This window comes from Podarcis filfolensis (genome assembly GCF_964270895.1).
Source record: "Podarcis filfolensis genome assembly, chromosome: 14".
In the NCBI taxonomy this organism is placed as follows: Eukaryota; Metazoa; Chordata; class Lepidosauria; order Squamata; family Lacertidae; genus Podarcis; species Podarcis filfolensis.
In genome coordinates this window covers 28,020,527-28,163,988 of record NC_139616.1, presented here as the reverse complement: position 1 = coordinate 28,163,988, position 143,462 = coordinate 28,020,527, and the positions used below count along the sequence as shown (strand labels likewise).

At 48.2% G+C, this 143,462-nt stretch overlaps 1 protein-coding gene and 2 long non-coding RNA genes across 3 annotated transcripts; 1 reads left to right on the top strand and 2 right to left on the bottom strand.

Annotated features, from left to right (window-relative positions):
• The first annotated feature begins 26,223 nt into the window (after positions 1–26,223).
• Positions 26,224–119,753, top strand: LOC310748765 (heparan sulfate glucosamine 3-O-sulfotransferase 4-like). The gene is made up of 3 exons (XM_083584625.1): positions 26,224–26,851; positions 114,494–115,169; positions 118,562–119,753. Exons 1-2 carry the CDS (start codon positions 26,286–26,288, stop codon positions 115,128–115,130), a joined length of 1,203 nt encoding a protein of 400 aa, XP_083440751.1. The 5' UTR covers positions 26,224–26,285; the 3' UTR covers positions 115,131–115,169; positions 118,562–119,753.
• Positions 106,979–108,636, bottom strand: LOC310748768. The gene is made up of 2 exons (XR_014541360.1): positions 108,522–108,636; positions 106,979–107,482 (listed from the first exon to the last, which is right to left on the bottom strand). It is a non-coding gene; the product is annotated as an uncharacterized lncRNA (long non-coding RNA).
• Positions 114,715–119,653, bottom strand: LOC310748767. Its single transcript, XR_014541359.1, has 3 exons — positions 119,514–119,653; positions 117,630–117,725; positions 114,715–114,849 (listed from the first exon to the last, which is right to left on the bottom strand). It is a non-coding gene; the product is annotated as an uncharacterized lncRNA (long non-coding RNA).
• Positions 119,754–143,462: the final 23,709 nt, after the last annotated feature.

Here is a 143,462-nt window from a genome sequence, read left to right as displayed (position 1 = left end):
CATTCTTTTTCCAAGAAAAGCACCAGAGATTTGATAGATTTTTCCTCTAAGTTTCACTCCAAGTTGTACACAGTGCCCTTTCTCTCTGAGCTCTAGCAATGCCAGATTAAGAGGTCTCTCCATAAATGGCTTCCTTCCACTCCTCCAGCACCACAGCACCACCATTTGGCTGTTTCATTCTTCCAAACACCTGCGTGAAGGACTTTCCCATTTCACCATCTGTTTCCTCCAACTCTGTACCATTTCACCCTCCTGTTCCTCCAATCTTTTATCGATATTCTGCTCTGGAATTTCCGCGTCACCTTTGATTCCGTTTCTCATGTTACTCGTCTCCGGTTTATTTTCATTCTCCATTAGATCAAACTTTGATCTAATCAATTTTATTTGCTCATCAGACATTTGCCAAAGGATGCCAACAGTCAGTGGAATGTCCAAAGATATACTTGCCATACTGAATATTTTTTATCATATTAACAGTTCAGTCTCATTACATCTCCTGTCTGCACCTTAAAATCTTCACAGCATTATCTCTTATTAGAGTAAACACATTCCTTTCCCGAGGTAGGAAGTATCAAGTGGCAGAATTATTTTCAATTTCTAGGCAACACTCTCATGGAAAAAACAGAGAGGAGAGGAGAGGAGAGGAGAGGAGAGGAGAGGAGAGGAGAGGAGAGGAGAGGAGAGGAGAGGAGAGAAATTCTTAGCACAGAGAACTCTCTTGTTCTTTAAAACTTTCTTGACTCAAACAATTAAATCAGGCTTTTTGCTCTGTCTTCAGCCCTTAAACAATCGACTTCCCTTCCGTTCTTCTTGAAGCCAGAAAACAGCTCACACACTGAATGTAAATTTACACCGGCAGATGGAGAAATCTCTTTTAGTTGTAAATTATAATTGTCTCAGAAATAAGATAGGGAGGCTTTTGCAGACCCCATGCCTATTTTACGTGGCTTTTGGGCAAGGTGTTGATTCCTCTGCTCATAAGTCATTTAACCTTGCCAAACTTCTCAGCCTCTTGACACAGAAAACATCTTTTTCAGAGCATCAGAGGTTAATCCCCTGTTCACTTTTCCCCCCAGAGTAAATTTGATAGCCAATATTTATGTCTGGCTACCACCAATCACCACATAATTATCTCTACTGGCAGCCTGCTGACAAAAGACGTTCAGTCCCCCATGTTTCTCCCCCGGATGTCTGCCTGTCCTGAATCTTCCAACATTCAGCTTCATTGGATGTCCATGACTCTTACATTCCTATACTCACTCTATGGGTGGGGTAGAGAACTTCTGCACTACAACTGTCCAGTTTCTTACAAAAGTGCCGGAGATTGTTTTTTAAAAATGGAAACAACCAGGGGCATCCCAAGACATTTTGGCACCCGAGGTAAGCAACAATATGGTTCTCCCCACTCCAGCAGGGATGGAGGGGTGAGTGAAGATCTACATCAGGTACATGGATGAAATAAATATCTACATTAGGAACAAAGGTGGGAGGAGACCAGCAGCACCTCCTATTCACCGAGAGGCTGCTGTAGAGGTGGAATTGGCATGTGGAGGGCATCTGCTGAGGAGGTGGCAGATTTGGCCTCCAAGTACCGTAGTGTGTGGCAGTGGGCAATGCAGTCATTGGAGGCCAGATCTGCTGCTCCTATGGAAGCTGCCACCCAGGCGGTTGCCTCACCTTGCCTTATGGGTGGGCTGGACCCAGCACTGAAAGAGCAGAGAGTGGTGGTTTGTTGAGGTCTGGCTGCCCCCCTCCAAAGTGAGTAAACGGGGAGCAGAGTTCTTGCAGAGCAAACAGACCTCACCTGGAAGGAGCCTTCAGGAACACATAAAAGTATCTTCTTCCCTAAACAAGGAACCTGGAAGGGATGAATGGAGGGGCAGAGAAACATAGCAACAGGAAAAAAAATCAGTAACTAAGGGTGAGGTTGCAGCCATCCCATAATTAGGCAGAGCCAGCCACTTGTCGCCTGTACGGCTACACACATTTGCAAAGCAGATAAACTTCCTCACATTTATTTATGTATTTAGTAATGCCCTTCATTTGCAGATCCCAGGGGTAGCTCACAACACAACTTGTGCAGGCAATTGGTCATCTGGATTCACTCTGCACTTGAGAATCACCTGCATCAAAGGCCACTGACAGGCCTAGCAGTAACGACACCTGAAGCTGCCTTTTCCTGAATTAGACCATTGAACGTGCACTGTCTGGCAACAATGGCCCCCCAGAATTGGAGGCAGGAGGCATTCCCAGTCTTCCTGGAGATCCCTTCAGGGGTAGCAGCAGGGCAGTCAGGCACTGGTTCACTTGGCAAAGTCAATAACAAGGAGCTTTTACTCCCTACCTCCCTCCCTTTCCCATTTCTCTACTGGGACAGAGGCTATAGTCCAAGGCCAGCCCCTGGAGAGGGTGAGCTGAGCTTAGGCGCCCAGAGGCAACACAACATTGGAAGGGGCCCCTTTGGCCTCTCCCCATTTCTTCAAGAACAAGCAAGTGCCAATTTTACTATTTTGCCACCTGCAAATCAAGCAATTGGATCCAGATTGTTTGAGTTTCTCCCTGTGTGATAAAATATGGATAAAAGCACCATCACTTTATAGCAGCAGGAAGGAAAATAATTGCAAGGCTCCAAATGCTGTCTCAGTTCCATGTAAGTAAGGAGGCGTCTCTCTCTCTTTCTGTCTCCCCTGGGAGAACAGCTGGGCTGGATGAGTTTTTCTCCATCGGCAGCAAGAAGCTGGGGAGGGGGCAGCACACAATTCCACTCCCCAATGAAACCAATGAGATAATGAACTCTGGATAAGGGGGCGGTGGCTTTGCAACCATGACTGCCATGGAGAAGTGTTCCTATTTGGGCTAAGATTGTGTGTGTGTGTGTGTTTTCACATTATCACCTTAAAGCACAGTGAAGTTGTTGTTTTTGTTGGTGGATTTCCCAGCTCTCTCCCTGCCACCCGCTGTTCACATCAGCAGGGCTTAATTAGTGTCAGATTCATTTCTGTTCACAGCATTGATGAGCAGGGATGCCTCTGCCCTCTGCAAAGGTGTTCCCAACTTGCATGGAGATGGATCAGGAATGGCTTAAAGACTCCAGTCGGTTTGAGAAACAAGGCATCAAAGAGGAACATCTTATAAGAAAGTACAGGATATGCCTGCATTTTGGATAGCATTGTGTCAACGTGGATTAAAAGCCCAGGACTGGAAATGCAGTGAGTGCACAGTGAAGAAAAGTGTGGACAAATCCAGAGGGAGGCTGGAGACGAAGGACAGCTTCCTCTTCTTTCCCCTTCCTCCAGCAGGTCTACTAGCTACCTTTCTGTTTCTGGGCACAATGCCAAGTGCTAAATTATGAAATATAAAGCCCTATATGGCTTAGGTCCAGGCTATCTGAAAGACTGTATTGTCCCATATGAACCTTCCTAGGCACAGATCTTGGGTGGAGGCCCTTCTCTTGGTCCTGCCACCATCACAGGTGCACTTGGTGGGGAAGCAGGAGAGGGCCTTTTCGGTGGCTGCTCCCAGGCTTTGGAACTCCCTTCCCAGCGAAGCCTCTCTCCTTGCTGTCCTTCCACTGGCAAATGATGACAGGCTTTTGGAAACTGTGTGTGTGTGTGCGCGCGTGCGCGCACATGTGCGTGCGTGTGGGTTTAAGAAAATGGATTTTAGTAGTGCTGTGCTGTTTTTACCATCTGTATTTTTATATATTTGTTTTTGCATTGCTTTAATTCCATTACAGCTGAATTATTTTGCAACAACTGTCTTTTATATATCTTTAGCCTTCTGTATTTTATCTGTGTTGTTTGAGTCTAGGTCTGGAGGAAAGGCGGTATATAAGTGAATGAATGAATGTCTGCCTACAGTCATAGTTCTTCAAGGATTGCTTTCTCTTGGGATTATTCTGTCAAGGACTGCATGCTTATAAGCCACCCACTTTCCCCCCTTCTCTGCCCCCAGCAGCCTGCCAGAGTGGTGCAGATGGCTCTTGCTATGGATCTGAACTGATCGCTCACAGAGGGCTTTTGAAAGGAGGCCAGAGGCTGCCCCTGGTAAACTACACCAAGAAGTAATACATGCTCTTTGACCATATAGATTCTATTTGTTTGTTTGTTTTTTTGTTTTTAAAGAAAATGATTAGAGCTCACACCTTTCATGCACATAACTAACAGGCCCATTAACTTCAATGGGTCAACATATGAAAACATTGTTTGCCCCAGCCCCAGCTAAGAAACCACCCCATTGTCTGAGCTTGCAAGTGTCCTGTAGGCAAGGCATGGTTTCCAGTAGTCTGTCTGCTCCCAGTTTCTATCCATTCAGCACTCAGCTCTAGAAATTTGTGTTGGATGGATTTTGTAGGTAGGACAGAATGTATTATTTTACCGTTTATCCTCCCCTTTACATGTGTGAGTGGAATGCTTAAAGTAATCAGTTTAGTGTTTAGACTTAATATGCTTAGTTAGCAGAGTTTAAAACACCATCCCTTGCAGCATTAAAGTGGAAACTTTGAGTCTAGGCTGTACAGGTTGTATTTATCCAGGCTAAGGTAGCAGACTGGATTTTCCCGTTTCCCCCTCTTATGCAACGGACTGTAAAGTAAGCATAAAAATAGTGTTTACTTACATAAAATCTTGCACTTGATTTCTCCCACTAACAGTAACAAAAACAAGGCAGGCAAATTCTACTTCTAGATTACAAAATACAGTTCAAAATGGAGTGTTCGCTGGAGCGGAGACCAGACATCCATCTGCCTCAGAAGCATACTGAAAAAAAGAAAATGAGTTCTGAGGCAGGAGGGAGTCGAAAAGATTAAAACCTTTTTGTCTTTTTCCCGCCAAAGAACTCACATCACACAGAGCTCTGTCTCTGCCAATTACATTGTTTTTCTTTGCAAGCTGTTTATCTAGAAATTTTAGCTCTCTGGTTCTTAGTCCCTAGAGTTACTAAACATCAAGAATGCATTGCTATTTTGGCTGCAAACCCCCATAGCTTGCTCCTGCTTGCCTTCACTGTAGCATAAAAGACTCCTGAGGTGAAGCAATGGCAAGAAAGGAAGTCTCTTAATTCAGAGGTAGCAGCAAACCACAGTTAGTGAGAATTGAGGTCTGCAATGGCAGCTTTGACCTGTTGCTTGATATCCTGGCTTGGCAGTCCTCATAAACCGTGAGTTGACAGAGGTTCAGACATAACACAGCCATAGTTTGGCAGGACATCTCAGTGAAGCCATTGCCTACTGAAGCACTTTCTAATTTATTTATTTACTACATTTGTATACCATCTTTTCTTCCAAGGAGCTCAAGCTTGTGCACATGGTTCTTTCCCTCTCCACATTTCATCCTCACAATAACCCTATGAGGTAGGTTAGGCTGAGAGGCAATGACTGGCCAAAGGTCAACCAGTGAACTTCATGGCTGAGTGGGGATTTGAACCCTGGTCTCCCAGGTCATAGTCCAACCCTCTAACCATTGTGCCACATTGTCAATTTAACAAGTTGACTGCCAGTTCTTGCATTTTGATTTTTCTCTGTGCATCCATAAACTTCTAGTGCATGTCCCCAACCCCAGTTTTCCTTATGCAGGGATATCAGAAGGTGCCTTACACCAAGCCAGACCATTGGTCCACCCAGCTCACTTTTGCTTTCACTGACTTGGCAGCAGCTTTCTAGGATCTCATCCAGGGAGGGTATCTTTCCGAGACTGGAACTGGGGCCTTCTGCATGCTGAGCAGGTGCTCTGTCTCTGAGCTTCCCCACTGCTCTGCAGTGTGGCTGAGTTAGCTGCCAGCCACATGTTCAGAACAGCTCAGAAGCCGTCCCAGCAGCAATGTCACCAGAGTCACAAGGCAAGGTGGGCTGCTTAACATGATTAACATCTGGCCTCTTTTGCACTGACAGATGTTGTCACTTTGAAGTCAAGAAGGACTCCTCTGCTGACTGGCAGCAATGGCTCTCCAGGGGTTCAGGTGAGAGACATTCCTAGTCCTACCTGGAGGGGCTTCTAAGGGGAGTGAGCCTGGGAGCTTCTGCATGCAAAGGAGGACCCTCCCCCTGAGTTCCCCCTCTTGCAAATGCAAAAAATGACCCCAACAATGTATTCTGTTCCTTTTAGCAGCATTATCTGGTCCCAGCAGCCAGAGAGGAAGGAGAAGACTGGATTGGAGAAAGCATTGGGTTTAATGGGGGGGGGATGTCTCCCTCCAAGGGGCAAGTGAGCTATAGGGAGGGAGGAGCAGGCTAGCCAACAATGAATGGGGCTTGCAATTTTAAGACGGCTCTTTAAATATATAAAAGACTAAGTAGCTGCTGTTTCTGTTGTTGCAGAGGCTCACAAGGACGGGGAAGTGACACTGACTAATTGAATTCTGAACAAGCCAGAGCAATGCAAATATCTGACAAATGGATTTAATTGCATTCACGTACAATGGAGCTGAGATCTAAAAGGTCAGCGAGAAAATGGAAAGGGTCCCTGGAGTGCTAACAGGGAGAAGTTGACTTTAATACACATTCATCACATTTTATCATCTAATTAGTCCACACAATGCCAGACTGATAGACAAGGGCCTAAGCAAAAGTATCGATTGATTATTACCCTGGTATCTATCATATTACCTTCAGCCAGACAGCAACGGGGGCCCTGGCAGCTGGCTATTTAGTGCCTCAGCAGCAGAACTAGTCGGGGGAGGGGGCACGTAGAGTGATAAATTGCTTTTCCTATAGCAGAATTCAGAGGCAGGGAAGTATTTCATGCCTACAGTGAGTGATAAAGAGATCCTGCTGCTGTATCCTCCCCTCCTTACGGTGAATTCTTACAAATTAAGCTGCCCCAGATGGGTCTGGTGCTGCCAGAATAGAAAGTGGTTCTGCAGTCTAAGGCATTTACTCCCTTGTAAAGCATGCTTGTTCATTTTGCTGCTTGGGGCTAAGATGGCACCATCAGAATGGGCAGTGGGATAGTGTCGCCCAGCATACCTGAGGGCAGGCCATTCGCTTAGAGGGAATGTTACTTATGGTAAAAAGCAGAGGACAACCCACCCTGCAAGGCATACAATATAAAAAGTGACTGCTTGAATTTTACTGGATATTTCAGACCGCAACTTCCACCATCAGCCCCAGCCAGCCAGCACTGCCAGTGGGATTCTGGGGATGCGGAATTGAAAAGATCTTCGGGGGAGCTGATTGTGAGAGGCTGTTGTAACTAGATGCTGGTCCTCTGGGGAGCTTATGTTAAAGAGCAGCTCAGCAACTTCTTACAATACATACATATATTAAAATATACAGAGGATTAGGCTGCATGAGTCATTTCCAAGAGAGAGAGAAACAAACTATCTTTCTGTAACTCAGAGTCTACCAATCACCCATGTACACACACACACACACACACACACACACACCCCATTGTTATAAAGTTAGGGTCCTCATAAGACTAGAACTTGCAGACATCTTGCAAAGCTAAATTTGGGGTGATCCAGGACAGACAAAAGACAGGGCTTTTTTCACATGGTGCATAGTTGGAACTTGCTCCCTTGAGAGGCAGGGATGGCTACCAACTTGGATGGATTTAAAAGACAATTGGACAAATTTGTGGAGGAGAGAACTAATGATGGCTACTAGGCATGATGGTTCTGCTCTGCCACCCTAGTTGGAGGCAGTAATGATTCTGAATACCAGTCGCTGGAAGCAGCAGCAAGAGAGAGTGTTCTTGTGCTTGGATCCTACTTGAGGGCTTCCTATTAGGATTCTTTTTAATCAACTGGCTTTGCGTTCTCCATCACCTGGCCTGTCTGCCCCAAAGAACTTTCCTGTGTGCCTTTGGCGCTGATACAGACTGAGCATAATGAAAATAATAACGATTCAATTCTTGTACCAAAACTGGCTAAGAGGAAAGGTGTTGAGAGGTGCTGCCTTTAATTAACTGCTCTTCCAAGACATGCTCAGCTTTGTTGTACTGAGAAGTGTTTTCCCTTTGTTATGATCTGAGCTGACATACATCAGTCAATCTGAGGATTGTTGGATTCACGCTCCGTAGTTGCCTCCAATGCATTATCACACCTCTAACTAGTGGAGAGCATTCCCAGACTAGTGCAAAGCTGCCAGCAGCCCGGTATGCTTCCAAAGACTGGGAAAAGGAAGGTTATGTTATCTTGACATTTGCTGGAGCTTGCTCACTTTCTACTGGGTTATTGCAATGCACTCTATGTGGGGCAGCCCTTGAAGATGACTCGGAAATGTCAACAAGTCCAGAACACATTAACTGAAATAATGGCTAGGATTACATTCATATAACATCTGTTTTCCAACAGCTGCCCTGGTTTCCATATCATTTGGGAGCCTAATTCAAGGTATTCAACTTGGTATCTAAAGCACTAAATGACCAAGGCCCCAAATATCTGAGAACCTGTCTCCTTCCCTACAGACTCTCTTGAGTGTTGAGATGAGCAGAGGGGAACCCTCTTAGTAGCTCCACCACCCTCAAAACTTTGTGAGAGAGGAGCTTCTGTGTGGCAGCATCAACGTTGTGGAATTCCCTCCCCACAGAGATGCATCTGACACCTCCAGCATCCAGCTTTCATGCTGAGCTGAAGACGCGTCTCTTTACCCTGGCCTTCCACACCTGAAATATATATATATTAGGACCTATCCTATTCTAGTGTTTGAAATCACTTTACAGTTGTATTTTTAAAACTTGCAGCCTTCCCTGGGCTCTTAGGGTGCAGAGTGGGCAATAACATGTCACCATCCTAGCCTCCAAGCATCATGATGACATCACTTCCTGCTACTCTGTAGGGAGTGTCCTCCACCTGGAATACCCAGAACTGTGTTGTTCATGTTACATTCATTGTCTACAATCCATCTCTTCTCTTTTGTTGGCTGGCAGGCTTTTTGTATTGACTCCTGAAATTGATCCATGCCACATCAAGGAGGACAGCTTCCTCCCCTGCTTCCCCCACCCCACGGCCAGCCCATCCCACGTCTAAATAACCCAGTCCCTCTGTCAACATCAAGGAAACAGAGACAAGCCAAACAGAGGAGGGCTAGGAGAGCAATATAATTTCCGAGGGGATCAAAGTAAATGGGTCCGAACTCTCAGCAGTTAAATGCTTTATGTACCTTGGAGGCGCCTTAAAAGTCAAACAACCCAACCAATAAACAACCTGCTGAATGAAAACTGAAAAGCATCAGAAGGAGAGCAGATCAAGCTCTCTGGACACTGCTTCCTCTTCAGAGATCTTCTAAAGCTTGTTATTGCCTGGGGAAATAGCAGTGATCTGTTAGGCCAGTGCAGACAACACAAAGCTGGATGGTCTAGTGGTCTATATTCCTCTGTTCCAAAAATGCTCAAAGAAGCTCTGTTCAATCATCACAGTATAGAAGCAGCTTTGAGTGGGGTCCCCAGGGCTCGGTACTGGGCCTGGTACTCATCAACATTTTTATCAATGATTTAAATGAAGGGGTGAAGAGAAGCCTGAACAGATTTGCAGGTGGCAAAAGACTGAGACGGACAGCTAAGACTGAATAAGTCAGGAGTGAAATGCAAAATGCTCTTGAAAGAAAGGGAAGCTGGGGTGAAACGCATGACAACAAAACTCAAATCCAAATGCAAAGGTATAGGATGGCAAACTCTCCAAGTGTCCCTATTTTCCAGGGACAGTCCTAGATTTACAGAAGCCATCCCGGTTTCTGATTTTATCCCGGAATAAAAACTTTTCCTTAGGAGGTCCCTGTTTTCATCGGATAAATATTGGAGGGCATGTGATATTTAGAAGCATTGCTGTCTCTAGCTGTGGAGGCAGAGCACAGCCATCATGGCAAGTAGACATTAATAGCCCTTACCTCCATGTTTTTTCTAATTCTTTTTTAAAGCCATCCAAAATGGTGGCCATTCCTGCCTCCTGGGGGAGTGAGTTCCATAGATTAACTTTGCACTATGTGAAATACCGTCTTTTCTTTTATCCGTCCTAAATCTTCCAGCATTCAGCTTCATTGGATGTCCATGAGTTCTAATGCTATGAGAGGGAAAGGAAAGTCTTTATCAATCCCCTTTCTCCATGCCATGTGTAATTTTATAAACTTCTATCGTGTTACTTCTTACTCGCCTGTTCTCTAAACTGAAAAGGTCCCAAACGCTGCAGCTTGTCTTCATAGGGGAATCACTCTGTCCCCTTGATCATTTCGGAGCCCTTTTCGGAAGATTTTCCAACTCTACAATAAACTTTTTGAGGTCTGCTGGTCTTGTTACATTACCTGCTGTGGGTTTATTTTTCGCTATTCCTTTTTGCTGCTGGAAGTGCAAAGTATTCATAACAATATTGTGCTGGTGTTACGCTGGTGTAAGCAGGCACTCAGCAAGTGGAGCAGGACGGCTGGATCAGCCTTGTCAGCTCCTGTTACCTGAGTGTAGTACATGCATATTTGATCAAGGCGGAACTCCTGGATTAGATTAGATGTTTCGGTGTGAACTAGTTTTTAGAGGAAATGTCAAGGAGAGAATACAGAATCAGAATTGTACTAGCATGAAAAATAATAATAAAATACACGAAGAGCCTCTGAGATGAGATGAGCCTGCACTCTGGGTTCAATTAAAACACCACACATTTTAGGAAGGATAATGAGACTTTCAAAGCAACAGGGAATGGGGGGACCTGTGAGGAGAAGAATAGAATCATGGAATTTTAAAGTTGGAAGAGACCCCAAGAATCAACTGGTTTAACCCTCTGCAATGCTGGAATCACAGTCAACCCTTATATCACTGTATTAAAAGGTGGGTACTTAGACTCAATGGGGCACCATGAAACTGACATCCCCCCTGTGCCCAGCATAGGTCAAGAAGAATGCTAGGGCTCTTATTAAGGGTGAATCCCACATGTTCTTGACACAGTATAGTAATAGTGTATTGGTGGTGGGTTTATTCTGTTTTAGCTGCTTCTGTGATGCTTACCTGACTATGCCGAAATGTGATTGCTGTGTGGAGGGGCTGTAGTGCTACAGAAGTGGAACAACCCCCCCCCCCAAAAAAAAGAAAATTGTGGTATGGACAGTTACAGGATTTCAGCAGGAAGTTATGGGATATACCCTGATTGGAGGTGAAGCGGTGTGATTTGCAGGTGCAAAGTATATTGAAAGTGGGATTGTGTGCGACCACCTCAGTAGCATCATGAGAACAACTCCTCATGAAAGTGAAATAAAAAGGATGCCTGGAGGAGCTCTTAAAAACCACATCTTATCTAGAGCAGATAGAAATGCAGTTGGGGAGCAGGTTCAGGTGCTGGAGATGAAGACAGGAGAGAAACCAAGGAGGGAGGAGAAACCCAGAGCCCACTGCTTAGTGGGTTTTTATAAGAGCCAGTTCACCCATGAGGTGTGGTGGGGAAACTGCCTCAGGAGGGAGTATCCACAGGGGCAGCAAATCTTTCTTCCGCTCTTGTTCCTAATGAAGAACTTCAATCACCCCTTCTTCCCCGGCATGGGGGTGCCTTTGTGTGGTTCGCCTCAGGTGCCAAAATGTCTTGGGCTGGTCCTGGTTTTTATTCCTGTGAGTCACATTCTACTGCTCCTTAGGAAAATAGGAAACTGTTTTATGCTCATTGCTCCATCTAGTGCAGGGTTGTCTACATAAACTGGCAGCAACAGCCCTCCAGAGTCTCTCCCAGCCCTACCTGGAGACGCTATTGGGGATTGAACCTGGGACCTTCTGCCCTCAAAGCATGTGCTCAAAGCCATAGTCATTTCCCAGTTATGGGGAGGGGGGCAAACACAGGTGAGAAAGAAGTGTGAGTCTACCTGTCTCTTATGCCATGGAGTAGGTTCAGTAGCTAAGGCACAATACAAGGCTCCACATGGAGATCCCCCACAACTAAGGATCTGAGATTCACAAAGTATTTTTCTTATGTGTTATACCCTTGAATGTACACAAACAGCTGGCTTATGCTCACCTCATGCACACAAATCCTCTCACTGATCCATGCCCCCCTTCCAGGTTTCCACGTGCAATAGAGACTATCTTGAAGGACCATCTTGGCTGTGCATCCTTCAAGACTGGCTCTCTGCCTTTCTGTGCTGGTCCCGGGGGGAGGTTACTGTGAGGCGTGGTCAGAGTCCGGTCCTGGGTCAAGGGTCTGGAGACTGTCCACCAAGGGCGAAGCAGTGTCCAAAGCAGGGAGCCGGGCAAGGTCGGGAACTCTGGAAGAACAGGTCTGCGTGCTGGCAGAAACAGGTTTCCAACGACGTTGCTCCCGCAACCTGGGACCGGGCTGACTGGCCTTTATCTTTTCTGAGGCCAGGGGCGGTCCCGGCCTCTCCTGGCCTTAAGGCAAGCACTCCTCCTGAGAGAACCCAGTTCCCTCCGCCTCTCTGCCCTGAGCCTCTGCAGCTCAGGAGAGGCTGGAGGGTTACTGGACCCAGGGGGAGGCTCACCTTCCCCTGACAGGGCTGGGAGAGGCGCACCTGTAGGCAATGGGTCCTCAATCACCTCCGGAGCCAGAGTGGATTCATCTGGTGTCTGCTCCTGAGGATCTGGCACAGGTGCAGGCACTTCAGATTCAAGGCCCTGCCCCGGCTCAGCTGGCCCTGGAGGCGGGGACTCCTGTGCAGACTCGGATTCCTCCGGTTCAGCCTCTGAATCAGATTCCCAGGCCATCACACTTTCCAGCTTCTTTCCCCCAGGTTGAGGAGAATAGGGCCCTGACTGACTGACTGACTGACTGACTGAGGATGCCTACCAGTGGCCCTTTCATAGAATCATAGAATTGTAGAGTTGGACAGGACCCCAAGGGACATCTAGTCCAATGTCCTGCAATGCAGGAACCTCAGCTAAAGCATCCATAACAGATGGCCAACCAACCTCTGCTTAAAAACCTCAAAGGAAGGAGAGTCCTCTTTTAAAGCCATCCAAGTGGATGGCCATCCCTGCCTCCTGTGGGAGTGAGTTCCATAGTACAACTGTGCACTGCATTCAGAAGGGCTTTCTTCTGCCTGTTCCAAATCTTCAAATGTTCAGCTTCATTGGGTCTGGCCTTATGTGGTTGAGAGTGGAAAGAAAGAGTGGAAATGGAATGAAAGCAAGAAGGACCTGCAGGCAACCCTTTTTGCATTCAGTTTGGCATCTCCCCACCCAAAACAAACACACACCTCCCCAGCAGGCTGCAGCCCCTCCCCCACCCCGCCAGCCCCAAGCAGGCATCAGAGCCTGTTTGGTGGGAAAGGAAAGTCCTTGAGCGGATGGATCTGAGCAGCCTTTTAAGGAGTAATTTAATGAGCAAAGGCAAAACAACGTTTTGAAATGACTGCCATACGGTGCCACTGGTTCTATCGCATCCTCTTGGTGCCAAGTTGCATTTGCATGGATTTGCATAATTTTTATGTCAAACCATATGGAATGGGGCCTTTGCCAGTGGCAGGGGCTTTTCTCAAGCTGGCTTCGTTAGTATTCCAGAGTATCACATTATTTGCATTTTTTAAATAATAAGAATGTGTGTGTGTGTGTATTCCTGTTGCCTAATTTGGAAGGCTTAAGTAACTTGGTGTAGCTGTCACATGATGGAGTTGCTGTAATAATAATATAGCCTTCCTTCTGCAGAAGACCAGCAATACTACAATTGAGGCCACTACCGTGTGAGGTCAGCTTGCCCTGACAGAGCTCACCTTGCTGGCCATCAGCTCCTTTCACTGGTATCCGGAAACATTACTGGCTCCAACTATGTAGCCAGAGTGCAACCATCATGGCTAGTAGCCTTGGATAGTCCTCTGCTCCATGAATTTGACTGGTCCTGTTTTAGAGTCATCCAAGTTGGCGGCCATCCATGACTGCTTCCTGTCATGGCCACCAACTTTCATAGTTTAACCATGTGCTGCATAAATTAAGTGCTTTCTTTTATCTGTTCTGAATCTTCCAACATTCGGCTATATTGGATGCCCATGAGTTCTAGCGTTAGGAGAGAGGGAGGAAAACTTTCCCCTAGTCATTTTCTCCATGCCATGCATGATTTTATCATGTAACCTCTTCCTTGCCTTTTCTCTGAACTAAGAGGCCCAAAACTTTCCTCGCAGGAGAGTCACTCCATGTCCTTAATCATTCTGGTTGCTCTTTTTCCCTCCCTGAACCTTTTCCAACTCTACAATGTCTTTTTTCGAGGTGAGGCAAGCAGACATGGTAAGCCAACTCCTCCCACAGGGAAGCTTTCCAATCAGATCAGGAAGTGCAGGGAGCCCAGGCAGGCTGCAAGAGGGCAGGGAAATCTGATAAGTGGAAATTAAAAGCATCCCTCCGCCCTCAGCCACCTCAAAAGGGCAAGGTGAGCTGAAAGACCCCCACACGCAATAAAATCCTAAAGTGCCCTAAGAATGAAGCAGAAATATTGGAGCCTCTTTTGCAGGAGAAGAAAATGTCTGAGATGCTGAAGGTCAGATTTTGGCACAGCATTGCCATCTCCCCCAGATGTTCCAGAGGTTCACTAGTTCTTTAATGCTTATTTTCTTAACGTTCAGGGGGACTTTTTGCTTCTTGGTTCATGGATTTTAATAAAAACCATTCTTTAATTTGGCTTTGAGGTTTGGAGTGTGCTTGTGGCGAGCCCAGGGGACCCTGCTCCTCTGATGTGCTCAGGCTAATTGGCTTCCTGCTCTCTTCTTGTGCAAAAGGGGAAGCTGGAGAGAAGCAAGCAGGACTAAGCACAGGTGCCCTCTCCCCTCTGCATTTTCCAGCAACCGGTCTTATTCAGAAGCACTTCTACCTCCAACAGTGGAGGCAGAGCATAGCCATCACGGCTACTGGTGGGCAGCCTCCCCACCTGCCCATCCCAACAGAAAAGCCCAACTGAGGAGGTCATGAGTTTTTTTCAGGAAATGACCACAGCCAGGAAGGCTGCAGAGGGCAGCCCACTGGAGAGATGCTCTGCAGGACGAAGGAGAGGAACCTCACAAAACAGCCACCTTGAAAGTATGGCAAGCACAACAAAAACCCTGCACCCCAATCCATGAGTATTTCACACACAAAGAAAACCCTCCCTCCTTTCATAATTTCCAAGTGTAATTCCCCCCCCCCTAAATTGATAGAGAATGGCCAAAATGAATTTTAAAAGCAGGAGAAATTTTTGGCACAGCACTAGCTAAAAATAATTGGTCCTAAGAGGAAGGGGGAAAAAACTTTTGTTGTTCAATGCATTCCTTGCCTGCCAGGAGGAGTAGCTGATCTCTGATCATTCTCTCTAGGCGTTAACACTTTCCCCATCCTTGCCAACAGTTCACACTGGGGAACGCTGATGTGTCGCCATGTGGCACCATATCAAACGTTACTGAGATGTCACTTGAGCCAGTGTCATGAGCCTTCTTTGTTTTATAGAAGCAACAGCAACAAGAGAACAAAGAGCCTTAAAGAGATTCCAGCATATTTCAACAATAGGTACAAAACAGAGTTACACCCAGATCCTGTTAGCCTCACTGAGGAAGGGAGGCCCCCTGCAAATCTTTGGAAGTATGTAAAAATATGGCGTGTGGAGGTTAGTATTAAGAAGAAAACCATCTTTCTTTGCTGTGGGTCTTCAAGTACAGCCATCTTTCAGATTATTATGATTATTATTATTACTACTACTACTATTACAAGAGTCAGACCCTGGTGTCTCAAATTGAAGTGGTGCCCTGTGTGGCAACAAAATCTGGCATATCCCCACCTCTCACCTTCTATTAGAATAATAGAATTCTAGAACTGTAGCCTTGGAAGGGACTCTGAGGATCATCTAGTCCAACACCCTAAAATGCAGGAATATGAAGCTGTCTCATACAGGGACCGAACCTACAACCTTGGTGTCATTGGCCCCATGCTCTACCCAACTGAGCAATCTGACTTCCTAGTTGTGGTGCCCCAGAAGCTCCATGCCCAAACCTATCAAGCTCCCCTTTGATTATAATTACAATTTATTACTCAACCATCACCCTGAGGTCCCAGGGCAACTTACAACAATTAAAACACAACATTTATGTTAAAACACATTGTTACACAACACTAAAAACACCCTTAAAATTAAAGAAATAGGTTGACTGCAAATCTTCTCTAAGCCCTTTTAGCTTCATCCACATCCTTCAGAAAGGGTATTTTATGCATCCACCCACAAGTCCTGGGGGAACAGCTCTAGGGACTCTTGCATTTAGGAGTAGCTGCAGGCATGCAGCTCATTCACAGAGTCTGTGAATTATTTTCTCAGTCTTAAATTTAAAATAAACATGGTTGGTCCAGGACTGCTCAAGGCTTCCTAGGGCTGCTTGGCAAAAAAAAAAAAAAAAAGTCAGGAAAGTTGTAAATCAAAGTCCTCTTCTTACATCTCTTGCTCTTCTGATGTTGTTTCTGGTCTCTGCTGGAGAAGGACTCTTTGCTAGATTTCTTTTCTTTGGAAAAGAGAAGAGGGAGCAGAATCTGATGCTGTACTATAATCATTTGCCAAAGAACCCCGCTCCCCTCCCTCCTTGTGGGGTTCCTCAGAGTCCAGAGCTGTTATTCATTTATGAGATCTCGCATGTTTCCCTCCCAATTAGCCAAGAATAAACCCTGTTAGTAGTGCAACCATTTCTTTTCTATCTCTCATTAATTCATCCTGAAACAAATTTTCCCAGTTGGGACACTTTGCAGAGCGTAGCTAAACTATGGAACTCGCTCCAACAGGAGGCAGTGATGGCTGCCAACCTAGATGGCTTTAGAACAGGATTGGACACATTCATGTAGGGGGTGGGGCATTGAAGGCTTTTAACCATGATGGCTCTGCTCTGCCTCCACAGTTGAAGACAGCAATGCTTCTGAACACCAGTTGTTGGAAATGGCAGAAGGGGAGAGTGCTCTTCTGTTTGGGTCCTGCTTGCCAGATTCCCACAGGCATCTGGTTGTCTCAGGGCTGGCCCACTCATGAGGCAAGGTGAGGCGACCACCTCGGGCAACAGGATCTGTGGGGGCAGCAGATCCCAATGGAGATCTTTATTCCCCTCTTGTTACTCATGTAGATCTTCACTTACCCCTTCTTCGTTGGTGGGGAGGAAGAAATCATATTATAGTTCACTTCAGGCACAAAAATATATTGGCCTGATCTGGGCCAGCCACTGTGAGAACAGGATGCTGGACAGGATAGGTCCCTGGCCTGATCCAACAGGCTCTTCATCTATTCCAGGGGTGCCCAAACTTTTTTCAAAGAGGGCCAGATTTGATGAAGTGAACATGCATGAGAGCCGACCAAAGTTGAAAGTTGTTGAGCTTTTTTTAAGGATTTTACCCCAGGACATATACTGCCACAGGGGCCGGATTTAATTGACCGGTGGGCCGGATTAGGCCCCCGAAATAGACTGGGCATGCCTGATCTATTCTGACGCTTCCCAGGTTCTGGGAACTGCTCCTCTGTTCTAGAGCTGCCCTTTTTGCTGAGCTTTAAACATTGTTCTCCATAATTGTGGGTATCTATCATGTGAATCATAATATGTTCAGTAAACATTTGTTCAATATAGGGCACTTTTTAAAGTAAATCCTCCCTCTTGGATGAAACTTCCCAGTCACATCCTGCTAGGATCATTCATTCATTCGTTCATTCATCATTCATTCATTCATTCATTCATTCAGAATGCCTGTATCCAGCTCTATTGTCCTGAGAGGCTCTTAAAGTGACTGGCAAAAAATAATCGTAATGAAGGTCACATCCGCATCTCATAGCCTGAACAGAAATAACATTGTGTCTCTGTGGTGCTGGTATTATTCAGGGGGTATTGAGAACATATTGTTACCAGCCACCACAATCTCTGCTGAGCAGCGTGAGATTCCAGGGGTCTTGGCAGTCAACCAGGGTTTGTGTTTGCTTTTGGGGAAATGAGGCACAGTGGAGACTGTAGTGTCTTTATGAAATATGGTTTATTTACACATATTTACCCCTGAGTCTGGATGGGGAGAAGGTTCCAAGCATTGCATCTCAAGAGAGTCATGCTCTCCACAGCATTGGATTCAAAAGCAGCCAAAATGCCATCTCTGGGTCTCCTCCACACGGTGTGTCCATCCCTCAGCCTGCTTGACCTATTGCCCCACCCTTCTTCCAAAAACCCTTGCTAAAATTGCAACCTGTGCCTCACACAAAAGGCTATTTTTTCCTGTGGTGACATCATGCCCCCTGTAACCTTGGCAACCTCCCCTCCCAACTCTGCTATTGTATTTTGTTAACTAACACACAACTGGGGGAGGGACTCCACTCAGATTGCCAGCCTGCAGGATGACTGTGCAGAAAGGAACAACCAGCTTGTGATGTAGTGCATTGTTAAACTGTGGAACTAACTCCCACTGGAGGCCATGATGTCAACCAACCTAGATGACTTTCAATGAGGATTAGATACATTCATGGCAGGTAAGGTTATCAGTAGCTATTAGGGTTGGACCAGCTGCTGGAAACTGTGGATGTGATACATAAGTAGCAGTCAAGTACAACATCCTTGTTTTCCTAAAGTGGACATGAAAAGAGGATGTTTGTACCAGCCAGTCGAAAACGTCCTGTTTCCTCCTGTCCTGGAGCATCCTTCCTCTTGCATTTGTCTAGAGGTGCGCGTGACCTTACCTGTGCAGGTAACAAAAGCACAAGGCATGCAGCCATCTTTCTCTCTTTTTGACTTCCTCTCTTCGTTGGAGCAATTTTTTAGCCAGAGATGCTCTGTTGACTTTCAGCTTTCAGCCAACAGAGGACAAAAAGAATATCTCCATATGGGATAGAATAACATGTATCTGTAACTAAGTCTGCCTTCAGGGATCCATCTGTGAACTGATGACGCTGTGAGTAAACTACATTTATATCTCTTAAATAAGATTGTGGCCTGTTTATTCTTTTAAGAGGGAAATAAGGGATCTTACCAGGAATCTATATTGGGGGGAATGTTAAAACTCTGCTAAGTTATAGAATTTGCTAGCGCAAGTTAGGAAGGATATTAATAAACAATATATCCTCTCCTGCCTCCCTGAACATTCCCACAGAAACTGCAGGAGGGGAGAGTGCTCTAGTGCTCAAATCTTGCTTGCTGGTTCCCCATAGGCATCTGGCTGGCCAATGTGAGAACAAGATGCTGGACTAGATGGGTCATTGGTCTTATCTAGCAGGCTCTTATGTTCGTTTTCCTCTGCAGCCCCAACCCAACATGTATTGTTAATACTGGTTTTTATTTTATTTTTTAAAAGCATGCTTAATTGTTTACTTTGTAGGAAAAGCAAAATCTGGCCCTGCACTCCAGAGCTGGATAGGGTCCTTTATTGCTGCTTTCCCTTCAAATCAAATCTGGTAGTGCTGAGCATGATCACACACACCCCTCCCCATTTTAAAATGTGATTAACGTCATGCGTTGGCTGCTTCTGCCAGCTCACAGCCCCCCGCCCAGCCGCCCCTCGCATTCCGGATTGCTGCCTTGTTTTCTGCGCGAGGCAAAGTGGTTCCCTCGCCTTCCACATCAAGGCAGTAACTCCAGCATCACTCAGGAAAGGCAGAGACCTCCAGAGATGTTTAAATTACCAGCCGTGTCATAAATCAAAGGCAGAAACAAGACTTAGTGAGGCTCCCTCCTGTTGCTGGAGCTGGGAAAGGCTTCTGTATATTTATCGGGATGGTGAAAAGAGCAGCCAGCCATCGCTGCATTAAGGAAAAATTAATCAGATCGCAACGCTTGGCATGCCTGCCGCCCAAAGATGCCTCCCCTCCTGCAGGCAGGGCCATGGCATGGCTCATCTCCCACCCTATTGCCCCCCTCCTCATTTGTCTGTTTGTTGCACGAAATTTATGCACTGCTTGATTGTAAGAAAAGCCCTCAGCCCAGTTTACGAAAAGAGAAAATTATAAAATCAAGAAAAATTTACAGCTATATTTCATGTCTCCGGGGTGTGTGTGTGTCAAGTGCCTTAACATTAGAACTTGTGGACATCCAAGGAAACTGGATGTCGGAAGATTCAGGGTAGACAAAAGAAAAGTCCTTCTTCTTCATACAGTACATAGGAGCTAATTCCTAGGGGCTGAGGAATCTTTGCCCCCCCCCAATAAAATATTTGATGTGGCCGCCACCCCCCAGTTGATTGGCATTGCCATTCAAATGGTGTGTGTTCACTGTGTCGTGTGATCAATTATACAGGGTGGGCTTACCTAGTGCGCCCCCCCCATATTTTATTCAATTTGGCACTGAAACTGTGGGACATGCAATCACAGGAGGCAATGATGGCTACCAAGCTAGATGGCTGTAAAAGAGGGTTGGACAAATTCATGGAGGAGAGGGCTATCAATAGCTATTAGACCCTCTCCCTGTAACCTCACTTCTCGCAGTGAGGGAACTGCCAGAAGGCCCTTGGTGCTAGACCTCAGTGTCTGGGCAGATGGCTATGCTCTGCCTCCACAGCCGGATGTGGCAATACTTCTGAATATCAGAAACCACAGGAAGGCTCCTCCATGTGGGTCCTGATTGTGAGCTTACCACAAAGAGGAGATGGATTGAGGATTAAAAGTGTAAATTAAAATATAAACCTCCTGTCCCATGTGTGTGGGAGAAATATGAGGGTAAGCAGGCTGTGAAGCCCTTTTTAGTGGAATAAAAACACTTATGCACTTTTGCATAAGTTTTTACTGTAAACTAGGAATGAGGCAATTACATCGCTTATGCCCGTTTTTTGTGGCCTGCTGGTCTTTCCCCTCTCTGTCCCTATTGCTAAGAATGAACCACATGTTTTAGTAAAAACAAAGAAGTTTACTTACATTTCAATGCAGGCAACAAATACTTCAATGCAATTTGTTTTCATTGAAATATTTTCTTGGGTAACAAAGGTATACACAACATCAATGTTTTCAATTCATATAATCCTTTCTACAGGTCAGTTACATTTGGTGTGAGACCCTGATGTCATGAGCTTTGTGAGGTTGCAGGGAGAGAATTGAGGAGATGGGGGGAGAAAGAAGGGGGGAATCTGTTGGGGAGTTAATGCAGTGAACCCCTCCATCTTGTGCTTGGGTATTATATATATGTAAACAAATCCACATATCCTGAAGACACCACAGTCTCTGCTGACCTTAATTCAAAGGAAACTGAACCTGGAACCCCTGGAATCTCTTACCACCAGAGACTGGGGTGGTGTGCAACAGTAGTCTTTAGTTTTTGCAGTTGCCATGTTTTCTTCCTGTTCTGTACATCTCATGTTTTGCTTTGCTGTGTGACGTTTCAAAGGAAGTCTTTTATTTTTGGGAAGGAACATGGGGTGATTTGGGGGATGGGGACAGAGCAAAACATCAGCCTGTGGGGGCTGCCCTGAAGCCCCCCAGATAGCAATTCTCCTCTCAGCTCCTGCCTGCCTCTCAGCCCTCCCTGACCCCGGACAGCTGCCACGCGCTGGCAAGTTCAGGCCAGGAGCTGCGATGCGTTGGGCTGGTGAGTAATAGCTTCTTATTGGAGTGTGAAGATCTTCCTATTTTCCTGATTTATGCCGCATTTAAACTTTCAAAATCCACTTAGCTGAAGGAGGCCTGGGAGCCAAGCCCTCTCTGCAAATGACCTGCCTCCTCTCGCCCTGATATCTCTGAGGCAGGAGATGGAATAACTTACACTATCTATTTCCATCGTATTATGCCAGGCAGGGGCTCTCCATCACAGCCCGCCTTCCCTTGCTCTCTCTTTCTCTCTCTGCTAGCGGTCTCTTTTTTACCTTTCCAAGTGAGGAGGGCCTGGATTGAGCCAGAATGGGCCTAGTTGAGCTTATTAGGAAGGGTCTTGGCTTCCAGCTCCCTGTGAGATGGATCTGGGAATCACAAAGCACCAAGCACCAAGCCTAGCCTGATCCCTCTTCATTTCCAGGTGGCGGGTGCTTCTCGCTTTCTTCCGTAATAGAGATGTTCTTTCAGGTTTACGATCTGTCGCTCAACATATCATGGAGGAGGAGATGCCAAGCAGGGCCACTCTTATCATTTCACCATGAAAGGGAGCTGGGAAATGGCAGCCTTGAGGCATGGAAATGGAAGATATTTTGCCCATTTGCATGTGAAGCTGTGAACGGTCATGAGCAGGAGTGGGGGAGACAGGCACGGCTGGCAGAGCTTTGCTATGGCTCCTCCAAACCACAGTTGCTCACCACACCTTGCCATGGCTTGACCCCATTGCCTTTCTTCTGGACTGGGAGCCACACCCCTCCCTCCCATCCCACAGCATTGCCAGCTGTGGAGGATCTGAGCAAGGCTGGGGCTCCAGCAGTTCTTGAATCCCAAATAGGCCTCAGCAATCTTTGAATGCCCAAGGCCATCCTTGTTGCTCAGCCCCGGAAAACTGGTTGACAATTGAGTTTGGGGCCAAATGAGCTACACCCTCTGTGGGGAACACCTGACATTTCTAGGAGGGCTTATTCTTTACAGACAAACAAAAGGCACCCCCAGAGTTTGGTTCACACATGAATGTTCCCCCTTCCTTGGTGCCTGCAGTGTGTGAAACATTGATGGGCACACTGCCACTGATGCCCCACTCACCAGCTGTGCAGCAACCTAAGAATAAGGAGACTGTCCTGCAGCGGAGGGGTAGTACCTCTCGTGGGGGGGCACATTGTGCTCCTTCTGGTCTAGTTTGTCCATGTTTGGTCCCCTCCCTGCACTCAGGTCTCACTATGGGCATGGGGGGGCAGGGGGAAGGTGCCCCCCTAGGTCAAGTAAAACAATAGAAATAACTAAGTGACCAATCACATCAGTTCTGCCCCCCTAACAAAGTCCTGCCCCCCCAACAAAAAATCCTGGCCATGCCCATGGCTCTCACCTGTGGCTCCTAGAAGCTGTCAGCATGTGACAGTGGCTACATGCTAGGAATGGCTTCGACTGAAACCAGGTGAGGGTAGCCGATGGGTCTCAAACCCCTGGTGAGTTAGGGACTTCCCCTGCATGCAAAGACAGGCTCCGGTGGGTTGAGCAGACAAAACCAATAGTGGGTCCAATGGTCAAGAAGGCATTTTCTGCACATGCTGTAGAGGGAGGTGAGGGGCAGATGGGGCTCATCAACCTGGGAAGGTAGCCCATCTAGGAGAAGGACAACTCTGATCCTAAAGTCCTGCTGCCTTGTGGGATATCTTTGGGAGAAGAAAGGGCTAAGGAGTAAGCCCTACGCAAATCCAGAGTGGATTCCTCAAGACAGTTGGATGGCACCTTGTACACCTCCTTCCAGCAACTCCTGCAGCCAAGCTGGTGCCAAACGTATTGCTCTGCTTTCTTTTGGACCACATCAGTGAGACTGAGTGGGGAGTTGTGTCATCTGGGCAGCCTAGGACCCCCATACACATTGCCCAGGCATGTGCCCCAGAAAGGTCACTTTGGCACTGCTAACACAGTCGTTTGACTTCACACCTGGAGGCACACACCACTGTCTCTTGTGACATATGCCAAAACTCTGCAGCCTTCCATGGTGTGTTGAAAATTGTGGAGTGTGAAACACAAAGTAGTCAAATATAATATTCCTAGAGTGGACATAAAAGGGGGATGTCTGGACCAGCCAGTCGGAACTTCCTGTTTCCTCCTGGGCTGGGACAAGCTTCCTCTACATGTGTCCAGAGGTGGGCATGACCTAACCTATGCAGGTAACAAAATAGCACAGGGGAGGCAGCCATCTCTCTCTCTGACTCTATTCTTCAAAGAAGCAACATCTCCTTAGCCTGAGACGCTCTCCTTATGGGATAGATTCCATGTGTATATATTTTGTAACCTAAGTCTGCCCTCTGGGATCCATCTGTAAACAGGATGTGTGAGTAAACTATTTTATTCAGTGGTACCTCAGGTTACAGACGCTTCAGGTTACAGACGCTTCAGGTTACAGATGCTTCAGGTTACAGACTCCGCTAACCCAGAAATAGTACCTCGGGTTAAGAACTTTGCTTCAGGATGAGAACAGAAATCACATGGCAGCGGCACGGCTGCAGCAGGAGGCCCCATTAGCTAAAGTGGCACCTCAGGTTAAGAACAATTTCAGGTTAAGAACAGACCTCCAGAATGAATTAAATTCTTAACCCGAGGTAGCACTGTATTTTTATACAAGACTGTGATGTGTCTATTCTTTTTAAGAGGAAATAAAGGGGAATTACCAGGAAACATTTTAGAGGCTTATACAAGCCTGGCAAACCTATCCGCTGTGAAAGTTTAAAAGGGGAATGTTACTCTGCTAAATTGTAGAACTTGTTAGCACAAGTTGGGAAGGATATAATTAAACAATATATCCTCTCCTGCCTCCCTGAATATTCCAACAAAAATGTATAGTGAAAAGCTATTCTCCTTCTCTCAGACACCAGACCTCGTAGGCATCCAATGAAACTGAATGTTGGGAGATTCAGGGAAAATAAAAGAAAGTCCTTGTTCATGCAACGTATTGTTAAACTATGCAAACCACTTTCCCAGGAGGCAGTGATGGCCACCAACTTGGATGGCTTCAAAAGAGGATGAGAAGAATTCCTGGAGGAGAAGGCTATTGACGGCTCCAAGCCACAATGACTTTTTCCCCTATCAGAGGCAATATGCCTCTAAGTGGGAATCCTAAGTGGGGAAAGTCCCCCTCCTGCTGCTGTTGCACTCAAATCCTACTTGGGGACTTCCCAGTGGATGGTGGCACTTGGCTGGCTACAGTGAAAAGAGGATGCTGGGCTAAATGAGCGTTTGGCTTGTAATGTGCAGGCTGGCACAATAGAACAGGAAAAGGGTATCAAGGGAGCAATTAATATGTACTAAGGGAGCTGGAGCAGTGCTGTCCCTTTGCAAGGCAGTCCTGCAGAGAGAAAGAGGGGCAAGAGAAAGATGCAAACACGCGCGCGTGCACGCACATACACCACACACTTCCCAGGAATAACCTCTGCAAGAACACCAGGTTGAGCTAGGCTTGCTTTGCTCCTTCCAGGACTTGTCAAAGCCGGAGAAGAGCCTCCTTGCTCGGCCTGTCAGTCCCAGTCTCGCGTTTGCCTAACGCCCGTAAGGGAGCCGAGGGGGGAATCCACCAGTTACAGAAAATGATTTACAGGAACGCCCAGGCTCTCCATTTCAGCGGTCTCATGTGGACCATAAAAATATATTAGAAAGGAATAATCTTTATCTGGACTGGAGCTGCGAGCAGAACCGCTTGTCCAGCGGAGAGCAGCAGCGAGCTGAAATCTCGCTGCTGCTGCTCTTGGGCAGCCACGCCGGACAGGAATCCTGGGAAGGGTTTATGGACGCCTCGGATCAGGACACGCCACCATTCCCTTCTCCAAACAACGCGCCTGTAAATGTTCAGAGTCAGCCCGCGAGCGCCGTCGACGTCGCCTAGCTAGGCGAGCAGGACCTAACGAGCCCCGCCGAAGGAAAGCCTCCTTCGTGTAAGGAGCCTCTTCCCAAGTGACGTGTGAACTCGGGTCTCTGGCTTCCCTTCTCAACTTACGGGCTGTGCAACCTGCCTCGGCCCGGAGGAGAGTAGCGGTCAAGAGCAGGAACGCTGAGCAGGGGTGGGGCATGTCCAAATGCCACTTCCGACGCAGCATGGCCAGAGCATTACTCGCGGAATGTCCGGCCCAAGGATCAGATAGGCGCATCACACGGAGGTGACATCGCTAATTTCGTCACACAAACACACACAGAGCACCCAGGCCAGGTAGGCCACTGCTGTTCCCGAGGGGGAAACTGGGGCAGAGAGGAAGCCACGTGTCCCGAGCCAACCAGCGAATCGAAAGGCGGAAGCTGGGCGCTTTGGGACGGGGTGTACCCCATTCTAGAGGCAAACGGCTCTGAACCCCCTCACTGCGTCCGGCTTCGGAGGCGGAGGCGATTGGCTGTCCTTGAGCCGCCATCTCCGTAGGCACCTCTTGGGACCGGGCTAGCCGAGAAAGCTCCGGTAGACCCTTCCCAGCAGGTCAGGGGCTCTCTGGGTGGGCTGCCGGAGCTAGTAGCTGCCGGGCCCGCTGCTTCGTCCCCGCCCCAGCAGACAGCCCTCGCCGCGTCCATCCTCCGTCCATCCCTCCCTCCCTCGTCCCGCCCCGCCGCCGCCCCGCCTCCTGCTCAGCACCCAGCACAAACTTTCGCCGGGGACTCCCTCGGTCGGAAGCAGCAGCAGCAGCAGCAGGAGCGGGAGCAGCAGGAGCAGCAGCAGCCTCGGCTGGGCAGACGCGGGGCCCGCCCGGGCGGCTGTGCCATGCGGGGCTCCCCCCGAGCAGAGGCGGCGGCTGGGGGGCCGGGGGCCGGCAGGAGCAGCAGCAGGAGCAGCGGCGGCGGCGGGCCGTGCGGCCGGGGGGGCGGCGGCCGGCGGGCGGCTGACAGGATGCGGCCGGGGCTGGGCACGGGCAGGCGGCATGGCCCCCCCGCCTAAGGGCCCCCCCGCCCGCAAGCTGCTCTGCATGTGCAGCCTCTCGCTCTGCCTCACCTACGCCTGCTACAGCCTCATGGGCGGCCCCGGCGCCCTCCCCTCGTCCCCGCTCGCCCCGCAGGGCTCCCCGCTCAGCCCCTCTGCCGCCGACACCCCTCCGCCGCGCAACGGGAGCCCCGCGTGGCTACGTACCCCTTCGCCGCCCTCTGTCTCCGAGGCCACCGAGCCTAGCCGCGCCTGGACCGAGACAGACCCACCCTCAGCCAGCAGCCCCAGCAGCGCCCCGGACCGGGACCTCGGTGTTGGCGGCGACAGCAGCAGTAGCAGCGCCAGCGTTGCTGCCGCCGCGGGCTCCGAAGCTGCCGCCGCCGCTGCCACCGCCACGCCGGACTACGGGGAGAAGCGGCTGCCGCAGGCTCTCATTATCGGCGTGAAGAAGGGGGGCACCCGCGCTCTGCTGGAGGCGCTCCGAGCGCACCCCGACGTCCGCGCCGTGGGCACCGAACCCCACTTCTTCGACCGCAACTACGATAAGGGCCTCGACTGGTACAGGTGAGCAGCGCGCGGGCGCGGGAAGGGGGCACTCGCCGGGTAAAGGCGCCCAGAGGTTGCGCTGGCACCGAGGAAGAGCGAGCATGGGGGTCCACCTCACTCAGTATTGTCCACACGGGCTGGCGGCGGCTCTCCGGTGATCCAGACAGGGTCCCTTTTGCAGCCTGACCCGGAGATGCTGCCGCGGATTGAAACGGGGCCTTTCTGCTCTGGCACGGAGTAATGGCTAGGACTTTCCGGCGGGCGGCCTTGAGCCTCCTGCTGGTGGCCAGAAAGCGGGGCTGCCCATGTCGCCGAAAGGCCCCTGGGCCAAGGCGATTGGAGCTTGCCCCCTTCGGAACCAAGCTTAGCCCTGGGTGGGTGGCGGGCTCCGTCCCTCCGGGACAGGAATGTCGCCTCCGAGGGTTCGATTTCTCCTTGGGGCAGTTCACCTTCGCGAGTGGCGGGGCTTTTGCCGCCACGTGTTGCCCTACACCCTTGGCTTGGGAATCCCAAGGGAGAAAGTTCGTTCTCTCCCGACGCTTAGGGCAGCCTCTCGCCCGCACTTGCTTAGACGTGTCACCCTGCAAGCCAGGAACCTAGGCTGGGAAAAGACCACCTCCCTGAGAGGCTAGGTGATGTGGTCTGAGAGCTGCTCCCGCCGCCGAAGGGTGTCAAAGCAAGCGAGGCACGGAGCTTGTTTGCGCAGCGCTGTCCATGGTCCTGAAAGCCGCCCTGTTGTGGAGAAGGGACCAGCAATGCTTGGGAGAGCCGAGGGCCGATTTCAAGCTTGTGACGGGCCAAAAGACCGGAGCGACTCTCCCTGCCCATGAGCCGCAGGTGGCTCCTTGCTTGTCAAAACGCAGTTAGGGAGTCAGGAGTCCTTGTAGTGCAACAGGGGAGCTCAGCTCAGCTCTCCTCCTGAGAGCTGCTTGCGAGTGTCCCTTTCATTTTAAGAAGATTGTCCAGCTATTCAAAGCTGTTCACAATATTTCGGAAATGTCCCCAAACAAAGTCATGCTGCGTTCCACCCTCCCACTCACCCCTGTTCCAAGAACAGCAAAGTCTTAGACGTGGTCGAAATTGGGGTTGGAAAGCGGCCCCGTGCCCCTGTGCAATTGAAAACTCAATCCTGATCCCCTGGGATAAGAACTTTGTGTTGAAACGCTCTGAGTATTACCACCACCACCCGGTTTTGCGTAAAATGCTGTCCAAGGTGCGCTGTCCAAAACGGGCTCTTCTGAATCCCTTCCTGGGGCAGAAAGCAGAAATTCCTCAAGGCGGGTTGAGGGCAGAGTTATGAGCTCCGTGCGAGGTGTCTCCCTGTCGAGCAGGGACTCTACGCCTCTAGGCAAGTTTTCTGAGGGAGATTTGAAGGCTTCAGCCGCCCCTCAGGTTTCTGTGCCTGAGCGCTAAGCCTGCCTTGTTCATGTGCCAAGGAGTCCGAGGAGAACCGGGTTGCTGATGGGAAAGGAGATCCCCGCAGCCGCTTGCCTGCGCTGTAAAGGTGAGAGGAGCGGGCAGGAGGAGGGATGGGGACCCTCTCGGATGGGGCGTCCTCAAATAGCCAAGGCTTCATTTTATTGAGCGCCCCCCTCATGTGTTTTTGCTGAGGTGTAAATTATTATTATCACCTTTAGTTCGTTAGTCTCTTGTTACGCACAAAGGTCTCCATGTGACTCGCAACATATTTGAAAGCTTAAATAAAAAGGCACTATAAAACTTAGGCAAAGTGCATGCAGTTCATTAAGAAATATAATGAATAGATGGGCTGGAAGGGCCAGTGCGAGGCAGCCAGTTTGTTGCGGGCGGGGGCCAGAGAGGCGGCTTTGCTCTGGGGCCTTCCTGCTTTGCGAGTGCCAGAAATGGGGGGCGCCGGGGGGGGGGGGCTCGATCGGCGATAGCTTCCTTCTCCTGAAATAAGGTTTTAGACCGATTATGGTGTCAGAACAGCAGCAGCAATAGCAGCTGGGGGTGCGTGCGTGGGAATGCCCCAGAGGGGTCCAGGGCACCCAGACCCACCGCGGGTGCAGCTGTGCCTGAGCCCCCGCTTCTCTTGGGCAACTTGAAGTCTTCCTCTGGGGCATCCGAGAACAGGAGCAATTGGTGGGTGCCCCGGAAGAAGCGTTACAGTGACACGATGCTCCCGTTGGTGTTTCCAGGAGGGTTTTCTCCCGGCACATCGCCTTAGATGTAAAGGGGAGGCTCGTGTCTTTCTGTCGTTGGTGCGCGAATCTCTTCGGAATGGTAGTTTGCAACTCCGGCCCCCAGACCCCTTCCAGAGGACAGTTCCACCCATCTGCTGCACAGAAGGACTCTTTGCTCTCCTTGCGCAACGGAGTGGATGGAGGAGCCACAAGCTGCCTGATCGGCTCTGCAGCCGGCCCCCCCCTCCTCCCCTCCCCCATCCCCGCCTGGGCAACGAGAACACCAAGCTTCCTCCAGGCTGTTGATCCCACATTCTCTGTCATTTGCTCTGTGTGTGGCTAATCCGGTTCAGTTCAGAGCCAATTATAATTGGGTGTCTCCGAGTCTAAGATATCTGATTGTGTCTGTATGGCTTTGCTTGCACGTTGCAGAGAAATCAATGGAGTCCCTTTCTCGGCAGGCAACGCTTTTCCAAGGGTTGTGGGAGCCTTGGGCTTGCTGTGCCAAAGTGTCATGCCTGGGCCAGGGATTTAAGCTGGGGTGCCACCCATGCATATTAACAGGCTGCTTCTTAGTGTATGTGATAAAGGAGAACTGGCTGTATCCTCCAGTAGTTCTCTCCTCGCCACCCGCCACCCTCCTTGTCACCAGAGAACCTGCTTAGAAGGTTGTTACACTGAGTAAGGTTGTTGCAAGAAAGTGCTGCCCCATAGGGCCCCTCACCCCACCCCATTTCACCCCAATGAAAGGACAGGCAAAGGCACCCACTGGCAGACACCATCCAAATGATGGCACAGATACATTTACCTGGTTTATTTGAAAAAGGAGGTAAATGTTAGCTCTTTCTTTCACATTTGCGCAGCCTATAATATCACAAAACAGCTTTTCAAGATGCACAGCCTTTTAATTCAAAGCTAGTTAAATGTGTAAGGCCTGTTCTTCTGATGCAAACTTGCAACAGTTTCCTTTCAAGCTACTGCTTTTTCAGTTTTTTAAATTACTAATCCTAAAGTTACCTGTCAGGTTATGTCAGTCTAGGGACATGTGAGCAATGGATCAACCTTACATGCAGGTGGGTGGGCTACACCACTGACTCACAGCTAAGCTGAGACAGACACATTTCAATGGGTCTACTCTGAGTAGGACTTAGTTGGCTGCAACGCTTCCCGTCTAGAGTGTTTTGTTACTCAAAATCATCTCAAGATGTTTGTGTGCTACCAGCTTGCATATTGAGCACCCCAAGAATTGTGAGGTTGGCTGCGGCATTCAGTTTTGGTGTCTGTTCCAGTGGCCTGTTTTCATGCATTTGTTTTACCCACAGCTCAGATTTTGGTGATGAGGAGAAAGTGTGCATGGGTAGGAGTCACTTGAGGTTGCTTCCAGGTGGAGAACGTGAATTAGGAGAGGAAGGTTGCAATAGGCAGAGGGGGAATGACTCAAGAGCAGAATAAAAGACAATCAGTTCAGCTGCCTACACAACTCTCTGTTTTGGAGGCCCAAATGCTTGCTGACTGATGACAGTCCTGAATTATCTGCACAGAAGGTTGTGCTGTGTGATGGTTCCTTTTGCCTCCTGGTTGATACCACCCAGTAGAGCAGAGCAGCTTCGTGAATGAAAGCTCTGCACACGAGGCAGCAGAGTCCATCCTGATACTTTGGGTATGTTGGGCTCCACACTGTCTCTACAGGAAGGAATTGGCTACTTCTGATAGACACTGGTGTGGGATGTAAACACAGGAGCAGTCAATGACAACATTCCTAGAGTGTACATGTTAGAACATGGGGAGGGATGTCTGTCCAGCAAGCAGGTAAACTTCCTGGGGACGGACTTCCTCCGCATGTGACCAGAGGTGGGTGTGGCCTCACCTGTGCAGGTAATGACAAAAGCACAGGGCAGGCAGCCACTTTCTCTCTCTGCCATCTTCCTTCGATGAGGAAACATCTAAGGATGCTCTCTTGGCTCCCAGCCAAGAGAGGAGATAAGGACTATCTTGCTACAAGATAGATTCTAAATGTATTTTACCTTTTTAAGCCTGTGTACCTTCTGGGATCATATTGTGAACAGAACGTGAGTAAACTCTTTTATACTTTTATAAAGACTGTGTCGTGTCTTGTATTTTAAGAGGGAACAAAGGGGAAATTACCAGAGTAATTATTATAGAGGTTCTAGCGAACCTGTGCAAGCGTTACCGTTGCGAACTTAAAGGGGAATGTCTATAAACTCTGCTGATATTTTGGGAACTTGTTAGCACAAGTTGGATTAGGATATAATCTCACAATATATCCTCTCCTGCACCCCTGAACATTCCCACAAAGGGTTATTGGGCCCCAGTATTGCATATTTCTGCGTATTTTTGAAGGATTGCATTGGATTGTGATTTTAAGTTGAGTAGTATTTTTCTGAGTTAACTTCCTGGTAAGCACATGGTCCTTTGTTCCATTGTGCAGTGGGGATTAAGCAACCCCCCCTTCCCTCAGAGTTCACAGTGACCCAAGGCAGTGAAGAATTGTTTTTGCATTTTTTTGAATTTTGAGATTTTGATTTTAAAATTTTGAGAAATTTTGAAATTTTGAAGAATTTTCAAATTTTGGATTTTAAGATGGCTAGAGCAGCTTTTGATAGTGATGCAAAGCTAGGAATGCCTGTGCTGAATGAATACAATTTCATACACTGGAAGCAGCGCTTGATAGCATGTTTAGATTATAAGCACATTTTGGAAGCTTTAAAGCCTCAGCCTACAGGAACAACTGAGGAGGATTTAGCCAAGATAAGTGCTTGGAAACGCATGAACAGTGAAGCTAGACACATAATTTTGAGTGGACTTCGTGATGAGCAGCTATCGTTAATAAATAGTACAGATGATGCGTCTCAAATCTTAAGAGATATTGAGCGCGTGTATGGAGAGTCTAGCATAAACTGCTTCAGAAACTTGGTGTGTAAACTAACCAGATTGAGGATGAATTCAAAAGAGGAATTCACAGAGCACATCAACAAGTTTACTGAGATTATTCAAAGAATTGATCTGACTCCCAAAGCTTTTGATGAAGATACAAAGATAGCATTTTTGTTATCATCACTTGGACCACGCTTTAGTGCATTTGTAAGTTTGATGGATCATAGACAAGGTCTGACTTTTAAAGACTTGATTGGTTATTTAAAAGAAGAATGCAGAGATAGAGCTGAATCTCCAGTGAGAAATGCTAGAAGCAAAGACAGCAGTTATGCATCTAGGCAATTTACAAAGATGAAAGAAATGCCTAAGAAAGTGATTTGTTTCAATTGTAACAAAGAAGGACACATTGCAAAGAATTGCAGGGCTCCTAAAGCGAAGAAACCCCACCCCTTTCAGCCAAAAGGGGAAAAGAAGGGGAAATGTGAATGCACATGGCTACTGCAAGAAAGGAATTTAACTGTCCAGAATCGTGAGAATAGAAGTAATAAATGGATTTTGGATTCAGGTGCATCCTCCCATTTTTGTCATAAAAGGGACTATTTTAATGAGATAGAGGATGAAGAAGGATCTGAAATTGAAATTGCAGATGGGAACATTGTTAAAGCAAAAGGTGCAGGTTCCATGAGTCTGAAATGCAATATAAACAATGAATGCATTGAGAACACAATCTCTAGAGTTTTGTACGTACCAGAGCTGAGCTGCAATTTAATCAGCGTGTCCACTTTGGACAAGAAAGGTTTCCAGATCACATTTGGAAATGGAGAATGTAAAGTGACTAGAAATGGCAAAGTGTTTGCTCAAGCAAAGCTAATAAATGGTGTATATGAGCTTGATCTTTCAGAGAACCAGTCTGCAAAAGTGGCACATTCCAGCCAGAAGGATGAAGCAGATCTGGACCTATGGCACAGAAGGCTTGGACACAGAGACACCAGCGTCATTCTGGATCTACAGAAAAGAGATCTTGTAAGAGGTTTGCAGGTAAAGCAGAGCAACAAAGCTCCAGCAAAGTGCATAAGCTGTATTACTGAGAAGGCTGTAAAACCTTCATTTCCACGTTGTGCAGAACAAAGAAGCAACAAAGTGCTTGACATAGTGCACACTGACATATGTGGACCCATGAATGTTCCCTCACTGGGAAAGAATAGATATATTTTAATATTTCTGGATGACTTTTCAAGATTTTGTGTTGTATATTTCCTCAAAGAGAAGAGTGAGACAGTGGACAAGCTCCAGGAATACATTGCCATGGTCAAGAACAAATTCCAAAGAGCTCCAGCTGTGTTAATGAGCGACAATGGAGGTGAGTACTGCTCAAATGAAATGCAGGCTCTCCTGGCCAAGGAAGGAATTGCACACGTAACCACAATTCCTTACACACCACAGCAGAATGCCATAGCTGAGAGAAAGTTTAGGTCCATTATGGACATGACAAGGTGCATGCTAAAGGATGCATGTTTGCCACAGAAGCTGTGGGCCGAAGGAGTATACACATCGGTCTATTTGCAGAATAGACTGCCAACTAAAGGTGCAGAGCGCACACCATTTGAACTTTGGCATGGGAAAGCTCCCAATCTGTCGCACATACGTGTGTTTGGAAGTCCGTGCTACTTCCACGTGCCCAAGGAACACAGACACAAGCTTGACTCCAGGGCAAAAGCAGGTATCCTGGTGGGATACGCCTCTGGAGGCAAAGGATACAGAATTATGGACTTACAAACTGGTAAGACAAATGCATACCATGCGGTTTATTTTGATGAATATGGAAAAGTAGACACTAAGAACACTGTTGTGGATTCTTCAGATGAGTCAGAAAGGACTCAAGAGTTCGTATATTTCCCTTTTGAGACCCCACAAAGTAATAATCTGCCTTCGAGTGTTACAGCGCCCCCTACAGGCGACGCACCAGAAGACGCAGAGGACCAGAACCCTGGCGGCACCAGAGACGAAGAGGAGGACTCAGATGGGGACATGCCTGCGTTGGAGGAGGATGAGGAAGCTGATGCGGTCGCAGAACCAGAGGTCAGGATCTCATCCAGAACCAACAAAGGTGTCCCACCGTTACGACTGTCCTACTTTGCAGGGTCGGTGTTTCCGCAGGAACCTTCCACTTGGGAAGAAATACAGGAGATGCCAGCTGCTGAAGCCAGTCTCTGGAGGAAGGCCGCGCAGGAGGAGATGGATGCACTGCATCAAAACAAGACCTGGACACTCACTGAGCTGCCTCCCGGTAAGAAGGCTATTGGCAGTAAATGGGTTTTCAAGGTTAAGAAGGGGTCAGAAGAAGTGCAGCGCTACAAAGCTAGACTTGTAGCACAGGGATTTTCACAGCGTTTTGGTGAAGACTATGATGAAGTTTTTGCACCAACCGTGAGGTACAGCAGTGTAAGAATGCTTTTAAGCATTGCGGCCTCCAAGAAAATGAGGGTGAAACACATTGACATTGCTACCGCTTTTCTACATGGGCAGATTTCTGAAGAAATTTACATGAAACAGCCCAAAGGTTTTGTAAAACCACATGAGGCACATTTAGTGTGCAAACTCCAGAAAGGACTTTACGGACTCAAACAGGCTGCTAGAGCCTGGAACCAGAAGTTGCATAAAATGCTGACGCAACTTGGGTACAAGCAAGGTGACGCTGACAAGTGCTTGTACAGTAAGTCAAATAATGGACAATTCTCATATATCTTAGCTTTTGTTGATGACCTGATTATTGCCACAGCAAGTGAGAAAGACTATACACAGATAGTAAAGCACCTTAGCAAAGAGGTGGAGGTCAAGGAGCTAGGAGATGTCCAGTACTACCTCGGGATCCAGGTGGAAAGAGAAGAGGACGGCTCATTTCTTCTCAGCCAAAGACAGAAGATCCATGAGCTGATTGAGCACATGCAGATGCAAGACGCACATCCAGTTGCTACACCAATGGCTACTGACTTCCTGAAGAATCAGCAGGATTCGAAGCAGTTGCCAGACAACAATGACTACAGGTCGGCGATTGGTAAACTTTTGTATTTAGTTACCACATGTAGACCTGACTTAGCTAATGCTGTGGGGATTCTTAGCAGAAAAGTGAATTCTCCCACTGAGCATGATTGGGCAGGTGTAAAGAGGGTGGTGCGATATTTGAAGGGTACCATGAATTGTAAATTAAGGTTACCAGCCGTCAGAGACCCTAAGTTGATTGGGTATACTGATGCAGATTGGGCTGGGGATAATGCTGATTATAAATCAACAAGTGGTCATGTTTTCATGTTTGGGGATGGACCTGTTGCATGGGGCAGTTATAAACAGAGCTGTGTAGCATTATCTTCCACAGAATCAGAATACGTTGCAGCAACAGAAGCCTGCAGAGAGATCGCCTGGCTTGATCAACTCATAAAGGACTTTGGGTTGGTGAGGAAAGGGCCTGTCAGCTTGCTGGAGGACAATCAAAGTTGCCTGAAGCTGACGCAGAGTGAGAAGTTCCTGGCCAGAACAAAACACATTGGGGTTAAATACCACTACATACGCCAGATGATCCAGGATGGACTTGTGGAGCTATCCTACTGCAGCACCCAAGAGATGACTGCTGACATCCTGACGAAACCCCTACCAAGAGAGAGTTTCCAGAATCTACGTGTCAAGCTGGGACTCTGGGTGGTTGAATAAAGTTGTTTATGTTTTGTATATGTTGTATTGCCTGAGAAGGGGTATGTGGGATGTAAACACAGGAGCAGTCAATGACAACATTCCTAGAGTGTACATGTTAGAACATGGGGAGGGATGTCTGTCCAGCAAGCAGGTAAACTTCCTGGGGACGGACTTCCTCCGCATGTGACCAGAGGTGGGTGTGGCCTCACCTGTGCAGGTAATGACAAAAGCACAGGGCAGGCAGCCACTTTCTCTCTCTGCCATCTTCCTTCGATGAGGAAACATCTAAGGATGCTCTCTTGGCTCCCAGCCAAGAGAGGAGATAAGGACTATCTTGCTACAAGATAGATTCTAAATGTATTTTACCTTTTTAAGCCTGTGTGCCTTCTGGGATCATATTGTGAACAGAACGTGAGTAAACTCTTTTATACTTTTATAAAGACTGTGTTGTGTCTTGTATTTTAAGAGGGAACAAAGGGGAAATTACCAGAGTAATTATTATAGAGGTTCTAGCGAACCTGTGCAAGCGTTACCGTTGCGAACTTAAAGGGGAATGTCTATAAACTCTGCTGATATTTTGGGAACTTGTTAGCACAAGTTGGATTAGGATATAATCTCACAATATATCCTCTCCTGCACCCCTGAACATTCCCACAACTGGTGACATAATGCTCTCCGATGTGGGCATGTCCTGTGGCATCTTCTTCTTTCTGTTAAGGAATTAATGATTTGTTTTGCAGAAATCCTTAGTATTTGGGGGTGTTCACCTGCACTTAAATTACATCCTTGTGGTATGAGAACAACAAAAATAAAAATATATTTTGCTTGCCTTTATGGTGATCGAGAAACTGGCTGTGAGGCCAGAAATACACACTCTTCACCATCTCCTACTCAGGGGTCAGAAAATCTCACTGCGCCTTCTACAGCTTATAATCATCACTCTCACTGAGATGCCTATTTGGACATATGGACTTCTTATATTAATCTATTTGTTTAAATTAGAACAGATGGGAAGTTCTTCTTGTTAATGTAAGCTGGCTTAAAAAAACCACACCTTTTATCCTTTCTGTTTGCTATATCAGCAACAACTACAGAAGTTCATTGCACAAAACTGGGCAAGTGCCACCCCTGCCAGGCACAAGGACATCTCTTTCCTCCAAGCCTTCAGTCTTAAAGAATAACCCTGTGTGATCTGAAAGCTTGCTTCAACCAGTCCTTAGTGCCTGAAATGCTGCTTCGCGGACTCTGTGTGCTTGGCTCACTGAATGACTCTCTCATTCATTGACCAGATAATTTACCTTGAATGTAGTCATAAACATAGAAATGCAGTGGGTGCGGTTGCGAAATGGAGTCCATTTTCTGCAAGCCCCCTTTGATGGGTTGGGCTGCAGGACAGACTTGGAAGCCTTTGGGCTCTCAGCAGCCAGGAGAGCTGGCATCCGCAACGCCTGCTCCTTCCTGTTAACATTGGAGAGATTTTGAAAGCATCTGGACTGGGGCAGTGTGTTTTTCTTCCTGCCTGGTGATATAAACCATTCCAACCCCTTGGCAGTTCCTGCGTTTTGGCGGATGCTTCTTGTGTGTCTGGAGGGGGAAGGTGTGTTCTATATCCACTCGCTTCTTATATCTTTGGGAAGGGCTATTGATTTTCTTGGCTCCTGCTGAGTGCTGTTCTGTATCTCTGAGGGGGGGGGGGCTTTCAGGTGCATCATGGATCCATTGCGCTTAGGATGTCTTGGGCTGTGGAGGAAAACAAACTGCCCCAAAGATCCATGGAAATACATGTGCATCCCTGCTCTTTCTTATTACCTTTTGATCCCACCTTTTTTCTTCAAGGTGATGCTAGGGTGGGGCTCCTTTCAGTGAGGTCTCCTCATCTAATGACCAACCCATCTTTGGGTCCAAGAGAGAAGCAGGATGAGGAAGTTGTAAGCATAATGCAACTTAAGATACACTGTATCAGTCTAAACAGCAAGTCTGTAGAGACAGGTGACAGGTTAAAGGTACAGTGGTACCTTGGGTTAAGTACTTAATTCGTTCCGGAGGTCCGTTCTTAACCTGAAACTGTTCTTAACCTGAAGCATCACTTTAGCTAATGGGGCCTCCCGCTGCCGCTGCACCACCACCACACCATTTCTGTTCTCATCCTGAAGCAAAGTTCTTAACCTGAGGTACTATTTCTGGGTTAGTGGAGTCTGTAACCTGAAGCATATGTAACCTGAAGCATATTGTACAGGTACCACTGTACAAGGATATTCTGGGAATGTGGAGGTCCCTCGCTTTATCTGTCTTAACCCCATGCCATGTCCTCTTCTGCAAGCTGAGTTGCAACCAAACTTCTAACCTATTGGCCATGGCCTTGCCTGGGCCCATGCTTTGAAGAACACCAGCTGCAGGGGAAGGTTGTTCCCCTTGTGCCTTGCTTATGAATGGGCAACCCAGACACAATGCCAACAGATGATGATGATTAAAGTTTCTCTACCACCTTTCATCTGAAGATCACGGGGTAGTTTGCAATATAAAAAGACAAAAAATACATAACGTAATAGCAAACAAAAACAATAATCCCCCCATACACAGTTTAAAAGGTTATAGATTGTTTAATTAGCCAAAGGTCTGGGAGAAGAGGAATGCTTTTGCCTGGCACCTACATATATGTAACAAAGGTGGCTGTTGAGTCTTACAAGGAAGAGCATACCACAAGCGGGGAGCCACTGCAGTAAAGGCCCATTCTCGTGTTGCCACCCTCCAGACCTCTCATGGAGGGGGCACACAAAGAAGGGCCTCAGATTATCTCAGCAGGATCCTAGTCAGTTCATTTGGAGAGGGGTGGTCCTTGAGGTATTGCAGCCCTGAGCTATTTAAGACTTTACAGGTCAGAACCAGCACTTTGAATTAGGCCCTGAAACTAATTGGCAGCCAGTGCAGTTGGGCCAGAATTGCCCCTGTCCCCTACGTGGAGCCAGAGGTTTTTGACTACAACACTCATCAGCCCCACCCAGCTGGCCCTGGCTGCCTTAATTTCTGAGTTAGATAATCTTAGGGTTTATTTGTTGTCCCAGTATGGCACATGTCATGCCAAAGACACTTATGGGCAGTGACCAAGGTTTTGGGACTGCAGTAGAGATAGCTCAATGAGTTCCTAACTGGCCAAAAGAAGCTTCACCCAATTGGAAATCTGAAATTTCACATGTGGGCTGAAGCTGCATGTCCAATTTGGCTTTCCTGCTCCCTTTTTTGTGACTGTGAGAGGCACCTTGAGTGTGAAGCAGGCACCCATTTTCACGCCCCTTGCACCTCCTACTCCATCATCCATAGGCTCCCACGAGAGGAAGGGCAGAATAGTCATACACTAAATAAAAAGACTATTCTCTGGTTTAGGCAACAGGAAAGTCAGTAGTGGGTGCAGTTAGGTGAATTAACGGGACTATAGATATGCAAAAAGCAGGGCCCCTCCCATGCCCCATGCCTGCTGGAGAAAGAGCAGCATTCGCTGCTCCCTGGGAACAGCCAAATGACTTGCTTCCTAGGAGAACTGGAGGTGAAGGCCTTGGAGGCTCCAAGTGAGAGCTGTGGCGGCGGCGCACGGCAACACAAATTGGTGACACCTTGTATGGAGGGAGGACTGAATCTCCTGCGTTGCTCTGTGGCTTTCTTCCTTCCTCTTGTTGTCATGGGGACCTTCCCCCTTTTTTCCCTGAGTTATTATACTGTGCACTTCAGCAGAAATTTTATTGCTTTTGGGGCTGGTGGGGCTCATGTGGGACATTTTTCACTGCTCATGGTGCAGTGGTAATTTCTTTCAAATGATTTTTGCTTGAAGTGGTTTCAATGAATTGAGAAGGGTATGAGTATGAATGAACGGCTAAGCTTTTAGCACCGAATCCAGCGGAGGGACACACACCATCAAACTTCCTCGAGCATTCACTGTGGATATTATAATTTTGCTGGCACTACATAAATAGGCAGCGGGCCACCGTAATTTAAAATCTTCTTTGAAATCTGCTTTTCTATCCTCTTTGTAATGTATTGCATGGAGTCCCCCGTGACCCCCAAAGTTTCATTGGCAATTTATTTCCGCTATCCAAAGTTTTAACCTTCATCCTGTTATCCAAGCCCTTTCCGCCTGCTGCTGTAAAGATTAGGCTGTAAGAAGCTGGGAACTTGCCTTAGATCTTCAAGGGGTGGGCAAGGTGGCCGTAGTGCAGCCCTCCAGGCCCTCTCTGTAGCCCTGTGGACTTTTCCCAGACCATGTCCAATCCCTGGTCCTGCTCCGCATGCTCCTCCAATGTCCCTGCCTGGCTGGAATGTGTCCTTGGATTGTCACAATCCAGCTTGCCTGGGTAGAGAGATGTACACTTAAGAGATTAACTGCAGCTACACATGCCAACACTGGCATGTGGCCCCTGGATCGCTGCCCATGAGGAAATTTGGCCCTCAGGTTGAAAGAGATTTCCCAACCCACTGAAAGGAGGTGCCTGAGGATGGTGCCACTGGGGGACCTCCCCTATTGATGGGTTCCATAGTCCATTGCCTCTGCCTCATTCCAGCCATGCAGAAGACAGGTTGGCCCTTTTGCCTGCTGGAAATCTTTAGCATTGTGTGCCAATGGGGTACCTGCAGCCCTTTCCACATAAAGGCTTGAGATACCTGCTTCCGCCCCACTCCACACCCCATGAGAGCTACTGAGGTCTGGTGGATGCAGAGGTAGGCTTTGATCTGGGAGACTTGAACCCCTCTACCCATTCTTGGCCATTGCCCCTGGGTAGATCAGCCTATCTATCATTCTCCCAGCCTCTGTTCCTCATCTACAAAGTGGGAATAATTTAGAGCTATGCATGATCTTGCATATTTCCCATACAGCTCTAAAACCACTGCTGTGGAATGAGGAAATCAGCGGAGAGAAGGTTCTGCCCCCTTAGCCACTTCTGGTCACCCTACTGGAAGCAGCTTTCCTTCATCAAAGTGAGCCAGTGTGTGGTAGTGAGAGCTGTCACCCAAAACACCTGGAAGAAGTACCGTAAATGCCTCTGAATACCCATTGCTGGGAATTGCAGATGGGAAGAGTGCTTTCCACTTGTGGGATTCCTAGAAGAGACATCTGGTTGACCACTGTAAGGACAGAATGCTGGACATATGAGGGACAGCTGAGGGAGCTGGGAATGTTTAGCCTGGAGAAGAGAGGATTAAAAGGCAATATGATACCCATCTTCAAATATCTGAAGGGCCTTCACATGGAAGATGGGGCAAGCTTGTTTTCTGCTGGTGGGACCCAAACTAATGGCAAGAAAGGTCAGTCTGACTGAACCTTAGAAATAACTTTCTGATGGTAGGAGCTGTTCACCAGTGGAGTGGACTCCCTTGGAAGGTGTGGACTCTCCTTCCTTGGAGGTTTGTCAAGAGAGGTTGGGTGGCTATCAGTCAGATATAGTTTAGCTGTGATTCCTGCATTGCACGGGATCGAACAAGATGACTCTTGGGGTCTCTTCCAACTCTTCCATAGAATCATACAGTTCTATGATTCTGTGATATTGCTGGGATCCTCCTGTGCACCTCTCCTCTTCGCTTCTGTTGGGCGCCAGAAGGCTGTCATGCTGCAGCAGGCTTTGCAAAACCTTCTGCACCTTCAGAGGAATCTGAGTTCCTGGGGGCAAACCTACCCATTGCAGACCCTTCTCCTTCCCACAGTCTTCATCCTGGGAACGCTTCATTTCAATCCTGTTCCATGCTTAATGCTGCTGTTTCCTTTCAATGTAATTTATCTCAAAAGTGGTAGAAAGAACCCCCTTCCTTTTTTAAAAAAAGGAAAACTCTTTTGAAAGATGGAGACAGAATTTGTAGTTTGATAAAAAGAATTGGCTATTTCTGTAAATCTTCCATTTTCCCCTTTCCTTAGAACCAGTTTGGTAAATGTTGTCTCTCTCTCCTCCCTCCGTCATGTCAGATTTTACATCCTGCAAGCATCAAAGTATGGATCATAAACCCCTCAGCTCTTTATGACTTCAGCATTACAATCGCCAGGCACATTTTATGCAAATGAAGGTATTTACCTCCACAAGCTCTCCCATGAAGTGTGCCAGCTTCTCTGAAGAATTTATTTTGCTACATAAACAGGAGAAGAGTGTACCTAAAATTCATTGTAGGCGTTAAAGCCATGTGTGCCTTCAAGGCTGTGGTGCATGTGCAGTTTTGAGGGTGGGTCGGGAGGGGGCTGAGAAGTGAGCAGCAAGGGCACCCACAAAGTCAAGCCAGACAAAGAGAGCTGGAATCCCACTAGATAAGGGGTGGGGAACCCTTTTCAGCCCAAGGGCCACATTCTCTTCTGAGCAACATTCTGAGATCCACATGCCAGTGATGGGCGGAGCCCAAGGCAAAAGTGGGTGAAGCAACAGATGTAAATTTTACCTTTGTACAGGAGGCTAGTTTCTTCACACATACCCTATCTGTCCTTCATAAAGGCAAGCAAGAGGCAAGGTCATAGTCCAATTTGGCACATTTCAGCCTGGCAAAACACTCAAGGAGGATGTGAAGCAGGGGCAGTGAGGGGTGTGGCCTGGCAAAAGAGGGTGTGGTCTTGGCAGAGAACCAAGGACCAGATAGAGGCCAATATTTGGCCCTCAGGACTGAGGCTCCCACCTCTGCACCTGACCATCCTTCCCCAACTAGGCTATGCTGGCTGGGTCTGATGGGAGTTGTAGTCCTAAATATATGGAGGGTGCCATGTGCAAAAAGGGATAAAAATGGCATCATCTTCTCTGTTGGTCAAGATACTCAACTGAGTAAGATAGCATAAAGTCTACATGCTTGGGTAATATATTATCCTCTCCATGTCTGGAGTCCTACCTCCACCACCAACAAAACGTGTGGGCTCACTTGTGCTTTTGTGTGCGTTCTTCGCAGGAAGAGGTGACTGAAGGGTGTGTGGTCATATAGAAGTGGTGTGCAGGGTGTGTTTTGTGATGAGGATGGAAGAGCTAACAGCTGGTCCATTTATTTAAGCAGTGAATCTGCTAATGGGATAGGGCTGGTGGTCTCCAGCACCTAGGCACAGTGTTGACCCTTCATCATGCCCCTGGCATGCAAAGTCATAGAACAGAGGAGAGAGATCTGTTTGCCGAGATTAGGGAGGCCACTTCCAGGAATAAAATAGTCCCTGCCTCAATCCCAGCTTCCTAAAGAGCCCCCCCCCCCAGTTCCACCTGTCTTCCTGGTGCAACCTCCTCCTTGGGGAGTCCACCAGTCCTTCCATAGAAGAGTTTGGTGTGTTCCTCCAGCTCCATTTAAACTGTGTAAGCTCCCCCCCCCCCAAAAAAGGGCTGGTAGCTTCCAGATGGTTCTCTGGCTCTCCTGGAGGTCTCTGATTGACGATGGGCTGTTCCCTCAGAGGATACAGCCAGGCATCGATCCTGCCCTATTTTGCATGCAAAGTCAGCTCTCTCCCCTTTTGGCTAATTTCCCGACTATTTATTTGAACTAAATGAATCCCAGCCTCATTCAGGACCTCTCAGCACGTACGTTTAACACGCCTCAGCCACTTATTTTCATTAGGTGTTTTACCAGGTGCCTTAGGGTGTGCTGTTGGCTGAAGAGGCCTACAGGAAAGGACCCAGGCCGGAGAAGAAGGAGGCAAGGTATAGGACTGGGTCACCAAACAGGGCCATGGCTTCCCAATCCATTTTGAGAAAGGATCGATATCAGGCTAAAGGCTTCAGCCCACAGTGTGGATGTGGGAGGCTCACTTGGGCTGAGAGTGTCTTCATCTCACAATCCCAGGCAAGTAGTAATAGTAACTGCTGTGCAGATCCTTGCTGCCACCCACAAGGGAAGTGCCCTGCCTGAATTGCACCCTGCTTCCAGGCTCAATAGTTTTAGGTGTCACAAATGCTACAAGGAAATCTCTGTCCCTATCCATCCTTAGTCTAGGGAAGCCTCTGCTACTCTTTTGGATGTCTTGGTGTGTTTGCCAACACTTTTTCCTTCCTATTCCTTTCTTACGGAGCATTCCTCTGATTTGATGCTTGCTATTTCTTTCCCATGCAGAGTGAGAAAAATCCCACGGCACTCAATCCAATCCCATTGAATTGAACAGATTCCTGCTTGGTCTTCTTCTAGAATTACTATTACTACTACTACATTTACACCCTACCTTTCCTCCAACAAAGTGGTGTACATACTTATCTCCCCAGTATTTTATCCTTGCAACAAGCCTGTGAAGTAGGTTAGGTTGAGAGGCTGTGACTGGCCCACGATCCCCCACTGAGCACCACGCTGGCTCTCTCTCAAGCGACTGGATTTGTAGGTGTTTTTGGTGATATCATCAACTGCCTTGAATGCTCCTGTGCTTGCTGGCTGCTGGTCCGTTTCTGGGTATGTGAGAAGACTAGAGGAAGGTAGCGATGGAGTTGCCACCACTTCCTCCTCTTATGTCTGTGCTATTAGAGAGTCATGCAACCCCACCATTTTTTTAAAAGTAAAATGAAATTGGCTTTTGCTAAAATTGGGCTCTCTGTCTGTCCTGCTGCTCCCTGCATAGGTATGATGATGTCACACAAGAAGTGCCCCTTCCAGAAGAAATAGAGTTGTCAGCTTGTGAAATCCACTTTGCTGGAGCAGTTTGGAAGTGGAGTCAAGAAACCCAGGAGGCCTTGGCAGGTCTGAGAGCTGGTCCAAGGTTGAAGTCTAGTGTCTATGGTACCTTTTGCATTGGGTTCCATCTCCAAAGCTGTGTCTTTGCCTAGTACAGCCTTCTCCAACCTGCTGTCCTCCATATGTTTTGAACTACAACTCCCATCAGCCCCCAACCACCATGGGCGTGTTCCCAACCACCAAACCATCTTATGGCCAGGCTAGCTGGGACTGATGGGAATTGTAGTCCAAAATATCTGGAAGGCGCTAGGCTGAGGGAGGATGACCTAATACAACTTTTAAAACAATAAGATCAAGCAAATCTCTATAAACAAACAAAGGGCCCAGAGCACTCTGTCCTAAAGTGGTTAACGATTTGTTTTCCTATTTGCATAAGATCACAGGAGCCAATTTGTCTTGTCACTATTATCTTGGAGACTGATGTGTTAATTACTAGGACTGCACCAAATATTCTCTTGTGTTTGACTGGAAATAGTGCAGGGCAGGGGGGAGAAGTTTTCCTGAAAAGGCCTTGAATCCGGATAATCAAACCTTCATTGATGCTTTTTGCTGCTGGTGTTGCTTTCATGTTCCCAGGAATAGTCACTTGGCTGATCCCAGCCAATTGGGGATCACACCATGAAAGGGCTGATGTCATGAGGGTATGTAGCCAATCAGCTTTATGCTACATTATGACTTCACTGAGAGAGGAGCATAAGTGAAGAGGCAGGCGTTCTCACTGCCACTGCAGGTAAATGGCTGGAAGAGAAGGACTGTTATTATTTCTGTTTACATGACTGTATTTTGAGAACATTCTCAGCAATTTCAGCCCAGTGCCATTACTAATGCATTGCTGCCTTGCTCTGAAAATCTGGCATTTCTGAAAACTTGTCACAGTGTCAGTTTGCTTGGTTGTCAAAGAAAGCTTTTGTACCGGTCTTCGCTTTCTTTGTCAGATGTACAGTGGGAAAATGTATGCTGGTTTGTGTGTGCATGCATGAACACACAGTCATGATAATTCCCAGCAGTTGCCTTTGGATGGAAGCGGGGAGAGGGGGGGTCTGTGGAGCTGTGCAGTGCCTGAACTTCATCAGCCAGCCCCTTTGCGGATGAAAAGGGGCATGTCTGATGCTATGGGCACCCTCTGCGCACACCTAGATGAAGAGGAGCCAAGGTTCCTTACTCAGCTCAAAATCCTCTGGAAGTCTGAACAAATCAAAGCACCAGAGAGGAGTGCCTGGAGCCACGACTTCGTTGGCAAAGCAGCACCTCCGGCCACAGAGCTGGAAGATCCAGCGAGTCACGCAGCTCATTCCTATGCAAAAAGGGTTTTTATCTCTCTAAATGCTATTCGGCATCATTACTCATTGCAGGGAGGTGATGGCTGGCCTTGTTTAATGGGCTGAACTTTGCAACCTGAGCTGAAAGCTTATTTGTGCAGACTTGGGCCTGATGCTTTATTGCTCCTAAATTGTACAGATGATGTTAGAGCAAATGTTGTTAGGCTCTCCATTAAGGTTTGTTAAAGTTTCATACCAAGGGCTTCTTTGCACTCTTTTTGGTCCACAGAAGTAGGTCTCACATCATTGCTGGGTGACGTGAACTGAACTGTCCCTGGGGTCTCGGCAGCAATTCCAGAGCTGAGGCATCACTTTTAAAAAGCAGTGATATAATGCCTGGATGAGGAGTGGGGAGCCCTGGGCCTGGGTACCAACGCTGGCCCTCTAAGCCTTCCTATCTGGCCCCCAGGCAGTGTTAGAAACTCAGAGATATAAGCTAGGCACCAAATGGCTCCGTAAACCAAGGTTACAGTAGCCAAAATGGACTGTCTAGTTGTCATTTGGGGGCAAGACAGCTCTAAATTCTTGTTTCTTAGATGATGGGTTAATGGTATTTGATTATTAGTTAAACATCTGGCTAGTTCAAATGACATATTTGAGCTAGGTTAAGAACTTTGAGAACTGAAAGAAGAAAAGTCACTTCATCCAGGGACAGTCCACGTATATATTGGCCTATTCTGACCTCTTTTTCTTAATGGTGACACAGACCGAGGGGCGTCACACCTCCCATCACTGCCCAGGCACCCCAGTTATAGCATGGCATCTTTTCTTGTCGGCATCAGCCCTGGTGAGCTATTAGCCATGCCTTCACAGTTGGAGGCAGCATTGCTTCTGAATACCAGTTGCTAGAAATCACCGGAGGGGAGAGGGCTCTGGTGCTTGAATCCTGCTTGCAGGTTTCCCATTGGGGCATCTGTTTAGCCACTGTGAGAACAAGATGTTGGACTAGATGAGCCATTGGCCTGATCCAGCAGGCTTGTCTTACAATCTTATGTTCTGCTGCCAATGTAAAAACGTATTTCTTTACCCTGGCATTTGTTCATTACCGCCTGCTGTTCTGCTTCATATATTTTCTGATCTGTATTTATTTATATTGCTGCGTTGGCAATAAGTTGCTATTTTGTTTTGTTTTCTCATGTCCCAGCATGGAGCAGTGGGACAGAGATGCTTTCCAATCAGTAAAGTAGAATAATACAAGCCTCTGAAGGCAGGAGCTGTGAAGACTCTGGGATGGGGAACGGGTGTGTAGCATTGGTTATGGGCGACCTCCCAAGATGCACTTGCAATCACAGCAAGTTCAGAAGTGTGACACAATACTTTTTAAAGGGAGGCGGGAGAGGATCTGTTCTTTCCTGCACTGGTTTGGTTCCCCTTGGCTAAAACATGTGGAGGGTTTGATAGATGGGATGTGAAATACCTGTGCTGCAGAGGGTTGGCCTAGATGATCTCTGGGGTTCCTTCAGCCTCTTAGTTCTATGATTCTGTGAAATGCTTGTGTGAGCCCAGTCATGGTGTGCTATCAGGAAGCCTTTTCCCTGGGTGCTGGAAGGCAAAGAAGTGAGGAGGGGGGCTGGACTGAATGCCACTGCTCTCTTGGTGTGCCATAATGGCTGTGCTGGCCTGGCTGCCCCTCGCTCTCCTAGGTACTCACCCTGTTCCTGCAAGGCTCCTGATCACTCCTTGCATTCAAAGATTCCTCAATGCAGGCGACGCTCTTCTGCCACTCCGACCTCCTGGAGCACCAATTCCTCTTTGTTAACATGTGTGAGCCCCCGTGCGTGTTTATTGCTTGACTCTTCGGCGTTTAATGAATAACCTCGGTGTTACATTAATGCAGGTTTTTGTGTTGTAATTAATATTTGTGTTGCCATTGGAAATGGTGGTGAGTCAGGGAAGAGCCAGGGCAAGTTTAATTGAATTGCGTGCAGCGCTGAAAGGATGGAGCCATTAAACGCTCAGCTGCAGAATGATGGGGTCGGCTGGATTCCTCCACCCACCAGGTCAGCCTCAGGTGGAGGTGGCAGGAAGTAATTTTGCCGGGTGCTAAAATCTTGGTGGTCTCCAAATCCCAGGTGTGAAGTCCTAGAGCGCCCAGGGACAGGCCCCTTTTTATTTCCCTGCCCACAAGCAAATGAAGAGGGGAGTTTGGTCACGAAAGGCCAAAAGCAGAGGCTCAGTGCTCCCTCCGGGGCAGGGTTGGGAAAAAGTTTCCAACCCAAGGGCCACGTTTCCTTCTGGGCAAGCTTCCAAGGGCCACATTCCAGTGGTGGACAGTGCTAGATAAAAAAGTGGGTGGAGTTTTAGAGCTATTCTTAATGAAATTTGCCATATTCTACATTTCCGACATGGGTTGCCATACGTCCGGATTTCCCCAGGCAATTGAGCTCCCAGACACTGTTTCAAATGACCAAATCCCGGCTATGTCTTGGAAATTCTGGACGTATGGCAACCCTAGTTTACGCACCCACCAACACCCACACACCCATTTCTAGCCTCGATCCAGGGAAGCAAGAGGCTTCACTGAAATTCATGGGCAGCATTCCAGCCAGGCAAAAACACTCAAGCAGGGTGCAACACAGGGCCAATGAAGGGTGGGGCCTGGGGAGAGTTCCAAGGGCCGGGCAGAGAGGTCTGGAAGGTTGCATTCAGCCCCTGGGTTCGCCACCTTTGCTCTAGGGCAGACATGGATTTGCTAGGCAATTTCTTTAAAGACCTGAGTAGGTCTGTCAGTACCAATCTGTATATAATATAACCCCTGTCTTGGTCACTTACAGTAAGTAAGAATCCTTGCCAGGCAACCTTGATGGGTCTGGGAACGATCTGTGGACTGACTTGCAGGGATGCGGTCAGCGCTGTGGTCTAAACCAATGAGCCTCTTGGGCTTGGTGATCAAAAGGTTGGCAGTTCGTGCAATGGGGTGAGTTCCCGTTGCTCTGTCCCAGCTTCTGCCAACCTAGCAGTTCAAAAGCATACCAGTGCAAGTAGATAAATAGGTACCACTGCAGCGGGAAGGTAAACAGCATTTCTGTGCATTTTGTCACAGTCCTCCATGTGCCAGTAGCAGTTTAGTCATGCTGGCCACATGACCCGGAAAGCTGTCTGTGGACAAACACTGACTCCCTCGGCCTGAAAAGCGAGAAGAGCGCTGCACCTCATGGTCACGTTTGACTGGGCTTAACCATCCAGGGGTCCTTTACCTTACCTTACCTTATGGACTGACATATAAGCACTACCATTAGCTGCATGAGACCAAAGGTCTGCCTATGCTGAGATGAAAGCCAAGAGTTGAAGACTAAAAAAAGAAAGAAAAGAGAGTTAGGATCCATTTGGATGAAGAGAACTGTCCAGGCTGCAAAAATACTCTCCAAGCCTGTATGTAAACAGCTCAGTGGGTAGAGCATGAGATTCTTAATCTCATGGTTGTGGGTTCAAACCCTTCCTCGGGCAAAAGATTCCTGCATTGCAGGAGGTTGGACAAGATGACCGTCTTGGTCCCTTCCAACTCTACAATTTTGTGATGCTTAGAATTCACTTCTAAGGACTCTCTTAAGCTGCTGTTGCTGCCTGCCTGCAATGCCTCTGCCCACTGGAACCTTGTCCAGCCCCTGGCAAGCCATGCCACTGACTCTTCTGTAGAGCTGCTTTCCTCTTTGTGGCTCAGCTGTGACCCGGTCCAGGTTCTGTTTCCAAGAGTCTCCAGTCAGGCACCTCTGAAAATACACAGGCAAGGCACAGTGCAGGTGGTCTTTCCCCTTCATTTGAGCACAGCTTCCGGGATTTCAGAGGCAGCTCTTCTTTTCTATCAGACTGCCACAAAATGCCCAAGCTCTTGTGGACAGCTAAAACATTTTGTGGCAAAATCCGTTGCAAAATCCGTGGCATTTCGCAGGAAGTCCTGGTTCTTCCTTCCTCTCCTCCATGGTGAGTTGTGGTGGTTCGGCCAAAGGAAGTTGGGCAGTGTGGCTCTGCTCTTGGGATCTATGTTCTTGTGGCATTTCCTAATTGTCCCATTTGAGTGGCTGAATCCTGGCCTCATGCTGGCACCCCCTGTGCAGCAGTGCCGGCCCACCCATGAGGCAGGGTGAAGTGACTGCCTCAGGCAGCAGGATTCACAGGGACAGCAGATCCTGAAGTAGATACATTTTTTCTTCCCTGACGGCGAGTGGGCACCATTTTGTGGTTTGCCTCAGGTGCCAAAATGCCTTGTGCCAGCCCAGCTGTGCCGGTCTCTCACCTGTTGCTGCTCACCTCACCTTCCAAGGAGATCCTAAGACCTAGGCATTCTGTGGGCACAAGGAGAGTCACCATAGCTCAGTGGCTATAGCATCCACTTCACATGCATTGGGGTTCAAACCCCAATGACACATCCAGGCAGGACTGGGAGAGATCCCAGTGTCTGAAACCCTTGAGTGTCATTGCTACCAGTCAGTGTAGACAATACTGAGCTAGGGTCTCGGGCAGAAGTGTCTTTCAGCCCGAAAGGGATTGAACTTGGGACCTTCTGTGTGCAACACTTATGTTCTGCCACTGATCTACGGCCTTTCCACATCTCTGAGTCAAGGGCATGAACTCCCTGCAGTTTGGCATCGCTGTGCCGGTGGGAAAGGGCTCCCCCCGCCATTGCACATTCCTCTTAACCATGCCTTAGTTGTGACAGACTTGCTTCCTCTGCGGATTCGGCATGGTTCGCCTCTGGCAACATTCCCATTTATGAAGATGTTTTGCATCCCAAGATTTGCAGCTTCTCGGCCGATGAATATTCAGGACCCACTTTGCCCCTCCCTCCCCCAGCACTGCTGCCCCCTCCATATATGTGCCATCCTCATTCCTCACCCCCACCCCCCCCTCTTCTCTCTTCTTCCTCTTCTTAAACTGCGGATTCAATTAGTTCTATTTGCTGCTTTAGTAATAAAACAATTCCCTCTGTGGCATTAAAATGAGCTTCTCTCATTATTTCATTTGGCTCCACGTTACACTTTTTTAAAAGTGGGGAAAGGAGGCCCTGAGGTGGAGGCAGCTTGCAGGCTTCTCCACCAGTGCTTAATAGAAGGAGGAGGAGGGAGGGCCACTAAAGGTGTGTAGCAGGAGAGTTAAATATGGGAGGAGGGTCTTGGACAAAGAAGTACTCTCTGCTCCGATGCATGCCATAAATCAACAAAAAAATTTTTTTTGCTAATTAAACAAAATAGTTATGAAGGGCACTATATGAATACTTAAGTAAATATCACTACTATCCTCTCCTGGATCTCCCACAGACTTTGAAGACAAAGCTATGAGACTTCCTGAGAGCAGGTGAGGAATGCTCCCACTGGGCATTGCCAGCCAAATGCACTCTTGCTATTCCTGTTCTTCTCTCCTTCCAAACCTGTCGCTTGGACCCAAGCCAGTGAAGGCACATTGGTGAGACAAATCTTGAACTAGCACAAAGTCGGCCAACCACAGGCTTCTATTTCAAGATACTGTATTTTCTCAAATGGTTTTTAGGTAAAGCAAGTGAGAGGAATAGGCATCATGGAATTGTCGAGTTGGAAGGGACGCCAAGGGTCATGTATTTCAACCCCCTGCAATGTTGGCGTCACAACTAAAGCAGCCATGACAGACGGCCATTTAACCTCTGCTTGAAAACCTCCAAGACGGAGAGTCCACAACCTCCCAAGGGGTCCGGTCCACTGCTGAACGGCTCTTACTGCTGAGAAGGCTCTTGGCTCCAGAGAAGCGACTCTTCAAGATGGATTGAACAGGAGTGCCCTCTGGGCAGTGCCATCTTTGCCAAAGGGGGAGAAAGCAGCCAGTGTGTGCAGGGGTAGGTAGCTTGAGGGTGGTCCCCCCCCATCCTTCCTCCTTCAAAGCACACCTAAGCCTGAGCCTGCATGCTCTCTGGGAGTCTTGCGAGACCTTTCCATTTGGGCTAGTGCAAGCCATGGGAGGACAGGGATTTTAGTATCCAGCATAACTCAAGGATTGATTCAGGATTTGTGTGCCTGTTTTTGCTTCGCTGTTACAGGACACAAAACTTTGGCATGAGTAAGGCTATAAACGCTAATGGGTATATAAAATAACCTGAACTGTTTCCACCCCAGCCAGTCAAGAGCTGCAGTTTTAAGAACAAGAGCCTGAGCTCACTTTTTTTCCTCCACCCTCCAGATCCCCTTTTTCTTGTGTGTCATGCCTTTTAGACTCCAAGCCTGAAGATGGGGACTGTCTTACTCCAGATCTTAGTAAGCTGCTTTTTGCTCCTTTATAAGAGTGTGGTGGCAGTGTACTATATGTGGTAATGTGGGGGTGCAGTTGTGTCCCTTCAGGTGATGCCAAACTGTTGCACCAGTCAGCCCTGCCCACTGGCTCTGTTGACTTTGGGGGGGGGGGCTGATGGGAGTTTTAATTCAAGAGCCCCTGAAGAGCCACAGTGGGGGGCCCACTCCTGCTCTAAGCAAACAATACTCCAGTGTGTGGGCCCTGGAGGCTGCTGCCCCACCCCCCAAAAAGAGTCCACCTCAGCACAGCTGTGGAGGGTGCCCTAAAATCAACATGAACATTATTTTTCTAACTTGCCTATATTCAGTTTTAGGAACTTAGGCTGTGTACACTCCTTATATTGAAAGAACATACACAGACACTCCTCAAAATGAATCCTGGGAACTGTAGCTTACTCCTCAGAGAGCTACAGTTTGTAGGGATATGAATAAATGCTAGGAGAGGACATATTTATCAGATATTATCCTTCCTTGCTCGTGTTTGTTAGTGTCATTGCTTTGCAGCTTGAAAGGGAAGCTTAGGTAGGCTAGTTTTAGCCTTTTAGTTTAAGTAATCCAGGATGCTTTAAGGGAGACTGGTTTCTCCCAATATTTCCCCCTTTTCTCCCCCTTTAAACAATAATCACACAAACAGTCTTGTAAGAGGTAAACATAACATTTGCTCACTCAGAATATTTGTTGAAGAGTAGCTTTGTTTAGGCAGGCTTAACATGGCAATTCAGTTCCAAAGACATCCTTTAGTCTCGTTTAAAATGGTGTCTGAGCATCGGACCTGAGACACAGCAGATGTTCTTCACATTTCTGGCTTGGTGATGAGTTGAAGATGAAGATAAGAAAGAGAGTGTTTGCCCAGGCAGGTATGGGAATATATATAGCTGCACTATCCCACTGTCAGGGCATAGGAAACCTCTGAGAGATTCAGCTCCTATCATGTGCCTATCTAGCATGAATCATTGGTTTTGGCTGCATTTTAAAATACGCTCCTAGCACCCCTAACAAACTATGATCCCCAGGAGTCTTAGGGTGAGCGCTTTAAATGTATGGTGTGCATGCAGCCTTACACATGAGGTCGCAGCACCCTTTCCTTCATGCCGCTGATGGGCTCCACCCTGCAAGGCACAAGCAAAACTTCCCCAGGCAAATTGAAGACCGATGGCGAGAAGTCATTGCGGTGTGTGTGTGCGATTTGGGGCAGAGAAACAGCTGGCTGGAAAAGGGCACCTTCTAAATGTTCTCAATGTCTTTCTCTAGAGACTGCTTTTAGCCACCGGACCTCTGAGATGTGGATTTGCATGTAGGCATTTTCCCCTGAGACTGCAAGTGCTTTTCTTTGAGCGCTCAGAGCAGGGAACTGAGCTGAACGTACAACTCAACTTCAGCCAATTATTTTTTAAGCAACTACAGTGGGGTGAGGGAGAGTTGTTTATCTTAGCTATTGGACGTGAATGTCTTGCAGAACCTCCAGAAAAACAGGTCCAGCCTTTGACTCGCCAGGGCCCTGGGGACTCTCTGCTGTGAGGTAGCCCCCTGGCAGAGTATCTCTCAGGACTTTGTTCTGTTGTTTTCATATTTAGCTTGATCAAAAAGTATTGTCTGAAGCGGCTAAGAACTTGATTCAGAACGTTTGGGTACATTTCAATCCAGGTCTAGTTACGGATGGGAAACTGCCTTGGTCACCTGGGCTGTAGGCTTATACTGTAGAATGGATGCTGCCCTGATGGTTCCCTTGGACCTGTCACATGGTAGAAGGAGCAAGCTCATTTTCTGCTGGTCCAGAGGGCATGGCCCAAATCAATGGATTCACATTATAAGAAAGGAGATTCTGACTAAGCTTTAGGAAGAACTTCCTGACAGTAAGAGCTGTTTGACAGTGAAACAGTGGCAGGCTCTCCTTCATTGGAGCTTTTTGAGCAGTGATTGGATGGCCACCTGTCAAGGATTCTTTAGCTGTGGTCCCTACATTCCAGGGGGTCAGATGACCCTCAATGTACTTTTCAACTCTACAGCTCTATGATTCTATGACCTCTCAGTGGCATTCTGTACTATCTGCCATGTTGCTGTTCTGGACCACATGGACACATGTTTATTAGGAGGTGGATGAGGCTGAGGTGGCCCTTCCTGGAGGGGCCATCTCAGAAGCTGGTGTTGATATGGGTTTTTATCAGATAATTCCAAACTGGAGAATCGCAAATTAGCTTAATTTATGTGTTCGTGATCTTTACGAAGCTAATCACTGTCGGGGTGCTGTGTTGTAATAATGCAAATTAGCCTAATTCATGCATGTGATCTTTAGGAAGCCAATCAGTTGTTTGGTTGTGTATTTTTGCGTGTAGTAATAATGAATTAATTAAGTTTAATTTATTTTAGTTTATTATGGGAATTAAAAAGAATCCAAAGGGGTGTCAGCAAATTAAGGTGCGTGTGGACGGGAGGTGTTCTATTTATGAATTCCTTCGATCTACTACAATGAAATTTATTTTAATTCATCATGAACATTAGAAAGCAAAGTGTTGGTTTGTAATGTGGAAGGTCTTGGGAAAGGCAACCTTGAGTTGTTACCCTCTGCATTTGGTTTTGCATGAGAAAGGGAGGGGAGGAAGTGTCATTTAATGCAAACATCTCTTTGGCGCCACCTGCTTTCATCATATGTCTCCAGTAGGGTTTGCAACAAGACAATGTGATTTCACAAAGAGCAACATGACTTCCATCCAGGCTAGGGAATAATGCCCATTCCCCCTCCTCACCTTCTCCTTGGGTTTAATGGCATTGCAAGGCCAATGAAAGGTCTTTTCCCACCAGCTACTAACAGCCTTTCCTTTTCCACTTACCATTTTAGGAGATCTGTGGCATCAGCAGGCACCGAACAGCTTTAGGCAACGCATAAATAATTCCTGTTTCGCACTGTGCTAAACAGCTGTGCTGATTGGGGCTGATGGGAGTTGTAGTCCAAAATGACCACAGTGGGTGGGGGCTCATGGGAGTTGTAGTCCAAAGCATCTGGAGGGAATCATGTTTGTGAAGGCTACTTTACAATTTAAAAGCTGAGTTTGGGGCTCATCCACACTTCCACTCCACTTGTCTTGTGCCTAGAAAGCATGGGTCCAAGCTATTTTGCAGCTGGAAAATATGACTGGAAACCCAATTGCTGATTGGTCCAATTCAACAATAAACCTCAAGTTTGGTGGGGGAAGCGGTGGGGCAAATGGAGGTGTGAACGAGCCCTTGGTCAAAACTGATAGTGGGCTCATCTATTTATTTTATTTAAAGCCTTCCCCCTCACCCCTGCATTGCTTGCCCAAGGGGAATCTCCTGCCCCAAAACTGCAAGTGACCCTGTCAGGCAAAAGCTTCAGGTCCCCAAGCATCTGATGCTTCATAGCAAAGGATAAGACGTTGAGAGATCCAATAGACTGACCCCCGTATTTTTCACATCTAGATAGGAAAGTAGTTTCACATTGCATTGTTCTGCAAGCACATCATGGAGGTTATTGGGTGAACCTTCAAAATTGTGCATGGGAAGGTGTGGCAGTGAAGGGGCCACCCAAGGAGTGCCATTTACAGTTGTTGAGGTGGCTTACTTGGCAGAGTCAGTGTCCTGGGAGACATGTACGAAGCTGAGCCTTTAATTAGGGACGCGGGTGGCGCTGTGGGTTAAACCACAGAGCCTAGGACTTGCCGGTCAGAAGGTTGGTGGTTTGAATCCTCGCGACAGGGTGAGCTCCCGTTGCTCGTTCCCTGCTCCTGCCAACCTAGCAGTTCGAAAGCACGTCAAAGTGCAAGTAGATAAATAGGTACCGCTCCAGCGGGAAGGTAAACGGCGTTTCTGTGCACTGCTATGGTTCGCCAGCATGCTTAAGCATGCTGGCCACATGACCCGGAAGCTGTACGCCGGCTCCCTCGGCCAATAAAGCGAGATGAGCGCCGCAACCCCAGAGTCGGTCACAACTGGACTGGTCAGGGGTCCCTTTACCTTTACCTATGCCTTTAATTGCAGAATCATAGAATTGAAGTGTTGGAAGAGACCACCAGGATTATCTAGTCCAACCATCTTTAATCCAACATGGGGCTTGAACTCACAGCCCTGAGATTAAGAGTCTCCCACTTTACCGACTGAGCGATTGGATTGTGCAGGTTCAAGCCAATAATCATGGTGTAGACATGTGTTCCTTGTTCCTCTCTTTTGGCCTGGCTTGAGAATTTCCAGAGTGGGACCCTTGCTTGGCTGTGCTTTGTAGTCTGTGGTCCGCTGGATCTAAGAAGAGCCCGACCGCATACGGAGAAGGAGTGCAAGCCCTTCTGTAACAGACATTGCAGTGACAAATTAGGTTGGCCTCCTGCGGACTCCCCCAGATACAATACTGTACTATCTTTAGGACTAGGTTTTAGCTGATTGGAAGCTCCTGTTAATAATCTAACGGAGTGACAAAGCCCACAAAGAAATGATGTCCATTTAGGATGGAAAACCGTTTAACAGCCAGATGAAAAATTAGACTGTAGAATGGGATGAGAAAGACGTCCAAGTTAAGCAATTAATCAAAGCGATGGGAACGCAGGAAGGAAATAAACGTGATAAAAAGGATTTGCTAGAGCAGATTACAGACAAATTTTCAGGAGTGCCACGTAGGGCATGGCCAGCTTGGGAATTGCCCTCCTCCGAAATCTTCAATCATTCCTGCAATCAATTCTGCATTTCCTTAATAGCTGCCTGCGTGGAAAGAGAAGGAGCCCCTGTCCCCATTGTCTTAAATTAACCGCTAACAGCAATCCATACATTAAACTGCATATTGAATATTTGTCTCACAACAATGCTCTTGGAAGTTGTTTATTTCCCGGCTAGTCCTTCTGCTAGGCGTTTCGGCACTGTACCTAAATTCTGCAGGATGCGTGCTGTGGAATATCACCTCCTGCGTTCGATATTCTCCCTCACGGCCCCCTGGTGCCAAAAGCAGCTGTGCAGGTGGCGGGGGGGGGGAAGCTTGCAATTACAGCCGGCTTTTCTCATAAACTGATTGTTTGTTTCTTGAGACAATTACGCCGACTTTATTATACGATGTATGTTTCACCGCAGCCACTCACCTGCTTTATAGGGTTTTGCAGTAAAATACCAAGTGGAGATACGCTTTGCCCCCTAATATGATTCAATTGTATTGTGTTATCTGACCTTTAAAGGGAGTTTGCAATCTATAATAACATGACCGAATAGATCCAGTTGTAGGGAAGAATTGGCAGGCTGGGAAATGCGACCTGTTTACAAATACAGGACTGCTGGGGCCCTACTTAATTTCTCAGTGCCAAGGGAGTTCCCTATATTGGACGTGTGGAAGCTGGCTGGAGAAGGAAGGGCCTGGCATCAGACAAACTCTGTTTCCCCCCTCACCCCCACAGGGGGCATGAGGGAGTTGCAATCCAGGCAATCCAATGGACAGCTTTGTTCACCTCTGGGGACCCGAGAAAGAAGATGATGGTTTCATCAACCAGTGGCATGTGGTGAAATTTTGTGTAGGGGCACAGTTTGGGACAGAAGCACTAGCTTGTGAGGGCGATGGGGAGGGAGATTACATCACACACGTGACATCATAACACTGCACACGTGAGCATCATACCTCCCTCCTTAAACTGGGCGGAAGCTCCCCAGGCTTAAAGGAAAGTGGTGCCAGATCTTTGATAGAATGCTGGAGCCCTCCTGCCTCCTTACAAAGCCAGGTAGGTTTTGGGAAGGTGGCGGGAGGACTGCTGAGCCTGTTGGAGGATTGTGCCTCTCTCCCTAAGCCAGGCAGAAGCTTCCTAGCCTTTGGAAAGAAGGTGCCAGGGGAACATTTTGGGGACCAACCTAGTTCCCCATGTCCACTGACCACACGCCACTGGTTTCAAGGGTGTTTTGTCCCACATTGGGTGTAGCTTAGTTTTGTGCCACGTTGATCGTTTTAGGAAGCAGACTTATCATGGAACCTGTATGGAGGCCGCAATTCTCCTGGAAACCGCAGGAAGGGAGAGTTGCTCATGTCCAGGGATCAGCAAACGTTTTCTGCAGGGGGCCAGTCCACTGTCTCTCAGATCTTGGGGGGGGGGGCGAACTATATTTTTTTTGGGGGGGAGTGAACAAATTCCTATGCCCCACAAAGAACCCAGAGATGCATTTTAAATAAACGGACACATTCTACTCATGTATAAACACGCTGATTCCCGGACCGTCTGCGGGCCAGATTTAGAAGGCATTTGGGCCGGATCCGGCCTGCAGGCCTTAGTTTGCCTATCCATGCTCTTGTCCTTGAACCCTGCTTGTGGGTTTCCTACAAGCATCTGGTTGGCCATTGTGAGAACAGGGTGCTGGACTAGATGGGTCGCCTTTGACCTGATCCAGCAGGCTCTGCTAATGTTCTTATGTCCTTGTCTGCATTTCTGGGTGGCGTGGTGGTGGGGAGATCGAGGTGGGTGTGGGGAAAGAGGACCCTGTTTTTCCAGTTCAAGGGGAAGGTGGGTGTTGCCCAGCACTGGCTGGCTGTCCCTTTGTGTCAGTCATCGCAAAACTAATCCGTCCCTGTTTCTGATTTGATTCGGGAATGTCCAGCTTTTCCTTAGAATGTCCCTATTTTCATTGGAGAAATGTTGGAGGGCATGGAGTTGTGTGACCCCTGAGCCAAGGAGATAAGTAACTGCACAACCTTTAGAAGATATCTGAAGGCAGCCTTGTGTAGGGAAGGTTTTTTAATGTTTTTATATATGTTGGAAGCTGCCCAGAGTGACTGGGGAAACCCAGTCAGATGGGTGGGGGAAGAAGAAGAAGAGGGAGGAGAAGGAGGAGAAGGAGAAGGAGAAATAGGACGTCCCTATTTTCATCAGAGATATGTTGTAGGGTATGTTCTTCACCCTGAGCTTTTTTTAGTGTGTGAAAAAGGGGAGGGGGAGTAGCCTTAAAAAAAAAAAAAACCAGGCACAGAACAAATGCCTAATTGGGAAAGCCTGCAGGTGCTTGTGGAGAAAATAGTCTAAGGCAAACCGCCCACCTGACAGAGCAGAAGGAGGAAGGAGAGGTGGGGGGGGGGGAGAGGAGTTTGGAACGGGGGAGGGGAGGGCCGTGAGAAGGGGAGACTGTATTAGAAGCACCTATTTCTTTCCTGCAAGCACATAAAGGCACAGCCACAGCCTTGGTACTTCCTTACACAAACACACACACACACACACACACACACACACACACACACACACACACTCTCCCCTGCCTGCCTGCCTGCCTTTCCCAGGAGTCCAAGTACAGCGCTGAGTGATGGGAACCCCAAAGGAGGAGGAGGTTCCAGAAAGATGGTAGAAAAGATAATGTGATGCTGGAATATGGGGTTGCAGTGGTTGGGGACCACCTCTGCTGCTGGAGATCCCCCACATCACTCTCAGTGTCTCCAAGGCATCCATAGAGCTATTAACTAATCTAGACCAAACTGAGCCATGGGCAAAGGTAGCCATGTGCCCTGCTTTGCAGAAGACAGTCCTCTGGTCCAGGAGCCATCAGAAGGGAGAGCAGGAGGGCTGCTTGGGAGTTGCCCATTCCCAGGGAAAGCAAATGAGCAAACATTTTGCTTCCACTGTGTTGCATCTCTGTCTCGCTATCATCTCTGTTTGAATCCTAGTCTTTAGTTCTACTTGTGCATCTGTACATCTAAATGAGCACATGCAAGCCATATGCAAATCTGTACCCCCTCTTGCGTTTCCTCTTTGGGGGTGGGGTTGTCAGGGCTCTCCTCCCTCATCATGAGGCACCCAAAGGTTGCATCGTGCCAGGTGGGTGCTGAAACCCAAACTGCTTCTTTGTTTGGCCCAGAGTTTCCTGAGCACTGGAGTTGAGTGGGAAGATCTAACACACAGAGACACTTCAGGCAGCAATTTTGCCCTTGTCTCTCTCCAGGCTGCTGACTTGGGGGCCTCTGCTTCTTCTCCCCCTGGCTCCTCATCTTCCTTCTGCAGTGGTACAGCAAGCTTTGCACTGAGTTTTCCCCAGGCTCCAAATTCTCTTCTTGGGTCGGTGGCTCTCCATGGCTGCCTCTTTCTCCTCATTCTGCCCCTCTTGGCTGGTTTCCTTCATTTTCTTTTGATGGCTAAAAAGATTATTTATGTATTTGCTTCAATCCACAAGCAGAGCACAATATCATTATATATACAATGGCAGGTTTACCGAATATAAAATTTATGTTGCAGCCCAAACACAATTTGCATCTGTGTTGTGTGATATTATAATGCTAGCAGTGGCAATTGTCTTAAAGTCATCATTTCCAGAGAGGTGTCAATGACTGTTAGCCACTAGCTGCAAAAGAGCCCTGGCCCCCACTTAAACGTCAGCAAATTCATTACAGCACAAACATTCATGTAATACAGTCCACTTCATCAGGAGTCTGCTAAAGCTTGCTTCAAAATGAATGGGTTAGTCTTTCAGGTGCTGTTTTTGCTGAAAGTTATGCACATCCTGCTGCAGCCATTTTTCAAAAGATCCAATGTATTGATGGAATTGATATGACTGTGATGGATTATGGATTCCAAAGCAGGAAAATGCTGAGGCTGAGTTCTTAGAGGTGGTCCTCCTTTCTGCCCCCTGTTAAAGATTTGTTCCTGCCTCGGATCCAGCACCAATCTCCCCTTAAGGCTGGTTGCAGTGACTCTGATCCAGCACCAATCTCCCCTTAAGGCTGGTTGCAGTGCTGCCAACCCTTTCTGCAGGAATAGACTGCTTCACGGGGGTGTTGTGGCTGTTTTGTAGTAAAATGTGAGTTTTTCCTTTAGAGGATGTAGCAAATCCAATGTCAGGGGGGAGATGGGGCCAGAGAAGCTTATTTCTCTGCCTGGCATCTAGTTTTCTCAAACTGCCCAAGGCTTGAGCTTCATACACAAGTATTTTTTGTGTGAAATAACTTCTTTGGGGAAGAAAGTGCTTCCTGCACTTTCACTTGTGGCGACATCCATTAGAAGCTGCCATTTCTGGACCATCTTTAAAGGCAGCCCCACAAACAACACATTGCAGCAATCTAAACCAACATCTGCTGCATCAGGCCAAAGGGAGCCAATCTAGTTTGGCCTCCTGTGTTGACAGTGACCAAATAGATGCCTATTATGGGAAACCTGCAAGCAGGATTTGAGCATGAGAGCACTCTCCCTTCTGTGGTTTCCAGCAACTGGGATTGTTGCCTCCAACTACAGGGGCAGAGCCGAGCCATCGCATCAATAGCCCTCACCTCCATGCATTTTAAAGGACGCGGGTGGCACTGTGGGTTAAACCACAGAGCCTAGGACTTGCCGATCAGAAGGTTGGCGGTTCGAATCCCCGCGATGGGGTGAGCTCCCATTGCTCAGTCCCTGCTCCTGCCAACCTAGCAGTTCGAAAGCATGTTAAAGTGCAAGTAGATAAATAGGTACCGCTCCAGCGGGAAGGTACGATAAACAGCATTTCCGTGCGCTGCTCTGGTTGGCCAGAAGTGGCTTAGTCATGCTGGCCACATGACCGGGAAGCTGTACGCCAGCTCCCTCACCAATAAAGCGAGATGAGCGCCGCAACCCCAGAGTCGGCCACGACTGGACCTAATGGTCAGGGGTCCCTTTACTTTTACCATGCATTTTCTTGATCCTTTTTCAAATGCAGAGTTCCATAGTTTAATGATGCTCTGTGTGAAGAAGGACTTTCTTTCATCCAACCTGATAAAAGGCAGAGTCCACCACAACCTCTTCGTTGTTTGAGCAACTTTCTCTGGAATTCAGCTTTGGAAAGCCGACTGAATTGGACCTGTGTTCGCCAGCCCCCTTTTAACTGATAGTTTGTTAATGTGGACATGGATCCACTTAATTACTCTCTTGCATGCTTTTAAGCCGTCCCTCACTTGTTCATTAAACACCCTGCCTCCTCCGCCTCCTCCTGCCTCCTCCAGCGCTGAGCAATCAAGTGGAGCCCTTTGTTCTCCACGCCTTTGATGGTGCCTTCGTTCCAGTGTTGCTTTTGTGCAAACTAGTAGCAGGTTCCCCACTCCCCCTCGGCCTCCCATCCTTCTAATTAATAATTACACAGCCCACTTTCAGTTCTTTTCACACGTTGAAGGGCGTTGATTGAAACGGTTTGCCACTGTGGACTCTTGGAAAGGTTCCTTCCATCCCGGCTATTGTTTTGTTTGCGTTTCCCTGAGTGTGTTTTGCACCTGACAGGCCCGCCCCCGCTCCACTGCTGCCCGCCTGCCATTTCGAGAGGGTAAGCCTCCCACCCTGGATTTAGAAGCTTCTCTCTGCCTAATGGTTTATCTTAACATTTGCCCTGCTTAAGATCTCCCCAAGCCTTGCTGGTTCCATGCCAAATTCCGGAATGAAAAAACAACAACCCACAAAGTGTTTTTTAAAAATAAGCAACAAGGAGAAGCTTTATATATCACGAAAGCTTTATCCTGGAGCCTGAGATGGGCAGCTTTGTCCTCCCAGATGTCCCAAAGCTTAAACCCTCAACTCCACCTGACTTGGCTGTGGCATCAGAGAATAAGGGACTGCCACCATCATCTGTCATTTCAGTGCCACTCTGTGAAATGCGTCTACGACAATGAAAAGTGTTTCTCAGTCTGTGTGTACAGTTGCTCTGGGAGCAAGGTTGCGCACACACCAACAAGAGGTTGGGGGTCTTTTCCTCGAGTTATGACATGCGCTTGTTATGAATACATGTTTAACCCTTAACCTTATTCCCACAAGATTTTATCACACCAAAGGAATAAAGAAATCTTGATTTATTATACGAAATAGAGCTGACAGAATATAGAAATGCTGCTTCAGATAGCGAAATCACAGTTTAAGCAGGTTGCACTCCTACAATGCACACACACCTTGATTTGTAGAGTGAAAGATTCCCTGTTTTAAAAAGCCTACAGGGACCATTTTGCCAGCAGGACCTGTGCTAAGATCAAGAAATAGAAAGGGAAGAATATACCTGTCCTTAAAGCAAAGTGTGTGCATGCTGTTTCTTGAGAGGGCTGAGAAAGAGACAGTTCCTCATTGGAGCTAGGATAGCTACTGACAGCCAACTCACTACTGAAAATCAGGGAGTTTTCTAATATTTTTTCCATCTTAGTGGGGAAGGAAGGGGCTCTGAAATAAGCAATTCCTGCCCATTTCTAACCCTGCCCATCTTGCAAATTAAGAGTTTGGAAGAACTCTTAATTTCCTAGTGAGAAAATGACTAAAACTGGACACGCTGATTGCTTCCCACTCTGGTGTTTTGCTTAATAAAAGGGTGAAAGACTGTGACCTTAGTAAGCTATTGACTGAAACTGGTCATCTGTCTGCCTGACCATTACCTTGAGGGCCCCCATTTAGAAGTTTGAATAGACTGTATTTGGCAACTAAATTTGCATGTTGACCTTTATAAGGTGTGAGGAGCTCAGAATATCTCCCTGAATGCCTTCAGGACCCATTTTGAGATGAAGCTGGTAACAGGGTCAAGTGTGGTTCACAATGGAGAATCTCATGTTATATTTAACTTATGTCAATCTTTTCACTTATGCTATGATCTACAGAGATAAACCATAGAAATAAGTTCAGATTCACACACCTGTTCACAGATGCAGCTCTACTCTACAGCAGCTCTCATGTGCCAGAAATCTGTCTTTGCATTGGTTGCACACAGAGATAAGACAGAGCTGTTCAATAGTGGAATGGACCCCTTCAGGAGATGGTGGACTCTCCTTCATTGGAGGTTTTTAAGCAGAGGTTGGATGCCCATCTGCCATGGATGCTTCAGCTGAGATTCCTGCATTGCAGAGGGTTGGACTAGATGAAACCTTCAGGTCTCTTCCAACTCTACAATTCTATGATGCCTTGTGCAAAATGAGAGAATTCTCCTCCTCTTGTTACTGTGTGACTTGTGTACATGTGCCTGGTGGTAATTTAGACTGGTGGTGGGTCAGAGCTCTTTTGTAGCACCATACGGATGGTGTGAGGGTAAACCCAATATCCCTCATGGGAAACTCAAGCACTGAAGGCACCTCTTCTCATGGTTCATAGCTGAGGGGGCAGGGGGGCAGCTTCTCCCCCCGCCCCCCAGATCAAGTAAAACAATAAAAAATACTTAACTGACAATTCACATTGGTTCTGCACCTCCTAACAAAAATCCTGCCCCACCAACAAAGTCCTGTCCCCCCCCCCCAACAAAAATCCTGGCTACACCCATACCTCTTCTGTAATAAACTAAATCTGCCCTTATTCCCTTATGGGGGACACAAGAGCCCTTAGGGAGTCCGTTGTAGGTTCTCCATAGGTAGTAGAAAATAACAGAGGCCAGCCAGAGAATATTGAGAAGCAAAGCAGCTAGTAAGCCTGATCTTTATTGAACTGTTGCAACAGGGTGCTCCCCTCACACCCAGGAAAGGAAGAGGACCCAGAACCAAGGTGTGCCTGCCCTTATATAGACATTTTAAATTTCCTGCCCTGGAGCTCAAGACCACCTCTCCATACATCATACATACATCACAGAAGGGGTGTAACCCAAGACCACCCCCCACAAAGATCATACCTACATCACAGAAAAGGTAGTCTACAACAGGAATTTGAATGTTGCTGTTTTTCCTGTCTGCCAGGTTATCTGATAATGCCTTATCTGATTGCCTTTCCTGGTAGTCTGGCCATTCCTTTGAGATGGTGATTTCCCAATTCCTGAGACAACGGGAAGGTTCCCTCACCCCCTCCCTCCTTGCAGAGAAAACATTTGGTCTGTTTGGGAGTCCAAATGGTTTCAGGACGGTCTTCCTGTGCTGCTCCAGATATGGTCCACATATCTATGTACATGCTAGATTGGTATATTTATGAACATTTATTATATATATAAGACCTTAATTTTTTAATTTCATCTTCTACCCAGGCTTTGGGCATTCAGACTCCCTCCCCACCACAGGGCTCCAGTGCAGTGTCTGCCTGCTTCTCAGCTTGGAGGGCACCCTGGATTCTGACTGATTCCTTTGATTTCCTTGTGAGGATCTCCTGAAAACAGTGAGCCCTTCTCATAACCAGGCAGGTCCCTCTCCAGGGTCCTTGTCAAATCGGCCTCAATTTACTCACAACACACTCAGGATTGGCCACCATTATCTTGGCTGTTTTGTCTCCTTGGAACTGACTTGTTAGCTCAATTTACCATCCCTTTAGAGCACTTGGCACTAACAATTCTAATGATTGTAGAAACAAGCTAGAAATTTATTAGAGTGGTGACTGGGGAAGGAGAGATCTGGAAAGCAAAAAGCTGGATTTGTTGCAAAGACAGCAGGAAGTCAAGCGCAGGTCTGAGAGATAATAATAGAATCATAGAATTGTAGAATTGGAATGGACCTGAAGGGTCATCTAGTCCAACCCCCTGTGCTTAAAAAGCAATAACGAAGGAGAGTCCATAACCTCCCAAGGGAGTCTGTTCCATTGTCTAACAACCCTTACTGTCAGAAAGTTCTTCCTAATGTTTAATTGGAATTTCCTTTACTGTCATTTGAACCCATTGGTTCATGCAGCACCTAATTAAACTATGGAACTTGCTCTCACAGGAGGCAGTAATGGCCACCAACTTGGATGGTTTTAAAAGAGGAATAGACGAATTTGTGGAAGAGATGGTTATTGGTGGTTAAGCTCTGCCACTATGGTTGGAGGCCCCCTCATCCGAGTAACAAGTTGCCAACCTGCCTGAAAACCTCCCCTGTAATGCAAACAATCGCTCCAAAAGATTTGAGCAAATCAGTCAAGTTGTACGTAGCAGGGACTTCGGCTAAATCTCTCTCGTGGACAAAGAGCTTGAGGAAGGGTCAGATCCTAGAAGTTCTCTTTGTGTATGTCTATGTAGGGAGCCTGTCCTCCCCTTTTCAGCAGCTCAGGCCAGCCCTTGAAATGTGAACACGCTCCCCGGCAACCCTTCTCCTCATCTTCTCCCTGTTCTGGGTATCGCTCCTGCCATCTTCCGTTTTGAAGGCATGACGGCTGACGCTGCCAAGTGATTTGCTTGACATGAGATATTTGGCCTCATCACGATACATCTTCCATGTGTGTGTAAATTATGCATTTGAAAATGTTCCTTTATTAAATCTCCTCCGTTCCTTTTCAACTCATCTCGGTTCTGTCATTCACGCGCCGGTTTGCCAGCTCCTGTTGAATGAACCCAAAAATGGTTTCTGAGCAGATGTAACCTGCTGGGTGAGTCTTGGGCCCCAAGAACAACACTGCTCAGAATTTATGCAGCGCTAAGTGCTTCCTGTCCATCATATTCTTCCAGAAACTTTGAAAGGAGAGCCAGCATTCTTCTTCCCCTTGGTGGAAGCCCCACAGGGAGTTCAGTAGGAACCCATATAGTCGTCTTGCTGGTACAAGGCCCCTCTCATTCTCCAAGTTCCCAGCAAGTTCAATTTACTCTCAAGTGGAGGGTTAAGGATTTTAACCTCCAATTCTGAACCTAGTGGAGATGTGACTCTTGTGTGCAAGTTCTGCTTGCTAGTTTCCCACAGGGTTGGCCATGGTCAGAACAGGATGCTGAACTAGATGGGCCATTGGCCTGATCCAGCAAGCTGTTCTTATGTCCTTATGAAACTCTGAACATGCTCTTGAGCTCAGAATGGCTGCCCAAAATACCAAGTGTGTGATGGATTATGCCCCATCTGTTTTAGTGGTTGCTGAGAATACAGTGGTACCTCTGGATGCGAACGGGATCCATTCCGGAGCTCTGTTCACATCCTGAAGTGAACGCAACCCACATATGCATGCACAAGGGTTGCGATTCACCACTTCTGTGCATGTGCGTGATGTCATTTTGAGCGTCTGTGCATGTGCAAGCGGCGAAACCCGGAAGTAACACTTTTTGTTACTTCCAGGTCGCTGCGGAGCACAACCCGAAAACGCTCAACCCGAAGCTACTTCAACCCAAGATATGACTGTATTCAGGTCCCAGACTTTGGATCTGGTCCCCAAACTGAACCATTTGATCAGACACTGAACTTCCAACTGCTGATCCGCTGCAATATTTCCTGAGTGTTGGCCATGGCCATTGGACTGTATGCAGCTCTGCTAGTGATACGTTGGGTCATGGCACTGGGGGAAGCATCTGATGGCTGCTTCTTTCCTTTGATGCCACTGCAGATGCCCCTCCCCTGCTGATGCAAAGGCAGTTGCTGCCAATGCTGCCACCAGTAAGTTGGGTAGAGCGCTGGGGGGCTATCAGAAAATGTGTGGGGGATCAGAGCTGGCCCCTGGGTCAGTGGGTCTCTGCCCTTGATGCAGAGTATAATCAATATGCACATCCCCCTTTCGGTTTTAATAAAGGCAAAGCTGGAGATGCTGGTCCTCCTGGCAAGCTGCAAAGTCTTAGGGTAATCTAGCCTGCAGGAGATAAAGACAGGAGCAGCTTCTGAGCTGATTCTCATCAGTTGGCTTAATGCTAATGGGCCCTTAATACGCTGCTGAACATCGCAGCCTGGAGCTGAGCCGAGCACCCCAAAGTGACTCTGAGCCTTTGCGCGGCTGAAACGCCGGGGCCAGTGCCAGCCTGCAATGCGGCCAGTGCCAACCACATCGGGTCTTTGCAGAGCTTGTGCGCTTTGCTGCCCTTCCCTGGAGCTGCTCCTGCCCTCTTCTATTCCAGTTTGCAAAGAAAGTTTGTCAGAGAAGGAGCCTTGGAGACAGGGGAAGGCTTCAAAGGGCTTACAGGGGTCCATTTTGTTTGGGACTAATGGAGAGGCAAAGCCCCAACCCAGGTCTTGGAATGGAAACAGAATTGCCACATATCCCGGGTGCATTTCAATATTGCTTTCACAGGGAATGAGTTCTGCAAGTGAACTCTTTGAGCTGTCACTATTAGAACAAGAGAGAGCGAGTTTCTCTCGCCCCCTGAGGGATGTCATGTTGGAAACATCTTGGGCATATTCTAGGGTGCCACCATTTCTCTCCTCCCAGCACAGCTTCACCCCCCTCCTTTGCCTCTTCTTCATTTGCATTGTGCTGCATCTGTGTGAATCATTCTCCCCCATGCAGCACCTTTTGAGGGGGAGGGATGAGGCTCATCAATATGCACCTTGGGCTACCTTAAGCGCAGGGAAGGGTAGAGGGAGGACAGTTCTGGTTTGGCCCTGGTGTCCTCTTCCTCACATGTGGCCCGTCAAGACTTCTGGGATAGCAGAAAGGAGGGTCTTGGTGGCTAGGAGCAAGTCCAGATGTGTTGCCAGGAATCGCTCTGCTTCTCCACAAAAAGGGAACTTTTCTGCAGAACCGTTTAAGCTCAAATACATCAAGCAAAGTCAGGCAGCTGACTCGGGTGCAGGGCCGGCCCACCCATGAGACAAAGTGAAGCAAATGCCTCGGGCACAGGGGAAGCAGATCAAGCCTCCAAAGAATGTTGTGGCACACTCCTTGGAGGCCAGATTTGCCTCTTCCTTGGCAGCCCCTGCACGCCCCCCGCCACCTCTCAGTGAATAGGAGGCACTGCTTGTTGCCTCCCACCCCTAGGGAGGAATGGGGGTGCTGCCTTCTTGGGTCTCCTAATCTGTGCCCCTCACCTGACATGATTCAGAGCAGGACACTTCCTCCCCTCCGATGGCCTTTGATTCCCAGTTCAACCATCAGGCAAAGTTGATATGATTCCCTGCCTTTGTTCCTGATGTTGACCTTCCCTGGTGGGAGAGGGGGTGCCACTTTGTGAGTCACATCAAAATGTACCAAAATTTATTGGGCCAGCTCTTCTCAGGTGACAGAAAGTGGTGGGGAGGGACTGGCCATGAGTTTCACACTCTTAACCCCCTGGGGAGGGGACGGGTGCTGTTCTGTCAAAAACAACAAACCCCCCTCCCTTGAATAAAGATTTAACTGCCAGCCAAGTTGCCTGTGGGTGATGGAAGGGGGCCCCCTCTTGTCCTTTGCATCCAGCAGCAAAATGCCTTCTGTCGGTCTGACCAACTCACATCTCTCTTAAGCACCAGTTTGGCATAGTGGTTAACGTAGGAGCCAGCTCCTATTGGCCCCCACAATAAAATATTTGAGGGGGTTGTGCCACCATAAAGTTGCTGGGCATTCCCATTCAAATGGTGTTTGTGCACTGCGTCATGTGATTATGTGGGGCACAGCTTACCTGGGCCCCCACAATATTTTATTCAAGTTGGCACCGCTGGAGGTTAAAGTGTCAGACTAGGACCTGAGAGAACAAGGTTCAACTCCTCACTTGGCTCACTGAGTGACCAAGGGCCAGTCACTGTCAGCCTAACCTTCCTCACAGGGTTGTTGTGGAGATTAAATGAGGAAAGGAGAGAACCATGTATGGCACCTTGAATTCCTTGGAGGAAGAAGATTGTATATAAATGCAATCAATAATGAAATGTTCCTCAGAGACAAGACTCTAACAGCAACAAATATATAAAGATGCAGGATTTTGAAAAGCATGAGACACCCCAATAATCTCTCTCTCACTGCCCCTTCCCCTCAAGCCAAAGGAACTTGAAGTTCCAAGTCTGCGAGGTTTGCCTAAGAGGGAAGGAAGCCAGCTGAAGTTAACGGGGCTTCAAAGTATCGGATTCCACTGCCTGAATTCTCCCACTGGGCTCTGAACGTGATAAGCTAAGTGGCAGAGCCATCCTTGCGCTTACAGGCCGTTCTGTTTCCCCAGGTGGTTGCAATGGTGCTCGTAGATCATCCTGAGCATCTCCTGGCAGCTCTCTCAGCTCCAGGGCTGGGCAGAGAGGAAGAAAGACCACTCCATCTGCAGCCAGCACAGAAGCCATGGGAGTTTTGTGGGGGGGGGGGTAAAGTCACCGGCTCACCCTGTGGGTCAGAATTCCCTACCCCCTATTAAAGGCTTCTGCCACCTTCCCATTGCAAACCATCCTTGGGGATTGGAGTGGCTGTGGAAATGCTTCATCTGATCCTAATTAATATCACCCTGAGGATTCTAAGCTGCAAAGGAGACAACCTCCACCCCAGCACTCAGGAAAGGCTTCCCCATCTATCTGTGCCCCACCCCCATTCACAGAGCAACTCTTTCCAGCACCCCCAGTTTGTTCTTAACTGTTAAATGTTGTCTGCCTGCCTCTTGGCTACATCTGTGACTTGCTAGCAGGCTAAAAGGCTAGAGATCATCAAGGGTTGAGGGTGCAGAACAGGGAAGGTTCATTCCCTCTCTGGAGGTTCCCCAAATCTCCTGGAAAGACATCCTGGCCATTGAGCTTCCACTGAGCTGCCTGCTACACATTCCTGACTCTTAAAATACTAAACATATTCTGAGCTGAAGGCTTGGAGTGCAGCAGGCAGGTCAGATGCAGAAAGGGGGCTGCTGATACCTTTGTCTTTTCTATTTCCCAAAATACAAGGAAGTTGGGATTGTTTAGCTGGGAGTTGAGAAGACTGAGAGGTGATGAAGGGCTGTCCCCTGGAAGATGGAGCAAGCTTGTTTTCTGCAGCTCCAGAGGGCAGGACCTGAACCAATGGATTCAGTGTCAAGGAAGGAGATCCCAGTGGAACATTAGGGATAATTTCTTGATGCTAAGAGTTGTTTGACGGTGGAATGGACTCCCTTGGAAAGTCGTGGGCTCTCCTTCCTTGGAGGTTTTTAAGCAGAGGTTGGATAGCCATGTGTCTGGGATTCTTTAGTCTGCATTGCAGAGGGTTGTACAAGATGGCCTTTGGGGTCCCTTCCAGCCCTACAGTTCTATAGCACACACCATGCTGTATTTCTGTATCCCTGCTAGCAAAGGCTAGGTCCTTTCCCCAACCAGCCTTCACAGCCCAGGCCCCACAGACCAAGAAGAAGAGAGCAAAGGGAAGCTTGTCAGTTGTTGCCCCCCAACTGGGATGGCTTTAAAAGAGGATTAGACAAATCTGTTGGGATGTGAATAGAATAGATGTTAGGAGTGGATATATTTATTCGATATAAATATCCTTCCTGTCTCACATTTGTGAGTTCAGCAAAGTGCCATTCCTTTTCAGCTTAAAAGGGAACTTAGGCTAGTTTTAGTAATAGAGAATGGTTTAAGGCAGACTGGATTCTTCTGCTATTTCCCCCTTAAAGCAATAATCGCACAAACAGACTTGTAAAAGGTAAAAATGACAATTACTCACTCGGAATACTTGTTGAAGAGAAACAGATACAGCAGCTTTGTTCAGGCAAGCACAAAACGGTAATTCAGTTACAAAGACATACTTAAGTCTAGTTTAAAATAGTGGACTGAGCTTGGTGTTCTTCCATTGCTGGCAGAGCGGAAAAAGATGGAAAGAGTAAGAGGGTGTTGTCCAGGAAGGTAGGACAATATATAGCTTTGCCCTCCAGCTGTCAGGTCACAGTGGGAGTATTTCTCATAGAGTTTTCTCCAGTAAGTTTACAGGGAAACTCTGTGAGTTTCACCTCCTGTCATGTGCCTTTCTAGCAAAACATGAATGGTTGGTTTTGACTGCATTTTAAATATCCCACAAAATCCTTGGAGGAGGAGGAGTCTATCAAGGGTTACTCCAAAGTTAGAGGCAGGATGCTTCTGAATCCAAGTTTCTGAGTATGGAGAAAGGGCTGCCACTGTGGTCAAGTCCTGCTTCTGGTGTTTAAGGAAGCAACATCTGGTTGGCCCCTGTGAGAACAGGATGTAGGACTCGATGGCCCCCTTTAGCCTGATCCAGCAGGCTCTTCTTACATTCATTAGGTAGTAATTTGGCCACCAGGATGACACTAGCGTTGGGTAATCTCATGCGTGGGCAGGTGTCTCTGTCAAAAGGGGATTTCTCTTCAGTTAGATTCCCATGTGAGTGCAGGAATGCGTACGCACACACACACTAGAGCTGAAGCTAAGCTCAAAGGGATCTGTTACCTAAGTTTGCTCTGAATCCTCCTTGTTCTGTTTCCTTATTCTGAGCAGCTGCTGCTTGTTATAGAGATGCCTGCATTATTCATGGGAACAGAGCAAATAAATAATGGATCTGGCAGCACAGAGGGGGATTAAGAAGCTATGCCCTAAGAGGTTTCCTTGGGTGGTGGGTAAGAGAATCTCCCACCCTCACCTCCACCAAACCTCACTCTCTGGACCTGTTACTATAACCCTGATCTCTCCCTCATTGGTAGCTTGCAGTGAGACTGGGGGCGTCTGGCTTCCTGCTGGTCTTGGCTGCCACAGCTTGCTCTTATCTGGCTCTGCATCCTTTTGCCACTGGCTCCCATTTTCCACCCAAGAGCTAATGAGGCTTTGGTGCTGGGCTGCTGCAGCCAGTGCTTTCAACTTGGACTCTATGAGCTCCAGCACAAAGGCCCTGGCAAAGCAGACACAGTGGCTTGGATGGGGACAAGGCTTTTTGTGATCGTTCAGAGGACAAAGGGTTTTGGAAGAGACATTGGAGTTCAGCGAGAGAACACCTGCTCTGCATGCAGAAGGTGCCAGGCTAAATCCACAGGGATGCAAGGGCCTGAAACCCTGGAGAGATGCTGCTAGGCAAGTGTAGACCATACTGAGCTAGATGGTACAATGGTTGGTGTATATAAGGCAGATTTCTATGTTCCTAAAGGGAAGGAGAGCACCTGCCTTGAATGTCCCAGGTTCAATCCCCAGCATCTCTAGGGAAAGCTCAGAATTTCTCTTGTCTCAACCCCTGGAGAGCCACTGTCAGTCAGTGTTGACAACACTGAGCCAGATGGACCAAGCTTCCTCTGTTCCTAAATACTGAACTAGAAGTGCCAGGTGCTGGTGTGGTTGCTCGAGAGCAAACAGGCAAGACTCCGACCTGTCTTTTCCAGGCTTTATTCTTAGTGCAAACTATTTACAGTGAAGAGCGTCGTAAGTTCATGTCTGGCTCAATTGCTAGCAGAATCTGGGAGTGGTCGGTCTTTGTACCTCCCCCAGCATAACAGTCGGGTGACCCCCAACCTTCTCCGCCCCTCCCTGCGCCAAAACCTACTGGGCAGAATGGGCGCTGGCAAAGGGGTACTTCCCTCAGGCTTGGTGTTGAGGCTTTCCCTAGCATCCCCTGGTCCCTGTACCTAAACTCCACTGGAGGTGGGGCTTTCCTCCTTGCCAGAGCAGGAACTGCTTCGCAAGATTTTCGGAGGTTCCCTATAACACAACTGCCCTTCCACCTCTCGTCTCTGAGCTGATGGCAGTTCCCTGACAAGAAGGATCCACGGTCTGACTTTCTATGTCCCATAAAACGGCTTTCCGTGTTACTTTCTCTATTCCAACTTGAGAACTGAGCCTGAAAGGGCACCGGCAGCCAGTTTCTGTAAGGCCTTGGGGAGACTCATGTGGGTGGGCAGAGATGCCATTGGCCAGCGAGGAGACACCTCCTGTGATGTGAACAAGGGAGCAGTTGTGTGCCTTCTCTGCAGGGTTTGTACTGTTGATTTTAGTTGTCTTTTCTCGTATTCCTGGTATCTATCCCACATTAAGAAACTTGCATTCCTGGTATGTTGTCTTTTCTTTTGTTTCTTTTTTGTATTCCTGGTATCCCACCTTGAGAAGCTTTGGCTGAAGGGCCATCTAAACATATACAGTATAAACTATAAATAAATAATAAGTAAAGTAAATGTATTGCTATTATTAATATTAATGATATTGATAATTTAGTTTATTTCCTGCCCTTCACCCTTAGGTCCCAGGGCTGGTCACAGCAATTTAAAATGCAACATTTAATAATTGTTTGAAAAAATTGCAGCCAGGTGGATCCTATACCCATCCCATTTCTCTCTGGATTGTGTAAATGGAGTTTGGTGCAAATATCACTCCTTGAGTTTTGAGCTTCTCAAACGAAAATTATTTGTGGGTTTTTGGTACTGCATGCTCCAGCCCTCCTCCCCCCCTCAACACACACACACTCCTAGGCATCTCCTGATGCTCCTTTCCTTTTCTGGTGCTCAGCCTTTAGGAGCATGGTGCAGTGACACTCTCTCATGGCTGAGCACCCAGCTCTCTGTTCCATTGAAGAACCAGAAGCAGTGGCTGCTACAGTGGTGCCTGGGTGACCTTTCTGGCTTGTACAGAAGAGTCCTGCGGGGGCAGCAACTGTCCTGCTGAGAGCCAGGTCCTGAGCACCTTCTCTGGTGTGGTCCTGAGCCAGCCTGCAATGTGAGCGTTTGCATCTTGCCTACGAAGCTGTGAAGTTCTCCCTGTCACCAACTCCTGAAACAGCTGCATTTTGCCATTGTCTGGAGATATGGGATTGTATATAACTTGAATAGACCTGTTGAAATGAATGGACCTAAGTTAATCATGTCCATTAATTTCAATGGGCCTATCCTGAGTAGCATTAGCCTTTGAGGTACCCCTTTGTCCTGTCCCCATCTCATTCCCATTATGGAGCCAGTCCAGGGTGGCAGCAGTCTTGAAATAGAGGAGAGTTGCAAAGCACCTTTTCCTCCTACTAGTCATGATGGCTCTATTCTACCAGCCAGGAGAGGGCTGCTATTGCCATCCTGCTCCCCTTGCAGATTTCCCATTAGGGCATATGGCTGGCCACTGTGAGGACAGGCTTGATGTCCCCCCTTTGGCCCAATCCAGCACTACAGAGGTCTTCTGGTGTTCTTTGTGGGCATCCCCATCCCCACTCCCCACCCCACAGCTGCTATTTGCATATAGGAAAGCCAAATCCACTCCCTCCCATTTTAGCTTTGTTTTTCAAAGCAGGATCGAGGTGTTTTGTTTTTTTATCTGAGACCAGAGCTGGCATTTAGGGCACTTAGCAAACTGAGAAATTTGGAGGTGGAGACTATTGAAAATCCAGGCTAAATTGGTCAATCCAAACCCTGTAATTTGGACTTCACTGAACACACAGAGAGAAATGGCCTGACACCCATCAGCTTTTCCGGAACAGGTGGTGATAAATTCTGATCTGAAATATGCAGATCTCGAGGATGTGCTGCAGAAGGATGAGCTTTGGTGTCATCAATGAGCACCCTACATAGGTCTTGTGCCTCCCCAGGTGGACTGGGTCCCAGTGAGGTGCTGCAGACCACCCCACCCTCAACACACCCAGCCTCCTGCATGGAGTGAGAGCTGGACTCTACAGATATCCATCTTGTCTTTCTTTCAGCTTCTGAGTCTCCCCCCTCGCCCCCGCCCCCGCCATAATTGATGGTGCAAAGCAGCCTTTCCCGGTGCATACAGTGGATTAGAAGCCGCTGGTGCTTCCGCAGAGCCTGTGTAACCTTGAACAATGAAGCCCTATTGGCAGTATTTAACACAAATCTGTTTTCCATCATTGTCAAATCCCCCTGGAGGGTGGGCCACAGGAAGGAAAGTCGAAGGCCATTGATTTCTTTAATGGGCAGTGCTCTTGCCAAACACCTGCCCTCCAGGAAGCACATTAAGGAGGAGACTTACACTTGGCTAAAATGGGGCCTTTCTTGTCCCACCCCCACCAGCCTGGAGAGCTGCCCTGTCAGCTAGATGGGGGCCTGGTGGGGCAGGCACACACCCTCCATCAGCCAACAGAGGGGTTGTGTTGTCACAGGCAGAGAACACACACTGCATGTGGAAGATCCTAGGTTCAGCCTCTGGGCAGGGCTATGAGTGTCCCCTGCCTGGAGCCCTGCAGAGCCACTGTCATTCAATGCAGACAGTAGTGAGCTGGGTGGAGCAATGGCCTCACTCAGTAGAAGGCAGTGTAGCTCATTTACAGAGTATCTGCATTGCATGCAGAGGGTGGCCCGTCTGTTCTGTTCTCCTTTAAGAAGAGACAGTAAAGTTACATACCTCCCAACATTTTCATTCCCAATCAGACTGTCAGGAGCGGGGTGTCTTTCAGTCCGGTGCTCTGCCGATCGTCTGCAGCGTCATCTCAGGGAGCTGGAAGGAAGGTTCATTGGTGCAACCCTGCTGACTTGCACTAGAGTGCCAGAGCAGAAGGAGCTCTGGTGCTCCTCAGCATGGTCACACCAGAGCACCTTCTGGTCCAGTGCTCTGGGGCAAGTCAGAGCTGGAGTGACCCTGCTAACTCGTGCTAGAGTGAACATCTTTCTGTCTGTTCTTGCATGAGGACTCGTGCCAGAGTGCCAGACCAAAAAAGGGACATTTCAGGATCCAAACAGAAGCTGGGATTGGCTTCTGTGATCTGGAGTGTCCCACTTAAAACTGGACACTTGTTGGGTATGAAGTCCTTATCCAGCCTCCTGAGTGGGCTGCCTTCGAAGCCAGTAGTGGGGAGGCTCTAGCCTTGCAGGATCTACTTTGTTTCTTGCTACAACCCCAAAGTCTGGCAACCAGAGCCAGGTGTAAAAGAGTTGCTTATGGGGGCAGTCATGGACCCTGGAGTAAAGGCTGGGGCTCGTTTGGCATGACCATACATATAGACATATAGACATACACACATAATTATATTTGTATGGCGCCTTTCCACAGTGCAAACCATACTCAAGGTGGGTCACAACATGAAAAAAATATGTAACCAGCAGTCATAAACAATAAATAAGACATTAAAAAAATACACCAAACCGAAAAAGCTGGAATGTGTTCAGAGGAGGGCAGCCAAGATGATCAATGGTCTGGAACCCAAGCCTTATAAGGCTGAAGGAGCTGGGTATGTTTAGCCTGGAAAAGAGGAGAGTGAGAGGAGACATGATAGCCATCTTCAAATATCTTAAGGGCTGTCACATGGAAGATGGAGCAAGCTTGTTTTCTCCTGCTCCGGAGGCTAGGACCCAAACCAATGGATTCCATTTACAGTGGTACCTCAGGTTAAGTACTTAATTCATTCTAGAGGTCCTTTCTTAACCTGAAACTGTTCTTAACTTGAAGCACCACTTTAGCTAATGGGGCCTTCTGCTGCCGCTGCACCGCCGGAGCACAATTTCTGTTCTCATCCTGAAGCAAAGTTCTTAACCCGAGGTAATATTTCTGGGAGTTTGTAACCTGAAGCATATGTAACCTGAAGTGTATGTAACCCAAGGTACCACTGTATATGACCTAGCTGAGATTCCTACATTGCAGGGGGTTGGACTAGATAACTCCCAGGGCCCTTCCAACTCTCCAGTTCTATGATTCTATGAATTTCAACATAAATCACAAGAAGATATAAAATAAAGGTTCCAAAAAAGGGAGAACAGCAACACCTCCCACTCCAACAAAACACCCCAACTTAGGAGCAACTCAGTCTAGTGACACCTAGTGACTAAACTGCATAATGACAGTATCTGCCTAGGTGGACTCCGGGAAGAAAGGTCAATAGGGAGACAGAGGCCGCAACCCAAAGCTGGGATGGGGGCAACTGTGCCTGGACTTTGACAGGGTGAATGAGCAGACGGGGGCAGTGAAGAAAGAGCCTCCCACTCCTGCCTTGCTCACCTGCCGCTGGAGTGGCCTCTGTGGGGTAGGGTGCAATGAGTGGCAGTTTGTGGGAGCCATAGTGGACTATTATGGGGGATAAGGATGGGATCCAGGCTCCTTCCTCCTCCTTCCTTCCTTCTCCCCACCACCTCCCTACCCCCGTCTTTGCTGCCAGGGTTAATTCCTGAGCCATAAAGTCCTAGCAGCAGCAGCAGCAGCAACGTTCCAGGTGGGAAGTGCTGAGTCAGGCCTGCCTTAAGGAGGTGGAAATGGAGCCGCAGTAAAACAGATATATCAGAGTTGTGGCTACTATAAAAGTGACTTACAAATCTGACTGGCAAAGCCAGCTGTTCCCCCGCAGTGCCGGTAGGATTTACGGCTGCGGGAGGCAGAGGTGTCATTGGCAAATTGGCTTGTAAAGGTTTGGGGCTCCTTTTGCCCTTGATATGAAGAAGGGTTTCTTTCTCAGAGGGCTCTGGTGGGGTGGGGGAAGTGGGGCTGAGCTGCTGCCGCTGCTGCCACAGACCCCTCATAAGCCGCGGGCTGCCTTTGCCAAACCCTTTTGCCACATTGAATAATCGAGTTGCTGAGTCGGGATCCCCAAGAGTCATCTAGTCCAACCCCCTGCAAGGCAGGCACCACAGCTAAAGAATCCCTGGCAGATGGCCATCCATCCTTTGCTTAAAAATGTCCAGTGAAAGAAGAGCCTACCACCTTCCAAGGGAGTCCATTCCCTTGTTGAACAGCTCTCCTTGTCAGAATATTCTTCCTAATGTTGAGCTGGAATCTCCTTTCTTGCAATTGGAATCCATTGGTTTGGGTACTCCCCTCTGTAGCAGCAGAAAACAAGCTTGTTCCATCTTCCATGTGACAGCACTTCCTTCCACTGAGGTGGGAGCCTCCTGGTGCTCTAGAGGGAACCATTAAACCTCTCTCTACCACCGCAGGGGCCTCTGCCTCTTTGGACCCATCATTGCCCACCTCGCAATAAAAAGGTAAAGGACCCCTGACCGTTAAGTCCAGTCGCAAATGACTCTGGGGTTGAGGTGCTCATCTTGCTTTACTGGCCAAGGGAGCTGACGTTTGTCCGCAGACAGCTCTTCCGGGTCATGTGACCAGCATGACTAAGCCTCTTCTGGCAAAACCAGAGCAGCGCATGGAAACGCCGTTTACCGTCCCACTGGAGTGGTACCTATTTATCTACTTGCACTTTGACGTGCTTTCAAACTGCTAGGTTGGCAGGAGCAGGGACCGAGCAATGGGAGCTCACCCCATCATGGGGATTCGAACTGTTGGCAAGCCCTAGGCTCAGTGGTTTAGACCACAGCGCCACCCGCGTCCCCTCTCAATAACTGCTGATAAAAACCTGCATGCCCCTGATTCAAATGGTTGCTCTCACTGATGCAAATTGGTGCCAGGATGATAGTATCTCTCTCTCTCTCTCTCTCTCTCTCTCTCTCTCTCTCTCTCTCTCTTACACACACACACACTCACTTTCAGAGCCATTCTGCTACTGTAGAGCATCTGCTGCGGGGTAACCCTAAGAGAGGCTGCTATCATTTTGCTCCTTTTAGGTGTTCAGAGAAGCACATTTGACTCCAAGCAATGCCCCTCCCCCAATGGGTGCCTAACTTTTTTTATATAGAGTCTGATCACCTGAAAAGGGACGGGTTGCCCCATGGCTAAGTCATCTAGCTGCTGTCTGGAGAGCAGAGCATCTAGCTTTTGGCTAAGTTAGGCTAATCAGAGCAAGGACCAGGGAGGAGAGAGCTTCATGGGCAGTGCCAGGGCCAACCCAAGACATTGTGCTGCCTGAAGCAGAGCTGCAAATGATCCCCAGCTCCCTGATCAAGATGCATGTTAGTACCCAAAGTGGCCAGCCAAGTTCTTTTGGCCCCTGAGGCAGAAAATCCTGCAAGCACCTCTCCCCTTCCTGGCAGTAAAAATTCAAGGGCCCTTTCAGTTGTCTCTGAACCACATTGGTGGAATGTCCTTCCCAGTGAGAGGTCTGCCTGGTGCCAACTTATCGTCTTTGTAACACCAGGATAAGACTTTTCTCTCCTCCCAGGCATTGAAGGCATTTGGCGGTATCTGATGGTATCTGAGTGATGGATATCAAGCTGTGTTTAGTATCTGTTGACTACACATGTCTTTGCCACATTATAAGATGTTGTCATTTTTTCGGATTCTGTGTTGAGAATATTATTTCCTTTTACATTTTGTATGCTTTGCGTTTTCTGCAAGTCACCCGAGGACTTGTTTGCAGTAGGTGACTAAGAAATCTAGTAAAGGTAAAGGGTAAAGGGACCCCTGACCATTAGGTCCAGTCGTGACCGACTCTGGGGTTGCGGCGCTCATCTCGCTTTATTGGCCGAGGGAGCCGGCGTACAGCTTCCGGGTCATGTGGCCAGCATGACTAAGCCTCTTCTGGTGAACCAGAACAGTGCACGGAAATGCTGTTTACCTTCCCGCCGGAGTGGTCCCTATTTATCTCTTGCACATGATGTGCTTTCAAACTGCTAGGTTGGCAGGAGCAGGGACCGAGCAATGGGAGTTCACCCCGTCATGGGGATTCGAACCACGACCTTCTGATCGGCAAGTCCTAGGCTCTGTGGTTTAACCCACAGCAACACCCGCGTCCCTTCAATTAACAGTAAGATATAAAAAACAATTAACAGTAAGTTATAAATAACTACTTGCTGCTTTTCAATCACACCCCAGTCTCTCCCGGCCTCATGGTGGGGCTGATCTGGTTGCAGAGGGTTCTGGAAGACAAGCCCTGCCCACCAGTGATGGCATGTCACTTGAGATGAAAGTGCCACCTTGCCCTGCCACTGCCACCATACCTGCTGGGGCCAGCGCCATTTCTCCGCCCACCCTGCTGTCTCCGCTACTGGTGGAGAAGTGTTGCCTCCATTGGCACCAATTTGGGGTAAGATCCCACCTATTTTGGTGAGATCTCACCTAAATTGCATGAGCTCTCTGAGCACTGCAGGATCCCCTGCGATTTTGGATGCAATTTAAGCAGATACTGGTGCTGCTTCTGCACCAGTGACAGAGCAGGTGGGGGGCCTGTGGGGCTGATGCTTTGCAGGCTTCTGCCACCTGAGGCAGCCACCTCAGTCTGCCTAATGGCAGAGCCGGCTCTGCTGCCCATCCCTAGTGGAGATCCAGGGCATCCGACAGGGACACCTGACAGTTGGTGACTGTCACTCCTTCCATAGCACTGTCCCTGCACCTGCTGCTTTGCAAGAGGCTCTGAGTCGGCAGGATCCTTCCCTAGGCAAGAGCTGAATCAGGCCCATGTCATGCAAAGGTGTTGTGCAGGAGCCTTGGTAGCTGAACAACATTTTGTGTTACCAAGACATCTCCCTCACTTTGCTCTGTGCCTCAAGAGGGGAGTGCAAGGGGGGCAGTGAGCATTGCCAACTCCCCTCCTTTGCTTCTAGCATGGAGCCCTTCTGGAGCACAGCGCAGTGATGGAGGGGATCCCCACCCCTGCTCCATGGAGTGCCTTGGAAGTGCAGCTCCAAAGAGAGCACTTCCCCTGCACACCGCCAGCAAAGTTTGCCATTTCTGCCTTGCACTGCCGAGGGCTGGGGCCTCCTAATGCTCACCAAGGGCAGCAGAAGACTCACTGGAGCACTTGCAATTGCAGACTCCTGGTTTTGTAGGAGCAGAGGCACTATTGATTTGAAAAATGTAGGGGAAACTGAGCCCTCCAGTAGCATCCCCTGACCCCCAGGCAGCAATGTGCAAGCGGATTCTAAGGGCAGGAAAATGACACAGACCCTTTTGCTGGGCTCAGTGCTCGAGCCTCTGTTCCAGCCTATGTTCTCCTTGCCACTGGTATTTAACCCTGATAAAAAAACCAGGAGCTTGCAAGCAGCTGTAAAGGGGGCCCAAGGTAGAATTCAAGTCGGGTGTTCTCTGGGGAACCCCTCTTCCCTCTGGTGCATTCTCCTCCTCCCATAATCTGAACGGACAAGTTCCCCCTACCTTATTCATGCATACACAAACCCTATGTGGCTGCGCAAGCCAGCTGCCTTCCTGTTGCACCGCCCTGCCCTTTGCCTGCAGATTGGATTCAACATCTCTCTCTGCAGCAGAAGGACCAGGTCACGCTCCTGGGCTGGGAGAGCAGGGCACAGTCCACAGCGCCCACTCCCCTCCTCTTTTTTTGCACAGTGTTGGCTGGTTCTGGGTGCTCTGCTGCTCGCTCAAGGCCCCCTTTGCCCCCTCCAACCCTGCTCACTGCCTCCGTGCCCGCAGCAGCCCATCCCACTCTATATTCTCTTCACAGAAGCCAAGTTGCTTCAGCTAGTCAGCAGCGCCCCGAGGCCTGTAGAGCAGGTTTACTTGAAGTGCATCACCTGTCAAGCAAAATTGATTTTGGCTCTGACTTATCTGAGATAACAGCGGAGCTGCCCGAGTGCAGAGAAGGCTCTCCATTTAACAAGCACATTTAGGATTTCACAGCTCTTAATGCGGAGGAGAGGCGGGGAAGAGGCTGGGGGCTGCTTGCTTCTGTGTGCCTGGTTGTGCTCTCGGCACAGATGGGCACTGAACAGAGCAGCAGCCGAGAAGCTGCCTTGTACCGAGTCGGAACATTCATTGCATCGTCTATGCTGAGTAGCCCCCATGGCCGTGTCCTCCCTCTGCTGTAAGAGGCATGGTGTCCCTGAATGCCAGCTGCTGGGGATCACAAGTGGGGAGAGTGCTGCTGCTGCTGCACTCAGGTTCTGCTTGTGGGCTTCCTGGAAGAGGCATCTGCTTAGTCCCCTTTGACTTTATCCAGGAGGTCCTGCCTTATGTTCTTAGGACTGGCAGCAGCTCTCCAGGGTTTCCTCTCCTCGCCCCACCTGGAGATGCTGTCAGGGGTTGGAGCTGGGACTTCCTGCATGCAGAGCAAATGCTCTGCCACTGAGCTGCCGCCCTCCTTCAAGAAACCAGGCTTAAGACAGAGGGGAAGGGAGGGGACAAAGAAGCAAGTAGCCCCTTTCCTTCAACATCCCCATCACAAGCATCCAGGTGTGAAAATAATGGCCTGGGCAGGCTTTTTCTGCTCCTGCCAGTGGCGTAGCATGGGGGAGCCATAGGGGTGGTTGCCCCAGGCACAAAATTGTTGGGGGCACAAAATTTCAACCCCCAGTGCTGCCTCATTACAGCTGTGTGCTTCCATCGCTGGGCTCCACTGAAAATGGCTTCTCCGTGCAAACCAGGAAGTGACCTCTCCAGACAATAGAATGACTCTTCCTTTCTTATCTCTGTGGCTGCAATCTCCTGAGTGATGCAGATACCATTAGGCAGTTGAATGTGCATGTGTACTGCATTTTCCTCCTTTCCACTCCCCTCTGCACGGCCCTGGGTGCTGGCAACCCATGCTACACCACTGCCTCCTGCCTTGGATGCCTTGGGAAGGCAGGGTTGGCTCTCACTAATCTTGCCACCTCCACACAGACACACACTCTCCGGATCAGAGGGTTTCTTTCTCTCTCTCTCTCTCTCTCTCTCTCTCTCTCTCTCTCTCTCTCTCGTTTCCTTGGTGTCATCCTGCCCTGAGAGTTCACCTTGCTCCTTTGGGAACTGTCCTCCACTCCACTACTCTTGTGAGGTTTGCTGCTCATTGCAACATCTCCCCTCTCCCAGCCTGGGGAGCAAGAGGGAGGAGTTTCCCTTGTCTCAAGATGTGCACCTGTTATTTGGGAAGGACAGGTGTCTCCTGCCTGGCAGATGTCTTCTGCCTCCCCCATCTCAAGTTCCCTTCCTGCCCCCTTTCAGATAATCATGGGGGAGTATTCAGTATGCTGGCAGCCCAGCTGAATTGTAGAGTTGGAAGGGACCCAAGAAGTCATCCAGTCCAACCCCCAGCAATGCAGAGAGAGAAGGCAGCAGTTCTGTCCAGATGACCCTTAGCAGTGCAGGAGAGGATGGGGCAGAAGGAGCTGGGCAGAGCCTATTGTGCATATTGATTCAACCTGTCTTTGCTGCCTGGGAAGGGTTCTTGGGTGTCATTTTGGGAGCTGATTGGATAGAGATGCTGGAGCCTCTCCCCACTTGGCAACCACCTCTATCCTTGGCTCTTTTTATTAATGAACCCTGAATGGGGAGGAGGAGGCGGCAAGGGTGCTGCTGGGCAGATGGCATCCCTTCTCCAGCCCATTTGGTATCTGCTTCCAGGAATGCCAGGTGGAAATCCTGACACCCCCACATTCCAAGCACAGCAGGGAAGCCAGCGGGGATTGCAAAAAGGAGGCAGCCTCAACAGCCACTTCTCAGCTGAAACTGCTGGGTGCACAGTGGTTTGCCAGCCTGCCATCTCTGCAGGAAAGCCTCTCACCCAACAGTTCTCCTCCTGTGAGCTCTGCCTACTACATTTGCTGGGTTTCCCCATCTGCACCCCCCCGCCCTTTCTGGCTCTGTCCCAGTTATGAAGCTGCGTCAGCTACACAGAGAGCATCAGGTCCTTGGTTGACACAACCTTTTGTTGTTATTGTCAGCATGGAGAGGGGCAGTGTTTTGCCATCGGTGTTCCATCTCCTGAGTTGGTGGTGGGCCATGACTTCAGACTGGATTTGTGGCAAAGCATTTGGAGGACCTGCTTCACCTCTTGAGTTCCCACCCCCCTGTGGTGAGAGGGGAGAAAAGAAGCCACACAAAGTGCCCAGGGAACCAGCCTCAAATCCCTCTGCAAAGAGAACCTGCCTCTGTGAAAGGGGAAACCTTCCATTGGTCCAGGCCTCCTGCTGGCCTGCCAGTCTGCCATCTCTGCAGGAGAGCCATTCATCCAGCTGTCCTCCACCTATAAGCTCTGCCTAAACTTTCTAGGTTTTCCCATTTAGCATGTGTCTAAATATATCCGAGAACAGAAAGTCAGTCCCTGCCTTTGCTGGCACAGCCTGCCAACTTCCTCCGCTGCCCCCGCCACCCCCAACACGTGCCACAGCTATAAAGAGACAATACTGGATGCAGCCCTGGCTGATGGCTGCCTTGAATTCTGCACCAGTGGCATGGGGAGGGTAGCCCCCGGTGAATAAATGCCTAACCCCCAAACCCCTGGCGTGAACCCTTCAACAACAAAATTAAGAGGCAGCAGTGGCTGGGAGATGGAAAGCAGATTCCCTCTCTGCTGGTGGCTGAGCCGCTCCAAGAAGCATCTATCAGAGGTCATCTGGTAACCACTGAATCTACAGGCATCAAGAGCCCTGCTGAATCAGACCAAAGGGGACCCATCTAGTCCAGCATCCTGCTCTCACAGTGGCCAGTCAGATGCCCCAATGGGAAGAAGCCCACAAGCAGGACACTATTGTGGCCTCCTGTGCTGTGATCTTGTGCCCCTTGCCCCATTTGCCAAGCCTTCAGATTTTGCTCTCCTCCTGCTCTGGGCTTGGGGTGGGGAGGGGTGGCCTTAGCACAATACTGACAGTGACCACTCCCTGCCCCCAGCCTTAAGAACATAAGAAGAGCCTGACGGATCAGGTCAATGGGCTATCTGGTCCAGCATCCTGTTCTCACAGTGAACAACCAGATGCCCCAACAAGCAGGACCCAAGCACTAGGGGCCTCTCTCCTCCGTTGCTTTCCAGCAACTGGTATTCAGAAGCATTGATGCATCTGACTGTGGAAGCAAAACATTGTGGTTAGTAGCCATTGGTAGCCTTTTCAAATCCAGCACAGCACACACCAGAGCCTGAGGCAGTCTTCTGCCCAGGAAGAACCTTTTCCTCCTTTGGGGTCTGGACTAGGGAGCAGAATTCAGGAACTGGGTTTTTGTTTTAAAATGCAGCACTATCACTGCGCACACACACACCCCACACCCTTGCAGCACCAGGGTCCTTGCACAAAGCCAGCGTGGGTGTCCCGCTCCTCCTGTGTGTGGCCTGCCTGTGATTTAAGAGCCGCCGTGCTCTTTTTCTTTGCCCTTAATGAAGTCAGTCACATTTTATTGCTAAATCGCCCTCATAATGGCCACATAACTGCACAGAAGGAGATGTTGAGGCCCTTGCAGATGAAACCGTAAATCTGTGATTGCTTCATCTTGGGGGGAAGGTCTAATTTGTCATTGGCACTTGAGCTGTGGCTCACCCCAGCACCCTGCTCTTGCTCCCAGGTAAACTGCAGCTTCCATGCCCAGGTAGGCAAAGGGAATCTCTGCAGTGATTTGAAGAGATTTGGCTCCCTTGTAGCTGCCTCTCCAAGACAGAGGTGAGGGGCAAGAAAATGGTTCAGGAGGGCACCTGGGTATCTCTTTAAAGAAGGCACTTGGTACCTAGAAGCCACTTTTTGCTCTCTGGGCTTTCTCTTCACCCCCACCCCATCACCTAGATTATAAGAGTCTAAAAGCCAGTGGTTTGCTTTTCCCAAGGTTGCTCTGTCCAGGACCAGGGAGGCAAGTTGCTTTTTTTACACCCCTCTACTTGGTAGGACTGTTGCTTCCCCAGGTCCACTTGACTTGCCCGTCTGCAGAGGTACCTGGAGGCTCCAGGCAGCTCTGTATCAACAGCCAGTCATGATGTGGGAATTCTCAGAAGTTGCCCTCTGATTTCCTACACATCCTCAGGGGGCATCCAGACTGCTCTTCCTTGCCTGGATGGAGCATAGAGATTGGTCCTAAGAAAGTTCCCCAGGAAGGTTTGGGGCCCCTGGGACGAAAACGTTTCCCTGCCCTTGTATCAGAGCTACCCCTGGTTAACTACCCAGTTTGGGAGCTTGACCTTCTAGGATGATTGCGCGTAAGAAGGGTGTATGTCAGATTAGCTGTGATTCCTGCATTGCAAGGGGTTGGGCTAGATGATCCTTGGAGTCCCTTCCAACTCTCCAGTTCTATTATTCTATGTCCCTCTGGCTTGCTGGAGGCTCAGGGGCTGGCTGGGTGCTCCACACCTCCCAGGAGCAGCAGTTTGTCTCGAGCTGCCCTGCAGCTGGGCTCTTTTGTTGACATTACAAAAGGCAGAGGAGGCGATTGCTTTCCGGCTGGCTCCTGCTGCCATTGCTGCATGCAAACCAGTTTCCCCTTTCGCCCCTGTACACCCCCCCTCCCCTCCCTAGCTCAACATGTGCAGAGGCCTGCATGCTGATATCTCCCAGCCCGTCGCTTCCCTTCAGAAAAATAAAACGAGCTTGCCAGGGAGAGCGAGAGCTGGCGAAAAACATGCGGCCTCATCTTTAAACAGTGGTTGCTCCCTTTGAAATGACATTGTCAAGCCCCATGGAAAAAGGCAGACACAGAAGGAGCTGCCCTCCTCGCCCACATCACACAACCGCTGGGGCTCTGTGTGGATCACAACAAAGGAGAAGACATAGAGATGACACCCTGCCCGATGACATATGGCAGTCACTCCAGTGGTGGTGGTGGTGGTGGTGGGGAGAATTTATGTAGATCCTCCGAGGCTCCATTCCCAGCTCAGCTGTAAATCATTCATTGTCCCAGCAGCTCCTAAGCAAAGGTGGAAGGGCACCATCCAGGGATGCAGAAGAGAGAGAGAGTAGACTTTCTGCTGCCTATAGCCAAGGATAGGATCCAGATCATCAGCAGAACGGCTGAGTGGTTGGCTGGCCAAGATGAAATGGCTTTTCAGCCTCTTAGTCCTTGGCTCAAAAGAGAAGAGTTGGAAGCTCTTCCAACCTGTGCTTTGGGGATCTTGCCCACACTTGGCTCTTCACTTCTAAAACACTTGGAGCCACTGGTGGCTGGTCCCTAAAGGTCATCTGGTTCAACCCTCTGTAGTGCAGGAATCACAACTAATTTCATTTAGTTTGGGCCCAGGTCTCCAATCTGTTAAGGTCATTTTTAATCCCAATTCTGTCTTCTGTGGCATCAGCTACCCCTCCCAGTTTGGTGTCACCTGCAAATTTGATGAGCATCCCCTCAATTCCTCGATCCAATCATTTATAAAGACAGTGAACAACAATGGGCCCAAGACAGAACCCGGCAACACCACACTTGTTACTTTTTTCCAGGATGATGAGGAACCATTAATAAGTACTCTTTGAGTTCAGTCAATCAACCAGCTAATCCGCCTAACAGTTACCTCATTCAACCCACATTTTACCAGCTTCCTCACAAGAATATCATGGGGGACTTTGTCAAAAGACAAAATCAAGATACACTAATGCATTTCCCTGATCCACCAAGCTTGTAACTCCATCAAAAGAAGAAATGAGATTTATCTCATTTTGACACACATGATTTGCTTGTTTTTGCTCTGGTGCCATCTACAATTGGCTTCCCTGCTTTCCTCCCTACCAGCCCCAAGGAGCATTGGCTGCTGCTTGGACCTCTGTAAGGCTGTGTTTGCTCCTTGACTATTTTGTGAAGCAGAACTGTGCATCTCCCTGCTTTTTATCATTTCTCTCACAGCAGGCCAGGTGTCCCCAAAGGTATTTGTCCCAAATCCGGGGTAGCCAGTCTGATCCCACCTCCCACCCCCAATGCTATTGCAACTCCCACTCCCATCCTCATCCCTGACCATTGTGCATGCTGGCTCCTGGGGCTTATAGGCATTGGAGTCCAACAGCAGCACCTGGAGGGCTAGATGTTGGCTGCTACACCTGCACTGAACTTAGAGGAGACAGGATCTCTCATTTCTGGAAACCAAGCCTTATGAGGAATGGTTGAGGGAGTTGCAGATGCTCAGCCTGGGAATGAGAAGACAGAGAGGTGATATGACAGCAGCCTTCATATATCTGAAGGGCTGTCCCTTCTAGGATGGAGCAAGCTTTTTTCCTGCTGCTCCAGAGGGTAAGACCCAAATCAATGGATTCAAATGACAAGGAAGTAGATTCTGATCAAATATTAGGAAAAACTTTCTGATGGTAAGAGCTGTTTGCTGGTGGAATGGATGCCCTCAGAAGGTGGTGGACCCTCCTTCATTGAAGGCTTTTAAACAGAGGTCAGATATGATGGAGATGGATTGAGGATTAAATCTGTAAATTAAAATTTAAACCTCCTGTCCCACATGTGTGGTAGAAATACAAGAGTAAGCAGGCTCTGAAGCCCTTTTAGCAGAGTAAAAACACTTATGCGCTTTTGCAGCTTACTGGAAGCTAGGAATTATCCCTATTTATTTGTGGTCTGCTGACCTTTCCCCTTTCTGTCCCCGTTGCTAAGAATGAACCACACATTTTAGTAAAAACTAAAAGGTTTACTTACATTCCAATGCAGGCAGCATAGATATTAAAGTAGTATACAGGTAAAAATCCCTCTTATTTGCAAAATACAAAATTAGTTTCCAAAATAGAGTCTAGGCTCTGAGCCAACCCCAGGCATGGATGTCTGCTCACATTGCTGGCTTGAAAGAAAAAGATGAAGTGAGGCCAGGAGGAAGGAGAAAAGATTAATATCATTTGTCCCATTTTTTGCCACAGGAAGTAGGGGATATGACATCACACAGACCTGTCTTCACCAGGAATACAGGAACTCTGCAATTCTTAACCGCTTTGTATGCTTATCTAGCCAACCTAATTGTCATTTTAACTGCAGATTTCCCCACAGAATGGCCATCTGTCAGGGATTCTATAGTCGTGATTCCTGCCTTGCAGGGGGTTGAACTATATGGCCCTTGAGGTCCCTCCCAACTCTACAATTCTGTGATTCTATATGCCAAACATGCCATGAGGACTGGTGACACAGACATTCTGTTTTTTGGGCATGGAAGGAAAAACAAGTTCCCTATCAGTGTGGGTGGTTGGGTGGCTACAGTGCCATTTCAGTGCCTCTGCCCAACAGTGCTGACATGAGACAAGAACTCTCTGCGTCTTCATGGCCTCAGTCATCAGCTCACAGAGCCCTGATCTGCTGTGTCTCCAGATCAAGAGTCCCATCTCGCCCCTTCTGCAGGCAGCCTTACCATGGGGGCTCCCTTGAAATGCTCCCTGACTTGTTTGATGCAGGTGCCTTTTGAAGCACAAGTCCCTCTAGAAAAAATGTGCCATCCTTCTTCCTCCTCCTCATTTGGTGCTCTGAGTTCCCTGGGATGCTTTGGAGCAGGGCAGCTGCCAGAGAGGGAGCCACAAGGTGAGGGTTCAAGCTTAGTCCAAGTTGAGCTCAGCTGGGTGTCTGCCTGGTCCAGGTCTTGCTGACTCTCCATGTTTGGGGAAGGGCTGTGGCTCAATCCCAGAGCAAATGCTTTGCATGCAGAAGGTCCCCCATTCAGTCCTCACTGGCGGCATATCTAGGTAGGGCTTGAAGCGAACCATTCTTGAACCCCAGGACAGCCATTGCTGCCAGTCAGTGTAGACATTACTGAAGTGGATGGACCAATTGTCTGACTCAGCAGAAGGCACCATGTCCCTCTGCAGACCCTTGAGAGCAGCAGCAGCAGCATCCCGAGTGCCTTGTTTGCTGATGGGAGCAAGCAGGAGACTTGCCTTTAAGCAAATTCAATTACTGTCAGTTAATGATGATTAATTTGCAATTAAGGGTCTCCAAAGGGTAGCCTACGTGTTGAGTAAATATTGATTGAAGGCCGCCCACCCATCGCCGCCCTTTCTGGGAAACATCCCAATGGCAACTGTAGGTGGCAGCTTGGTAGGGTGACCCAGGCTTCCTTGGGAGACAGATTTAGTTTGGCAGGAAGAGCTGGGTGCTGTGGGTGCTGCTGGGCTTCCCTTCTGCCTGTCTCTGCTCCCACGTTTGTTTGGGTTTTCTTTGTATGTGTGCGTCCCTCCCCAGCTAGATCCATTCCAGGCTTGAGTGGCATAAAAGCTGCCAAATGGGAGGGCTCAAAATTTCTTACAAAGAAGCCCTGGGATGCCTTGTTTCCCAGGAGAGGTGTCTCCTATGTGTCGAGAACACTTCCCTGCCCCTTGAACCTTTTCGTTATGACAGAGATTGGCCAGCTGCTCTAAATAAATAGATTTAAAATAAATCTATGAATATTGAAGCAGGGTCAGAGTTAAAAGGAGTGGGGCCCAAGTCTTTCCAAAGGCTCCCCCTCCATCCTGGGCACTCTTGGTTCACTCAAGCCAGTGTGCTGAGGGTATTGTCTCCACAAATGGTCTTAGGAAAGCCCTGCTGTGGGGCCAAGGCACTGAGAGGTGAGGTCAGAGGGGCTCCAAGCAAGACCTATTCCTGGTTAAGCCATGGATCAGGGCTGGGGAGCAGCTGGAATGGACTCTGAGCATCCCTCACCTGGAAGCCTGGAGAGCAGCCATGCCCAGCTTGGTGCCCTGCACACGTTTTGGACCACGGCTCTCATCAGCCCTAGTCAACATGGCCAATGACTGTGCTGGCAGGGAATTGTAGTTTGAAGGCTTTAGAGTGCTGCTTTAGAGTTCCTGATGCGCGAAGGCAACTCCAGATGATGTGGCTGCTCTCCTGCCTATGGCTTCCTCCTTTGGGCAGAACTGTGGGGATGATGCCATGGCTGGATTGCTGGCTGGTGCCCCTCTGGACATCAAAGTCTCAGGACCCGCTGTGGGCTTAGCTCCCTTTGAGGACCCTGTGTAAGTCTTAGTGCACTGCTGCTTCCGCCTCCTCCTCGGCTGGAGCCCTGGGCTGCCATTCCTCCAGCAGACGGACTCCCTTGCAGGCAAGCAGATGGTGTGAGGAGCACATCGGCCTCCTTTGTTATCGGGAGCAATGGCTCAAAACGTGCCTCTCCTTGTTCCAAATGACTGAGTTGCCTCATTCCCAGGCCCAGATTCCCTGATTTGGAGTCAGCGGGGCTGTTTATGCTCAGAGTGTCTGTAAAAATGTTATTTTAGGCCTGACACTGAAGCTTATGAATAAAATTTAGATCTCGCTCAAAAGTGCATTAGCTGTCACCATTTGGCTCCCTGCTAAAGTGTTAATTTTTATGGAGAGGAATTCTCTCTCCCTTCGTCCTCCTCCTCCCCCCTCCCCCCCCTCCACGGCTTGGTTCTGCGGAGATAATGAGACCTTGCTAGCTAGTTACTCACTGGCCCACCCTGAGTTTGCAGCAGCCAGACTTTGCTTGGCAAGATGCAGTCATGACTGGAGCTTCAATTACCTTTCATTAGCATGAAGCGCAGAAGTCGTTCCTTCCCGACCACAGCAAGAGAGCTTGAATGGGCTCTGCCTGAGTCAGCGGCCTGTTGGCACAGCCTTGCTTATTGATGCTGGCCCACAATGGAGGCAGGTTGGCACCAATTAGCTCCCCTGACTCTCCCCCCTCCACCTTCCTTGATGCAGGCTGTTGCTGCTGCTAACCGTCAAAAAGACTTGAGCACCTTTGCAAAGGATAATTTTTTAATGGATTCCACCTACAAGGAGGCGCTGACGGGCAGATTCCAAAACGAAAAGGAGATTTATTTTTAATCAGTGCTTGCTGAGGGCTGGAGCCAAACTGTCTGCGCCTTGCTCCAAGCTGGTTCTCCTGGCCTGTCCACCTTGCAAGCCGCAGTGCCAGCTGTGCCCCCCTCATCTTTTATTAACCTTGTTGATGGCGGCAACACCTGGGTGGCATTGGAATTAGCTCATGCAATTAGGCATGTTAGCAGATGGCTCTCTCGGCTCCCACTCATGCGTCTCGCTGTCCTGCCCCTCCTCCAAAAGGGGAACAGCTCAGGCACTGCCCCACCAGGTTGGACCCAAACCTCAGGGCTTTTTTCAGCTGGAACTCACTGGAACTCAGTTCCAGCACCTTTCAGGTGGGTGCCATTGCACACTCTTAGAACAAGGGAGGTGTTCATGTCAGTTCCAGTACCTCTTTTTCTAGAAAAAACAGACACTGGGTGTCCCTATTTTCATTGGAGAAATGTTGGAGGGCACGTTAGCACTGATAAAAGTGTTGCTCTTCCACACACAGCTGGAAGCAGAATTAAAACAGCAGTTCAGAAAGCCCCTAATAGAGTGTTAATTCCTCTTACAAATCCAGCAGCACCCTTTCTCCATGAGCAAGACCCCGCCATCTTTCCCACAGAATCATAGAACTGTCGAGCTGGAAGGGAACCAAAGGGTCATCTGGTCCACCTACTGCAATGTAGGAGTAATCTCGCATCCTGCTTCTCCTTGCAACTGTCCCTGTGTATTCATTGCCCTCTCGTCTCCATTTGCTCTGAAATCAGCTCTGCTATTTTAGTGCTTCCTGTTCTCTCGCAGTGTTCTTGCCTCCAGTCCTTAATCCCGGCTCATTCACACTTTTCTTTTGCCCTACACTTTCTAGGCACAGATCGACACTCCCCCCCCCCCTCACTGCTTTCTCCAGGAAAACCTGATCTTTACCATTGAATTGGAGCAAATAGCAATTCAGGTTTTTCGCAGATTGCTGTTTGCTCTGATTCAGTGGTAAAGAGAGGGGTTTTGAAGGGAAAGCATTGGGAGAAACCAAACCAAACCCAGGACACAGACCTGGAAAGCCAGGACTTGTGCATAGAAATGTGAAGCAAAGGTAAGTGTGGGTGAGCTCTCAGTCAGTTCCTGTTCCTTCCCGGGGGGGATCACGGCAATGACAGCTTTAAATTCTAGTTTCCTCTTTGCATTTTTAAAATTAATTGCAGTTGTACAGCTCTGATCCTTACAAATAAAATAAATTAGTGTTGGGCTGAACTTTCAGAATCCTGAAAGGGGGTGGGTCATGGTGAAAGGGGAGTGCAAAGCAGCCTCCCCATGTTCATATTTCAAGGGTGGGGTTGGATTTTGAGGGTGAGGCTCACTGCCACTTCCCCAACTCCTTGTGGATGATGCATTCCTGAGCCACTGTAGAGATTTAAACATGTCAGCCAGCAGCAACCAAGGTGGCAGGGGAGCAGTGGTGACTTTGATACCGCCACCCACCAAAAATAGCAAAAAATGCCCTCCCCTCTCATGGTCCATGAATGGAACCACAAAAGCAGATGGAGGATTTCTGCTTAGTCCTAAAAAGTAAGTAATTGCTCTGCCCACGCAAGAGGCATCTAGTAATTAGAGCCACCATCCCAGGAATTTACTGAATAAGGGGCTGGTTCAGGAATGTCATGAGTTAAGAGGCTGAAACAAATCAAGGGATCGAAAACTAAAGGGACAGTAGCCCTGGAAAGCCTCAGTACTACTTTGCAGGCCATAGTGGGCAGGCTGGTGCTACAGCTGCATTTCAACACACACACACACAAAAGACCACGACAAATTAGATTTTATATATATATATATATATAAAAAACAACAGAAGCAGAGTGGAATGCAATAACCTGGCAGCAACAGCATCTGGATTCTCCATAAAAATTGAGTGAATGAATTATTCGTATTCCAGACTAAATGTCTGGAAGAAACTGTGGAGACAGGAGAGCAATTCTGCTCTCCAGGCCACTGTTGTCTTTTCCAGCAACCAACTAGTTGCTTTTACCCCACCAGGCTATCCTCAGTACCATACTCTGGTCTCAGGAAGTTCTCCTCCTCTAACAAGCTATTGGGCAATAATTGATGTCCTACCATCATACCCTCCATCATCTCTCCAATGAAAATAGGGACGTCCTAAGGAAAAGTGGGACATTCCAGGATCAAATCAGAAACCAGGATGGCTTCTGTCAATTTGGGACTATACCTGGAAAATAGGGACACTTGGAGGCTCTGTGCTAAAGGGTTTGTGTAAAAATCCCCTAGGATCGTATTTTGGAACATAGGGTCCTTAAACAAACAACCACTGCAGCTGTTCCGGACTGCTTGATTTAGTGAGAGGGAGCAGGGACTTCAAGGTGTTGGGCACCTGAACAAGAGTCATTTTCAGGGAACCACATTCTTTAATGCAACCATTGCTGAGAGCTATCTGTAGGGTGGGGGTAGGGGAGATGATTTCAGCAAGCCCTTTCAATAAGGCTCCCAGCCAGTGCTGCCTTGTTTGGAATGCCAACAGGCCCTTTAGCAAGGTCCCTGGCCAGAAAGCAACATGTGTCTTCTGGGGCTGGGCTTTTGAAGGTGATTTACCACAAGCCGCAGGAAGAGAGAACATAAGAAGAGTCTGCTGTGTCAGACTCTTGCAGATATGCCATACATAATTTTATAAACTTCTACCATGTTGCCTTACTTGTCCATTCTCTAAACCAGGGGTCTGCAAACTTTAAGACAAAAAGAGCCACTTGGACCCGTTTCCAAAGAAAAAAATATTGGGAGCCGCAAAACTCGTCATTATAAAAATAACTTTTTTGTCACTTTTTTATTATTTCTTTGTTTGACCCCTCAGAATTACTCCTCCTCATAGAAATAAACGTTAAATTAACAAGTTACCTTTTTGTGTGTGTGTGTGTTCTTCACTCCCCTTCAAAACAGTGACCAGCGTACATGCCCCCTTTCAATGCAGTGACCAGCGTACATGCCCCTTACAATGTAGCGGGCAGGCGGGCGGGAAGGTGACGTCGGGACGGTGCGTGACTAACGCACGCACCGCCCCCATGCGACGTCACAGCCATTACAGCGCCCGCCACAGTGGGGAGTGTCGGGGCGCACAATGCGCCTCCTCCCCTCGTTAGTATCCGCCCCGGAGCCGCGGCAAAGGTGTAAAAGAGCCACATGTGGCTCCGGAGCCGCAGGTTGCAGACCCCTGCTCTAAACGAAAAGGTCCCAAACACTGCAACTTTCCTTCACAGGGGAGTCGCTGCCTCCCCTTGATGATTTGGGTTGCCCTTTTCTGAACATCCTTTTTGAGGAGAGGGGAGGCACGTGCTGCAGCCCACCCCCTCGAGGCAGGTTGGGTCTTCACTCAGCACACCTTCATCAGCTTCTCAGGAAATGTGAGCTTTGGAAGGAGTAATTGCCTTCAGTTTTGCTGAGTTTGGGATTGCGTGAGGCTGGGCTTTACGAAGAAATCAATGTGTGTTTAGTGTCGGGCTTTGTGTTTGTGCAAAGTGACATGGGATAAGCTGACTGGAGAGTGTTAATTGGTTTGTGTTGAGCATTTATGCTAATCAGTATGTGCAGCAATGCCCACAGCTCTTCAGCACCACTAATTCTGTTTACCCAAATTGGGCTCTGTTTACCTTATTGACTTGATGGAGAATTGCTCTTGGGTTTCACACATTGGAAGCTGTGAGTTGAACCCTCTTTCATTCCAAGCAGCTTCGCACACCAGCATCAAGGGTGGGCAGGATTTGTGGGAAGGTCCATAGCTTTATGGTACAGCACCTGCTTAGCATTTTTTTATTATTATTGCATTTATATCCCACCTTTTACCCATGGAGCTCCAAGGTGGTGAACATGGTTCTCCCTCTCTTCCATGAATCCCCATAGTTCTGTGTGGTAGGTTAGCCTGAGAGGTGGTGGCTGGCCCAAGGTGAGCTTCATTCATGGCTGAGTGGGGATTTGAACCCATCTCCCAAGGTCCTAAAATGACACTCTAACCACTACACCGCCACAGCTCAGTCCCCAATGGCATCTCCAGGCAGGGTGGGGAAAGATGCCCCATCTAAAACCCTGGGCAGCCACTGCCACTTTGTGTAGGTAGCATTGAGTTACGTGGTCCAAGGTTCTGACTCTGTACAAGGCAGCTTTCTACATTCCTAAGGAAGGAAATTAAGATGACTGTGCCCAAGATTTTCCAGGTAGTGCATACTTCTGGCTGCCTCTCCAAAGGATGCTGAGCCCTTTTCCACCCAAGGAAAGGCAGGTCCCAGGGATTTCTTGCATGGGTTTCTCCCGTGGTAGCTGGTGCCCACTGGGACTAGGACGTCAGGAAGCAGGAAGTAGTAGGTGGAACCAGAACCAATGATGAGTGTATGTTGTCTACATCCTCCTCCTCCTCCCCGCTGCTGAGACTGAGGAAGAGAAAGCTGACAGCCAGGACCACCATCCCTTAGTTAGAAGGCAGGTAGGGGCTGGCTGATGAGACACTGGGACTGGTGGGGTGGTGCCCCATTCAGTTCTATGATAATTTCTTATTGTTTTATTGTACCATTTGCTGTGGATTGTTTGTATGTCCACTGCTTAGAAATGCAAACCATTAAGTGCTATATAAATGTCTGAATTATATAAATAAATAAAATTACCACCACTGGTAATTTTTCTGAGGTTTAGGGGCAGGGCCGTCTTTACCCGGGGATGCAAGGGGTGCAGGGCATCAGGGTGCTGAATTCTGGGGGGCGCCCGGCGCCCACCACTGAAGCCACCTAAGCTCTTAACTATCTACCTGTTATGAAATAATAAATAATTTTGATCAAGCTAGAAAAACAAAATACATATATACCTAGGTATAACCAAAATGTATACCTACTGTTTCACTAAAGGACTTTCGACTTTGTGCACTTATTTACCAAAGCCGAGCTGCGCCAGCGCCAGTGGCAGCGGTTGTCATTCACAATGGCGGCGCTTGTCATTCTCAACGACGCCGTGCACGCGAAATTACCGTAACTCTTACATCAAAATATTATGTTACGTATTGTATTGAGTTGCTATGCGGCAGCGGGGTCAGCGGCACCTTTGACACAACTGATCTCGTGTCAGGCAGGCAGGCGGCACGAGATCAGTCGTGTCAAAGGTGCTGCTGACACTGCAAATCACGTTTTTATTTCATCACTTACAGTTCATAAGCACAATAAAAGTTAATTTGGGGGCTAAACTAAATTGGGGGGCACTGGGTGGATCTTTGCACCCCGGCGGCGCATATGCTAAAGACATATGCTAAAGACTGTTTAGGGGCTTTGTTTTCATGAGGTTGGTGGTAGTTGCATCCTCATAAGTTTTTTGGAAGTGGCCCAGGAAATGACATTATCTGTGTCAGACCCTGAGCTGTGGAATTTCCTCCTCACAGAGAAGTATCGGGCACTTTCTGTGTGTCATTTTTTGTCATTTGCTGAAGACACATCTCTTTCCTCTGGCCTTGGACACCAGAGAGAGAGAGAGAGAGAGAGAGAGGGAGGGAGAGGGAGATGGAGAGGCCCATCCTATTCCCTTGTTTTAATATTGTCTTTTTAAATTGTTACATCCTTCCCAGGGTCCTCATGGTGAAAACAACCATAAAACCCACTACCACCACAGTTTTTAAAAGGAAATTCAATGGCATTTATGTGGCCCAGTCTGAAAAGTGGCTTCACTGAGTTTCCCTTCTTTCTCCCCCACCAAGACAATCCTGGCCTTTCTGGGTGGCAATAAGCATCTTGAAGTGGAGACCTGCAGCACCTCCCCTTCCCTCCAGCCATTGCTATCAGCCTGTGATGGCCTGCACAGTTTTGGCTCACAACTAGCAGAGGCCGCCATAGCTACTTGTGATAGAAGGAGGCATGGCTCAATGATACAGCAAGTGCTTTGCATATGGAAAGTCCCCAGTGGCATTTCCAGGTTGGGCTGGGGAAGTCCCCTGCCTGGAACACTGGATAGGCTTTGCTGCCAGCCTGTGTAGACAATACTGAGCCAGATGGACAGGTACCCTGATGATGTGTGAAGCAGCATTCCTGTGATGACGTCAGGTGGGCTGGATCCTTCCCACTGGCTTTGCTTCTTAAAAGCATCACCTCCAGCAGGAAGACTCTATTGCCCTCTCAGCCTCTGTTAGATGCATTGGAGGTAAATGGCTCCTGGGCATAGATGCCCACCTTAGTCAGAGGGAAAGTGCCGATCAGAAACAGTGTGTGTGTGTGTGTGTGTTGTTTTGCCCTTATCTGCAGCAGCTGACATGTTTTGACAGTTTGCAAGATGGACATTAAATCTCCCGCATGAGGGAGAGCGAAGCCTTCGCCAGCCGGCCGGGCTCTGGGAGAGGCAGCACCGGAGCCGTTCCAGCTGCACTGACTGTGTGATCCGGACTCAGAATGAGCATCATAAATCTTGATTATTCTCTGTCTCAACTGATTTGAACCAAATGCCTTGGACAGGGATGGAGTCCACATCTTGCTGAAAACTGCAAAAAATCTGATTAAATGTACAAACTGATATAAATAGCACTCTATCTATGTTAATGCCCAAACTGTCACCCGGTATGCCAGTGCGTGAGCGGGTCTGTTTTGCTGGCACTCCCGGCCAGGCACTGCCCGTGGGCCTGGGGGGCAGGCAGCTCTCCCCTTGCCCCCTCCAACCGGATCCGCCTGCCACTGTGGCTCTGCTGGGCTGGCGGTTATTAGAATTCAGTCAATTACCAGCCACATGGCTGGCTCTGATTGCACCTCTGTTGCAATTAAGCACCCTACAGAACAGGGAGGGTGCAGGGACCATAATAAGGCCAGCCAGTAAATGATGGGGGGGAGGGGAATACTTGGAATAATAAGGATGCTGGATGCTACACAGGCAGATGCAGGGGGGAGGGGGGAATTACCATAGTTGCATGCATAATGAATGAAATTCAGCCCTGGCACGAGCAAGGCAGGGAAGGCACAAACAGCAGGACTGCCCTTGGGTGCTGGCCTGGGTGACAGCTGCCTCCTTCTGGCTCAATATTAGGTGGGTGGGAGTTGTGGTGTCCTTAGGGTCAACTGACTGCCTTAGGCAATAGGAGGATTTACAAGTTCTTCCCACCCTTGAGAGCTGACGTAACTCAGAGCAGTCAGTGCTGGGCAAAGGGGTTGTTGTTGTTAAGATTTATTGTCAACCACAAGGGCCAGTGGCCTGGCTCAGGGTGGCAACCTTTGCTTGTTCATAGCTAGTACTCAGAACGGGGAGGAGAAGGAAGGTTCTCTAAAGCACATCTGACCACCAGGCTGCTGGTAGCAGAACTCTCTCTCTCTCTCTCTCATGATACTGAGCTTACTGCCACATGACATCCAACGAAGCTGAATGTTGGAAGATTCAGGGCAGGCTCTGATCCTGCTTGGCCCATGACCAAGGTCAAAGAGCAGACTGTTTGAGTGGGGGCAAGCGACTCAGTGGGAGGCCACGCTAAACTTTGCAGCTGCAGAAAAGAGAACATAGGAACTTGCCTTGCTCCATCTAGCTCAGTATTGTCTACGCTGACTGGCAGCAATAGCTCTGCAGGGGTTCATGGAAGGGAATTTACCCAGGTCTACCTGGAGGTGCCATTGGGTGTTGAAGCTGGGATCTTTTGTATGCACAGATGGCATTGGTGGTGGTGAAGAGGCACTGGCAAGCTGAGCAATGCTGATCCATTTTCCCACCACAAGAGCAGTTTCTGGTGTGCAGGGAGCAGGCAGCCTACTCTTAGCTGGTGCAGGGCAAGAGCCCAAGAAGGGATGCTTCCCAGGAAAAGAGCATTGCAGAACCAGACCATTTCTCAGTTCTCTTCATGAAGCCTCCTGGGTGCTCTGGGTAGGCTGGTCTGGTCCATCTGCATACCTTCCAACATGTTGAGGTTGAAAACCTGGACACCTGTCTTTTTGGGCCACGCTCCTGCATGACTTGCATGACCCGTGTGAGAGCATGGCCCCCCCAAAATTGGATTTCCCAATTTAATCAGTACAGTTGAGGGGTATGCATCTGGTCTGTGGGCTGGCAAGAGACCAGAGCAGGCAAAGAGGAGGACCTGAACCAATGGAGTCAAACTACTATAAATGAGATTCTGACTTAACATTAGGAAGAACATTATGAAGGTAAAAGCTGCTCAACGGTGGAATGGACTAACTTAGAAAGTGGTGGGCTCTCCTTCCTTGAAGGTTTTTAAACTGAGGTTGATGGGATTTTTTAGCTATGATTCCCTCATTGCAGGGGGCTGGACTAGATGGTCCTTGGGATGCTTGCCAACTGTAGAATTCTATTATTCTATATTCCACCTACCTGCAATCACTGGAATGGCTGGGAATTCCCTTCAAGGCCAAAGGGAGAGGACCACATGCTCCCTCTTCTTCTCTCTGCAAGCCTAACATATTTTATAAGGGCCGTGTCATTTTGCTGTTTGAGCTTTGTGGTGCACAACCCACCACTGTGAGTGACTCTCTAGCTACTAGGAGGACCAAGCTACATTTTTGCAGGCAGAACCTTGTAGGTAGTTAAAGGGAGAGTTCTGGGTCGTCAAAACATTATCCAGATGACTTTTCCAAACGTTGCCATTTTCATCCTGTTTCACCCAACTTCACCACTACGCCCACCTTGCTGCTGCTGCTGCTGCTGCTGTTCTTAAGAGTTTTGCCCTTCTTGTTGGCTGTGTGATCCAGCCAGTCAGGGATCCTGGCACCAGTGTCATGATGTCACAGCAGCCCTACTCGCACTCTGCTCAACCATGTGGCATAACTGCATAGACCAGCCTCCAAATCACATCTTCCTTCAACAACCTTGTGCTGTGTGCAGATGATCAGAAAAGAAAGTACAACATGCAGGCACCTGCTCCCAAGTAGGGACTCCCACATCATTGTGGCACCTGGCTTTGTGGGCATCCCGGATGCAGGGATCCCCTCCGAACTGACACTCCCAGGTGCTCCCAGGTTGGTCTTTCTTGTACAGACAACTGCATGCAAGATCAGGACCCACTCCACGGACTACTCAATGATGCCCAACCTATGAATAATGCATGAACAGGGCCCATCAGATTTGATTTTGAAACCAGGACCCGGGTGATGCTTCCTCCCCTTTGCCAATAAATAGGAAATTTCTATTTAGCACCCCTGCCTAAATTCATCCTGAAATAGGAAGACAATGAGGGGGGAGCAGGATGTGTGTGTGCATGTAGTTCCCCACCCCCACCCCGCCTCTCCTCCAGCTCAATCATAGCTGCCACTCTCCCTTAAGAGTTGCAATCTTCTTAGCTGTTGATGACTCCCCCATTACTATCGCTCTGGCTATTCGTGCTGGGTTAGGATAACATCCATATCCACAGCTCAGCAGTGGAATTTATTTACCTTTTTTCCTCCTAAAAGCTTTTTAAGCTGATCCAGCGGGGGGTGGGGGTTTCATTTAGAGGGCCATTATTTCTCATCTGCTCTTTTGGGTGGGAGTAAATTCCCCCAGCGATGAAACTGAACTCGTCACCACAGAGACCTACTGCATTATATTTTAAACATTCCATTTTGACAGCCTCCTCTCTTCTTCAGAAACACCAACTGCTCTCTTTTTTTGGGAGGGGGGTGCAGGGTGAGATAGCCCTAAATTGCACAGATGAGTCAATTTTTTATTTCCCTTGGTTTGGCTGAAGCCACCTGGTTTCTCTTTGCTGGCTCACTTTGCAGATTCACACCGGCAATTGAAACCCATAATATTAATATTGGGTATTAGCAAACCCCTTGACACTTCTGCAGGATCCACAGAGGAAGGCAGCTCTCTTGGAGGTTTGTGATTCCTGGCATCCGTTACCCAGAAAGGGAAAGGGATTCCATCTTTGTTTCTCCCTCTCTGCTCCCTGAAATCCCAGGTTCCCCTCCTGTGACCCCTACCCAGTTCTCTCTACCTTTAGCATAAAACATCAGCTTAGCTCCAAAGAGACCCTATGCCCCTCAGTGCCAAGGACTGGACTTGGGCTTGCAGAGAGCATCTGGGATGAAAAAGGCCTTCTTCACATAAAGGTAAAGGTACCCCTGCCCGTACGGGCCAGTCGTGACCGACTAGCGCCGTCCGAAGACACTTCGGGTCACGTGGCCAGCGTGACAAAGCTGCAACTAGCGAGCCAGCACCAGTGCCGCACACGGAAACGGCGTTTACCTTCCCGCTATAAAGCGGTACCTATTTATCTACTTGCACTTAGGGGTGCTTTCGAACTGCTAAGTGGGCAGGAGCTGGGACCGAACGACAGGAGCTCACCCCGCCGTGGGGATTCGAACCGCCGACCTTACGATCAGCAAGTCCTAGGCACTGAGGTTTTACCCACAGCGCCACCCGTGTCCCCCTTCTCCACATAGTGCAGAGTTAATCTATGGAACTCACTCCCACAGGTGGCAGTGATGGCTGCCATCCACTTGGATGGCTTTGAAAGAAGATTAGACAAATTCATGGAGAGGTCTCAGATCCCGCTTAAGGGTTTCTTATAATGGGCATCTGGCTGGCCTCTGTGAGTACAGGATGAGCTTCGTTTAACATGATCTGGCAGGGCTCCTCTTATGTCCTTGTGTTATGAGTAGCTGGGAAATGGCCCAGAAGGGAGCATCCAGGGAGCAAAGGGATCAAGACGGTCAAGGCATTTTCCTCCAGGCCCTTTAGAAATGGCATTAAAAGACAGAGAATACCCCACTCAAGACACACTGCTCAGTCCCAGCCCCACCCCATCCAAAACCGATGCAGGCAAATGATAGCAGGAAGGCTTCTCAAAGCTCCTTAGAGCTTTAACAAAAGAAGAGAACGGGCTTTAAAAACTCTTAGCCCGGATTCCCTGCATTCCACACACACCCTTAGTCACAATGCAAGCTGATCCGCACAGCTTATTTGAGGCCAAGAGCGCCTTCCCCTTACTCCTCTCTTTCTGTTCACTGGGGGGAGGCATGCCTGATGGCTGTACTCTATACCTCCGCTGTTGGAAGCGGGGAATGCCTTTGAATAATACCAGTTGCTGCGTATTGCAAGTGGGGAGAGCTGCTGCTGTTGTGCTCAGGCCCTGTTTGTGAGCTTCTTTTGGATGGCCACTGTGAGCAGAAGACTATGCTGGATGAGACGCACACCCTTTGGCCTGATTGAGCTGCTGCAGAGCTCTTCTTAGTTTCTTATTATTCCTAAATGGAACCTCCATGGACAGGGCCAGTCTACTTTGGAATGCTGGAGAACAAGAGTAGAAGAAGGCTGTTGTTCTCAGATCCTGCTTGGGCTTCCCTTTGGGGCATCTGGTTGGCCACTGTGAGAGCAGAAGACTGGGGGTCCCTCTTTGTCCTGATCCCACTGCAGGGGTCTTACATTCTTATGCTGCAACAGCAGGCTTCCTCAAACTCGGCCCTCCAGATGTTTTGAGACTACAATTCCCATCATCCCTGCCCTTTGTCTTGCTAACTAGGGATCATGGGAGTTGTAGGCCAAAAACATCTGGAGGGCTGAGTTTGAGGAAGCTTGTGCAGCAGCTACAATGGTTGGCAGTTACCAATCCCCTGAAGCTGCATTGCCTTTCCCCTCCCCACAGTGTCTTTCTCTTCCCCCAAAGCCTTTGAGGCACTTGCAGGGGGTACTGCTTTCCAGAGCCATTCTTGGCTACCTCATAGGGCAGGCCTGCCTGGGTGAGATGGCAGAAATGGGAGGCTCCTGCATTGCTCAGATGTAAAAATGTGGGGCTGGAAATTGAGATGGGAGAAGGCATCAGTTTCCATTCAAATCCATCTCCATCGCAAGCAGTGCTGCTTCTTTTTCCCTGCAGTCCAGCTTCTGACAAAACGTACTTTATTCATCTCGCTGTCGGTTGTGGTAGAATTTCATGTTACTAATTACATTATTGTTACACTCCACACCATCCATTTTGGCACAAAGGAAACACAGTGCAAATGTGGGAGGGGAAACTTCATAAATTGTGTATGATTTACAGAATGAAAAAAACAAAAACAGCAAATCCCAGTCTTACTCACTGAATCAATTTCCATTCTGGGCCTGGGGAAAAAATAAGTGCGCACCTGCAATTCCTTCCCCCATTTCCATTTCTCTTGGAATTTTTCAGCATTCCTAGTGGGGAGAGGCTGTAAACTTCAGTTTATAAAATTATGCAGAGCATGAAGAAAAGTTTTTCTCCCTCTCACAAAAGACTAGAACTCATGGAGATCCAATGAAGCTGAAGGTTGGTAGATTCAGGACAGAGTCTTCTCACAGTGCATAGTTAAATGATGAAACTCATTCCCACCGGAGGCAGTGATAGCTGCCAACCTCTAGATGACTTTAAAAGAGGACTGGGCAAATTCAAGGGGAGAGGGCTACTGATGGCTCCTAGCTATCATGGCTATATGTTCTGCCTCCATAGCTGGAGGCAGCAATTCTTCTGAATCCCAGTTGCTGGAAACTGTAGGAGGGTCTCTTTTGTTGGTAGTTTGGCGTGGGTGAGTTATCTGATTGTTCAGTCTCTTAATAGGAACCACTAAATGAATTGCTCCTTGTGGATATAATGTTGATATTATTGGTGTTGGGGATATCGCTTCATCCTTGTTTAAACTGTTGTTATGTTTTAAATGAATTGTAATGGTTGAAATGTCAATGGTACATGGCAGGACATCTTTCTCTTTTTTTAGCTGTTATGGCTATTCGACTTACTGTCTTCTGTGAACCACTTTCAGCATAATACCCTCCTTATTGTGTTTACTTTGTATCTCACTGTTTAGAGGGTCCCTTCCGAGGCAGAATAGAACATACTCCAACCCAGAATATTAAGGACCAAAAAATCATAAATTCGTAATGTAAAGTGCGAGGCATGTAAAAAAAATATAACACACCAGCAAAATATAAGAACAGAAGATGTCTGCTGGGTCAGGCCATTTTTCTTACAGAATGGCTGACCAGATGGCTGTGGGAAACCTGCTAGCAGGACCCAAGCACAAGACACAAAACATACACACACACACACACACACACACACAGACAGAGAGAGAGAGAGAGAGAGAGAACACAGAGCTAAGTGTCCAAAACTGACTGAATAGAGAGCCTTTAGGGTTGTCCTACAATCAAGTTTCTCAGCTAGAAGTCTTTTCCCAGCCAGCCTGGAGTTGACACCCATGGGGAGTAAACCTGGGATGCTCCCCCGATGATCTACTGTGGTGTTCTCCCAAAAGGGGGTGCAGGTAGCACTCAGCATGCTTGTCTCCACTTTCCCTCACATGGGGAAGTTCTTGAAGGTTTGTCTAAAAAAATACCACTTTGAAATTATTTTGAGGGGCATTTGTCAGCAGCTCTGCTAAATGTTTTTGATGTTTTTGGGTCATTTATGCACTTTCCTCTGAACATGGATGGCGGTGCCCAAAACTGGGGCTGCTTTTCAGATGACCACTGTGTAATGGTTATATGGGGTTGCTCATGCGTAAGTTGCTGCCACTCCTGGCTAGGTTGCCTGCTTAAACCTTTTTCTGGCTGGACAGCCCTTCACTTCGTGGCTTTTTCAGTTGCTAGCAGAATCCGTCAGTGGGCATTTCTTGAACTTCTTCCAGCAAAGAAGTTCTTTGACGCCAAGTCTACGCCTACTTTCCCTGCGCGGAAGTCTTCTGCGCAGGGTGGGTGTGGGTAGCGGAGGGCCCGTGCTCTCCCCACTGGTCTCCGGCGAGGAGTCCTGGAGCCTCCTCACCGATTCCCCCATCTGCCCCCCTTTATCCCTGGTGTTATGCTGATTTCCTTCCCCAGCCGATGAGCTCCCTCTCTCCCTGCTGGGCCCTTCTCCAGCATCGCTTGGGAGCCTTGCCTCCACCTCTGGCTCCGATGTCAGTTCCCTGACACACTGCATCCTTTCTGGAGCAGATTTCTGGGAGAAGGGTTTGTTTGGGAATGCATCCCCCCCCCCGCAAACACACCTAGGGTACAGCTGGTATTCAGCCCTCTTAAGCAGCATCTGGGCAGTCATCACTGAAATGTCCAGGAAAATCCAGACATATGGCGGCACACGTTGGTAGTGTAAAAAAAAAAGCTCAACACTTTTTGAAATATGGGAACCCTAACACACACACACAAACGCAGAGTTTGATTCCATCCCTCACTCGACTTGTTAACTGGGGTGGGGGACAGTCTTTACCTCCTCTCTCCTCTTGGAGATGAGAGCAAAGTAAGGTAAAGTTGAAGGACCCCTGGATGGTTAAGTCCAGTCAAAGGTGACTATGGGGTTGTGGCTTTCATCTCACTTTCAGGCCAAGGGAACTGATGTTTGTCCACAGAAATTTTTCCAGGTCATGTGGCCAGCATGACTAAACTGCTACTGGCGCAGAGAGGACTGTGACGAGTGCCAGAGCGCACAGAAACGCCATTTACCTTCCCGCCGCAGCAGTACCTATTTATCTACTTGTACTGGTGTGCTTTCAAACTGCTAGGTTGGCAGGAGCTGGGACAGAGCAAGGGGAGCTCACTCCATCACGGGGATTTGAACCACTGACCTTCCGATCAGTAAGCCCAAGAGGCTCAGTGGTTTAGACCAAAGCGCCACCCACATCCCTGGGAGCAAAGTAAGGAGAGGAGAAGACAGGTGGGGGGAAAGTTCCTTGACCTCGACCAGCCCCCCTCTGATTCTCAGACATTCCTTTATTTCTTTCTGCCATGCAGCAGAGACCTCTTGAGCTCTGTCTGTGGAGAGCAGCCTTTGGGCCTTGCGCTGCCTCACAGGGAGCCACAGTGTCTGCTGAGGCCCTGATGATTGTTATCTCTGACACTTCTTCAGATTGCCTGGTCACATCTCTGTCTCTCTCACACACACGCACTCTCCTTATTTCCTCTCCCCTGATGAACTCCTTCCCCACCCCAGGGGAGTTCTGAGTGGCCTCTTTGCAATCTGGGTGAATTGCTGTGCTGAGATCGTCCCCCTGCCTTGCTGGCAGAAGCAACAGGCAGGGAGAGGGAAAGATGCAGCCAGAGTGATTGAGAAAGTCGGGCATCTGTTGGGAGGCGTCGGGAATGACCTCTTTGCCTCGCTTAGTGAGAGGTTATAGGGTGTGGGACTGGGGATGCCGTCTCTGTCACATAGCCAGATTAAAAGGGATGGAGGATACTTTAGATGTCCTCAATCGGGCACATTGTTCAGCTGCCTTCAAACACTTTAGAACCTATTCCTGATCCTGGTCTTGCAGAAAGTGCCTTTCTGGAACTCACCAGCACTGAGGATATTCCAGGGCAGGAGTCAGCAAACTTTTTCAGCAGGGGGCCGGTCCAATGTCCCTCAGACCTTGTGGGGAGCCAGACTATATTTTAGAGGGAGAAAAATGAACGAATTCCTATGCCCCTCAAATAATCCAGAGATGCATTTTAAATAAAAAGACACATTCTACTCATGTAAAAACATGCTGATTCCTGGACCGTCTGCAGGCTGGATTTAGAAGGCAATTGGGCCGGATCTGGCCCCGGGCCTTAGTTTGCCTACCCATGCTCCAGGGCTATCCTGGAGGATGCAGGGCAGCCTTTATTGCTAAGGGAAATCCATCTATGACAAAGGCTCAGAGCTGAGGCAGGGATGGGGAAGTTGTATGGGGAAGAATAATATTTGGGCAGTGGAATGAATGGATTCGAGTGCAGGTCTGGAGAAAGCCAAATGCACGTATAGACACACACCCCATGCACACCAGCACACAATCAGGAACCTTGCATTATGAGCCCCACCCTGGCCAGGGCTTCTAAGCATTTTCAGGTGGATACACTGGTGAGCCGCCCTCAGCCTTTCCTGCTCAGTATGGGGAAGTCATTGCAGACCAGGAGCCGGGCGTTGTGGGGAGGTGCCGAAAACACACCACAGCGCATGCACCCTCTTCACCCTCTGCCCATGTTCTTTGAATGCCTGATCAGCAACACTGCTGTTCACATAGTGGCGGGTGGAGATACCATTTGATTTCCTCTGTAACTTGTCTGTTGACACAGTCTCCAAATCCACGGTCTGGTTGCTGTAGCAACTTCACTCCTTTCTTTCCATCCTCTGCTTCTCCTGATCCTATCAGGTTGTAGCTGACGTTGGCACCTTCGTTGTTATGGTAATACTCACAAACACATTCCATTGACATGGTATTATGGGGGGGGGGAGCTGGGGAGAAGCATCCACACTTTTCTGAAGGATACCAAACGCAAGTTTCAGGTGGTCACAGAGAAAGAAGCTTACCCTGATGCCCTGTTTGAAAAGAAACCTTTGCTCAGGGCGGGGTCTCCAGGCTTAGATTCCTGCCTTCAGCCAGATATGGTGGGTGGGTGGGTGGGTGTGCCTTTAGAGACCTGTGTACACCTTTCAAAACTGGAAAAATTGGATATTTGTCCCTCCCAAAGAAATCAACCTCCCCCCCACAGATTTGATCCCAGAATGTCCCTATTTCCCCCACCAGCGCTGCAACTGCTGAACTTGGGGAGGAGGATAAACCGGTGCATGTTCTGAGTGGCAGTGACAAGAAGACCTTGGCTGATTGGAGACTGCGCTCCTAAACAGGATTTCCTAGGAGGTGTGTCCCATCAATATGAAAGGGAATCACTTCTGAGTAAAGATATGTATGATTTTGTTGTAAGGTCCTATTCCAGAGGTCAGCAAACTTTTTCAGCAGGGGGCCGGATTATATTTTTTTTGGGGGGGGGGGATGAACGAATTCCTATGCCTCACAAATAACCCAGAAATGCTTTTTAATTAAAAGCACACATTCTACTCATGTAAAAACACCAGGCAGGCCCCACAAATAACCCTAAGATGCATTTTAAATAAAAGGACACATTCTGCTCATGTAAAAACATGCTGATTCCCAAACCATCCGTGGACCGGATTTAGAAGGCAATTGGGCCAGATCCAGCCCCCAGGCCTTAGTTTGCCTACCCATGTTCTATTCTATGTAGTGGCATAGCTGGGGAGGGGCACAGGTGCAGTTGCCTGGATGCAAAATTGTTAGGAGCACAAAATTTCAACACCCAATGCTATCCCAATACAGCTGAATGTTTCCATCACTGGGCTCTGGTGAAAACAGCTTCTCCATGTGAACCAGGAAGTGACCTCTCCAGGCAATGGAACAACTCTTCTTATCTCTGTGACTGCAATCTTCTGGGTGGCGCCGACACCATTAGGCAGTTGAATGTGCATGCATACTCCATTCGTTTCCACTTGGTGCGGCACTGGGCACTGGCAACGCATGGTACACCACTGATTCTGTTCCAGGGGACATGAACTACCTACTTTGGGTTTTGGAAGCACAGCTGCCCTCTGCAGTTTGGGACTCCTGTGCGACCCTGCCCAGATTTTAAGGTCTGTGGCAGGAATCTTGCTTTCGGTTCCTCTGACTTCGGAAGTGATGTTCCCTGTGATGGACAGCCTTTGGGAGAATAGTGAAGAAGACAACGATAATCCCCATAGCTTTTCATGGATGGTTAATTTTATTCTCGGTCTTCATTGCTGCTCTTACTGCTGTTTTTGTTATTATTGTGCTGTTTTAAAACTGCTTTAATGTTTTAATGTTAGACATTATTATTTTGTGTCAACTTCCATGGAAGCACCTGCTGAGCAGCAGGACAGACTTCTTTCCAACATAGGAATGCTTCCCTTAAGCAGAGCAAGAAAGACTTAGAGGGGAAATGACTTTTCACTCACAGGACAGCCCCTGACCTCTTGCAAGGGGTGGTGGTTGAACTGCAAAGGCCTCTGCAAAGGCCATGGTGGGATGTTCCTTGCTCTCACATGTAGCAGGAATAGCCTCTTCTTTGTGTATAGGAGGTCCCAGATTCAATCCCCAATGGCATCTCCAAGGAAGATTCCTCTCTGAAACCCCAGAGAGCTGCTGCCAGTCAGTGCAGAAAATACTGAACTATTGGTCTGGCTCACACAAGGCATCCTCTGCTGCCCTCCAGTGTTGAGGTCACCTCCATACAACCTGGATCACCTTCTGTCCACATATGGCAGTTCCTTGGAGGCCAGACTGTACCCCTCCTTCCTGCCACATCTGCAGGCCCCCCTCTGCTGCCCCCAACCCGTCAAGCACCTTCAGCACACACCAATACCCTGCGGAAGATGGCTTCCACATTTCCCTGGTGTGGGCTAGTTCCTGTTCCATGAGGAGCATATGGGCAACCAGGATGTTCCTCAGTAAAGCTCTTTACAAGCCGTGTTTAAGGTTTGTTAAAAACCCCAGGGAATTAAAGCAATATGCCCCCATTATGGAGTGGCAGCTGTGGGGTCTGCGTTGCTTATTCAAAGGGATTGGAGGGCACACTTTGGTGATGGGGCTTTGGAGAGATTAAAATTATTTTCAGCATTAAGCACAACATTTCAAAGTTAATGCTTTTGGTCTTGAATATGGATTCAGAGAGCAGAAAGAGATTTACAAGACATTACTTCTATGCAAATTCCAGCAGAAACCAAGGGTGGGTGTCCCCCCCCTTTCCCTTCCTTCTTTCTTTCTTCTTTTTTCTTCTTTTTTTTTTGTTGAGCAAATTCAACAAGAGATTTGACTCGGGGGCTTACAGCAAATAGACTTTGGTTTTCATGCAGATTGCTGCCTTTAATGGCAGGCAGGCAGGCAGGCAGGCTCAATCCCCTTGAAAATTCCTAGCTTGTCTGACTGGGATACTAACAGGGCACAGTTGAGAGGCCAAGCAATTACAGCCGGATGTGTTAATGTACAAATGGGGAAGGAGGAGGAGGAAGCCACAAGCTTCTTGTTTAAAGATGAAAACAGATGTTTCTCCCATGCTATGTTGGTGAGCAGCTGGCTCCACGCCACTCAGAGGAGACGGTTGCTGCTCAGAGGCCACCCCTGGCGAGGCACCCATTGGACACCTTCACTTCAGTGGCCCTGATCTGCGGGAGTTCCTGTTAAACTTCTGCAGCAAAAGCATCAAAACACAGCCAACAAAAGGTGCCTTTCCGTGCAGGATTGCAGGAAGCCCCCGCCCGTATAATGAACAAGCAGCCTACGCAGAGATAAATGACAGCTGTGACTGAAGGAATAAACTGGATAATCTGGATTTAAATAAGTCACAAAGGGGTGGGGGGTGGGCTGGCAACATGCAAATTCGCAAATTTATAAAATGTATCCTTTCAGAATTAAGAGCTTGTTTGAAGCCAGCAGTTAAGAGCCATTATTCAGCCACCTTCTTTCCCCCCTCAAAGGCATTTTGGAGCCAGCCTTCACTGCCGCAACCAGGGACGGGAGACAAATTTCCTCCCGCTTGCAGATAAATAATATGTGCCCTAAATGGAACAGAGAGGTGGGCTGTTCCGACAGGAGAGGAATTATCCCATCAAGTTTTCCTGCCTGAGGCAGGGTCATAATCCAGGGAGGATGTCGGAGCTTCGCATATAGAGGATGGAGGCACCATCAGCCCCTCTAAGCACCCCAGGAATACCCCCAATATACCAAGAGACTTCTGGGCCCCATTTGGATGCAGAGGAGCAGCAGCGTCTGGGGGCGCCGCTGCCAGGCTTCCCAGAGCCCAAAGCAATGGGTGCAGCTGACCTAGAGGGCTGTGGGGAGGTCTGATTGCCAAGGGGAAGGCTTGAGTGCCCACCAGCTCCTGCATTTGGATTGCAGTGCCAGCTAATCAAATATTTGGCCAGCCAGAGCAGCCAATGACCTTCTCCAATAACTCATGAAAATTACAAGGAGGGATGCGGTGAGAAGGGAAGAGCATGAGGTTTTTTCTGCTCTGCTGGCCTCTCCCTTTTATTCATGAGCCCTGCCTCTGTGGCCCCAGGAGTGAGAGAGAGGCAGACTTGGTGGGACACTATGCGATGGGCCCCCAAAATGCCCTCCCCAGCATACACACACACACTCCTTGCCAGTGGCTCCATTTCTGGAAAAGGTGGCAGCATAGGTGCCAACTTTCTGGGGCCCTGGATGCCCAAGCACCCACAAAATTCCCCATGAAAGGGCTGGGCACCCACAAATGTTGGTGCCAGGGCCCTGCACACTGCATGGCACCCATGGTCCTGGGCACCCACAGTCATGGGGCCAAGCTGGCACTCCTGGGTGGCACCCTCCCTTTTGCACAGAAGCACTGGCTTCATTTAGGGGAGAGGGGAGCAAGCTGGACCTCACTTGGGTGGCTCTGCTGTCTGCAAACAGATATGGAATCCAGACCTCCACAACATTCAAAAGGAATAGTGACAGAAAGGAACTAAGCCCCCCGGCTAATTTCACTGAAAAATGGCTGCTGCCCATGTTTCCCTACAGTAATGTTGCTTAGCGGCTGACTCAAATGATTTTGTCTTTGGCATTAGCATCATCCCTTGCTGTTGGCAAGGGTCCTTCCCTCTCCTTCCTCTTTTTGCATCACAGACTGCAGGAAGAGTGGGGGCTTTCCTGGGAGGAAATGCTGAGCTCGCAAGGTTCCTCCAGGACCACCTGTTAGATGTGCCCTCTGCTATCTCTGGCCTATTGCTTCCTATGCTTTCATTGCTGCCTGCCACTATTCCATTGTACCCAGCTAGAGGTTGCTGCTGCTGCTGCGGCTGCGGCTGCGGCTGCGGCTGCTGACCCTGCTGATATCCCAGTCAGCCAGGGACCAAGGCCCCAGGCCAGCAGAGACTCCCCAGGAGCACCACTGCCACTTTGTCACTGCAGTAAAATGCTTGCAGTGCTCCTAACACCAAGGGTTCTTCTCTAAAAAAGGCATTATAGGCGAGGTGGCCACAGACAGCACTTGTTCAAAGTTTCACACTTTGTTGTGGTTCTTGACTGCATTGATTTAAATGATGGGATTTCTGCTATTTATTGACTGGCATTGATTTTTATCTGTAATTTTTTGATGGTGTTTTAATTTATGGGGTTTTGCTTTCTGGCTGTGATGACTCCAGACCACTTAGAGATTTTCCTTTTGGAAATGCCCAGCAGTATATAAATAATCTAAAACCAAACAGTTAATTCAACCTCCAACAGTATTTGCCACTGCAGAAATGGCAGAGGTGCTGCGCAAAGACATGTGATCAACAATGCCTCACTCTGAGGAAGGACCCTGAGAGCCTCAGACTGAGGTGGACAAAAAGGTGGTGGATCAGGCAGTGATAGGAAAAGGGGAGGGGAGCATGGAAGAGCCAGCTGTGGTGGGTGCGAGAGCTTGATGGGTGGCAGCAGAAGCAGCCTCTGGTAGCAAAATGCCTTTCATATGGATGCCTCCACACCATCTTCCTCTCAAAAAAAGGCTGGGCATTTTGGAGCCAGATAACTCCTTACTTTTCAGGACAGTCCTGAGGGTTCTCCTATCCTGCAGCTTAGGCTCCCCACCCTCACCTCTCACCCCCAAAAAACCAACCCCAGAAGCTACCAGAGCAGAGCTGGATCTGGGGGATGTCTGTCTGTCATCTGTCCATCTATCTATTTCCATTTACAGTGGTACCTCAGGTTAAGAACTTGATTCGTTCTGGAGGTCCATTCTTAACCTGAAACTGTTCTTAACCTGAAGACCACTTTAGCTAATGGGGCCTCCCGCTGCTGCTGCTGCTGCGCCGCTGCTGCACAATTTATGTTCTCATCCTGAAGCAAAGTTCTTAACCCGAGGTACTATTTCTGGGTTAGCGGAGTCTGTAACCTGAACCATCTGTAACCTGAAGCGTCTGTAACCCGAGGTACCACTGTATATTCCACCTTTTTCTCCAAGGAGTTCTTTCCTTCCTCATTTAATCCCACAACAATCCTGTGAAGTAAGTTAGACTTTGAGGCAGTGACTGGCCCTCAGTGAGCTTCATGACTGAGTGGGGATTCAAACCCTGGTCTCTCCTAAGCCCTAGTCTGACACTACACCAAACTGGCCATGCCAGTAGCCATTTTCTCTGGTTGTTGCCCAATTACGTCTGAGCAGCTGGCTAGGTCCAAATGGGAATCCACAGAGCCTCATCATAAACATTCCAGTCTGCTGCACCCTCCAGAGCTCCAGGGCTGGGGCCCAAAGGGGCATCTGGAATGCTGGTGGACCCCCTTCTGTTCTACCCTTCCCTGGTGGGCTGGGCCAGCCTTTGCTTTGCAGCTGCCATGGTGCGCAGGCAGCCGCCCTGCCAAGGAGCTCCGTGCAGCTCTGCGACTAGTGAAGTGGCAAGCAAGTTCCTCCTGCCTCATAAAAAACACTTTGCAGAGGAACCTCAAAACCCAGCAGCAGTTAATTATTGACAGAGCATGTGAATTAGAGATAAAAGAAAAGTCGTTCCTCCTTTGCACGCAAGATAGTAAATAAATTTAATTATGGGACAAGAGGCAGGGGATCTTCGTCTGTATTAAGTTTTATTAGCAGAGACATTTAAAAGCATGTCATCATAACAAAAAGGTCTTGTGTAATCCTAAATGTACCACTTTGGTACAGGGCTCTGAAGTGAATAGGCTTAATTGAGCAGATGGCTTGCTGCTCAGGCAGGTATGGGACAGGTTTATTGTCAATTAGCTTTTGTCTACATATGCCTATGGCAAATTGACTGTATAATGGCTTCCTGAGGCCACTTTTAACACTTGTCATGCCCTGGAGCTCAAAGGCAAGGGGTGACAAAGCTCTACGTTCTGTTGCAGCGAAGGGCTGAGAGCATTAGAAGAGCCTGTTGGATCAATGGCCCACCTAGTCCAGCATTCTGTTCTCACTGTGGCCAACCAGATGCCCCCGTGGGAAACTCACAAACAGAATTTGACCACAAGAGCTCTCTCCTCTCCTGTGGTTTCCAACAACTGGGATTCAGAAGCATTAATGCCTCTGATTGTGGACCCAGAGCATGGCCATCATGGCTAGTAGCCATTGATAGCCCTCTCCTCCATGAATTGCTCTAATGCTCTTTTAAAACCATTCAAGTAGTGGCCACCACTGCCTCCTGGGGAAGGTTGAGTTCTACAATTTAACTATGTGCTGTGGTCAGAAGGTCTTTCTTTTATCTATCCTGAACCTTCAGCTTCATTGCATGTCCAAGAGTTCTAGTGTCACGAGATATGCCATGCATAACTGTATAAACCTCTATGATGTCACTGCTTACTTGCCTTTTCTCTAAACAGCCCCAAATTCTGCAACATTTCTTCATAGGGGAGCCATTCCATCCCCTTCATCATTTTAGTTGCCCTTTTCTGAAGTTCTTCCAACTCTGATGTGCTCATGCTGATCCTTTGGCAGGTGGGTGGGACATCCGGCACTGCCTTTGTCTGTGGCCAATAAAACTCCTCCTTTCTCTTGCCCTCTAGGGATGTGATGCCCAAGACTCTGGAGGGCCAGCTCACCATGGAGAAGACGCCCAGCTATTTTGTCACCAATGAGGCCCCCAAGCGCATCCATTCCATGGCCAAGGACACCAAGCTGATTGTGGTGGTCAGGAACCCCGTCACCAGGGCCATCTCCGACTACACCCAGACGCTCTCCAAGAAGCCGGAGATCCCCACCTTTGAGGTGCTGGCTTTCAAGAACCGGACTCTTGGGCTGATCGATGCCTCTTGGAGCGCCATCCGCATTGGGATCTATGCGCTGCACCTGGAGAGCTGGCTCCAGTACTTCCCGCTCTCCCAGATCCACTTTGTCAGCGGGGAACGGCTCATCACGGACCCTGCCGGAGAAATGGCCAAAGTGCAGGATTTCCTGGGCCTTAAGAGGGTGGTGTCGGAGAAATATTTCTATTTCAATAAGACCAAGGGGTTCCCTTGCCTGAAGAAGCCGGAGGACAGCAGCGCCCCCCGGTGCCTGGGCAAGTCCAAGGGCCGAACTCACCCCAAAATTGATCGGGATGTAATCCAGAGGCTCCGGAAATTTTACAAGCCCTTCAATGTCATGTTTTACCAAATGACGGGCCAGGATTTCCAGTGGGAGCAGGAAGAGGGGGATAAGTGATGCTGTGGCAGGCAGAAAGAAGTTGTCTCCTATCCAGAGGTAAATGAATCGTCATCAGCAGTGTGTGTGTGTGTGTGTGTGTGTGTGTGTGTGTGTGTGTGATGAAACTCTTCTGTAGGGCATGATAGGGTCACAAAACTGGACTTTGAGTTCCTGGAAGGCTTTCCCATTGGAAAAGAACCGCTAAGATTCTGCCTGGGGTTTCTCCAGATGCACTCCTTAGGGCAGGGGGAGACAACCAGGTGTGGTTGGACTCTAGGTGTGGTTGAACTCCAATTCCCATCAGCCCCAGTGGCCAGCTTGGGCAATGGTTGGGGATTATGAGAGTTGGGAGTCCAGCAATGTCTAAAGGGGATCACTGTGCTGGCTACCCCTGCCTTAGGGCTTCCATCAGTGACTCACTTTCTATTGACTGCAACAAAATGGAGGGGCTCCAGGACACAGTTGGAGAATTTCTCCTTCCCTTGGAGAAAGTTTTTTTGCTAGGGTTGAAATTGCACCGCTTCTGGGGAAGGCGCATCATAGCTCAGAGGTAGAGCACCTGCTTGGCATGAAGAAGGTCCTGGTTCAATCCCCGCTGGTGGCATCTCCAGGTAGGGCTGGAAGAGACACCCTGCCTGAAACCCTGGAGAGCCTTTGCTGCTAGTCATTGTGGACGACACTGAGCTTGATGGACCAGTGGTCTGGCTTAATGTAAGGCAGCTTCCTCTAGCCTTCCTAAGTTCAAGCCAGACTGCCCAGTTTCCTGCCTGTCAAAGCTACCTCCCTGGTCTCTCCTCAGCCCATGTAAGTGGGTATGAAAACAAAGCTTTGTGAAGAAGAAAGTTTAGAATCATGGAACTGTAGGGACCCAAAGTCCAACCCCCTGTCATACAGGAATCACAGACCTACATTGGCTCCCAGTATGTTTCCGAGCTCAGTTCAAATTGTTGGTGCTGACCTTTAAAGCCCTAAATGGCCTCAACCTAGTATACCTGAAGGAGCATCTCTACCTCTATCGTTCAGCCCAGACACTGAGTTCCAGCTCCGAGGGCCTTCTGGCAGTTCCTCACTGCAGGAAGTAAGGCTACAGGGAACCAGGCATAGGGCCTTCTCGGTAGTGGCACCCACCCTGTGGAATGCCCTCCCATCAGATGTCAAGGAAATAAACAGCTATCTGACTTTTAGAAGACATCTGAAGGCAGCCCTATTTAGGGAAGTTGTTAATGTTTGATGTTTTATTGCTATAACAATAGTAGTAGTAGTAGTAGTAGTAGTAGTAGTAGTAGTAATGATAATGATAATAATAATAATAATAATAATAATAATAATAATAATAATAATATTCTGTTGGGAGCCACTCAGATTGGCTGGGGAAACCCAGCCAGATGGGCAGGGTATAAATAAATTATTATTATTATTATTATTATTATTATTATTATTATTATTATTAAGAATCCATGACAGCTTGCCATCCAACCTCCATATAAAAACCTCCAAGGAATGACAGTTGACCACCTTCCAAAGGAGTCCATTCCACTGCCATTCATGAATTAGGGGGGTGGGGAGTTTGAGGCAGTTCATTTCCACATCAGTCCATTTTAGTCCCCCTCTGGTTTTTTTAATGAGAGTTAGAGCCATTTTCGCAGCTGTTTTTCTTTCCCCGCATCTGTCCGCCTCGCCTCGTTGCCACAGATGCACGTGCATGATGCCTGTTGCCAAACTCCAGGCTCAGCTTTGATTCTGGCATGCAGACGCCCTCTTGATCAAGCTAAATACTGGAAATGCCACGGAAGGCAGCTATGGCTCCGTAACGAGGCAAAGCCACCCCGGGGCTGAGAGCACATCATGCGCTTCATTACCCAGTCAAGTGGCCCCCAAGCTTGGGATCAGGAAAAAGGTGCTAAATTCATTTGTCAACTTTTGGCAGGAGGCTGGGCTCCAGGATGGGACCATTTGTTTCCACACAAGTAAATGTCGGTTCATATTAGCCCGATTAGGAGTAAAAACAGCATCTGACATAAAACATTCTTTCCTCCCCCCCCCCCACCCCGCAATCTCCACCCCCCACTCAAATTATTATTGCATGAAAATTGGAAATCTGCACCGGGGCTGACTTTAAATTGTTTCACATGTTATTAAACTGTCATTTCCTCTGCTAAATGAGAGCCATGTTGTTGTGCAATTTAATTCACAGTGATGAATGGATTCAGGTGAAGGACTCATTTTTAACTCTTACCAGGTTTTTTGAGCTCCTCATTGACTAGCTGGGGGATGCCCCTCATTGAGAAAAAAAACCAGTATTCAGTGGGGGGGGGGAATCACTGGGCACAGCTGCGCCCTCATCATGCAGCTCAGCATGATTCCCTACCCCCACAATCCTGACCCCATGGTAAAATCAAGCATGTTGGGCAAATACAATGGGAGCTGTGTAGCCACCCCCTCTGCTCAGGACCAAGGCAGTTTGCTAGTCAAGTGGGAGTTGGGACTTTGCTGTAAAATTGGAGCAATGGCACTCACCTGCTGCTCCTTTGTCATCTTGCACCAGGCAGAACAAAACAGTGACAAAGTTTCTTTGGTTCTTCCTCTAGGTGAGAAATGGCAATTGGAGATCAGCTGATGGAGGGGGAACATTCAGGTTACAAGAGGCCGAGATCAGGACCATTAAGAAAAACAAATAGGAGAATAACTTAAAAAGTGGAGTGGCCTGCCAGCCACAGCTATTCAAACTAAACACACACACGAGCTACAGCAAGGTAGCCGTAGCTCTTTGCAAAGCCAAAGAGATCCTACTGTGTGGGACTTTGGAGCCATAGACAAGCTGGAAGGTGTGCAGAGGAGGGTGACCCAGATGACAAAGGGTCTGGAAACCAAGCCTTATGAGAAACAGTTGGGGGAGTTGGGGATGTTCAGCCTAGTTAAGAGAAGACTGAGAGCATGGTATGATAGCCATCTTCAAATACCTGATAGGCTGCCACATGGAAGATGGAGCAAGCTTGTTTTCTGTGCTCCAGAGGCTAGGGCAGGCTTCCTCAACCTCGGCCCTCCAGATGTTTTTTGCCTACAACTCCCATGATCCCTAGCTAGCAGAACCAGTGGTCAGGGATGATGGGAATTGTAGTCTCGAAACATCTGGAGGGCCGAGGTTGAGGAAGCCTGGGCTAGGGCCTGAATGACAAGAAAGGAGCTTCTGACATTAGGAAGAACTTTCTGACAGTAAGGGCTATTCGACAGTTGAATGGACTCTCTCAAGAGGTGGTGGACGCTCTCCTTCACTGGAGGTTTTTCAACAGAGTTTGTATGGCCACCTGTCAGGGATTCTTTGGCTGTGATTGCTGCATTGTGGGTGGTTAGCCTGGATGACCCTTGAGATTCCTTCTGACTCTACAGTTCTATGATTTTATGTCTTGGCTGTCTCTAACTGCTGCCTTTCTCCTCCTCGCTCCACACAGAATCTGCCTGAATTGGGGAAAGGGCCGGACTTGCCTAGCCTGAAATCTGGGTCCAGAACTGGCCACCACAATTGAAGGGAATTTGCTCAATGGACAAAGATGGGGGCAACACCATCCCTTTTGCACCTGGACAATCGCCTCCTTCTGCCCCACATTTCCAGACCAGCAGGATCCTGAGCATAAAGGACACGCCGAGGGAAGACCCTCTTTGGCCACACTTGGTGGAGTCAACTGATCCTCTTTGTGCACCCAGAGAGGAAGAAGGATTGACTGAGACCTTGGCAAGAGATGCTAGGAACTTCTTCCTGTCCAGGGTGCCCTTTGCAGCAGGAGGTGGCCACTGTGCTGGGGAAATGCCCAGTTGATGCGAATGAAGGGCAAGAGCCATTCCACACACACCCTGCATCCTGCACCATACATTCAGATGTTTATTTTTGATATGGGTGGAACCCCTGAGACTGACTTCGGGAGCGGCCCCACAAGGCCAAAGGGAAGGGAAGGCCTGGGTCTCACCCACCCAGAGATTCAGGAAATCTGACTAGCATCCCAGTGTTCTTCCCAAGCACAAAAAGTGGGGCTATTTACGTGTGTGCGTGTGTGTTGTTTTTTTACCGTTCATGTGACCCACCCTCCACCTCTGTGGAGAAGTTGCTGGCCTGGAGTCTCAGCATACTGGTGAGCTCCCAGTGCAAAGACTTGATGGCATCTGGGGGATTTATTCTTCCTGGCAATTGGCCTGCATCAGCCACACTGGTGAAAGTCCTCAGCTCCACCCATCCGCTTTTGCTACGCAAGAAGGCCTCCTCATTCGCCACCAGCTCAGAAAGCGCTCCCTTGGATTTGGGCTTTTGCCTCCCCTCTTTAAATGTCAGCATTCCCAGCACACAGAAGATTGAATTTTGTATTTGATTTCAATTAGCAAAGCATAAATTATATTTAATTTTCTACTCACAGAGACTGGATGAGTCATTGTCCTGGAAAGCTGGGGGAGGGGGGAGTTCAGAGATTGACAATGGGAGCATTCATCGCCCAGGAGCTAAATTGCTTAAGCTGCCTCCCTCTTCCATCCATCCGCTGTCTTCACGCCTCCCCTCCCCCCTCTGTGTCATCACCCTCTACCTGAGAGATATGGAAATACCAAGCGTGAATCTGGAGCCAAACCTGACTAAACAATAAAAACCTTGTCATGGCAGTTGCCTTTCTCTACTCCCTTTATGAGGTGGGCAGGGGGGGAGGGGGAGGGCTGGGCTTGCTGCATTTGCCACTGTTGTTTCCAGGGAGGGGTGGGATTTGATCGGCCAGCAGGAAACCTGACAAAGCCACTCTGTTTTACCTGAAGAAGGGAGGATTAAATATGAGGCAGTGAAAGAGCACAAAGCACAGCAGACACACACAGCCTTTGAATTTTAGCTGGGGCTATTTGTGTCAACAGAAGGAAGCCTTGTTGCCTCTTTGCTAGACAGAGCTGGACCTTGATTGCAGAACTACAGGTGTGGAAAGAGGCAGGAGGAGAGGTCTAAGGAGGAACCATGGCACTTACCCCACATATGTCTCCATCCTCTTATTTCTCCCAGTGCTTCTGAATGCCAGTTGCTCGAAACCACAGGCAGGGAAACAGTGTTTCCCATTCAGGCATCTAGTTGGTCACTGTGAGAACAGAGTGCTGGACTAAATGGGCCCATTTGGCCTGATCCAGCAGGCTCTTTTTACATTCTAAAAGTGCTCGGGAAAGTTTCCTTCTTGGTTCTTGCCACTAACCCTGTGAGACAGGGCAGCAAGAATGAAAGACTGGGACTCCCTTGAAACCAGGGGGGAGCACTGTGAGCTTCATTGCCAAGTGGAGATCAGAACCCAGTCCCGGCCACCCCAGCCTCTTAGCTGCCTTATCTCGCCTCTTCAGCTCCTGGTGTAAGCTACGGAGCTGCCTGTCTCCTTGCCCTGCACAGGAAAGGGCCCCTCATCTCAGTGAGGCTCAACTCTGATATAACACCAAGCTATGATTGGCACTAACCACAGTTCTGCACGATCTGAGCTTCCCAGAGTGCAATGGGTAGGTGGTGGTGGCTGCTTGCCTGCTTTTGCTCTCCATCTGTTCAGCTTCATAAATCCATGTGAGGAGGAGCCATGGCCATAATGGTGACTTGTGACTCTACCTGCCAACCAGCTTGTGGTTTAGCAGGTCCTTCATGAACTGTCCACTTTGAAGCTGATGGAAGTTCAGGCATGCAAGGTATTCCACAGCTGGGCTTTGCAGGGCATCTGAATACAGCTGTGGTGATGCCTTTACCTGGACTTCCTGGCTAAAAGGAAAGTGGGTAAGGTCAGGTCTGTTAAATCCTCCCCTTGTGCTGCATAATGACCACAAAGGGAAATAGGTTTGGAGGTTTCCTGTCTGGCATTCACACATCCCGGTTCAGGAAGCTGGGATTAGCTATTTCACAACCTCATGCTATTGTGTCATCTGATAAAAAGCAACTGGGTACTTCCCCCCTCTTTTTTTTTTTAATCAACAAAATGAAGAAGTAGTGAACTATAAAATTGCTAATTATTTTCTAGTAAATTTACTTTTGAATAACTTGAGACACCAATTACAGGCACCATTAAGCACTATTAGCGGTGGGTGTTACCAAGGCAGGGTGGAATATTCATTAGGCAAAAGAGAAAGGTTTTGGTGCCAAAGCCCTTCCTGCTCAGGAAGCATCTCTGAGGGCACTCACTCTCCTTGCAGCCACTCCACGCCTCCGCCAAACGTTTAAAAAGTCACCAGAGGTTCAAAAATGACGATGTGGTGGCATTGTGTTAGGCAAACAGGCAAATATTTTGAGTAAGCTTTTCAGCTTCAGTTAGACAGATCCTTGCAGCTGTACAAAATAATCACCAGAATTAAGATGAAAGCAAGGAAAAGGCAGAAAACTCTCCTCTTTGTGTGCCCTTTGAAGATGCAAGGGCCATTGTACTTTTAGATAATCAGACAGAGGGCTGTGCCCACCTGCTGTTCCCTTGAAAGCTTTGCAGGGCTCTGCCATCAGTGTGCCAAGCAGAAAGCTGGCTCCCTTCCCCCTCCTGCCTAGGCTGGTGCCCCACAGTTGGAGCCACTGCCCAAAATAAAGTGTGGGTCTTGCTATTAAAGGAACGCTTCTCCACCCCCCCCCACCCACAAAGAGCACCAGCCTTGGGTGAAACAGCAACAGAGTCCTGAGAAGTGGAAAGTGAAATCTGTGTACATTGCGTTGCTGGATGCTTATGGTATAAGCCTCAGATAACTGAGGGCTCAGTATAGATCAGGGTTGGAGGAATCTCAGGCCTGGGAGCCAAATGCAAAAGTGTAGAATGGAAATGGTAGGAGTCCCTCATGGGTTGGCATTCTTCACAAGAGGATCAAACAAGGCAGCATTTGGAGCAGAGGCAGACCTTTATAATATGCTACCCAGTGCGAGGCCATTTGATGCCCTCCCCACAGCCCTTGCAGCCCTGGCTTAAGCCAAGCCGGGCTTTGAGAAGGAGGCATGAGGCTCTGGCAGGGTTCTAGAGCCCTCACACCTCCTTCCCATAGCCTGAAAGTGTTTGCCTGGCTTTGGAAAGGAGGAAGGAAGACTTTAGGACCCTGTCAGAGCCATCATACCTCCTTCCCAAAGCCAGACAAGCACTTGCTGGGCTTTGGAAAGGCACCCTGCATGCCTGGTGTGGGCTCACACCGCCCTAAATCTGTCTCTGATTTAGAGCAGGCTTGGCTGCAACTCCCATCAGCCTCAGTAAGCATGAGGGATGATGGGAGTTGTAGTCCAAAACATCTGGAAGTTACTTGATTGGCTACCCCTGATTTAGAGTTTGCAAAAATGGAGCAGGACTGGCCGTGCTTCCTGCCTAACAAGCTTTCAAATGACGAATTCCTTTCAGAAATAGTGTCTCTTCTCCTTAATAGGATAGTGAGTCACAAGACTTCTCTATTCCCTTTCATCTGGAGACGGAGTTCTATGAGAAAAGGTTGAAAGAGTTTGGTATATTTAGCCCAGAAAAGAGGCGATTAAGAGGTGCAATAGCCGCCTTCAGAAATCTGAAGGGATGTCAGGAAGTTGAAGGAGCAAATTTGTTTTCTGCTGCTCCAGGTGGCAGGTCCTGATCTAGAGGGTCCCAGTTGCTAGGAAGGGGATTGAGGCAAAACATGAGGAAGGAAGTCCTAATGGTACAGGCTGTGGAGCCGTGGAGCAGGGAAGGCCTGGGAAGTTGGCCAATTCTCCCTCTTCAGAAGTTGTAAGTAGAGGTGTTCTATCAGGAATGGTGGATCTCATGAACTAAGAACACAAGAAAAGCCTGCTGGATGAGACCAATGGCCCATCTAGTCCAGATTCCTGTTCTCACAGTGGCCAACGTGTTGCCTGTGGGAAACCAGCAAACAAGACCTGAGCACAAGAGCTTTTCTCCTGCCTGTGGTTTTCAGCAACTGGTAATTAGAAGCACTGCTGCCTCTGACCATGGAGGCAGAGCAGAGCATGGCTCAATAACCATGGATAGCCTTCCCCTCCATGAATTTGTCTAATCCTCTTTTAAAGCTGTTGGTCTTCAGTGCCTCCTGTGGGAATGAGATCCATAGTTTAACTATGAACTGCATAAAGAAGTACTTCCTTTTGTCTGTTTTGTATTTTATAATACTCAGCTTCATCAGATGTACACAAGTACTGAGCAGGTAAGGTTGGACTGGAGGAACTTTGAAGTTCCTTCCAACTCTATGATGATTGATTGATTGGGCATTTCCACTCTCCCCTGAACTTGAGCCTAAGGGAAAATGCTGTCTGCTGTTATACAGCATTAAATAAAAGCAGCTTGTGATAAAAGCAAAGAATTCTGGGAGTTGTGTCAAGCATCTTAGCAGATTTTCTTAAAGAGCAGATCTGCACAATTTGTGATGCACCAAATGGAATACATCCCTGTCTCCATGGGATGTGGTCTGCCAGAATCTTGAGACACCCCTGCTCAGTTTCTGCAGTCCCAGACAGGCACACCAGCCCCCAAAAACCCATTGAGTCCATACACGAGTGGCCAGATGGATGCAGCCCCTGGTGGGGGCATATGAAGCAGGTGCACGCCTGTAAAGCAACACCAACAAGCTGCTCTCTGTGCTCTAAGTACCATAGCAGAGGCAGCAGGAACAGAACCGTCTTGTGCCTACATTCAGGGAGCAGAAAGGCTTTCACTTTGGTTTTGCCAGAAGGGATCCTACAATACCTTCATCTTTTTCTAAAGGACCCTCTGAACTACCTAGGGCTATCATCGCTATCATCAGGAACCCCAGCAACCAGGAAGCTAAAGGGCTAGCTTGTTGCAGGGAGCCATGAGGCAGGAGGAGAGATGGAAATCTCCACCCTCTTTCCCTAGATAGATAGATAGATAGATAGATAGATAGATAGATAGACAGACAGACAGACAGACAGACAGACAGGTATTATAATCATCAACATCAGTGCTTTTTTTCTAAAAAAAATGTTTAGGGGTACTCTCATTTTCCTACTCATATTGAAATACTGCCCCTCAATGAGGCCAAACTTAGATTCACAAAATGTTTAGGGGCGTGCGTCCCCCTGCGTACCCCCAGAAAAAAGCACTAATGACAACAACAACAGATCCCCTTTTATATGTATCTCAAGGCTATTAACAAATGTACGATAAGAACAGTAGAGAAAATAACAAATGAGGTTTTTAAACAATAAAAAATGAACAGGTAAGGCAGGTGCCTTCATCCACATGGAAAAGTTTGTCAAAACATCAATGTCTCCAATTGTTTCCAGAATGTACAGAGAGTGGGCGCCTGTCACATCTCATCAGGAACACTATTCCACAGAACTGAGGAAGTCGATGTTGGAAGCCCAGCTCTAAGTTACTGTTATGAGGCAGGCATCCTTTCCTGCAGTCTGAAAGGCCAGTTTTTGTTTGTTTATTTGTGACATTTGTCAACCACCCAGTAAGACGAAGTTATATTAAAATATGATACCTGCATCTATATACATACCACCCTTATAAAAGGCCTGAGTGAATAGAAAGGTCTTCATCACCTGGAGCCAACAAGACTCCAAGGAAGGTGCCAGGTCAGCCTCTGTGGTTTAGCTGTCCCATAAGTGGGGTCCAGTACTGAAAAGGCCATCTTCCAGGTGGTTATCTGCCTTACTTCACTGAGTGGTGGCCTCTGGAGCAGGACCTCTGCAGCTTGGGAGAAGATCCCCTGGCCTCAAAGCTGTGCAGATAGGGTGTTGAAGGTTTCAACCAGCACTTTAAACTGGGCCTCAAAATGGACTGGTGCTCCTAGCCAGTGCAGCTGATAGGTGTGTCCTGCACCAGAGGGTGGTCTGATGGGAGCCAACCCCTCTGCCATTTGGGCAGAGGCGTAGCAAGGTCAGGTGGTACCCAGTGCGGAAAAAGTTTTTGTCACCCCCCCACACACATTTCAATATTTGTTTAATATTGTTGACCTTTTTTAGGGTTGGCCGCAAGACAGATTTGCCCACTGCCTGTGAGCACCGCTCACCAGGGGGTGCAAATGCTGACCGCTGGGGGGGGGGGCGGTGCCAGGCTGATCATTGGGCGTGATCAGCTGGTGGATTTTCACGACAACGATCACTTCAGTGAGGCCAAAGGGGCAACTTGGCACTCAAAGCAAAAGGTGTGGCTACTGATCAGAACAAAGTAAGTTGAGCCCTCTTGTTAGAGAAGGGCCTGCTGGTGAGTTGCCCAGGGATTAATAAGAGGTCTTGGCTCAGGGGGGCATACGGTGCCCCTCATCTGTGCTCCATCACTCCCAGGGTTATATTGATATTTGGGGTGGGGGTCTCCTTCTTGCCTCCTCCTGCTTGGGAGAATTTAGGGACGTTCTTGCCTCCAGCCTGCTGGCAGAGAGGTCAAGAGAGCATACCCCTCAAATGTCCTACTTTTAGCAGGTAATCCCAGAATTACAGAAGCCATCTCAGATTCTGACTGGATCCTGGGATGGCCCCCAAAGATGCCCATTTCTGGTCCGTGCTCATGGACCAGTCACCTGGCCCCTGCTAGAGTGTTGCCCTCATGCAAGTCACATAACTCATGTGGGAGTGCAGTCCCAAAAGACATGTGTTTTTTTGGGGGGGTATACTCTTGTGCAAGTCACTTGGCTCCAAAAAAGAGCACAGCCCCAAAGTCGTACGTTGTGATTTTCCTCTGTGACATGTTGGGGGGTTTGAGAGAGAGAGGCTTTAACTATAACTGGTGCTGGCTGACCCCCTGAACCCATCCTGGTTGCTTTGGGCTTGCCTCTCCTTGGCTTGCTCAAGAAGAAGAAGAGTAGTTTGGATTTGGTACCCCGCTTTGTCACTACCCTAAGGAGTCTCAAAGCGGCTAACATTCTCCTTTCCCTTCCTCCCCCACAACAAACACTCTGTGAGGTGAGTGGGGCTGAGAGACTTCAGAGAAGTGTGACTGGCCCAAGGTCACCCAGCAGCTGCATGTGGAGGAGCGGAGACGCGAACCCAGTTCACCAGATTATGAGACTACTGCTCTTAACCACTACACCATGCTGGCTCTCAAGATGTGGCCCTCTGTGCCTGAGGGCAGCCCCTCCAAATGTCCATTTATTGGCAGCCTATTTTTCCTGGCCTTCTAGTAGTTGAGCTGTCAAAGGCAGCTGGGTTCTTGCCCTTCATCCTTGCCATCACCCCATGGATATTTTATTGCAATGAAAACATTTTTAAAAACCCATTCAGGAGAGTGCTTGGAGGAGACAACACAGGCAGCAAAGGGGTCCCAGGCCTTACTGGGTGTGTGAGAGTAAACTCTTTTCCAACTCTGCCCCTGGATCATTTTCTGGAGTGCGCCTCTTAGCCTCCTGGTCCTCAAGAGGTGGCTGCTTGCTCTTCAGTCAAAACCCTCTTCCTCCCAGTCAGCCCTCTCCACCCAAGAGGTTTCTGCAGTTTTATCCATCAGTAAGGGGGGGGTGATGGGCGGAGGAACTCAACCGGCTGCTGCAACTGACTTGAAAGTTTTTGAGATGAGCAACGGACAAATTTGATCTTTTGTAAAATATTTAGTCCATCCGCGCTGTCTCCTTTCCCCCAAGGAAACACTTCTCGGCACCAGCTAATTTTGAGCTCCGTCTTGCCGTGTGGGTTTTCTAATGTTATGGAACAGTGAACCTCCTGAATTAATTAATGTGCAGCTCTTCAGTTATGCAGCTAATCTGCATATTTTACTAACTGGATGCAAGATGTTTCTGTGGAAGGGTTGCAAAGGCACCCAGCACAGCTCCAGCTCAGGACCCACAGACAGCCCCATACCTGGCCGTGTGGGGAGTGGGGGAGATGGATGTCTTGGAACCTGGTGGGACCAACCACAAGAGAAGGAGGGGCATGAATTTCATGGCATACCTGAAAAGGATCCTTTTGATGCAGGGTGGCAATTTGTATTGGGACCACCATCCAGGGAGAGGGGAGGTTTACCCACTCCCTCCCCAGCCATAATGCCAATGCACACACCTCAAATATCCCTTAGGGAAGAAGCTCCCCTTGGGTTGTATTTCATTTGGTTTCTTCCCAGCAGCAGAAGGATTGTACAGGGAAGCTCAGGGACAACTTCCTTTTTTTCTCATTATATTCATAGACAGTCACCATCCACTTTCTTTTGAGGTCCCATTCCTCATTTCCCCCTCACTACAACAACACTGTGAAGTCGGCTAGCCTGAGAGACAGTGAGTGACTCAATGTCATCCAGTGAACTTCACGGCTAGGAGAGGATTTGAACCTGGTCTTTGAGGTCCAAGTCTAACACTCTAGTCCAACCACAATACTTGACTGGCTCTCTTGAAATATCTCGTGGATTCTCTCTCTTCACAAATGAGGGGTGACTCTGCTGGTCAGAGGGGAAAGGAGAGTGGGGGGAATCATACCTGCCTGGTGGTTCATTTCTATATGTGGCCCCTAGGTCTTGTGAGATTTGCTGGAGCTGCACAGAAGCAGCATCAGGACAGAACTAGGAACAAGCAGCTGCTGGCCCAGAATCTCAGGTGGCGGGGAACACACAAGAGAGACCAAGGAAGCTCTGGGACTGGAACTTTGAATGGTATGTGTGGTTCTGGGTTCCTGCTGGCATTACCTGTGCAGAGGCAGAAGAAGACATGAGAGGAGTGCAACAGGAGTGCCCAGTTCTGATCCAGTGAAACAGCTGAAGGTCAAGGAAGTGCAGCAGTAGCAGCAAAGCAGAACCTTGGAGAGCTCCAAGAGAGCAACTTCCTCTGACAAGGGTTGGAAGCGAACTGAGCCCTTCTAAGCCTCAGCCTCATGCTCTGACCACGTTTGGCAAACTAAAGTCTGGCTTAAGGACAGTCACTTCTGTGCTCAAGGACCTCTTGTCTGGTGTGTTCCCTGTACCATTAGACTGGCACAGGAGTGTTGATGTACTTGGCACCTTGAGGCCCAGGGAAAGGTTCCCTTAGGTGTCTGTACGCCAGTTCTATGGGCCTGGGTGCTGTGGGGTCTGATGTAATTGGGGTCCTGTCTACTAGCCTCAGGCTGTGAGCATCAGGGCCAGGAACCAGCTCATTAGCCAGTGACTCTGGCTCCTGGTCACTGTTGTCATAACTGGGTTGTTATGACAAGGAGGGAGGGAGGAGCCCCTCAACAACCAGAGCTCCTGAAGTCCCAGGGGCACCAATAAAGTAACAGGAGCTTTCCAGGCCCCATCTCAGGTGAACAAATGAGTTTGGTTTCTGGTTTCTAGGATGGAATGGTATATTGGGGAACTGTCCCCAGGGACAGGGTGGGGCACCCAAAAGGGCATTTGGTAATGCACTCAGGTGGAAATCAACATACAGGCACATGCTACACAGCCAAGTCTGGCCAGAAATACAAATTAGGCAGCCAGAAATATGAGGAGCCTGAACAAACAGAACAAAAAGCAGGTAAAGGTCACCAATCAATTATCCAATTTTTCAAAACAAACAAGGGAGGGAGGAGAAAGGCCCCTGTTCTAAATGTGTACCTGGCCCAGAGAACTGATACACTCAGCAGGCATCACTGTGAAACTGTCACTGAAAGAGTTTGCTCACTATTCTGGGACATTTCAGATGGTCCTAATAAAGATGTTGTCTGATGATGGATTTGTTACACACACACACACACACACACACACACACACACACACACACACCTTCTTAGGGAGCAACTTGCTGCCTTTGCTTTTTGAGGAACCCCCTTGGAAACCAACTTCAGCCTCCCCCAACCTGGTGTGCCCATCAGCCCCAGCATCATGAAGTCCTATTTGTTGTGGCTGATGGGAGTTGTAGTAATCCACAACTTCTGGTATCAGCTTGGGGATCAGCTTGGTGAAGGCTGCAGCATTGCTTAATTCTTGGCATTGCATCTTTCCCCTTGTCTTCTCATAAACCCCATTTGACGCCTGTGCTGTCTTTATCTTGATGCACATGTTAATTCCTGCTAGACTGAGGTGTCTTGTTTCAATCTCTCATGCAGAGAGATTCCTATCTGGACGTTTTGCATACTGCAATTTGTAAGTTCAAGGCATTTAAATCTGGTCAATTAGAGATGGCTGTGCAAGGACAAGGACAAGGGAAGGGAAGATCCAACTTAGCCCAGTCTGAATTAGACAATGGAGGAGGATAAGTTCCCTCTTTGGCCTGATCCAGTTGTGACCAGGTTTTTCCAATGTTCTTATGAGCAGCACAGGGGCTCCCTCAGCTGAGTTCAGCACCATCAACTATGGCTCAGTTCAAGATATTGGTTCTGCTTGCCTTTAAAGACTGGCCTGGCTTAGGAATCAGGTATGTGCTGGACTGTCTTACCCTGTGTGAGGAGATCTACACCTGAGGCTCTTTTTAGGGTGTCCCTAAAAAGCAGGTGGCAGACAGGGAGAGACACTTTGCAGTGATGGTTTCCCAACTGTGGCGATGCCCTTCTTGCTCCTGGTGCCCACTTTGCCACCATGGCAGTGTGGTGTAGTGGTTAAGAGCGGTAGTTTCGTAATCTGGGGAACCGGGTTCGCGTCTCCGTTCCTCCACATGCAGCTGCTGGGTGACCTTGGGCTAGTCACACTTCTTTGAAGTCTCTCAGCCCCACTCACCTCACAGAATGTTTGTTGTGGTGGAGGAAGGGAAAGGAGAATGTTAGCCGCTTTGAGACTCCTTAAAGGGAGTGAAAGGCGGGATATCAAATCCAAACTCTTCTTCTTCATGGCATTACCAGGCAAAGACTTTTCTTTCCCCAGTCCCCCAGGCCTGTGAGCAATGCTTATTTATTAACTCTCCTGCACTGTTCTGAATGCCTTCTTCCTGGAATTCTATTTTTCTGCTATTTTAGACGGGGGTGGGGTGGACAATGGTCTTTTCGCTCTCTTGAGGACCACCCTGGGAAGAATCAGGTGTCATTTTCAGAAATAAACAAATGTTTTAAAATGTGCATGCAATTCACAACGATACAATAATAATAATTGAAATCAACATGATTCCAATGAAAGGAACATTAAAAACAAGGGATCAGGAAAACAATGGCCATGGGAGCATGTCATCCAATAGTGTTAAGCTCATCGGAACAGCGTGAGCATAATCTTTTTTCTAAAGACAGGCAAGGAAGGGTCTCGTGGTGGAGTCAGTTCCAGGATTCGGGTGCCACAACTGAGAAGGCCTGAGGGGGGGATGAAGGTCTTGCAATCCCCCAGTGATTTACCTGTTAGTGTGAGGAGTCTTCCTGGGGATGGGCTGATCACCAGACCAGGCATGCCTTGTAGCAAGAGTAGATTGTGTCCACAGTGCCAACCTGTGGGGCTCTCCTAGAGCCAGCCTTGAACACACACCTCACCCGAGAACCTCAACAGTCTCCCCTCATTGACCAGAGTTCAAATCCTCTCCTAGCCATGAAGCTCACTGGATGACAGTGAGCCTCTCACTGTCTCTCAGGCTAGCCTACTTCGCAGTGTTGATGCTGTGCAAGGGAAATGAGGAGTGGTATCTTCACAGAGCAGTCTTTCAGTTGACCTCTATGAGAGGCTGGCTGCTTATGTGTTCCAGTCATGACAAAGAGGTAAAGTCTCTGAATACCATAAATGGCTGTGCCCTAGAACTCACTAGAGGGGCAGTGACATTGGACTTAATCTTAAGTGGTGCCCAGGACCTGGTGCAAGATGTAAGTGTTGTTGATCCAATAGGGAATAGGCAATATTTACTGCTATCAAACCCAAAATACAGTCATACCTCGTTACATCCGCTTCAGGTTATGTTCTTTCAAGTTACGTCCCGTGACGACCCCGAAGTACTGGAAAGGGTTACTTCTGGGTTTCTCTGCTCACGTATGCGCAAAAGTGCAAAATGACATCACGCACATGCGCAGAAGTGGCAAATCACAACCCTCATGTGCGCAGATGCACCACTGTGGGTTGCGCTCTTTTCATGTTGCAAACGGGCCTCTGAAATGGATCCCATCTGCAACCAGAGGTACCACTGTATATGCAAATGTCAACTGCCAAGAAAATCCAACGTGGTTACATTTTGCTTTGAAAGAAATGAGGGGATTGGTAAAAAAGGAAACTGAAAGAGAAAGACAGACAAATCTCTCCCAAATGCCTGGGTGTTGTATCAAACCACAATAAGAGCAGCTCAGTGGGAAAGGAAACAACAGATTGGGAAAAGTACCACCAGGGCCAAGAGCACGTCAGTATGGTTGGTGAGCAGAGGCAAATAAGCTATTTGAGCCAAGAAGGCTTCCTTCATTTTGTCCGAATGACGTTTTGCCCAATCTATGGCCAGCACAATGCAAGAAGGCAAGAAGGGATGCTAAAAAAAATAAGTTGAGGAGCACATTGCTAAGAAGGCCATAGTGTAAGGCCTTCCTGCACACCAGGTGGGTTAATTATAGGCTTCATTCGGGTTTCCCCCAAGTGGACTTGGATGGATGTTCGTTAGTTTTGACAGGGGTGGCAGGGACTGTACGTACACCCAGATCTCTCACATTCTGCTGGAAAAGGAAAGACAGCCTTTTAGCGCAAAGCCCTGACCTGCCTGGTCCAGCAGAGGAAAGTTGACTGCACAGCATCTCCACAAAAGAAGAGGGAGCCTCCCCACCATCTCCTTGCAGCCATCTTCTGCTGGAAGCAAGAGAGACAGGATGCTCACTGTTGCTATTTCTCACCACTTTATCCCACACATGCTCTTTCCACTCACTTCCATTTAAACCTCCCGCTTGCCTCTCCTAGATGGCACTTCTAGTGCAGCGGTTGCCCAGGGGCAGGTAGTGCCACCTACGGTGAGTGAAGAAAGCTCAAAGGGCACACCTGGGGAAAGTGCTACAAGCCTCACATCCCTCCCCACTTCCCACCCCCAGTTCTTGGGGAAAGAACTCACATATTCCAGGCACTTTCCATTTTCTCGTGACACCATTAAACATGTAAATCACAAATCACAGCCCTTGCTTGGGAAAGAATTGCTTCCCTCCCAATTACAGTTAATAGGAGAAAATTAATGTACCAATTAATATAGCTGCTTTTAAAACTCCATCTCGTGTGTTAAATGCTGCTTCTGGTGGTGTTGGTGTTTGAGATGTGGGCCAAGGAAAGTGGCGGCTGAGCAGAGGAAGCTCATAAAATTGTGCCTGCCTGTTACTTAAAGTGTTTGGCACGAGAGGCAACACCTCAAAAAGGAGGTTATTTAACATTTGAAGGTTTGTGGGGACCATAAATCATAGCACACATGCCAGGCTGGTTGAAAAGGATAGAATACATTCAATTTTACAGTATATTAAACTTCATCTAATTTGAACATAGGAACGGACCAGGCAAAATAAATGACCAATTTCTGAAGCAGAAATTACCATTTGGCTGGTGCCATTATGAAGCTGCTGGCATTTTATCATGTTCTTAACATAATATTGCCTGTCTATTGATGCATAGTTATAATGCCAGCACAAATTAGAAGGCAGCAAGAGAGGAGAGTATGGAGGGTTTTGTAAAAACCGGCATCATTTGTCAGGCATTCCTCTGGAGGACTTTTGCACTGGCTGATAATATGCAGATTAAAGCAGAAGTAAATAAAGGGGAAAGGCATTGGCAGGGGGAGAAATAGAATGAGACCACAGGCCTGGGGAAGGGGGTCAGGCAGGCAGGAGTCTTCTGGAGCAGGAAGAGACTCTTCCCAAATAACTTCTGGCACTTAGCAAGGAAACAAAGAGGGAAACACCACTGGAATGCCAATGTCAGGAAAGAGATGAAAAAGGAGGCTGGATGCAGTCAGCTTTCCCAAGCCTTGTGTGACAGCCAGATGTTTTGGGCTACAGCTCCCACCAGCACCAGCCTCATACAGCTGTGCTCGCTGGGGCTGGTGGGAGCTGTCATTCAAAACATCTGGAGGGCACCAAGTTGGGGAAGGCAGAGTGTAGATACTGAAGTAAAAGCCATGGCTCTGGGATTTTATATTGATTGCTAGCAATGAACAAGAAGGAGACAAATTGAAATTGCAGAGTTTTGAGAAATTAAAAGATAAAGTGCGAGACTGGCTTCATTATTATCAAATAAGAGAGGCCTATAATTTGGATAAAAAAATTGGCTTCCAGGTGGAAAAATCAAAATTGGAAACAGAACTGTTAGATCCCAAAACTAAGATACTTTCAAGAATGTATAACTTGCTGTTAAAATGGAATACGCAGGATGAAACGGTTAAATCTGCTATGATCAAATGGGCACAAGATATTGGTCACAACATTATGTTTGCTGACTGGGAACAGCTGTGGACCACCGGTATGAAATTTATGGCATGTAATGCCTTAAGAGAGAATATTATGAAAATGATATACAGGTGGTACATGACACCAGTCAAGCTTGCAAAAATCTATCATTTGCCCGATAATAAATGTTGGAAATGCAAAGAAAATGAAGGTACATTCTTTCACCTTTGGTAGACGTGCCCAAAGATTAAGGCTTTCTGGGAGATGATCTATAATGAAATGAAAAAGGTATTTAAATATACCTTCCTGAAGAAACCAGAGGCCTTCCTCCTGGGCATAGTCGGCCAATTGGTGCCAAAGAAGGATAGAACTTTCTTTATGTATGCAACAACAGCAGCAAGAATACTTATTGCAAAGTATTGGAAGACACAAGAGTTACCCACCCTGGAAGAGTGGGAGATGAAGGTGATGGATTATATGGAATTGGCGGAAATGACTGGCAGAATCCGAGACCTGGGAGAAGAGTTGGTGGAAGAGGACTGGAAGAAATTTAAAGACTATCTTCAGAAACACTGTAAAATTAATGAATGTTAAAATGAAGTTGGATTGAAAATAAGTGGCATTAGCAACAAAGTTAATAAGAATATGCAAAAATGAATTGATAAATGGATGAAAATATAGAGTTATAATATGTTAAGATATAGAGTTAAGATAAACGAAAGAGGGTAAGGATTTGCTGATTTGATTGCTTAAATGGGAATACAAAAAGGGGAGGTGTGAGGAGGTCAAGGAAACAAGCTAATGAGTTTAAAGTTACTAAAAACGGATTTGTTTTTAATTCTTTTTTATCAATTTGTTTTTTGTATTTTGTATTTTTATTCTTTTTTCTTTTTTATGTATTTCTCTATGTCTTCTTTTTTGTATCTTTTTCTTTCTGTGTGACTTTTTTCTATTTTGTAAACTTATGTTTTTGTAAAATCCCAATAAATATCTTTTTTAAAAAAATACATTGATTGCTAGCAAAAGGTGCTTGCCTAATTTATTATCAGTTATCAACTCCCAGCAGCATCTCACACCCTCCTGCTGGGGTGGGGACTAGAACTATGGAAAAGAAGAGAAAAACAATTTCTGATTCACCCCACATTGTCAATCCATCCCAAATACTTTTTGCAACCATTTGCCTTGGGCACCCTCCTCTCCGTAAGGCTCAACAAAGACAGTTCAATTTACTGGATACTGTGCTCCTGAGATACCCCCAAAGACGTGACTACATCCAGGAAGCTGTGTTTACACACACACACACTCCTGCCTGCATAGTGTTCTCCCGCCTTTCCTCTCTCTGCTTCCATCATCACTCACCAGCTGCAGCAACTACAAATCTGATTGCAAATACAAATTATGTTTAGTTTGCAAAACAGGAGGCCGGTATTTCCATCCTGTAAAGTTCATTGTTCTGGTAGGCTTGGTATTATAGCGACAATATATTATGAGAAGGAGAAGCAGCTGGCTGGATCCTGTTCAGAGTGGGAGGACTTGGAAGGCAAAAAGTGTTAGGGGGAGGCAATCACACTGGGGATGGAGAAGGATGGCCAGCAGGTACAGGTAAATATTGGTGCAGGGTCAATGCGGAGATGCACCATGCAGTGTTCTGATTAAATTACCCACCCCACAGTCTGTGGGGCCAGCAAACAAAGCTTCTTGACTCCAGAAGGCAGAACGTATGCCTGTCAAATAGTCCAGGATTGCAGTTTGGGTCATTTTTTGAATAGTTTGATCCTTTGAGGCCATCGATTACACAGCATCACTCAACCCATGACTCTAAGCCTTCCCCAACACTCAGACTTCCAGTTGCCTTCTCTGATCCACACAGGACTTGCTTAAAATGAGCCATTCTCATATGGCTGTGTCCGTCCGTACCCCCATCCCCCGCAATGCCATAACTATGGGGGTGGGGATCTCTTGTGCAAGTCTTTTTGTTGAGTTGCTCACAGATAAATGGCACCCCCAGAACAGAACATCTAAAGTGGACCTATATGAAGACTTGATCAGCTCAAGCTGCCATGGTAAACAGGTTGCTGTATACAGGCAGAAGAAGCAATACTGAGACTCCAGTGTGGAAAGCTGCCTTTGGGTTGTTTCAGCTCAGTTCCTGGGACATGAGACGAGAACGATGAGATGAGAACTTCTGTTCTGGAACACCCTGTGCCACGTCTAGCAGGACATGCAAGGAAAACTGATTCTGGCTCTAAAATTGGGGTTCCCTGCACCTCCCGTGATCCCAATAAAAGAATAAGTCTCATTGCTGGATGATGCCAAGACCATCATCCCTCTGAACTGGGATATGGCAGGGGAGAGGCTGTAGGCTAAGCCTCTCCCAGCTGGACAAGTAGGTCTTTATCATGAGAGTCTACTTATTAGGGTTTTAGTCCTGTTTGAAATGTATTGAAACTGTGGTTTAGAAGGTGATTAATGAATCAGTGGTGAAGATAATGAATCACAGATTCACAGATTTGTAGTGTTGGAAGGGACCATGAGGGCCATCTAATTCAACAATGCAGTAATTTTTTTACCCAATGCAGGGCTCAAACCCAAAATCCTGAGATTAAGAGTCTCATGTTCTACCAGCTGAGCTTTCCCTCAGCTCAAATGCAGAAACTTTGCTTGCAGGTTCCCTCTCTAACATTTCCCCCTCGAGTGAGTTGCCGCTTCCTCTCATCTGCTTCTGCACAACTCTAACTTTGAACCTCACCTTTCAGGCTCAATAACAGGAGCACAATAATCTAATGAGTGCCCCTTCTTGGAGCAAACTTGTTGCTCAGCTATGAAGGTGAAATCTGGGCTCCCAGGCAGCAGTGCTGTGCCATGTCCTGGCTTAGGTTGCAGCCAAGATCTCTCTGACTCTCTAACCTTCATCCTGGTGATGTTGAGGCGCTCTGCTCGCTTGTCAGGGTCTGTCTGCACGTTCGCACTTTTATGCCTCCCGTTAAATATGGTCTTTGTTGTGCTTCATTGATCTTAGAGCATCTTCGGCTGTTTACAGCTTTGATAATCTTTGTGTAATCTTCAGGGATAATTGAATTCCTACAAACAGAGCTGAATTTTAAACTCCAGCAGATTTAAGCACACTGGGAGGTGGGGGGGGGGAGAACCCAAACACCTTACAGTATGAAAGTCAAAACTGTAAGAAGGAGAAACACTCGCTCGTCAATACCTGCTACAAAAGTAGGGCAAAACGGTGGGAGTTTAATGGTGTGTGTTTTTTGAGGGAGTTGGGGATGTTTAGCCTGGAGAAGTGAAAACTGAGAGGGGATAGAAGAGCCATTTTCAAATATCTGAAGGGCTGTCCCATGGAGGATGGAACAAGCTTGTTTTCTGCTGCTCCAGAGTAGAGGACCTAAACCAATGGATTCAAATGATGAGAAAGGAGATTCTGACTCAACATTATGAAGAATTTTCTGGTGGTAAGAGTCGTTCAAGAAAGGAATGGACTTACTCGGAAGGTGGTGGGCTCTCCTTCATTAAAGGCTTTTGAACAGAGGTTGGATGATCATCTGCCAGTGTTGGTGCTGACCTTTAAAGCCCTAAATGGCCTCGGTCCAGTATACCTGAAGGAGTGTCTCCACCCCCATCGTTCTGCCCAGACACTGAGGTCCAGCACCAAGAGCCTTCTGGCGGTTCCCTCACTGTGAGAAGCCAAGTTACAGGGAACCAGGCAGAGGGCCTTCTTGGTAGTGGCATCCGCCCTGTGGAATGCCCTCCCACCAGATGTTAAAGAGAAAAACAACTACCAGACTTTCAGAAGAAATCTGAAGGCAACCCTGTTTAATAGATTATTGTATTTTAATATTCTGTTGGAAGCTGCCCAGAGTGGCTGGGGAAACCCAGCCAGATGGGAGGGGTATAAATAATTTTATTTTATTTTATTTTATTTTATTTTATTTTATTTTATTTTATTTTATTTTATTTTATTTTATTTTATTTTATTATTTTATTTATTTATTTATTTTATTTTTATTATTATTATTATTATTATTATTATTATTATTATTATTATTATTATTATATTCTTTAGCTGTGATTCCTGCAGTGCAGGGGCTTGGACTAGATGGCCCTTGGGGCCCTTCCAACTCCATTTCTATGTGTGCAAGTATATTAGGTAGGTAGGTAGGCCACGGGAGTTGAATTAGAGACCTGACAGTGGCAAAGAAAACAGATGCCTTTACTCACATTTTGCGCTGTGGTATTGTTTTCCCTTGGCCTATAGTATTGGCAAATAAATTGTGTTTGATGTGAATCCTGCAAACAAGTTCCCTAAATCTGAATGGCATGGGGTAGTGGAGGTGGCACCTCTTCCCTATCCTGCTACTGCAATCATGGATTTCTGTCCCTCATTTTTATGAGCTGTGAATCTGTAGAAACTGAAGTATTGCACACTTAAATTGTGTGTGCAGTGGAGGAGCCAAAACCTCCCCTCTCTTCATTGATAGTTTGGCAGGGTCTGGGACTTGTTAATTGCGGGCCAAATTGCCTTGCAAACCAAGGGGGAGAAGAGGAGGAAATGACAGAGACTGGCTTCTGTTTGGAATGACAGTTCCCATTTTGAAGAAAGCCTTCAAGACTTGCATGTCTGCCTATCTCTTGAGGAGCTAATCCATTATAGTCTCTGACTCTGCCTTTCAATTTGACTTGTACGTGGCATTACCAGAAGGAAGGCACCCTCCCACTTTCCTCTTCTCCCAACTCCTTTTCAGGACGAATCTGAGAGCTGGGTTTTCTCCGACTCTTACAGGGTTTTGGATCTTGGCATCTTTTTTTTTACTTATTTGTGTTTTTATTTTGCTTGTTTGCATTTCTGTAGGCATGAACACAGAATAAACAGAATGTTTAGCCAACAAATGAAGGACATGTTTTGGGAATGAGGGCAGGGAAAGAGAAGGGCCAGCTGGAAAGATAATGTTTGTTCTGCTCAGATGACATTGGAAGGGGGCCTCAGGTCAAATGATTCATTGCAACCATGTTCTGCAGGGGGTGGGATAATGTGGATTATAGATCCCCCACCCCACCACTGCTGCACTGAACGCTCTGAGAAAGAGCCTTTCAATTCTGGGCTCCAGGTCGTGCCAGGAAGAAAACCCTAGTGCAGGACTCCGCTTCCTGGAAGTGAACCAAGGCGGGTCACAACCTTTACAGCCCCAGACCATTCAAGAGGAACTGGTGCATTTCTAAAATCTATTTTTAAAATGCAGGATAATGCCTGCTCAGATTGACATATACTGACTGGGGACCCCATTCTCAAATTCTGTGTTTGTGAAGATTGGTTACTGACAGATCCTACTGCATGAGTGATGGGCACTCTGAAGATGCCCAAAGGCACTCTCTTCTTTGCAATCATATCATTTTTCTCAGGGATGTTCACTGACTTTTCATTTTCCCCTGCACAGACTCAACATCAGCAGCTCCAGAGACACCTAACTGGGTTCCAGTTGAGGTTCCCTGAAGGAAGCAACAGATCCAGAGAGAATTTCTGGACCTGCTGCCTAGCCTGTGAGTGGGAATTAAACAGGATGCATGGACCTTCTTTGACCACAGTAATTCTAATGGGGACAGTTGGATATCCAACTACCCACTCACAGTAGCTTCTGAACTTAAACTGGACTATTTGATGTGCTCAGTGTGTAATGCCTCATGATAAGCAACGAGCTCTCCCCTATGCTGGTGTTTCACTTGCATGGAACTGAGCAACGCAAATCCATTCTGAGCAAAAAAAGCCAGAGGTGAGCCACAGCTGCCAATAAGGAGCAAAGCCAACACACCGCTGAGTCGGCAAGCCCCATCATACTAAACATAGCCTGACATGCAGAGACTCACTCCTTAATGGACTCTGGTCTCCTCCCATGGCAAGCTCTTGTGGAGAGAGAGGAGAGATGAAAAGCAACAGCTGAGAGTTTAAACAGGCTGCTGGTGATGGGGAGGAGAAGGGAGAGAAACCGGGTGACTTAACCATGGCAAGGTATCTCCCGGTGGCAAATAGAGGGGGAGAAGCAGGACACAAAACTGTCTCTTTTGGAAAGTGGAGAAGCAGCATCTCTAAGCCCAGCTGAAGAAGCAAGGCTGCAAGATCAAATTCATGGAGAGCAAGGATATCCATGACTACTATCCATGATGGCTCAGCTCCCCCTCCATTGTCAGAAGCAGTAATGCTTCTGATTAAAAGTTGCTGGAAGTCTGACTGAGCACACACACAAAGAAGCTACACCCTCACACACACACACACACTTTCCTCACACTTTCCATGCCAAAGGGGACCCTGACGTGTTCTGTAGCTCCTGTGAGGCCAACATCCCCTTTTGCACAGCAAAAGGAGCTTGGCAAGAAGTTGGGCTTTCCCTACAGAATCCTCCCCTGGGTGTTTTGCTGAGCTAACCCCTCCCTTCTCCTTCCTCCGCCTCCCCCAAATCCTACAGAGGAGCAAAGCTTGGTGCATTAGGGGCTTTGTTCCTTGGTCCCAGATGTGCTCAGAAACTGTCACCTGACATTTCCCCTCGAGTGCAGAACACCTTGTCAGCGAGTTCATTGCTAAGGCCCAGCGTCTTCAACCATGAAATTATATGACACTGCCTTGACCTCAGATTTTCTACAGTTAATATCTCTCACAGAATACAAACAGCAGCTAAGGGCTAAGGGCTCCTTTCCCCTATTTGAGTTCACCTTCTCTTGAGATGCATTTGATCATTCTACTTGCCCACACAGACTGGGGGCCTCTTGCGCAAGATTTGGGGGAGTTGATGGCCAATAAATATTTCTGCTTCCAGAGCCCTTATTCAGTTCAAGCATTGCAATTTGGCTTCTATTTCCAAATACTCATCTGTTTCTAAGAACAGACCCTGAGAGGCTGAGGAGAATTAACAGGGACACATTTCCCCTGTCTCTCTTCCAACAGAGGTCCTCATATGGGGCAACCAAAATAGTTTCTGTGCCAAAACTAGGTCTAAACTCTGATTGAAATGGATCTAGAAAATCAGTTTCCTCCAAGAGCATCTGTATCTGGTTTGTGACCACCCACTAAAGAACCTTGTCTGAGAAGAGCAGATTGGCAACGAGTTGGTAGTTATTTAGATTTTCTGAACCCAGGGAGGGCTTCTTGAGGGGTGGTTTTCCACTGCCTTCTTCAAGCACTCAGGAACCACTCCCTCTCACAAGGAGACATTGGTTACAGTACCTCCCTGGTCTCCCCTCCCTGCTAGTTTTTATCAACTAAGAGGGACAAGGGTCCAGAGTGCATGTGGTCACACTGACTGATCCAAGCTCCTTGTCCACATCCTCGAGTCTTACTAATTGAAACTCATCCAACACAACAGAACTAGACAGTGCTCTGGACACCCTTTGAGAATCATTTGCTGTAATAACAGAGTCAAGATCCTGGTGGATTCAAGCGATTTTGTCCTCAAAATGCTTTGCAAACAAGACACAGTGAGCTACCATAAGTTCTACTACCTCCTTTGGGCCAGACTGTTAAGAGTCTGCTTAGAGACTGTTAGAGCTTGCACAACCCAAAAAAGCTCCTCTGTCTATGCCTGTCCTCTGCCTCCACAGTCCGAGACAGTAAATGCTTCTGAATACCAGTCGCTAGAAACCCCAGGAGGGGAGAGTGTTGCTCTTGTGTTTGGGTCCAGCTACACAATTTTCCACAATGAGCATCTGGCTGGCCACTGTGAGAGCAGAATGCTGGCCAAGATGGGCCACTGACCTGATCCTGCGGGCTTATTCTCCATACATTTTCTAGTCTTCTTCTAACCCAGGTTGGTGGCCATCTCTGCCTCTTGTAGGAGCTCTTCTCATGGGCCAACATGACTACCTTAAAACAAAACAAAATGCTCTCAATATGTGCAGTGCGAACATCTTGCTTCTCTCTTGGGTGTAAGATTATCCTGCTGCTGACCCAACTTAATGGCTCTCCACAGCGCCCTCCTCCTTCTGTCAAGGGTCTTCAGCCTCCCTTGGCAGAGCTTCCCAAGATCTATTGCTGTCACACACGCTCTCCCTGCTGTGAGGGGAGGGAGCAGGCAAGCAGAGGGAGCTCAGGATCTCACTGGGATTGTTTTCCTAAAGATGTCTCGGAGCAAGATGATTAAATATTGTAATCAGTTAGATCCTCGCAGCTTAAACGTTTTCTTTAATAGCTCTGTTAACAACAGATTAGACTGAAAATCCCTCACTCTGAACTCATGAGTGGCAGGATTTGCACACAGCGATTAAAAAAAAAAAGATGGCATACTTGGCTGAGTGGCATCCGTCCTCCTCAATGCGGGGATGTGGGGAGGGAGCAGAGCTGTCTCTGAGCAAATTCCAGTTAAGTTTCCCACCCCACCCCCGCTCCTAAGGTGAAAATGCTTCTCTGAAATTTGCTCACTGATGGATTCTTAATTTGTGGGCTGGAAAGTGTGACTGAGCAGAGTCCGGACTGTTTCAAATGCTATCGATTTTCACTGGAACTTTCAATGAAAAGACTTGGCTGCTGTGCTGAGCACATCAGGGGGTAGAGGGTGTTTGAGGTCAGATTCTTTGGCTTAGGGGTGGGGGAGAGCTGCCTGAAGAAGGGCCAAAGCTCAGTGGTAGAGCCCATTCTCTGCATGCAGAAGGTCCCAGGTCCAATACCCCAATGGCATCTCCAGGTAGATCTGGGCAAAGACCCCTGCCTGAAAGAAACCCTGAAGAGACACTGCCAGACAAGGTAGACAATACTGAGCTTGATAGACCAATGGTCTGACTCAGGATGACAGTTTCTCATGTTTCTGTGTTCCTTCAAGAAACCACAGGACTGAGATCCAAACAATCTCCCACACACCACACACCCAAGTCCATTTCATAACGCAGAAAGGCTAAGTTTTGATAGCAAAATCCATTTCTCATAGGATCCTACTAGAGTGGGAGTTCTTCGCTTTGGCCCTAGAGAAGGACATGCAGGTGGGGTGAAGAGACAGGTGGGGTGAAGAGACAGCACAGAAAGTGGCATTGCTTGGCAGATTGGCTGGGCTGAGGAGAAACAGGCAGCTGCTCAGTAATGCTGGAGGGGAAGCCTATTGAAGATCTCAGCAAGACCCAAAATGTCAAAGTGGGTATTTTATGGTATCATGGCATGAGATGCATCTGATGAACTGCACTGTAGGCCATGAAATCTGATGGCCTGATCATAGCATTGTAGCGTTCAAAGTGATCAGACAAGTAATCTAGTCCAACCCTCTGCAATGCAGGAATCACTGCTAATCAATGTGGTGGTCTTTAATATACAACCAGGCTCTTTCTCGCTTGGGGGGACAATAGACTCGGGGCTTGTCTGCACTTCTTCTTGTCCTGTGTCCAGATAGCATGGGTTGGAGCAGTTTTCCGTTTGTCCCGTGCTTGTCCCATGTGGACCTGAGAGGCTTGTCCCCTGGAAAAACCCACTCTTTAGCGTTAAATCAAAGCAAATGACACCTTTGGTAAAGGCTATTCTCCAATTGGAGTGCTCGTAGGCAAGTGTTTCCCAATTGTTGGTGTTTATACTACATTTTTAAAGATTTGCCTTGAGACAGTCTTTAAACCTCTTTTGTTGACCTGATGGCAGCCCAAGTAGCCCACCAACACAGGGACCACAGCTCTGCAATAGCAGGTCATGTTTTTTTCATATAGAATACCCTGAGCCCATCCTCCAATACCTCCCGAGAAACAGGTTATATGAAATCTATTATCTGTCAGTGGTGGTGATGATCAACCATTATAGTCTGCCTCCTTGGCCATGCTCTGCCTTCATGGGCTGAGCCCATGATGCTTCTGAATACCAGTTACTGGAAACCACAGGAGAGACTGCTCTTGTGCTCAGATCCTGTATGGAGGTTTTCCATAATGGGTATCTAAATGGCCACTGTGTTCTTACGTTCTTGTGAAAGATTTCCTCTTTCTGCCACACACTCTGGAGAGCCCCTGTGACTGGATTAGACATTACAAGGCTACTGTGTTGTATAAAAAGCTGCACTCAGTTTTGATGGGGTTCACTTTTCACAGTGGAAGCTGCCATTATGGGGCAGGAAGGGTTACAGTTGTCTGCAAGAGGAGGATTCATTGTGGGGGGGACCCATTCATTGTATTGCTGTTGCTACTGCACAACCATGATCCACCACCTTCTCTCGGCATAGCACTCCACAGGAAAGAGGAGTGCACAACAGGACTTCAAAGGAAGCAAATAT

What these genes read in the sequence shown, in the direction of transcription:
- LOC310748765 (XM_083584625.1), top strand. Translation starts at nt 26,286, where the DNA reads ATGGCCCCCCCGCCTAAGGGCCCCCCCGCCCGCAAGCTGCTCTGCATG. An exon ending in AAGGGCCTCGACTGGTACAG is followed by an intron (nt 26,852 to 114,493) that starts GTGAGCAGCGCG and finishes CTTGCCCTCTAG; the next exon opens with GGATGTGATGCCCAAGACTC.